Source organism: Argiope bruennichi, chromosome 9 (assembly GCF_947563725.1).
Source record: "Argiope bruennichi chromosome 9, qqArgBrue1.1, whole genome shotgun sequence".
NCBI classification, from domain to species: domain Eukaryota; kingdom Metazoa; phylum Arthropoda; class Arachnida; order Araneae; family Araneidae; genus Argiope; species Argiope bruennichi.
Window position 1 is genome coordinate 39,328,601 of NC_079159.1, and position 140,635 is coordinate 39,469,235.

At 27.7% G+C, this 140,635-nt stretch overlaps 6 protein-coding genes across 9 annotated transcripts; 2 read left to right on the forward strand and 4 right to left on the reverse strand.

Annotated features, from left to right (window-relative positions):
- Nucleotides 1-22,626: 22,626 nt before the first annotated feature.
- LOC129984927 (la-related protein 6-like) lies at nt 22,627-23,706 on the reverse strand. Its single transcript, XM_056094875.1, has one exon. The coding sequence runs from the start codon at nt 23,704-23,706 to the stop codon at nt 22,627-22,629; it is 1,080 nt and encodes a 359-aa protein (XP_055950850.1).
- A 29,958-nt stretch (nt 23,707-53,664) lies between these two features.
- Nucleotides 53,665-58,709, forward strand: LOC129984803 (ADP-ribosylation factor-like protein 16). Its single transcript, XM_056094760.1, has 3 exons — nt 53,665-53,708; nt 55,452-56,019; nt 58,499-58,709. The coding sequence occupies exon 2, from the start codon at nt 55,480-55,482 to the stop codon at nt 55,987-55,989; it is 510 nt and encodes a 169-aa protein (XP_055950735.1). The 5' UTR covers nt 53,665-53,708; nt 55,452-55,479; the 3' UTR covers nt 55,990-56,019; nt 58,499-58,709.
- A 3,872-nt stretch (nt 58,710-62,581) lies between these two features.
- LOC129984699 (leukocyte receptor cluster member 1-like) lies at nt 62,582-75,363 on the reverse strand. 3 transcript variants are annotated; one of them, XM_056094639.1, is made up of 8 exons: nt 75,277-75,363; nt 75,061-75,124; nt 74,604-74,703; nt 72,736-72,852; nt 70,758-70,875; nt 66,255-66,312; nt 63,539-63,659; nt 62,582-62,940 (listed from the first exon to the last, which is right to left on the reverse strand). In XM_056094639.1, exons 2-8 carry the CDS (start codon nt 75,081-75,083, stop codon nt 62,671-62,673), a joined length of 807 nt encoding a protein of 268 aa, XP_055950614.1. In that variant the 5' UTR covers nt 75,084-75,124; nt 75,277-75,363; the 3' UTR covers nt 62,582-62,670. The 3 variants fall into 3 exon arrangements, with proteins under 3 accessions (XP_055950614.1, XP_055950615.1, XP_055950613.1); XM_056094640.1 differs by having other exon boundaries at nt 66,255-66,309; nt 75,242-75,297; XM_056094638.1 differs by having other exon boundaries at nt 75,242-75,297.
- Nucleotides 75,364-89,119: 13,756 nt separating this feature from the next.
- LOC129984639 (UPF0669 protein C6orf120 homolog) lies at nt 89,120-94,857 on the reverse strand. Of its 2 annotated transcripts, XM_056094560.1 has the most exons (3): nt 94,740-94,857; nt 94,424-94,458; nt 89,120-91,179 (listed from the first exon to the last, which is right to left on the reverse strand). In XM_056094560.1, exon 3 carries the CDS (start codon nt 91,161-91,163, stop codon nt 90,606-90,608), a length of 558 nt encoding a protein of 185 aa, XP_055950535.1. In that variant the 5' UTR covers nt 91,164-91,179; nt 94,424-94,458; nt 94,740-94,857; the 3' UTR covers nt 89,120-90,605. The 2 variants fall into 2 exon arrangements, with proteins under 2 accessions (XP_055950535.1, XP_055950536.1); XM_056094561.1 differs by lacking the exon at nt 94,740-94,857 and having other exon boundaries at nt 94,424-94,716.
- Nucleotides 94,858-96,036: 1,179 nt separating this feature from the next.
- LOC129984462 (disks large-associated protein 5-like) lies at nt 96,037-106,434 on the forward strand. Its single transcript, XM_056094348.1, has 6 exons — nt 96,037-96,051; nt 98,164-98,309; nt 98,932-99,092; nt 100,522-100,620; nt 102,833-103,286; nt 106,098-106,434. Exons 2-6 carry the CDS (start codon nt 98,189-98,191, stop codon nt 106,220-106,222), a joined length of 960 nt encoding a protein of 319 aa, XP_055950323.1. The 5' UTR covers nt 96,037-96,051; nt 98,164-98,188; the 3' UTR covers nt 106,223-106,434.
- Nucleotides 106,435-109,900: 3,466 nt separating this feature from the next.
- LOC129985179 (vesicle-associated membrane protein/synaptobrevin-binding protein-like) lies at nt 109,901-121,671 on the reverse strand. The gene is made up of 7 exons (XM_056095105.1): nt 121,466-121,671; nt 116,548-116,700; nt 115,184-115,287; nt 113,746-113,838; nt 113,601-113,666; nt 112,130-112,231; nt 109,901-111,274 (listed from the first exon to the last, which is right to left on the reverse strand). The coding sequence occupies exons 1-7, from the start codon at nt 121,545-121,547 to the stop codon at nt 111,098-111,100; spliced, it is 777 nt and encodes a 258-aa protein (XP_055951080.1). The 5' UTR covers nt 121,548-121,671; the 3' UTR covers nt 109,901-111,097.
- Between the last annotated feature and the right edge of the window lie 18,964 nt (nt 121,672-140,635).

Below are 140,635 nucleotides of genomic sequence, written 5' to 3' on the forward strand. Positions count from 1 at the left end.
CTTCTTTTCATATTGTTACGAAATTTCCGGGATTCGTTTGGATAGTGGGAGTTATATAGTGTGGAAAACACTCAATCAGCAAGTGGCAGTAGAAAATGAAACAACGACGTTTATTTACACGAAGACACACAGGACAGCACAAAAACGACAACTATATACAGCACAGAAGACGATTATCTTCAGCCGAGACGTGCAGCATACACAGCAGCGTACCACAGTATGCACAGCAGCTCTACTCCGTCGCTGCTCCGCTAGTCCCTGGAGGTCGAGTTCTTCACCGTCGCTTCCGACTACTCTTCGACTCCACTGGTCCACAACTCCAACTCACGATTCAATTCCCCGTCGCTCCCCGGCAGCTGCAGCTCCTTTTATAGGTCTTAGGAGGCGGGGATAGAAGCCTCTCAACCAATCAGGAACGTTCGAGGCGTATCTCCGTTCCTACTGGACGGGTCGGGAAAATTCTCGATGTTTCGGGTATAATCCATTTTGGCGCCAAAGTCGCCAAATTCGTCGCCAGGTCGCTAAGTTTGTCGCCAAGCTCTGGGACCTCCTATGGAACTGACTATGCTGGGAAGCCGCCTCACAGGTTCGTAACAATATATTTTAAGTACTTTTTCCGGTTCATCTTTGATTTTAATTTGCATTAATTACATTGTTATATTTTTATTTTATCCACTTATTACCTTATATTTTTGTATATGTGTGTGTGTGTGTGTGTGTGTGTGTGTGTGTAATGATGTCTTTTAATCTAAAGTCTTAATTAATTTCCTAATTCTTATCTTAATTTAACCCATATTTTCATTCTAAAACGGACTCTTATTCACTGATACAGTTCAAACTTTTTATTTAATTAATTCTACACGCGCTCTATAAAATAGCTGGGTTTAGCATTTTCTCGCTTCCCGAGGGAAGGGGAAAAAATCATTAATGCTGACAACATTCTTTTAGAGTTACCTAAGATTCCTTTCCCTAAGTTTACACGTGTCAAAGAAATCCCTATCAAAATCTCATAGTAAAATCACTGAAGGGACATATTTCCCTCTCTTTTGCACTTGTATCCCGATGTAAATGAACGTAAATTTTATCATCGTGTCTTGTATATAAAATGTCTCCCATAGTGAAATATATCGGTTAACAATTTCAAAAGTTTCTTCTATTTGGCTATGCAACTGCTAATATATGTTTTCATATATATAAGAATGAAATTTCTCTTTACATTCTATATAGTCTAATCTATATGCGATTAAGTTACACAAGATCTTACAGAAAATATTAACGTCAGTGGAAATCGAGCAGTACTGGAAAATTCACTCTGTTTGGAACAAGAATTAGTTGTACCAAAATTCTCCTTCTCCTACGATAATGAAACTAAGAATGAATTTGTAAAATCTAATTTAACCATCTTTATACCGGTTGAACTGTCACATTAAAATTAGTCCACTGTGGCTAAATAGGAAATGAAACTTGGATGGGTTTCGAATATTTAAGAGGCTGTAAAGCAGTTTACGGACGAATTAAAGCAGCAAAAGGGTTTTTCATTCACTTCAACGATTCTATATTAGAGTAAACAGAAATAAATTTTCCTCTTTGTTTTCAGCTTCTAAATGTTTAAAATGTTATAATGCTAAATATGTTTACAGTTAGTTTAAACTGTATTTAACTCATGTTTTTCCAAAATACTAATCATTAGGAAGAAGTTTCTTCCCTGTTTAAAACGAATTTTGGAACTGTAAATAATCAGTATCAAAATATTTTTATTACTTTCAATATTTAATTGTTTAAAAGATTTGGTTTAATCTCCATATCGGCAGAATGCGACTTTTCTTATTTTCATTTCAATATTTTTTTTTTAATTTACTCTTTTGTTTAACTTTGCGTATTTCATATTTGTAAGAAAAAATTTTGGAATCGATTTTACCCTTTCTTTCTCACACATTAGACGTCTGAAAATTTGAATTGTTTGTGAATTTCGATGATGATAAAATATTTTTATGATTTTAAAACTATTAATTATCAATTTATGTGTATTTAACTAAAAATGGATTTTATAGTATGGGTTCCATCTAGAAATTAATTTGGGAAACATTAACGTTTAAATTCCGCAATATTTGTAACTACATTTTACGAAATACATTAAGAACTAAAAAGTAGAAGACAATAAAAATAAAAATATTTTCAATGTCTCTTTATTAGTGAAGTAAAAAACATTAAATAATATATTTTTCATTGAAAATTCAAGTACTATTACAAAAGAATTAAAACTCAATGTAGTCATAAATAGAAAAATTATGAATATTTATTGAAAAATAAAATAAATTATAAATATGACTAAATTTCAAGTTTAGATTCAGTATTTCTCTTTGAAACCTTATGATTTTATTCTTTTGTTTTGATAAATAAAATACATCCATTTATAAAAAAACTATCTAAACTAACTAAAAAAAATAACTAACCGGTTATCTGTTTTTGACGAGTATACTTGTCATGGAAGAAGTACATCATTTTCCACTATGGCGAGTTTATTCTATCAAAATTATTATATTTATAATTAATTGTGTGTGTGTGTGTGTGTGTGTGTGTGTGTGTGTGTGTGTGTGTGTGTGTGTGTGTGTGTGTGTGTGTGTGTGTGTGTGTGTGTGTGTGTGTTAAAATATTGTTAGGCTTGAAATTAGAATAAGAAAAGGGATTCGTTTAGCTTATTAGATAAATTTAATTTGATTCATTAATTAATTTGGTTAATTAATAATTAATTAACAAATCAAGACACATCATTTTATCTGAGATAAAGAACTGAAGCATCTAAGTTTCTGACTTACTAATAAAATTTGTCAGAACTTATGCCAACCTACATAATTTCATACAAAGATTGATAAATTTGGTGGAAAGCATACTTCCCACGGCCCTAGAAAGGGTTCATATATATAATATGTTTATGACAATTTAGGTACGCATTTTCCGAAGAGATCGGAACAGTTAATTGTTTAAAGTAAAAGATTAAAAATATCATAAAAGAGATAAGGAGTAAAAATTATTATTAGAGTTGAAATGCAAAGTTGAAAAATATTTATTATTCTAGTACAATAATAAATATAATAAATATATAAATGTAATAATAAATAATAAATATATAGTAAAAAATAATAAATATATAATTAGATTATGTGTTGAGGTGGGTGTTGGCACTTTACAGATTACAGCGCTTGACCTAGAGATACCAAACTTGGATCACATATAATTTGGAAGGTAAAAATGTACAACTTGAAGTGATTTTTTGAATTTTTTATTAGACTTTTAATAAATTGAAATGTAAGTGAAATTTTGCTGTTTTTCAGAGATAACTTTTGAAAATTTCCACATTAACTTCATTATCTTAAAATTAAAAATATATATAATATGTATATATAATAAAAATTCTAAAAATATATATCTTAAAATTATAAAAATATATATGTATGTATTAAAAAAATATATACATATAAAATGAGTTCTTTTATTTTTAATTGATTTCTGAAAAGCTTATATTACAATTTATTTCACATAAAATATAAATAAAATTTAATTTGCACCAATGCATGGGAAACATTGGTTTTTGCAACACGTTGACAAAATCTAATTTTGTACATGCACTCGTAACGAGTTCTGGAAAATGAAATTTTATTTATTTAAACTCAGATCAAAATATTTAATTAATTCTTACTTCAAACTAAGCATAGAAAATTTTAATTTTCAGCACGTCTCTATAAAAAATGAAATAAACATGAAGTATGATATTTTCTAGAAAGATAACTGCAAGAAAAAATAGTTTATATGAAACTTCTATAAATATTTACATATAATATACGTTATAAAACAGTAAGTAATAAAATATTCTTGAAATACTAACATTTTTAGTAGTAAAAGATCCATACTATTGCGACTAAAACTGAGTGAAAAATGAAAATTTGAATATTACTATCATATAAAAACACGCAATTTTAGATCACTTTATTGACCGTCTCAAAGAACATAGCCAATCAGCGTTCAGAAGTTCCCCAAGGCTGATCAATCTAGAGATGCGTAATTGTTAATTTTCTTAAAATAGAGATTTTAAAGACTTCATGCAACGGTAAAGTTCGGTCATAGAATATAAAAATTTTTATTTCAATGTTGGAATGCTAAGAATATTTCACTAAATATGATTCTTCAGACCAAATACTGTATAAAATTTCATCTTAATGATATTTTCAGAAGTACATTTATTGATTTAAACAAAATAAAATATTATTTACGTCAATTAAATCCTTTTTAACCCTTAACTGAGGATGTGAAATTGTAGGACTTAACTGGGGAGGTGCGGTTTACGAGACCGCATTTCATTTACACTCAAATTAAATTTTTCTAATGAATGTATTAGTATGAAAAACTGCTAATATATTTTGCAGATATTTTTCTTGATATATAGATATGTTTTAGAAATTTTCCAAAATATATTATCATTAAAAAAAGTAAATGCGTTGGAACATACATTTTCTTCTCAAATTACATGTTACAATAAATAATATTCTTGAAAAAGCATATTACTTTTTACTTTTTAGATCATATTTATTTTTACAGTATATGAAGGTATATAGAAGACAATATAATGTAAAATTCAACAATTATATGAAAAATAAAAAAAATTGACAATGGGTAAAATTGGCCCTATTTTTATCGGCTTGTGTGACTTTCATAGTACGGTTTTCCAGGGCATTTTAAATATACAGGTTAAGAACTAGTATAGAAATCAACCTATAAATTTTGTATATATATCTCTTTGTATATTAATATATTTTATAAATTTTTCAAAATACATTATCACTAGAAAAATTAATTATGTTTGAACATACATATCAAAATCAGTTGAATGCGAACTTTCATCTAGAAACTCTTCTGTACAATTATCATTATTAATAAAATCACTTTATTCATTTAAAAGTGTCTGGAGCACTGCTTCATAACAGGATCAGTAAACTGGGTGATATTTCGGGGCCCAAGTTTCAACGCCATCTGCTAAGCCTTGTTTATCACTGGGACACTAACAGGGAGATGCGGTCTTAGAGACCGCGCTCGAAGAAATAACCGAATTATTTTAAAAAGCATCTGCTGAAATCGGTTGAAAAAGTGCACGTGTATTCAAGGTCGTAAAACAGGAAGCTACTGGGTCAATCCATTCAACTGAGCTAAAAGTACAATAGGGGTGACAGAAAATCCATCGCTAGCGGTCTCACAAACCGCACATCCCCAGTTAAGGGTTAAAGTGAAAAAGAAAATTTGTTATTTAATGATTCATTGATATAATGCACAAACTATAAAAAGTCATCTATAATGCACATAAGATTTCAATGCTGACATAATTAATTCTGTCCTCATATTTTTAAAAAAATTGTGAGTTTAATCAAAATTGTTTCTGTTTTGATTGAAATTTAATCATTTCCGCTTCAATTTAAAGCTCTGAACTCATGAGAATGAATAAAAATTAATACAAATGCATAGCACAATAAACAAAACAGCGTAAAGCTTCTGTAAAAATATGGCTATCAAACACCGAAACGCAAAAATATTTTACTGAAAAAGCAATTAAGATGCCAAACTACATAGTATATTTATTTGAGCATTTTAGCGAGCATTAGCTCCGCTGTCGTCAAAAGCGGCTGGAATTATATAAAACACGAAAAAAAAACACCTCCAACTATTCAAAGTAGAAAAATTAATTAAATATTTAATCAGAAATTAATAAAAGTTTTTTTTTCTTTTTTAATTTTTCTGATATGAAATACAGAGATAGTATAGTAATCCTCAAAAAATTCGAACGTCAGATTTTGACGAATCTCCACATTTTAGACCACCCTCAGTTCAAAAAACACTTTTTCGGAAAATGTCCATTTGTCTATCTGCCTGAAGCATAAATAATTTTAAAAAGCTTCGAGCTACACGGATGAAATTTTGTATGCGATTTCTACCCCAAATGTTTAGATCACTGTCAAATTTTGGGTAAAACCAGTTTTGAAGAAGCATGTCTGTCCAACTGTTCGAATATAAATTAATACGAAAAGTTGCAAAACGAAGGGACAAAATTTGATACATATAGTAAACATCTATAGTATTGATACCTATCAAATTCTGAGCCAAATCCAACAAGAGGTTGACTGTTTGGCGGTCTGTACTTTTAGAAACATGTAAACACGATAATTTAAAAGCTCAGTAACTTGAATATATAAAATTTGGCAAGTGATTTTGTGAATACAAGTGTAGTTCCAGGTCAATTTTTTTGTTTCAATCAGTTGGAATAAATATTTCGAAAACACAAATTTGATTTTTGGATCTGTTACCTCATACTAGGAATTAATCACCGAAACTTTTGCCAAGGATCACACCGATAGATTCAGTAAAAATACTAAACTAGTAAGATTCAGTAAAAATACTAAACCTCAGTAAAAATATTAACCTTATTTACACTATTACATTATTTCCCAACTATTGCATACGAATGCCATGCAAAACATTTAATCTGAAATAATACCTTTATTAGAGAGTATGCAAGAAAGTATTGCGGAGACTCTACTTAACAGTTTACATTTTGAAATACATTTTTTTTTTAATTTCCCTGACACTGTTTTTATTGAGCTTAAAGCAGTGATTTATCTTGCTTAAAACAAAAGCGTAAATCAATCACACAAATAACCTTTTATATACTTCAACATTTCCGAACAAAATGTGCATTTCTAATATAACAAATATTAATAACTCATGAAGAAAGTTATCGGAATTTTTTTTTTAATAATTTAGTTCAATTGAGAAGTTGGCTTATAAAATTATTTTTTAAAAAACAAAGGATTTCAAATATTATAATATTTTATACAAAAATAGTTTTTATATTTTAAAATATGGTAGATGAAGGGATTTTTAAACCACATCATATACAACCCATTTAAAATGTGGTTGATTAAAGACTTTTCTATCTGCATCTCAAGCTTTCACGAGATTTCTTTTGATCTTCGAAATTTTTATAGGAAACCACATTTTTCCCTTTTCTAGCATTCATAAAATTAATTTCCTAACATTTATAAATAACATTCCTTTTCTAACATTCATAAAAGTGCTGAATTTGCGTTTAATACTTTAATGTTTTTCAGTCTTTTTCGCAAAAGAAATAGACTTTTTAGCATAAAATTCGTGCATTATAGTATGTCAAGAATATTTTATTGGATGTTATTAATAGGACAAAGAAATTGTACAAAAATTCAGATTTCATAATTTTATCAGTATTTTTATTAATTCAGTAATATATATATATAGTTCTTAAATCTTAATTTGTTATTTAAAACAGTTTTCCGATTGGAATTATACGCCTATCACTAATGATTTCGAAATACGTTTTTCGGCTAATTAATTTTTATAATTTACACCTTGTACATAGATTAGTAGAGTTGTGTCAATTTTTATTTGAAGTTATTAATATTATATTCAATAAGCTATAAGAGACCGCATCAATTTATCTTGTTTTTGACTTTCAAAAGTTAATTTGGATCCCCCCCCCTTTGCCTCTTAGTTAATAACAAGTTTTAAGCAAACCTACATCTTCTGTTTATAAATTAAGAATAAAATAAATTAGTCAAAAAATAAGCATGAAAAGAGATTGAAAAACTCCCAATTTTCAATGTTACCATACCATAAAAGTCATTAGCAAAGATCCATGTTTATATTCTAAACGGGATTAACTTTTTCCAACTTTTTCTTGTTTGTCACTTTTGAAAAATAATGAAGAAAAAACTAATACGCTAAATGATATCGTTCGAAGAGTCGTAGAAGCAGAAGATAGCTCAAAAATAAATGAGAAACTGTCAGAAATTGGAAACAAAGTTTTAAACAACCAAATAAAGTGAAAATCCCCCGAAAACAAAATATTAATCTGGAGAAAAATTTCGAGACTTTGTGATGACCTAGTTTCTCTAGTACTACCTAATAAAAAAACCATTTTTCTTTAGTATTCTGGGCTCTACAAATTTTTGTTCTTTTCAAAGGAAAATTATTTTCTTCTTATTTAATGACATAAAAAAATACAGCTAGAATTTCAACGGTGTTATAATAATCATCAAGGATTCTGAACGACTTTTTGGAATAAATATTATTAAAAAATATAATTTCTTACTTTTTACTTTATCGTATACATAGAATAAAAGTATAGAAATCGTCAAAAAATTCGTAGATTTTTACGAATCTTCATGTTTTAGGTCTACCTCAGTTCGAAAAACATATATTTAAAATATGTCCGTCTGTCTGTCTTTCTGTCTGTGACAAAAATAACTGAAAAAAAGCTTTAAGCTTGACGGTTGAAATTTGGTATACGATCTTTACACCAAATTTCCAGATTTCAATCAAATTTTGAGTAAAATCTTTTCAGGGGAAGTTTGTCTGTCCGAGTATAAGTTAACACAATAAAAACAAAACGAAGAGAGCTAGATAGATAACATTTATACACAGAGTTAACATCTATAGTGTAAACATCTGCCAAATTTGAGCTAAATCCAACAATAAGCTGACAGTCTGTTGGTCTATGTTTTTAGAAACATGCAAACGCAATAACTCTAAACCGCAATGAATTACGGATATCAAATTTGGTATAGAATTTTGGGACTATGAGTGTAATGAATCAAATCTTTGATTCAATCGAATGTGAAAAACTCGTCTAAAATACAAATTCTATTTTCATATACTATTAATAGCGTGCCAAGGATTAATCGCCAAAAAAAACTCGCCAAGGAGGGCATAGATTCGATAAAAACGCTAAATTCAAGCCAATGATTAATATTTTTTTTAAATATTGTGCCACAATGCCATGTAAGGCGTTTTTTTTTGGGGGGGGGGATAACACCTTAATTAGAGAGAATATGAGAAAGTTTCGGGAAGAAGTAATATAAATGTAATTTGATATTAAACATTAAAAATATTGTTCGAAATTTCTCTTTCTTTAGTGAAGATAAAATTTATAAACTACCAAAAGTGTTTTTGCCTCAATTTTCTCATATCTTAACATAATAAAGCACATTTTATGTTAAATTTTGTAGTGCAATGATGAGAATCGAGTTTTAGTTATTTCCTCTTTCCCTTTGTCTCAATGGACTCAAAATGTTTTTTATATTTACAATTGTTATTTGAGACCGTCTTTGAAAGTTTTTTCTGTCTAGCTTTTTGTATCTTTATATTATAATGTAATCCAACGCAAGAACCGCCAATTTACTCTTTGACAAATTTCGACTATTTCAACAAAAATTATTTGAACTTGATTTTCTTTTAGATTTTATTTATTTTAATTTTCTGAATTTATTTTACTTTGTTAAATCTTAATATATATAAATTAAGTGTCACGTTGTTTGTCCGCGATGGACTCCTAAACTACTTAACCGATTTTAATCAAATTTGCACATCGTGTGCAGTTTGATCTAACTTAAAAGATAGGATAGCCCTTTTTTTGAATTTTTAATTAGAATTATAATTATTAATTAAAAACTAACTTTACCGCCAAAAAAAATCTTTTCATTTTCCCCACCGCCAAATAAGTACCACCAACGATGTGCTTCGTGCACGGTGTAGGGGTGGAACGCCGCCAAATAAGTACGGCTTCAGTTTTTTCCCCAACAGTCATGAGGCTAGGCTTACGATTTTTCGGCTGATTATTTGAAACGATTCTATTTATTTTCTTAATGTTTGATGCATTTAAAATGAAACATTGTTAATTAATCTTTCTGGTCATGATGAATCTGAGAATATTTTGTTGACAAATTCTTGAGATATTACATAAATTAAGAAAGATATTCTTTAGTGCCCATAAAGTTTAAACGCTCGGTGACTCTGTTATCAATAATCATATTATAAAAAAATGCTTTGTTTCAGCAAAAAATATTATTATATTAATTGCAGATTAATTCTTTCCACTTTAATTTAAAGCATAAATTTTACGAGAGCTAACAGAAAATTAGAGAGATACATATTACGTTATGACTGAAGGCCTTTATATTATTATGAGTGAGGACTGAAGACCTTTATAATATTATGAGTGAATTATATGACTATCAAAATTTAAAGTTTTAAAATATTTTGATAAAGAATCTATTAAAGTAGGAATTGCGTAAAATATTTAATTATTAAAATTTAAACGAACATTAAGATTGGCGAACCGACTGGTCGCCAAAGGCGGCTAGTAAGTAAATAAATAATATTTTTTTTGTATATTAGATTCAATTTGATTTCAAATTAATATACAATCTTTGCCGAATGAAATAGCAGAAAATATGCAACACTGTTCTTAAACTTTAAAAAGAATATATATAATAAGTTGAAGAGTATTCCTTTTTGATGAAACGTTCATCAAAATCATCTGCATTCAACTATCGCCTGCCAAAAAATATAGACATCAAATTTTTATAGTAATAATTCAGCGACGATTTTTTACCAGCACTCTGTATGAGATTGATAACAAAATCGATAGTTAAGAGCAAACTATCGATTAAAGTATCAGTATCAGAAAAAGAATTTAATAGCAATTTATTATTGTCAAGGGCATTTTAAATGATATAGAAAGTAATATTCCTCTCCTGAGAGAATCCAGGTTAAAATTTGTAAGCTACAAAAAAAAGAGAGTTATTGATCCTATATCAAACGTAGATGTATATTATTTCAATAAAAATTCAAGCATTTCATTCATTTGTTCCTTTTGTTTCGAAAATAAAAATAAAAATTTTCTAAAAAAATGCACGTATAAAAATTGTTTTATGTAAATTTGAATGTTTAATTTATTAGTTAACTAGCCGCCTTTGGCGACCAGCCGGTTCGCCAATCTTAATCTTCGTTTAAATTTTAATAATTAAATAGGTTGAACCGGAGTTTAAATTATTTTTATATTTTCATCGTATTTGGATTAACCAGATATATACACTGACTACATTTTTAAAAATAACTTTTAATCAGGATAATCGAAAACAAACTTTAAAAAAAAAGAAACGTTTCCAAAGATGAAACATAATAGGATGACTACATAGGCGATATGTTGAACTTTTTTTGCACTCCTGTTAAGTATTAAAACTGTAACATACGACACTTTAACTCAGATTATTTCTCCGTAAATTATAAGATTTTTCATAAAATCTGGTTTCATTGCCTTTAGTAAATTATTCTGTCATTAGAATAATCGATGTAGCATTATGGCTGAATACGTGAATTCATCATTTTCCACTGATATTATAGCTAACCCTAAATATGCGATGGAACTGAGAAAATGCTGATCCAAGAATTTAATATTAATAACTTTGGAGCTAAGAATAGCAAATTCTTAAAATTCTCACAATTTGGTGAAAGCGGTGTTTAGAAAAGAATCATAATTTAATTAAGGTAGCCAAAAAAAACTTTTCTAATATTTGAATTCGCTAATTGGATAAAACACTTCACAGAAAGTTCTTCGTTTTTTTAAGCAAAAACTACTATTAAATAAATTGAGATAAGCATGAAAAAGAGGCGAAATATGAAAATATGAAAATAAAATTAAAATCAATTCAATAAAGTCTGTTTTATCATATACAAAGAATTTTCCAATAATTTTAATATTGCCGAAAATGTATTCCTTTTTGGATAAAATAAAAATAATTTTTCATAAGATTCTAAATTCACTTGACTGCTATCCAAAGATATAAAAAAACAATAATTTTAACTAAAGGCATATTTATTTTCACAATTAGTCTATTTCATAAAAAAAAGACTAAGAACAAGAAAGAAATAGTCCCGAATTAGACTCCATACAGATACAGTACACTCCCGATTATCCGCGGAATTGGGTGGCGCGACCGCCGCGGATAACAAAAATCGCGGATAATCCGAAAAAAGCTAAATACGGGTATAGCAAAAAAGAAAACAGTCATTCCAACTTTGAAAAATCGTTTTATGTACAATAAAACGTAAAATAAACAGCAGGAAATGTTTAACGAACGCTTAATATTTTAGGATATCACTCAAAACTAATCTAAATTGCATTTTGTTAATGAAAACAGAAAAGTGCTTTGTATTTACGAGAGGCTTCAAGGATACACAGAAAAATTAATACATATGTACTGTTTTAATACTGTAATGTATTATGTAATTACAAAAGCATAACTGTAAAACTGCACCTTTTTAAAAAAATCAGTCAAAAAAAAAAAAAAAAAAAACTTTGTGCGGCAGGCGCGGATAATCCGCACCGCGGATAATCGGGAGTCTACTGTACTTTTAAATATTGCCTATTTCGTTTTGTTGTATATTTCTTACTAATAGCCCTTGGAAACCAGGTGGATAGTCAGAGATATTGATTATGTTTGATTTCAGTTAAATCGTTTAGATAAACCTTCAAGTTCATGATTCCATCAAATTATCAGATATTAAAGCCGTGTTATTTTATTACATATGCTTTTGGTTCGTAAACATTTTTAAAGAAGTCTAATCTTCCATGGAATCATAATCCTATTAAGTTCGGTTCATCTATAAATTTAGTCGTATTGTAACTTCATTTTATATCGGTCTTGTATGCTATATAAATATTGAACAGGATCCTCCTTTGGCTTTCAACAATGGAAGAAAATCATGCGATCAAATATGTGATGAGTCAATGAAAAAATTTTGGTTTTTTCACAACAATGAAAATATTAAAATGTCCTTAAAAATATGTTAAAAAGTTAAATCAATCAATGATGTGAAAAGAAAATTTCTTTGACTTTAAAACGGTGTAAAGATAATTTTCAAGCAAGGATATTTTTACAAATCATCGCAAGAAAACATGAAAATCTAATTTAATTCTCAATTAATTAAAATTTATAAAACCACTCTGAGATGCACATTCGCATCTTCCAAAATATATCTGGACCAAATTTGGTAGCTATAGGTCAAGCGGTCTGGCCTGTAGAGCCCGAAAACACGTTCATCTTTGCTATAAATAAAAATTATATGCATTCTTTATTATATATTCTATTTAATGATTATTGGAGACCATTAAAATAAATAAGAGTAAGTTCAAATTATTTTTTAAAAATTTCATCGGTGTTTTCAAAATAGTCATTTAAAAAATGTTCACTGTTAATATGCTATTACTGTAAACATTCTATGGTATTATTTAGTTTCAGAACATTTTTTTTTGGCAGTACTCTTTATAATGATCATAAAATTGTTATATTTGTCAGCTAATTTTGTGAATGGTTTCCTTGCAGTCTGTCTAACAGAACATCAACACACATACATTCATTTTTATTATTGATATAAATATACACAAACGGTTTTCTTTATGTAAATGAAATTTTTATCTGCCTTAACGTCAAGAAAATGTTTCTCCTTGAATTTTTCTAATATTTACACAATAAGACACATTTTTTTTTCTTTAATTTCATTGCAAGAATAAGAGAATAGAGTATATTGTTACGAACCTATAATATTGCTACCCGGCATGAATAGAGTCATCGTAAGAAAGACCGTTGTACGATCGGTCCTGTACGTGCTGAGATCAATGAACTTAGAGCTTGGCGACAGACTTGGCGAGCATTTGGCGGCTTGGCGATAAATTTGGCGAGTTTGGCGACTAAATGGATAGTACCGGAAAGTTCGAGAACTTTCAAGATCCATCCACTAACAACCGAGATGCAGCCAGGTACGCCCTGATTGGTCAGAAGATTCTAGCCCCGCCTCCCGGAACTATAAAAGACGGGCACTCAGAAGCTACGAGCGGTAGTTGTTGTGTGGATCGTCCGAGTCGTCGTGTGTATCGTCACAAGTGGTGTGAGAGGAGTCGGAGTCGCCGACACGTAGAGAAACTGGAGGATTAGATAGCAAGAAAGCTGCTGAACTACAGCAATTAAATGAGCTGCGTCATTACGATTTATCGGCGGTATTTATTGTAGGAGGAAAATTTTTGTAACAATATTATCTATTACCCGGATAAATTTAGAATTGATACAACTATAAATGTCCTTTATCGGTGCCCAGGCGACATATCCAATATCATTTATTCGTCTTTTTTTGTTTTTTCAGTTAACTAATTCACATGTACAAGAGTAGAGAGATCAACAGACATTCATCAATTTGACAGCTTTAGTCCAAAATTTTATATCGATATAAAAAAATTCTTGTGATAAAACAATATACGAATTTTCATCCATCTAGTTCCGTGCTTCTTTTTAATTATAACGTTTGTAAGCACCCTGACTGACAGATAGACTTTCAGTTGGCGAATTCCGCCCAAACTGTGACTTAGATCTCCAGTCTGAATCATACACATTATTTGGCCAAAAAAGAACAACAGAATAATTTCATTCGTTAAACTTATTCTGTTTATGAATCATCATGTTTACAGATAGCTAGCAAAAAGAAATCAGAATTATATAATTAATTAGGATAATTTATTTAAAAAAAACTATTTCTTACAGAAAAAACGAAATTTTCTGACAACGTATTGTTAATAGTTACAAAATCGAAGCTATAATAAATTATTATATGCTTTTATTGCATTGAATTGTTAGGGTGTGTGAATCAGTTGTTTCGCTTCATTGACTCGTTTTCATTGGAAAAGATTTCGTTTAAGAATTTATTTTCATTTTTTCCCTCCAACAGGATAGAGTAAATGGCCGTTCGGATTATGGAAGTTAGGATAATTAGAGTACCACATAATTTCAAAGAACAATTCTGACTAGGGAACATCTGAAACTAGAGATTTATCAAAATTTTGGGGTCCAATTTTTTGATGATTCATATACAAAAAAGTAGAAAAAGAAAGGAAAAAAAAAGGAAACACGATGACCATTTGGTAATCTATGAAGATACTTTTCTCCGGAATTACTCCTAATCATGGCCAAATGACGAACCGAAAATTGTTCTCTAAGCCCTAATAACGCCAAAACGCTATATTTGTGGCCGAGTGTAATATTACAACCATGTATCCAGGGTAAGAATATAACAACGGATCACTCCTCCTTATACTAATTATCCCCAATTTAGGTGTATGGTTCCATATAATGAGACAATCTCAAAAAGCCAATTTTTGTGTTTGTTACAACCAGAAATGCTCATTTTTACCCCAATTTGAAATAGAAATCTTGTTTTGCTAACACATTAATAGAAGACATAAATAAGAAAATTACTAAACTAAGCAATATCTGATTTCAACCATTATAAAAATATGAATCATTAAAAAATGGCAATTCATGTTTATTCGAAAATAGGTAATTTGATATCTTGATGAAGGAAATGTACTTAATAATGCAATATAAGATCTGTAATAGCTGCATTTTAAAATAAAATAGATTCTTTAATTAGATTTATTAAGTCTTGAAAGGCATGATATTCTATTTTTTTACCATTGCCTAGACCTTTCATTGTTTTTACCTTTACTTTTTTTTTTCCTATCGCATGTAGCATAAAAGTTTATGGTATTCATTTTCATTGGTGCAAAATTAAAGATAAATAATTCATTTTTAAATAAAACATACTTTCTTTAATGATTTCAAATAATCAGATTTTCAAAATTTAGGATATTATTTTATTTTGAGTAAAATTCTCATTTTCTTTATAATAACCAATCACTCGTCCAATCTCTTTTCAAGAAATGTATAGCTCAGTGCTCTTTATAGAAACTCAGAAAATTCTAGAAAAGTAGCATTTTTATGAAATTAGAAGCAATTAAAATCATATGTAGCATAAAAGTGCAAATACCTAACTACTTAGCAGAACCTCTGATGATTTGCATTTTCAATAAGTTATGATAAATACTCTTAAGGATCGTTTGACAACATTTTTCAGAGTCCATTTAACTTGTAGCTAATAGGTTAAAAGCAGAAAAAAGGAATCAGTGCACGCTTTTCATTATGTCTATCATTTATCGACAAGAAGACAATACCTGATCTCAGATCGATCAATTTTCCAACTTAGAAAGTTCAAATTCTTTCTAAGATAAGCTATCAAATTATTGCTACGGGCAACAAAGAGTGAAAAGGCTGCCGTTATCGTGTTTTCTAAAAGAATACATTGAATAATCAATATTCAATTAGCAATAGAGCTTTAGGTTAATTGCAGTTGGTTAATAACTGTTTTAAGTAACCCATTTGGCTGTTGGCAATATTTTTTCCACTCGAGCTATCAAGTGATTTATAGATAATTTTTAACGCAATTCTGCAAAATTCATGAATTTATTTCATGGAATTTCTTGATTTTTTTAATAAAATTTTCTATTTCTTTTATATTTGAAATATTACTTATCTTCCTATCAATATTTCATATAAAAATAAAAGATGATCTTCTGGAGGAATTATGTGCAAACGTAAAATAAAAAAAATGTATTAATATGATTAGAAATACAATAGAAATGTGAAAAATTCGATAATAATTGTGTGTATTTTTAATTTTAATAGTTTATAAACAAGATCTCCAATAACGGTCTGGAAAAATGGTATTTTTTGTTATCTCTTGTCTAATAATTTTTTATTCATTTCCTACTATTAGTTCACACTCTCCCTATATATTTATATACCTTGTTCAAATTTTCAATCGTTAGTAAAATACTTTTTATTCATCCACTCAAGTTCAAATACAATTTTTAAACTTGTAGTGGATCACACTTGACGTTAATATAATTTTTTCAAATATTAATTCATTAATTATTAAATGTGATTAATTTTTAATATTTTAAATAGAGTTTTAGCAGTTTTTAATGAAAATTGAAGTCAACAAGCAGTATCTCAATCTGTGAAATGCAAGGATTTTAATATTTTCCACGTGAAGGTGAAGAATGCGAGTTCAATTCTTGCAAAAATAGGAATTGACTTTTTTTTTAAATTTATATTACTTGTTGATATTATGGGTTGCTATATATATTGTAAGTTATACAATAATACACAATAGCAATATTACAGTATTTTCAGCATTTTCTACTGAAGAAATTTCTCCTTAGTAAATTTTCCATGTACAGTCCTACCTCGTTTAATGAGTGATTTGTATAATCAGCAAGAAAAAATGTAAAAAAAGGGACTCGTTTAAGGAGCGATGTTGGGCCCTGTACCTTGGCAGTTAATGCCGTAGTGATGTTTCTCAGAACAGTGTGGAGATACCTATATTATCCTGTATTGATTTATGTTGATCTCTTGTTAGAAGAAAACGCTGGAACAAGGAACTCATCTAAATGGGAGAAGGGTAAAAGTGAATTTTAGTGTGCACCCAGCTGCGCCAACAATGCCAAGTCGCCAATAAAGATGGCGGACAAAATAAACAAATACTTCCGCGGAACAGTTACGGTTACTATTTCCCGCCATCTAATTAGAACTTTTTACTGATAAGCATTTTTTTTTTCATACTGCCCGGTGCCTTCTACAGATGCCTTCGGCATCTGTAGAAGGCACCGGGCAGGATTTTTTAACTTAAAAAAACATCATACGGCTTCGCTAGCAGCGGGAGCAGGAACCTAGTAGCTTCGCCAGCACATGGAACATAAAGACTGTGTGGAAAACAGAAACAGTACATAACCAAGAGAAAAGAAAAAACGGAGAAATAAGCAATCGGAACATTCTCCATACAAAATTTCAAACAAACATACTTTTCCCACCTTCTTCAACTTGTAAAAAAATATATTCCACTCACCCTCCATCCATTCTGCCGGTTCGATATCAAACCATTCTCAATACAAAATTTCAAACAAGCATCCTTTCCTAATTTCATTAACTCTTAAAATATATATGTATGCATATTTAACTCGCCCTTCATCCATTCTACAGGTTCGAAATAATCCCGACATAATAAATTATGAAGGGAACCAACCGTTATAACACCAAAAGAATTACGAGAACTGCGAAGAATTCCATTTGCAGCTGTCTTTGAAAGTGAGAATGCAGACGATTTTTTTAAAGCGAATACTGACAATTAAAAATTGCAAAAGAATAAATATTTTCTGTTCGTATTCACATTAAAAAAAGAAAGAAGAAAATAACTTTTAATTATAAGCTTAAATTTCTTTATTTAGTAAATTTTAATTATAATAAAGAACAAAAGTAAAATCTTGAATCGATATTTTTTTAATATTTTTAATTTAACATTTTTCATAATTTAATTGTAGTTTAAGTACAACTCAACCATTGCAAAAAGTAGTAAACAAAACAGCAGTACGGTTGCTATAAGAGGGATCCGATGGGTTGCAATATTGGCGACAATCGGCTGGTGCACACTAATCTTCACTTAGGCCGGGAGAAGTTTGAGCAAGTATCAATAGAGTTTTAACTGGCGAGATTTTGTCTTTTACCAATATTGTGGGCTAGAGATCGATTGCAATGGCATCAATGAGTTGGTGGAAGAACATAACTAGAGCTACTATAGAAGTAATGGAGCTAAAAAATTGCGAAGGAGTTTTAGTGAGGAGAGGAAAAAATAATATCTTCCCAAGAGCAACAACAATCCAATGACGCCATACTCTGTTATTTCAATTACTTTTACAAGTTTTTTTAATTGTTAGATTTAATTGTGTAATAAAGTCACCAGACTTCATTTTCCTTTGGTGATAGCTCTCCAAAATGTGGTAACTTACTCAAATTAAAGAGATTTGGCTACCTTTTTAAAGTCTGTCGCAATTTTGGAGAGATCGGTGGAAATATTTTTGTCGTGCACTAAAATATCTATACAAATAAAGCTAAAAAAGAGTTATATGTCTTATTTCAAAGCGTATGAAACAATCTAAAATATGCTAATGCATTTGGAACAATTCAGTTTTAACGGCGACCAAAGAGCGCGAAAAAAAATTTCGACAAATTATAAAAAATGTACTCAAGTGCATTATTATTTATAATAAAAAAAATTTTGAACTTGCGAATCACCTGCTGTATAGTTTGACGATTGAAATCGCCAAATTGGCGAAATTTTTTCTTGATCCTTTTTGGTCGTCGATGTACCCGACAAATGCCGTGCATTCTTTATTTATTTAAAAAAATTAAAAGATTGTCAATGAATTTTAATATTTTTGCAGAATATGAACAAATGAGTAATTCTTAGTAGTAGCAATAAAAATAATGAATTGCTAGCCTCGTATATAATGTCGTAAAAAATCAAAAATAAATCCCTAATCTCGTAAAAAAATCAAATATGATTTGCTAATCTCGTATATAATCTCATAAGAAATCAATAATGAATCCTTAATCTCGTATTGTTAACCTCGTATAAATACTGATGCACAATGTAGATACATTTGAAAAAAACACCAGAATCATCAAAATGATAAATTTTTTTCCTAATTTTTAAGGCATTAAAACAAGTAGTACTTTTTCCATTAGCTGCCTTCGAAAACCAGCCAAATTTAGTGAAAATTAGCATTACCTTGGCGATGAATATTTTCAATAATCACCAAAACATGGCGTTGAATATTTATGAGACCAAACATGAGAATCAGAACACAAAAATACAAAAAGTCAAGTTTTTTAAGTATATGAGTGCTTTGTAGGAAGTAATCAATTTTTTAATATTTCTTTAATAACAAAATATATTTCAGTATTCCATAACTATTTTTATGCCTCATTACATATTAAAAGTATAAAAGTACGGGTATTAGTAAAGTAATTTCAAATCATATATGGAATGATATTTAACAATATTATTTTCATTAAAAATCAAAAATTATTAGCTTCTATAAGTTTGAGACATTTCCCATGTGCTCTAAACATTGAATATATGATTAAATTCATAATTGAAATTATATATATTTTCTAGAAATTCCTTTGACATATGACAGGTTTCTCCATAATTTTGATTATTAAAGTTTCTTAATATTTTGGCGGCAATAACTTTTATACTATTATATATGACCGATAGTATTTCCTTGCGAATTGAATATATTTTCTACAGATTTACAATATTGATTCGACTTAAAATTAATGTCCTTTCGTCAAAATGGAATTATTTTTGGTAGAGGGGGGGGGGATAACTTTTTTCCAGATAAGGTCCTGACAATTTTCAATGCTACCTTAAAAGCTATTTGTTATCATTTGTTGCAGTCATCCAAAATGGCGAACTTTTCGTAAGATTTTGAAGATACGATTTCATATTGTTTTGAGAGAAACTTTACACTAGTCTTAAATCTTACCAAAAATAAAATTTTTCTTTCTTGCTTTACTTAAAAAAGCATGGAACTAAAATTTTCTCATTTCTAGTGCTTGTTCAAAATTTTAGCATATATTCAAAGTATTAGTGACTGAAACTATATTTAGATAATATAAAGCCATAATTATATAATATAAAATATGCAATATTTATATAATACAAGCTGCCTTTGGCGACCAGCCGGTTCGCCAATCTTAATGTTCGTTAAAATTTTAATAATTAAATATTTTATGCAATTCCTACTTTAATAGCTTCTTCATCAAAATATTTTAAAACTTTAAATTTTGATAGTCATATAATTCACTCATAATATTATAAACACCTTCAGTCATAACGTAATATGTATCTCTCTAATTTTCTGTTAGTTCCCGTAGAATTTATACTATAAATTAAAGTGGAAAGGATTAATCTGCAATTAATATAATAATATTTTTTACTGAAACAAAGTATTTTTTTGTAATATGATTACTGAAAACAGTCACTGATCGTTTAAACTTTATGGGCACTAAAGAATATCTTTCCTAATTTATGTAATATTTCAAGAATTTGTCAACAAAATATTCTCAGATTCATCATGACCAGAACGATTAATTAACAATGTTTAATTTTAAATGCATCAAACACTAAGAAAATAAAACGAATCGTTTAAAATAATCGGTTGAAAACAGGTTAAAAAAAACTAAAAAACTTAACATGTACATGTACTTAAAACTATAAGCGTATACAAAAAAATATATAACTAACATAAATACAATTTAATTACAAAAACATGCAACTAACCTAAAAATAATTTAAATCATCCGTTGATAATGGTTGTCATGTCAACAATCAGAACACAATGCGCATGCGTGAATTTTCAACGCCAGTTACGTAACGCAAATGCTTGAGTTTTTCTACGCCAGTTGGGGTAACGCTATGCAGATTAGAAATTTTTAATTTCCTTTATTCTGTTTTATTTTAATTCAAAAGTACTTAAGAATGAATCTGAAATATCGATTCATTAACAATGTTTAATTTTAGATGCATCAAACATTAAGAAAATAAATAGAATCGTTTCAAATAATCAGCCGAAAAATCTGAAACCTAACCTCATGACTGTTGGGGAAAAAAACTGAAGCCGTACTCATTTGGCGGTGGGGAAAATGAAAATATTTTTTTGGCTGGAAAGTTAGTTTTTAATTAATAATTAAAATTCTAATTAAAAATTCAAAAAAGGGCTATCCTATCTTTTAAGTTAGATCAAACTGCACACGGTGTGCAAATTTGATTAAAATCGGTTAAGTAGTTTAGGAGTGCATCGCGGACAAACAAGGTGACACGTAATTTATATATATTAAGATAAAATATGCAATATTTATATTACATTTTCAATTTAACCATTAGTTACTATATATTTTTAAGAATTTAAATAATTATCAGGGAAAACCGGTGAGTAGTCACCCTAAGCTTTCTCGCATACTCATTAATAAATTTATCATACTAGAGAAGTCCTTGCATGGCATTGGTGTACAATAGATACAAAATATTAATTTTTGGAGTGAATTTAGCATTTTTACTGAATCTATTATATCATCGTTGGCGAAAGTTTTGGCGATTAATCCCTAGCATGCCATTAATAGTATCGGAAATTCGAATTTGAATTTTAAACACGTTTCTTTCAACCAATTGAAACAAACATTTGATACAAAATAGCATTCATAGTCACAAAATCCCATGTAAAATTTGATGGTACGACCGGAGTTTAACCCCCTGCTTGGCGAAATTTTCAAAAATCGCCAACAACGGTCTTGCGCCGTGTTTTGCGAAATGTTCAAAAGCGAGGGAGCAATGTCCAATCATAGCGCATAATAAAGGCGAAAGATAATAAGTTTGCCAGTCTGGAGGTTGCCAGCTTTGGCGTGTTATCGTAATTTGGCGAAGAAGGGGGTTAAACTCCGGTTCAACCAATTTGATATTTTTAAATCTTTGCGTTTTTGAATTATAGCATTTACATGTTTCAGAACGTGCAGACTGACAGACAAGCAACTTTTTAGTTAGATTTGGCTCAAAATTCGGCAGGTGTCTACACTATGGATGTTAAATATGTGTACTGGCTGCAAATATGTGTACTGATCTGCAAATTTCTTGTAAAGACAGTACACCAAATTTCAACAGTCTAGCTCAAAAGCGTTTTTGAGTTATTCTTATCACAGATAGACAGACATTCTCCAAAAATGTGTTTCCCGAACTTAGGAAGGTCTAAAACGTTGGAGATTCGTCAAAATCTGGAGTTCGAATTTTTTTGACAATTACTATACATTCTCTGTATTACTTATACGAGAAAGTAAAAATTAATATAACGACAAGATAGCATCATATTTTATTATTCGCTCTTTGACTGCGAACATATTTTCTGTAAGAAACAAAACGTTTTATAAAAATTATAAGTTTTTAAATGAAAAACCTTGTATGACTATTAAGAATAATTGTAACATCGCATTATATTATTTCGTGAGATTTGAGATTAGCTTTAGCTCTTCCCTCGTGAAACCCAATAGTTCCATCTGGTCCCTTAGGTTGCCGTAAGATGATCACATTCTTCTTCTCGTGGAAAGCCCCCAACTGCCTTCTTGGCTTCCATGAATGTTTTACATCATCCCCTTTATAAGCGCTTGACAGTGAGGGTTGGATATCATCAGGTATCACATTTCCGGTCGATCCTCTCCAATTTCGGGGGGATTTCTTACTATTTGGGGGATATTGTGAAGAAGGCGATGGAGTTTTCGACACTGAATCATAAGATCTGCTTTCATCGAAGCTCGAGTTTCTCCGTGTAGAATCTCTTCTGAGTTTCCCATCTTTAGGCGAGGACTTGGGGGAAATGATTTTTGTGCTTTCCGTAAAGTCCTCGTTTATAAAAGGGGCAATAATGAATGGACAGTCCGAATTTGGAATATGATGCACGGCTGATGATGCTTCATCTGCGTTTGAAAATTCTACAATTGCAAAACCTGCTGATGAAATATTTCTACACAAATATGGACGTTGCTTTAAAGAAAATTTACTCGTTTGAGGTGTAGAATTCATAACTGTAATATCAACAACTGTTCCAAATTTCTTCAGATAGATTTTTATGTCCTCATTCGATAAGTTGGAAGCAGAGAATTTAAAAATGATTACTTTTTTCGAATCTGCGTCGTCATCCGGCAGCAGTGGATCTACTCGCCTTATTTTTGTTTTCTCATCATTCAGTTGAAGTTTTTTTGATTTTTCGAGGCTGTGAGCGACAATTCTCCAATCTTTGGTAAGTGCCTTGACCTTTCGTAGCAATGAAATAAGTTTCAAACTCACGTAGCCATCCTTATTTCGACGTATATGCTTCAACAGAAATTTGTCTTTATATATATTGGCGTCAGAAAAAAGAAATTCGACTTGTTTCAGGATTTTTCCACTCAAATCATCGTCTGGTAGAATGAATTCGTCCTCACATTGATTTGAAGAATGTTTTTGTTCTTCATTTGTATATTCCTTATGTTCAATTCCTTCCGTATTATTTACCAAGCATATGTCACCTTCCATTTCAAAGAACAAGATGTTTATTTTGATAGTTTAAATAAAACCTGCTTTTTAGATCAAACATAAATCTGCTTAATTTAAATCAAAAATAAAACTCGTTTTGTGTAATAGCAGAGCGTGCTAGCACGAAAGCATGTCTTTCATTAAAATAAATTTTCATTGATAACATTTATATTTTTAATTCTTTTATGCATGCAAAACTCAAATGCTATTTATAATATAAATATAAATTATATGGCAATAATAAATTTTTAATAAAGTTGTCCTGCTAAACACGAGTGTAATGGTGAATTTACATTTGACCAGTTATAAAACGTCCAGTAAGATAACGCATGCGCAGAAGGGGACTGATTTATGTTTGTCACAATTTTACAAGATAGTTTCAAGTATTCCATGCTTGGCTATAAATTGCCGTTTTGGCGTCGCTTAATTTTTCTTTTTCACTGCGTATCGTATTAAAATGATGGTTATTTACCCAAAGAAACATAGTGAAATAAAAAAAAGGGTCAACATACCTAAATTTGGAAAACTATAGAAAAAAATGTTAGATGAAATGAAAACACACACACACAACCTCGCATCAGAAAGAACAAGAAGCAAAAAATGTCGGAATTAATTTATAATAAGTGATTAATTTTTTCAAGCTAAATTCTACAAACGCATGCGCAGTAAGAAAAAAATATATAGAATACAGCGGCATGTTGTTGCCCTGTTGGGACAAGTATTTGCCACTGACCGAACAGCCTATTTCAGCATTTCTAAGCATGCTCTCCTACTGGCGGTCTTATAACTGATTGATAGTTGTTGTTGTTGTTTCTGATTCCAGGTGGGTAACGTAGCAATACCACCTCCATGAAACCAAAGATCTCTAAAAAGTCCAAAAACAATAGAGGATCCCTTAAAATCTCAAAAATCGTAAAATTTAAATATTTAAGAATATGATTGAGGTAGGCTTGATCTGCTTTGCACCAAGGACATTCAGCAAAGATCCTCCGTCCGTGTTGGAAGGTGAGGGATTTAGTGTGTCCACTCAAAAAACGAGAGAGGCATTTGCTGTTTTCTAGAGATATTCAGACGGTGACACCAATCGGTAGTAAACCCATCTTAAATGCTGATTGATTTGGAGGAAAAATAAATTCAGCATTTTAAATGCGGAAAAGCATCTATATCGAATTTTTATAAACTCATGAAGGCCTTGTACTGCTGATTCTAATCTTATTTGATGTAATATACCAAGTTTTTAAGAAACTCACGAGTTGCGAATTTACATTAAAAGGGGGACGCGATATCTTCTATCAGTCAAAGCCACCTCGGGATATTTAGGTAGATAAAAATCCGATTAATACCAATACAGATGTGAGATTACCTTACTATATGACTTTCAGGGGGAACAGATTCATATTTGTGTTTCTTTTGGAAGAAAATTTCTGACAGCCATCCTAACTAGAGTGAGGGATTGGTTGTTAAGTTTTAAGTTGTTCTTCCAATTTTTAAATAGCACTGTTTAATGTAGAACCCATAACTTTCTTCCTTCGATTTACATTCTTTAGTCAAGCCCTTCTCTGCAAAACAACTGAGAGGAAAGTTATATATAATTATAAAAAGAAGAGTTAACAAGCGTGGCAGATCTCCCCTGGCAAAACATTGGGCCTAGGCCTATCAAATTCGGCATAAACATATTTTAAAAGATGAAATTACTACTAAACGCTTGAATTAAATTTTAATCAAAAATGCAAAAAAATTAAAAGATATTAATTTAATTTCCATGCTATTTTATTTTTTAAATAATGGCATTTTTTTTTTTTTTAGAAATATGTTTTGCATGATTTATGGCAACAGGTTTCATTGTTGCAGTGAAATTCAAATAGCTTCCAATATTTCATCAAATGTTTCAATGATATAATTTAATTTATTTTTAATACTTATTTTTTTTAGTTTCACAAAAATAATTTTCATATTTACAGGTATAAAAGAAATGTGTATTTTAAAATAATTGCAAAATTATTAAAAAATTATAACAAAATTTGAGAAAATTTTAACAATATTATTTAAAGCTGAATTCCATTAAATAAAACAATATGCAAAAAAAAAAAAAAATTAAAATATATGGGAATTCCTCCAGAAAGATTTTCATTTTTGTTTAGGAAATCACATATTCTCAACAACAACAAAAATCTTTTCAAATCCCTAAATTCAGAATACAACAATTTTCCCTTTCTATTTTGTTTCGTACGAATCAATACTGCCGTTTCTGCTGCATCTTATTCTTATGACCCTACAACTCTTCCACGTCGATGTTTGTTTTTCTTTAAATAGGTCAACCAGGCGTCCTTGAAAACAGAGGATGAAAGGTCTATTAAGGATAACATAGGGCGGCACTCCTTTTATCAGCATCACCATGGCAACGAATTGGTGGTTTGCAATCAACCAGCCATGGTCCTATTACTAGCAGCAAAATTCACTGCAAATTGTGTATTTCGGTGGAGGACGTAACTTTCCGATCTTTCGATCGTAATTTTTGAGAATAGCACCATTTCCTGCACTCTCTGACACTTCTTAAATAATGGGTTTTATTCGATTTCGGAGGAACGTTCGAACAGAAGCTGTAAGCGCTGTAAGGGAAAAGTAATGAAGTAGGGATTACATGTTTGGAAGCAGTTTCATCGAGCAAGAATATTGGGAAAAGCATAAAACTTACAAGGAATATTGTCAAAGAGCTAAAAATAAAATTTATATCCAACAGCTTTTGTTAGAGAGGAACAGCGAGAGAATTGAATTTTTTAGCGCGGTATATCCAATACTTCGTGCTTAAGGGGTTGTCGATTTTTTAATTTTAATCGGTATTGGAATTTTTTTATGGTTGAAAATAAAGCGAATATAAAATACACCTTTGCTATCCGACAATAAAATGACATGAAGAATTTTTCATGCATTGTACATTTATTCATCTTGTGCATTTATTCTAAATGGAATTTTAGATTTTTCTTTTTAATCAATTTTGGAATTTGGATCGTCTAAGGAGTAAATGATAGTTAAAAATACGAATCTACAATAAATATTCGTTTGGCATGGTAATGTCTATAGAGTGGTGTACTATCTATATATATAAAATGCTAATGCACATGACACAGAAATAATTGTTATTATTTATTGTTGAATAAAATAATCAAATGTAAACAAATTTTGTATTTTCAGCAAACGTTTCAGACTATTTCATTGAACAATTTTATAGCTACTCTTAATTCGACGCTTCGCTTAAGTAATAAAGGAGCTGAAAAACATTTTTTAAAAATGCGCGGAAGAGAGATCGCCGGTACCTCGATTCAGTGAAAAGAAAGAAAGCAAGATGATAGAAATTGGAGTCAAACAATAGGTTAATCGAACACGAAAATATGCTTAACATGTTGACAATCGCATGACTCAACTATGATTCACAACTTTTATCTATTGGTATCGAACCATCTTTCTAATCAGACTGTCCCTTTTAAGAGAAGGTATTATCTCATTAACGGATGGTTCTAAGATTAGGCATGAAGGGTGGCAATGCATTGCTTCCTTCGGACATAAACGGAAGTAAGATTTTCATTTCGACTTTTATTTCGTAACTAGCAGTACCCACACAGCGTTGCCCGTGGTAAAAGGTCTAAGTGGAAAAATTAGCTTTAAATTTAAGTCTAGCCTCCACTCGAAATGACGTGGGCATGTCACACAACATCAAACAGACATAAAATTATATTTAGAAATCATCATAAATAACTACAAAACAATTTTTTATTGCACACATTCAGAAATATTTCGACTGTTAAAAAGATAAAAATATGGTATTTTCTTAGACAAAACAATTCACTAAAAATATACAATAGAAAAGCTGTTTCAAAATTTTAAAATATACAAATAAGTCATTGTACCCGCTGTTCTACATTTGTTTATCAACTCTGTATAATCTGATATGAAAATAAAATTCAGCTTGTTCACAATGTTTCTTTGTAAACTATATTGGCTGCGCAATCACTTCGCTCCTCATGAAATTCATTCTGTCTCTGTAATTCAATCGCAGTGCGATTTAAAGAGAGACGGTTACTTCGCTCAACAGAAGATTCTTCTGGACATTCTTTCATATTCGATAACCGAACATTTCTTTGCTCTACATTTTCATTATCGCGTTTGTCATTTAATGTACTCCGGCAAAAGTTAAAATTTCCTTTTTTTTTTTTCTTGAATCGTTGTTTATAACCAGACGTAAACAAAGAAATGTATCGCATATGCATATACCATAGCTGTTGCTATTTGCACATACGCAGTTTGAGGTCTTCGCACATACACGGATAAGTGCAAAGCACAGATACTGCTATTTTACGCATGCGCGAATTGTAGTAGGAAAATAATAATGATCAAAATTATAAAATTCCTTTTTTATTTTGATATGACTTCACTATACTAAAACCTCCCCCAATAAATGCCCTACAAAATGGTACAAATATATCCAATATCAATTAAATATTTCTCGAGGTGATTTTCTTTGAAACATACAGACTCTGTTAGGAGACTTCATTTCATACTCTCTATAGATTTATAAACTTTTAACATGCACGCACAAAATTTGTAATATGCTAATTCATTTAATGTTTTTCAGGCTCATTTAATAACAAAACGATTTTTTTTAAACAAAAGATGCATTTAATAATAAAAATTTAATATATCTTAAAAGAATCAATAAACTATGCTACCAAATCCAGTTTGTTGACTTAAATCTGCAAATTGCATCTTGTAGCATGCGTGAAGACAAAACATTTTCTGAATTCTTTCCGAGCAGTCCATTATAGTCCATTTACAAACTATCAAATTTAGCATATAGTTACTTATTCAGTATAGATACTCGTTACGAAAAAGTTTTTGAAAAAAATTTAATTAAATTGAATATTAAGTTTCGTTAAAATTTAATAAAAAATTTTTAAAAATTCGATAGCTTCAGAGCATATTATTGCACAAGATTATCTTTGAAGCACATTCATTTTTAAGTTATTTCAATTTTGATTCGGTACAAAAAGTTTTCTTTAATACATTTTAAAAAGCATTTTTAACCATATTTTACATCAAAATGTTAATCTTACTTCAGAAACTACGTTTATAGTCTCATACTGCACCAATACAAAGTACATTTTTTACGTGAACATTTTCGCTGCTTTATAGTTAAAAGCAAATTTTTGAAATGAAACAAAGAAGGCATAAATTCTGAAACATTGCCATGCTGACATATTACAGACTTAAAGTTCGAATCTCTTAATATTTCTTCCTCGTTTTGAGGATGTAAATTCTTTTTGTTGTTGCTGCTGCTGTTGTTAATAGGAATACATTGAACCTGAGCTAACAAAAGGAGTATCATTTTAGCAGACCCACTTTGAATTTAACTTTTAAGAGAACATACAAAACTATCTGAAATACTTCATACGATAGAAATTAATTTTAAAATAATTATTATGATTATGAATGAAAATAACTATTTTAAAATATCTTGATAATTTTTTTTCTCTCTCTGAAATCTCATAAAAACAATCTTTCAATCATTTTAATCATTTTGATCATCAATTAAAGGAGATTCTAAATAAGATTTTCATCCTATAAAATAAAGCTCAATGATGTCACTAAAGAGATAAGGAAACTCATTTAAGAAACTTTTTAAATCCAACAACAATTTAAATCTAAATAAAGAAAATGATAACGAAATCTCATTATGTTAAATCTCATTATTAAAATCTTTTAATGAAATCGCAGAAAACACAGTTTCCTGGAGGATCGTAATAAGTTATTTTCGCATCAGTGCTAATTAACATTTTTCGTATTGCAACATTTTCCACTTAATTTCCATTTCTGTACCAAAATTCATTTACTTTCTCAGAATTTCTAGAATGCAAAGATTAATAAAGAAATTAAAAATTAATCAAGTTGATATTATGTAGAAAACTGGAAGGTTTGAAGGTGTTTCTTTATTGAATTAAAAACGTCTAAATATAATTCTGATGGAAAGTGAAATATTTAAACAAAATTCACTTTTAAACTCGAAAGCTCTATGCTCTGTATAGTAAAATTTTGTATTTAAAATAGCGGCAATGTCTTCCCAAAAGCTTCTCTTACCTCTTTAATTAAGATGCTATCCCCCTCCGCATAAAACTGTAGACCTTTGAAATTACGAGACAACCTTCCATGGCCTTAGTAAATAATATTAATGAAATATTGATATTTGGCGTGTAATTTAGCATTTTTACTTAATCCATCGTATAATTCTTGGCCATTTTTTAAAAATTAATCCCTGGCATGTTGTTAACAGTACTCAAAAATCAAATTTGTATTTTATACCCGTTTTATCCAACCGTTTCAAACCAAAATTTGATATATAACTACAATTTCGCCACAAAATTATGTGCCAGATTTCATATATCTAAGTTACAGCTTTTGATTTATTTCGTTTACATGGTGATGAAAATACAGATAAACAGACAGTCAGCCCCTTGATGCAATTTATTACAAATTTGATAGATATCTAAACTTTTAGTATTAAATCTACTCTAACTCTATTCGTTTTGTATTTACCATGATAACTTATTTTCTGACAGCCGGACAGACAAGCACCGTCTAAATGGATTTTGTTTAAAATTTGATAGAAATTTAAAACTTTAATGTAAAAGCCATGGATAACGTCTTCAATAGCATCGGCATACAATTATTATGAAATATTAACCTTTGGCGTGAATTTAACATTTTTACTGAATCAATCGTGCCAACCTTGGCGAGTTATTTGGCGATTAATCCCCGGCATCCGGTTAACAGTATCCGAAAATCGCACTTGTGTTTTACATGTGTCTTTCCCAACCGATTGAAAAAACTGGCGGTAAGACCGGAGTGTAACCCCCTGCTTGGCATAATTTTCAAAAATCGCCAACTCACCAATAACGGTCTTGCGCCATGTTTTGTGAAATGTTCAAAAGCGAGGGAGCAGATGTCCAATCATAGCGCATAATAAAAGCAAAAGATAATGGGTTTGCCAGTCAAGAGAAAACGGCGGTTGCCAGCTTTGGCGCGTTATCCCAGTTTGGCGAAGAAGAGGGTTAAACTCCGGTTCACCCAGACTGGCACAAAACTGCACTTGTTGGCATAAAATCTCATTCCAAATTTGATATATTTAAGTCATTGCCTCTTTGAGTTATCGCTTTTACATGTTTCCAGAATTACAGACAACAGATGGTCAACCCGTTGATTTTGGCTCAAAATTTCACGGTTGTTTGTAATATAGATATTAATTCTGTGCATTGAATTTTATTTATCTAGCTCTCTTCGTTTTGTAATTACCGTGGTAAATTATATTCCAACAGCTGGACAGACAGACTTCCTCTGAGCGAAGTTTACTCAAAATTTGGTGTAAAGACTGTGAACTAAATTCATCCATCTAGCTCAAATAGTTTTTGAGTTATTTTTTCACAGATAGACAGATTGATAGACATTTTTAAAAATGTACTTTTTGGACTCAGGCAGAACTGAAACGTGGAGATTTGTCAAAATCATTCGTTCGTTCTAAATTTTTGACGATGGCATTAGTTTCTCTATACATCGTTTACGAGAAAGTAAAAAAAAGGTCAAAGTAACCAGAGAGAAATCAGAAAATACAACAAAAAATACTACATAAAAATTTACTAAAACTGGCTTTTACAAAGATATGAAAACACGTCTTTCAGAAAATTAATCTTTCAGAGAAAGAAGTTTTCTTAATAAAAAGTTATGTCATTAAATGCTACAAATAAGCACTATATTTTAATGTTTATATTTAAATAAATAACTCATTTTAAATATTTTTTAAAGTTTATCATTTAAAAAAATAAATAAATCTTTAAAGTTAAAAAATATCTTCAAATGTTAGAAACTCGGAATATAATAATTTTGAAATTGCTTACATTCCTTTTAAACTTTAAATCTGATCTTCTTACTCAATTCCAAATTCTTCATAAATTTTTGAAAACAATGCTGCATTTCACAAAATTAATACCTTTTGCAAAAAATTAAACTAATTACATTTGATAACAGTTAAGGAATTTAGAACCACATAGCTCTTTTGAAATATAGCTACTTCTTTCAAGTATTAAGGAAACCATTTAAAGGTAAAATAATTTATATAATGAATTATTTCATTAAAAATATTCAATAGATCAATAAATTAGAACTGATCTAGGGTGAACCAGAGTTTAACCCCCTTCTTCGCCAAGTTGCAATAACGCGCCAAAGCTAAAAATCTCCGTTTTCTCTAGACTGGCAAATCTATTATCTTTCGCCTTTATTATGCGCTATGATTGGATATCTGCTCCCTCGCTTTTGAACATTTCGCAAAACACGGCGCAAGACCGTTGTTGGCAAGTTGATGATTTTTGAAAATTGCGCCAAGCAGGGGGTTAAACTCCGGTCGTATCCTGATCTAATTGCAAACTACATACGTTAAGTAGAATTTGGCAGCTATGACCTCATAAAATAGTTGTTAGTTCTCATTTATCAAATGAGAACATAATGCTTTTTTTTTTTTTTTTTTTTGGTTTGGTAGTTTTGAACCCCAAAATGCACTGGCAGGAAATTGACGTTTTATCGCTTTTCAGTCATCAATTTTTCGCTTTTATGGTTATTAGAAAATGGTAAAGAAAGTTTTCACATTGGCGAATCATTGACAACAAAAAGTTACAACTTGGTGCGAATGTCCATCATGTACCTAATTCTTCTATCTGGCTAATAAAGGGCAAGGTCGTAAGAAGTTATCGCCCGAAGAAGAAGCGCAGAGAAGAAAATGAGAATGAACGCGCAACAGCGAGGGGAGGTAATGGAAGTTATATATATATGCGCCGGCGTCCTGGCATAGGGGTAGCGCGTCTTCCCCGTGTTCTGGGAGTCCTGGATTCGAGTCCCGGTACGGGCATGGTTGTTCTTCCTCCGTTCTATCTGTGAGATGTGTGAATGTGCCCCCCTGTAAAAAGGGGTTGTGCAAGCGAATGAGTTGTGTGAGTAGCTAAGACGTACTCTTGGCCCTAGTTGGCGCTACTAAAACAAGAGACACTCCCTTGGCTTAAAATCGCTGACTTCGCCAGCGAGCTTGTGCATGGCAAGTGCCATTATAAACAACAACAACAACAATATATATATATATATATAGAGAGAGAGAGAGAGAGATTTTGAGATGAAAAAAAGCCATCGCTTTTCTAAAAGGTGACGAGTACGTAATATAATAGTCACGTGATCATTCCAAACCAGTTTAAATCAAATTTTCAAAAAAAAAAAAAAAAAAAAAAAAAAAAAAACTTTCGAGATAATGTTTTAAAGTTTTGGAGCTCGAATGACTTTGAGATGGAAAAAAGAAACCATCGTTTTCTAAATATCGAAGCATGCGTAATCGGGCTTGTTTCAAACCGCTTTAAAATGGTTAATGACTTAAATTAATTAAGACAAATAATGACTTAAAAAATAATAATAATGTTTCACATGATAACATGAAATATTCTATAGCAGATTTCATTTTTTTTTTTATTATTATATAACTGAATTCAATTATGAAGTAAATTTTACTACTTCTTTTTTTCTTTCTCTCTCCATCAAATATGCGACCATTTACAAAGAAAAGAAGCTTCCAGCTCATGGAAGTGAACTAGAATATTTCTCAAATGATATTTTATGTTATTTCCGACATAACAAATGCGATGAAACAAACCTTTCTTGGCAAAAGAACGTGATTTTTCTCTGCTTTTGAAATCTTCAACCCTTAAAACTTCAAGAAAAGTTTGGCATGTTCTTGATTTAATGGCATTTTAAACAGATTCCTCGTTGGAACTCTGCAAAAACTTCACAATTTTAAACTTAAGCCATTTTGATAGACAAAGTAATACTTAACATTTTGTGCAAGACAGTTTAACTCACTAAATTTTTCATGGCCCTTATCATCTTATACTATCATCGATTATTTATAGCCATTGCTGTTTCCAGCTTATTTAACAAAGCATTAAATAAACTGGAAATGTAAACAAAAATATCTCTTACTTCATTTAATGTAAGTTACAATGTAATTTTTGTTATTCAATATTAAATATTGCATATAATTTTACTTTGAAGAAAATTGGAGTTTTTTTATTCAATAAATTACCAAAAAAATTCTCATTTTACAGATGCGAAGGCTAATTCAATTTCAGTTGCTTCAAAGGGTTTTTTTTTTAATTAGCAATTCTTATTTAAAAATCTATCTATAATGGAAACAATCTATATATAATACTAGCCGCCTTTGGCGACCAGTCGGTTCGCCAATCTTAATGTTCGTTAAAATTTTAATAATTAAATATTTTATGCAATTCCTACTTTAATAGCTTCTTCATCAAAATATTTTAAAACTTCAAATTTTGGTAGTCATATAATTCTCTCATAATATTATAAATGCCTTCAGTCATAACGTAATATGTATCTCTCTAACTTTCTGTTAGTTCCCGTAGAATGTATACTATAAATTAAAGTGGAAAGGATTAATCTGCAATTAATATAATAATATTTTTTACTGAAACAAAGTATTTTTTTGTAATATGATTACTGAAAACAGTCACTGAGCGTTTAAACTTTATGGGCACTAAAGAATATCTTTCCTAATTTATGTAATATTTCAAGAATTTGTCAACAAAATATTCTCATATTCATTATGAACAGAACGATTAATTAACAATGTTTAATTTTAAATGCATCAAACACTAAGAAAATAAAACGAATCGTTTAAAATAATCGGTTGAAAACAGGTTAAAAAAAACTAAAAAACTTAACATGTACATGTACTTAAAACTATAAGCGTATACAAAAAAATATATAACTAACATAAATACAATTTAATTACAAAAACATGCAACTAACCTAAAAATAATTTAAATCATCCGTTGATAATGGTTGTCATGTCAACAATCAGAACACAATGCGCATGCGTGAATTTTCAACGCCAGTTACGTAACGCAAATGCTTGAGTTTTTCTACGCCAGTTGGGGTAACGCTATGCAGATTAGAAATTTTTAATTTCCTTTATTCTGTTTTATTTTAATTCAAAAGTACTTAAGAATGAATCTGAAAGATCGATTCATTAACAATGTTTAATTTTAAATGCATCAAACATTAAGAAAATAAATAGAATCGTTTCAAATAATCAGCCGAAAAATCTTAAACCTAGCCTCATGACTGTTGGGGAAAAAACTGAAGCCGTACTCATTTGGTGGTGGGGAAAATGAAAAGATTTTTTTGGCGGGAAAGTTAGTTTTTAATTAATAACTAAAATTCTAATTAAAAATTCAAAAAAAGGGCTATCCTATCTTTTAATTTAGATCAAACTGCACACGGTGTGCAAATTTGATTAAAATCGGTTAAGTAGTTTAGGAGTCCATCGCGGACAAACAACGTGACACGTAATTTATATATATTAAGATAAAATGAAGTCTTCTGAAAACATCTATATGTTTGAAGGAGAAAAACTCGAGAAATATTTAACTGATATTGGATATATTTGTACCATTTTGTAGGGCATTTATTGAAGAAGGTTTTAGTATATTGAAGTCAAATCAAAATAAAAAAAGGAGTTTTATAATTGTGATTTTAATTATTTTCCTACAATGATTCGCGCATGCGTAAAACAACAGTATCTGTTCTTTGCACTTATCTACGTATGCTCGAAAACCTCAAATTGTGCATGAACAAATAGCAAGAGCTGTAGTATACATATACAAAACATTTCTTTGTTTACGTCTGATTTTAAACAGCGCTTCAAAACTCATTATGCCCAAAAAAAAAAAAAATAAGGGAATCCAACCTTGGCCGGAGCACATTAAATGTCAAAACGCTTCATTTGTTGCGCGATAATGAAAATGTAGAGGACAGAAACTTTCGGTAAGCGAATATCAGAGAAAGAATGTCCAGAAGAATCTCCTCTTGAGCGAAGTAACCGTCTCTCTTCAAATCGCACTGCAACTCAATTACAGAGAAAGAATCAATCTCATGAGGAGCGAAGTGATCGCCCAGCCAATATAGTTTACAAAGAAATGTTATGACGCATGCTGGATTTTATTTTCATATCAGATCATACAGAGTTGATAAACAAGTATGGAACAGCGGGTACAATGACTTATTTGTATATTTTTAAATCTTGAAACAGCTTTTCTATTGTATATTTTTAGTAAATTGTTTTGTCTGTGAAAATATCATATTTTTACCTTCTTAACAGTCTAAATATTTCTGAATGTCTGCTACAAAAAATTGATTTGTAGTTATTTTTGATGATTTCTAAATATATTTTTATATTTATTTGATGTTGTGTGGCATGCCCATGTGATATCTGGTGGAGGCTAAACTTAAGTTTAAAGCTAATATTTCCTCTTGGATGTTATGCTATGGGCAACGCTGTACGGATACTGCTAGTTTCTGTATAACGGGATAGAAATTTTAAATAATATTACTACTCAATTAATTTTCAAGATTGATTAAATTTTTTATCAAGTATTATGTATTATGTATCAAGTATTAATCGCTATACTTTTATCATCTAACTCTTTCTCTCGAGGTTCCTAGCGTTTTTAATGACAAAGTGAACCTTAAACCATTTAGTACAATTAAAGAATTTTAGAAAGGAAGGAATTTTTTCTTATATAAAATTTACAAATGTTTCTCATATAAAAGTTAGCATAGCATTTTAAAACAAATTAAAATGCATTTATGAAATATGTTTAATTACTCTACCTTTAGTTGTAATTTCAAATAATCAACTCTTCCTGTTCTCTTTTATCATTTCCCATTCTTCCCCTAAACTATTCGGGAAAATTTCGCTTTCATTCGGACTTCTGCCACTTAATTGCCCCAGTGACTCCTTCATTCTGCTTTCATCCACTTTTGCTTTCTCTAATTCCGTTTCTAATCGATAAATTACTTTTGTAACTGAGTTTGCTTTTCCTTTTACAAATGACTATTGATCCACTCGATATCATTAATTATAGAACTCAAGAGACTCAATATCTAGTGAAAAAGAATAAATTTTATGCTATTTATCGATTCTGGTATTATGGATATGCTACATGTATAATGTTTCCAAAATAAACCCAACGCATTATGCGATCATTTTTCATTTCTCTAACAAACACATAAAATTGTTGTTTTTATAATACTGAAATAGTTTAGTTGGATTTAGTACTTCTTTGGATAGCTTTTATCGTCGTAACAAAACGATAAACTGAAATGGTTGCCTTGAAAATTTATTTCAATAGTTATTAATCGTATTATATTCAATACTAGACGCCTTTGGCGACCAGCCGGTTCGCCAATCTTAATGTTCGTTAAAATTTTAATAATTAAATATTTTATGCAATTCCAACTTTAATAGATTCTTCAGCAAAATATTTTAAAGCTTCAAATTTTGATAGTCATATAATTCACTCATAATATTATAAAGGCCTTCAGTCATAACGTGATATGTATCTCTCTCATTTTCTGTTACCCCTCGTAGAATTTATGCTTTAAATTAAAGTGTAAATGATTCATCTGCAATTAATATAATAATATTTTTTACTGAAACAAAGCATTTTTTTAATAATATGATTACTGATAATAGAGTCACTGTGCGTTTAAACTTTATGGGCACTAAAGAATATCTTTCTTAATTTATGTAATATCTCAAGAATTTGTCAACAAAATTTTCTCAGATTCATCATGAACAGATCGATTAATGAACAATGTTTCATTTTAAATGCATTAAACACTAAGAAAATAAAATGAATCGTTTAAAATAATCGGTCTAAAAAAGGTTTAAAAAAACTACTTAAAAAACGATGTACTTAAAACTATAAGCATATACAAAAAAATATATAACTAACATAAATACAATTTAATTACAAAAGCAGGCAACTAACCTAAAAATAATTTAAATCATTGAAAACAGGTTTAAAAGAACTACTTAAAAAACGATGTACTTAAAACTATAAGCATATAGTACAAAAAATATATAACTAACATAAATACAATTTACTTACAAAAGCATGTAACTAACCTAAAAATAATTTAAATCATCTGTTGAAAGTGGTTGTCATGACAACAATCAGAACAATGCGCATGCGTGAATTTTCTTCGGAAACTTCTTTTCCCTTTCCAGCTGTGTTGCCATAGAAACCGGCGCACAGCTGTTTACACGTTTATGTTTATCTATTCAGATTTTATAACATCTAATCAGAGTAACGGTGAATATCAGTGTGTTCGTGTTCGTCAATAAATGTTAATTTTTTTAATAACATGATTAACGAAAACAGAGTCACTGAGCATTTAAACCTTATGGGAATTAAAAAATATCTTTCTTAATTTATGTAATATCTCAAGAATTTGTCGACCAACCGGTTCGCCAATCTTAATGCTCGTTAAAATTTTTATATTTAAATATTTTATGCAATTCCTACTTTAATAGCTTCTTCATCAAAATATTTTAAAACTTCAAATTTTGAGAGTCATATAATTCACTCATAATATTATAAAGGCCTTCAGTCATAACGTAATATGTATCTCTCTAATTTTCTGTTAGCACCCGTAGAATTTATGTTTTAAATTAAAGTGGAAAGAATTAATCTGCAATTAATATAATAATATTTTTTACTGAAACAAAGAATTTTTTTATAGTCTGATTAATGAAAATAGTCACTCAGCGTTTAAACTTTATGGGCACTAAAGAATATCTTTTTCAATTTACGTATTATCTCAAGAATTTGTCAACAAAATGTTCTTAGATTCATCATGAGCAGATCGATTCATTAACAATGTTTACTTTTAAATGCATCAAACACTAAGAAAATGAAACGAATCGTTTAAAATAGACGGTTTAAAACAGGTTTTAAAAAAACTACTTAAAAAACGATGCACTTAAAACTATAAGCATATACAAAAAATATATAACTAACATAAATACATTTTAATTACAAAAACATGCAACGAACCTAAAAAAAATTTAGTCCGCATCCGTTGATAATAATTCGTCAACACAATGCGGAATTCAGAACACAAAGCGCATGCGTGAATTTTCAACGCCAGTTACGTAACGCAAATACGTGATTTTTTTTCTACGCCAGTTGGGGTAACGCTATGCGGATTAGAAATTTTTAATTTCCTTTATTCTGTTTTATTTTAATTCAAAAGTACTTCAGAATGAATCTGAAGGATCGATTAATTAACAATGTTTAATTTTAAATGCATCAAACATTAAGAAAATAAACAGAATCGTTTGAAATAATCCGCCGAAAAATACTAACCCTAGCCTCATTACTGTTGGGAGAAAAAAAACCCGAAAGCCTTACTCATTTGGCGGTGGCGAAAATGGAAGATTTTTTTGGCGGAAAAGTTGGCGGTGGGGAAAATGGAAGATTTTTTTGGTGGGAAAGTTAGTTTTTAATTAATAATTAAAATTCTAATTGAAATTTCAAAAACCCTAGGTGCACATTCCCGACCTCTAAGGTATACATGTACCAAATTTGATAGCTGTAGGTCAAACGGTCTGGTCTGTAGAGCGCCAACACATACACACACACACATTGAGCTTTATTATAAGTATAGATTTCTGTAAAATGTTATAAACAGAGTGGAATTTAGCCAATTCCAAGCTGATAGAACTGGATGAAAATTTGATTTATACTGAAATTCGGAATAGGAATACTAAGTCAAGCCAGTAAGGCTGGTCTCCCCGAAATTTTCTCGCATACTCGCCAGTAAATGTTTTATTCCTCTTCTTTTGCATGAAATTGTGAACCGTGGATAAGGCCACAAATACCTTGCACATAATTGGTGAATGATAGGCGGCGAACAATTGGTGAATAGATTCTTTGGCGCGAATCTAGAACTGAACGAATTTTTACTGAATCTATCTCAAGAATATATACTTTAGGCTCCATTTTGCCTGCCGATCAACACCAAAATTGGATACAAAATTACAATTGTAATAACAAGATTACATATCGAATTTCAATGTTTTGATTCATTGTGTTTATGACTTACTGCATTTACGTCCATGAGAAAGAACAGACCGACAGATGGTCAACCATTTGATGGTTTTAGCGCAAAATTTGAGGAGTATATATATTTTAAATGCTAAACCTGTGTACAGAATTTGTTCTACCTGGCTTTTTGTGTTTTACCCTTATAGAATTCCCTTGTATTCAAACAAATAGATAGAAAGACTTCCTGCAAATAGATCTTATTCAAAATTTGATAAAAATTTACTATTTTGATCTTAATTCTACGCACCGAATTTCACACGTCTAGCTCAAATTGTTTTTAAATTGTCGTATTCACAAACAAACAGACGTAATGCCAAAAATGTGTTTTTCAGACTAAAAAAAGTCTGAAACACAGATTTTACATATTTATTAAACACAGGATGTGGTTAATTTCAGTTTGTTATTAATGAGAATCGTGCTTGAATTTTTAATGTCTCGAATACAAATTACAGAAAAAAAATATTGTAATCATCTACGAATTCAGCTTCAGAATATTTAAGGACTTCAATAATTTAAACTTTTCCTAATCTGAAAATTCACTGTTTGAAATTATGTCTGTCTTTTGATATGTCTGTGAATATGATGATTGAAGAAAGCCATACCTTTAATAAATAAAATTTGGTTCATATCCTGCTATTAAAACTGCATATCTATATTAAACTGTGGCTTCAAGTATTAAAAAAAGAAGAGTTGGGAATGAAAAAATTGATTTTCTTCATTATACTACGAAACATAAAACGCGTCTTATCGTGTCACATTTTCGTAATTACATCTGTCTGCTGATCTGAGTATGAGTGCAACAATTAGAAAATGTGACAATTTAATGAATGTAATTCAGTATGCTGTCTTTATATTAAAATTATAGATTTCTGATGAATTTTGAGCGAAATATACCTGTTGTGGAGAATTAAGTCACCCTGTCCTTTCACCTATGTGTATGTGAATATACATCGGTGAATAATATTCAATATAATTCAAAAATGCATCGAGTTAGATGAATGAAATTAGGTATATAAATTTCAGAAACTGAATTGTGTGTATTCTGGATGAAATCCATTATTCGGGTGATTATCTGAAAATATTCCTATTAAAATAAAATTCTTATAATCTGTATCAAATTAATCAGTGACCGGAATGATTATGGGTATTTTCTGTTCTGTATATCAATGTAACTATCGAGATTCAAAATGCATTTGCCAAATGTATAAATATAAATATATGATTTTTTTTCACAAAAATTGTAAATCACTGTCAATTTTTTTGTCTAACTGGCTCTAGGGAAAACATTATTTAAAAATGTACATTCGATTCATTTCTTTATTGGAAGGGAGAAACTTATTGGAAGTTTGACACAAAACGCAATGTATTGTAAAAGTTTCAAAAAAAAAAGTTAATATAATAATATTGCCTCTGGTTTTTTATGCACTTTTATTTAACTTGGCTTGTTTCTTGTTTGTAGAGAAGGAATTTTTTATTTATTTTTTAAATTCTTCTTTTCCTTGACATGCCTTGGTTTTGAAATTTTGTGCTCTTGTGTGTTATCAATAATAGTACAATATTTTAAGAAATTAACTGCCAATTAATTGATATATTTAATTATTTTTATGTTATACTAATGAATGTCATCTAGTATTAATTCGAGAAAATTTTGTTACGAAATTCCGATATGTTTATTAGAATGAATTATAAATTAATGGCTAAAAAATTTAGATGGATTAAAATAAAAGCAAGTTTTTGTATTGTAATAAAAGTGAATTTTTAAAAACTACTTTTATTAAATTAATTTCTACTTTTGTTTAATAAATTGCTATTAATTTATTCCTTTATCACCCTTTTCTAAATCTATGTCCTTCATTACTACTATGTCCTATGTACCAGTGACATATAATGTCAAACTACGATGATTGCCATGTTTGGTCGGAGTTAAATGCGTTTATTTAATATCATAAAGAAATTAATCGAAATTGAAAAAATTCATTGTCTATTATCCGATCAAGATATCTAAAAAAAATTCTAATTTAGCTATAAGTCTCACTTTTATGCATCTGCCTATTTTGATTGGTTGCAGTAGCTTGAAAAATAAATTGTGCATTCAAAGAAATTTGATGATACCTTTACTGGAACACATAGATACTGATCTTCTAATACAGAAATTTGATGATACCTTTACTGGAACACATAGATACTGATCTTCTAATACAGAAATTTGATGATACCTTTACTGTAACACATAGATACTGATCTTCTAATACAGAAATTTGATGATACCTTTACTGGAACACATAGATACTGATCTTCTAATACAGAAATTTGATGATACCTTTACTGGAACACATAGATACTGATCTTCTAATACAGAAATTTGATGATACCTTTACTGGAACACATAAATACTGATCTTCTAATACAGAAATTTGATGATATATTTACTGGAACACATAGATACTGATCTTCTAATACAGAAATTTGATGATACCTTTACTGGAACACATAGATACTGATCTTCTAATACAGAAATTTGATGATATATTTACTGGAACACATAGATACTGATCTTCTAATACAGAAATTTGATGATACCTTTACTGGAACACATAGATACTGATCTTCTAATACAGAAATTTGATGATAACTTTACTGGAACACATAGATACTGATCTTCTAATACAGAAATTTGATGATACCTTTACTGGAACACATAGATACTGATCTTCTAATACAGAAATTTGATGATACCTTTACTGGAACACATAGATACTGATCTTCTAATACAGAAATTTGATGATACCTTTACTGGAACACATAGATACTGATCTTCTAATACAGAAATTTGATGATAACTTTACTGGAACACATAGATACTGATCTTCTAATACAGAAATTTGATGATAACTTTACTGGAACACATAGATACTGATCTTCTAATACAGAAATTTGATGATACCTTTACTGGAACACATAGATACTGAACTTCTAATACAGAAATTTGATGATAACTTTACTGGAACACATAGATACTGATCTTCTAATACAGAAATTTGATGATACCTTTACTGGAACACATAGATACTGATCTTCTAATACAGAAATTTGATGATAACTTTACTGGAACACATAGATACTGATCTTCTAATACAGAAAGCTTTGTTTAATTTCCTAAAAATATATTTATTCCAAACTAGCCTTGATCATTTCTTTGACCATGTCATCATGAATGTCATCTAAATCAAATCAGTGGGAGCGATACTTAATAAATTGAAACCAAATCCGTCAAAGGGGTTAACCTTCTGTCGATCTGTACTTTCACAAGCATGTGAAGGCGGTACCCCAAAAACACAAAGGCTGAAATATGAGAAATTTGGTATATGATATTATGACTACAATTACAATTCTATGCCAAATTTTGGTTATCGTTTATCGGAAAAGAAAGTCCAAATCACACATTCTACATTTTGGTGTTTTTGTTATAACCACATTGCAGCAATTAATCGCCAAATATTGCAGTCTAATGGACTTTTTCGTTAGTATTATTTGGCATAGATTAATCATACTGAAGTACATTTAATTGTAATGTATGAGGAAACTTTTGGAAACCTACTGCAATCATCAGAAACGATACTAAGAGCAAATATATAAGAATAATCACCCAAAACAATATAAATCTAATGACCGCATTCCAGCAATTAATCGCCAAATATCGCACTCTAATAGGTTCTTCCATAAGTAATTTGGCCAATGGCATACAATTAATCATACGCAAGTATATGGTAAATACATGAGAAAATTTCCGGCGACCATTCCCATTGGTATCTGTAATCATCAGAAATGATACTAAAGGAAAAAACAGGCGAATAATTACCCAAAAGAATATAAATCTTAAATAAAAAAAGATTTTTAATTTAAATTTTAAAATACAGGCTTCGAGATTGATTGAATTACCATTACAATTACCTGTGCGTCAAATTTCAAAGCTGTAAGTGAGATAGATTCGTCTAGACACCGTAGACAAACGAACAAAAACTTCCTTTTATAACTATTCCCTTTATCCTGATCAACATCAATTTTCATTAGTATAAAAGATTTAAGAATCTCGACTGATCCCTCGACTTGGAAAAGATGCAGTGACACTGTGCTATGCAGAACTTATATTTCTTTGATATTAAAGGAAATGTTATTTGTTGAATTTGATATTATATGGCTCATATCTCGGAAGATAACGTCTATTTGCATTATGTTGAGAGCCATAGAACAATCGTTTATTTCTACTATCCTTTTTCTGATTTTAAACAACTGAAAGCTGATAATGAGACCGTGTAAGAAAGGCCCGATATCATTCTTTCTAGAAATTTATAGAAAATAGGTTCACACTTAAGTCTATATATGTGTGTACCTATTTATGCATATATATAGTGTTTCTCTCCTTCTCTCTCTCTCTATATATATGTGTGTGTGTGTGTGTGTGTGTGTGTGTGTGTGTGTGTGTGTGTGTGTGTGTGTGTGTGTGTGTGTGTGTGTGTGTGTGTGTGTGTGTGTGTGTGTGTGCGTGTGCGTGTGCGTGTGTGTGTGTGTGTGTATTTATTTCTTAGACAAATTTACAGTTTTTGTTCGGGAGGAAATTAGACGCATATGTTTTTCAAAACGAGAGAAAGATCCTTGTCAACTTATCAAAGTTCAAATATTAATTGAAATTTGATTAAAAACTAAGAAAGATTTTGGATGTATTTTTTCCGTAATATCTTCAGAAAAAATTATTGTTTCTCAAAAAAATCTTTACATAATCTAAATATTCAAAAATTTTCTTTTATGATACAAATTTAATTATATTTTTTTACCTAATTTTAACAAATTTCTTATAATTTTTTTATTATTTGCAACAATGCTTTTTATTTTTTTATTAAAATCAAATTACCGTGATTTTTTTGTCAAATATTTTAATCACTCAGTCTTTTACTATCGATAATTTTTTCTGCTATACTTTAATACTGTGATGAGTTAAATTTGCTTTCCTTGATGCATTAATACATCAATTTTAAAGTAAATGTTCATATATTTCAAATTATCTTACATGTATTTTAAAAGTAAAGTATGAAAATTTTACATGGTTTTTTATGTTTAAATATTATATCAATACTAAATCTTGCCAAAGTAAACTGAAGGACGTAAGGCTTTTAAAAAATATATAAGCTGTTACAATTTGGTTTAAAAATATTTTGTTGAAAAGATCATTAAGACGAGTTACAACCAATTGGAATAATTTCCCTAATACTTTCCCGCAATAAAGGTGTCATCCTGAGAACTCCTTGCATAGCATTTTCGTTCAATAGTTAAGAAATATTAGAGTTCTGACGTGAATTTAGCATTTTTACTGAATCTATCGTGTCATTCTATGCAAGTTATTTGACAATTAAACCCTAGTTTCTGGTTAATAGTATCCGAAAGTCAAATTTGTGTTTTAGAGGTGTTTTTCCAACCATATTGAAACAAAAATTTGACCCTTGTAGTCCCAAAATTCCATACCAAATTTGATGCTTCTAAATAATTACGGCGTTTACATGCTTCTAAGGGTACAGACCGATGGACAATCAGTCCCTTGTTGGATTTGGCTCAAAATTCGATAGATTTATAGATTATAGATGCTAATTCTACATACCAAATTTTATTCATATTGATCTCTTCGTTTTGTAATTATCGTTTTAACTTCTATTCGAACTGCCGTACAGACAGACTTCCTCAGAATAGATTTTGCTCAAAATTTGATATAAATCTAAAAATTTGGTGTATAGACCGTATACCAAATTTCAACCATCTAGCTCAAAGTATTTTTGAGTTTTGGAAGAAAAAAGTTGTTTCCAAATAGTGCTTTGAATTTCAAAGTAGTCAAGCTTTGTTACAAGTCACAGCGATATGGGTTTGACTATTTTTTTTTTAATTTGCCTGTATTTCGATTTTTAATTTTCTTATTTTCGTTACATGATTCTACAGTCGCAATTTTCAGGGGAGGGGTTTGTCCTCTCAATATGAATTATAGCAATGTATGTTTAAGATTAATATTTTTAAAGATTTCATTTTGAAATAATTTAATTTATTTGATTTCGTAAACCGCTGTAAAAGAAATTACAGAATATATTACGAAAAAAGATGCTCGCGTGTGTGTATGTGTGTGGGAGCATTGTAAGCACTTTAAAAGTTGTGCACTCTGAGTCTTTTTACTGTTTTCAAATCAGCAATTTGTTGTTACTTTTTTTGTGTGTGTTTATTCTTCAGCTGTGTTTTTTCTGCTAACACTTCTTGTTTTCTTGTGGTATAAAGCATCATTTTCCATTATCTAATGTGTTAGATCCACCAGACAATTTTAGTAATAATATAATAAACTATTCTCTTTTCAGAAATTTTGTTTTTATGGCTGTTGATTAGATTTTTTAAGGTCTATGTATGAGATATAACTAAGCGACAACCAAGCTATGGAGGAAACAAGTTACTTTACAAAGAATCAGTACTATAAAATGCTGAGCTTTTTTGTGAAATGAGAAGTGTAAATAATTACTGATGGAAACAAAAACTGTACTAAAACTGAAACTAAACTGTTTTTTCGAAAGAAAAATTCGTTAAAATAAAGTAGAGTCTATGAATTGTTGAAAAGATTTAATAGATAAGATTCTTAAACTAAATATCTTAAAGATTTTTCTGTATAATAAGAAATATGATACATAAAAAGTAAACAAACTAAAAAATACTCAAGAATCGGCCCTTGACAATTCTAAACAAAAAGAAAAGAAAGAAAAAAAGAATCAATTCTCATTTCACAATGTAAGAAAAAAACTCCTTAAGACTTTCGTAAAATTTTCTTTGTCTCAGTAACTTGGATATGGTCGCTCTCTGCCTTCTGCTTTAAAGCGAGATGTCTCCTATTTCTCTCCTCTCAGTTTCGCAAGCATAAAAATTCTTTAGGAGCTTAGGATACAATTGATACTTTTCGAAGTTCAATTTCAAGAAGATGGAAGAAAACTGATTCTTTCCAAAACGCAATCTCAAAATTTTGAAATCAAAAAAAAAATATGAGACATTAGCTTCAAATAAATCGTCCTTGGACGATCAGTGTAATTGGAAATTTTCTTTTCCTATTTATTTCTAAACTTCTGTAAACTTGATTTCATTTCAGTGTTTTTAAGAAATAAATATAACAAGAGTTACTTCATGCTTTAATTTTATATAATATTTGGAGCTTGAAAGCTGATATATGATTTCAAACTTCAAATCAATAAAATAAAAATTACTTGAAGATGTCAACATTCGACTTTTGCCTGAAGTGCATTCTGGGAGAAATATTATATTTTGCTATTTGGATATAAATGCCTTTCAATGCTCAGTTTAAATGATGTTTAAATATAAAAGGTTAGATATCTTTGATTTATATCAATCATTTCCTCTCGTTTAAAAATAAAAATATCGATGTGTGCATTCTTCTGTCTATGGAGGCGTTTCAATATATATATATATATTTTTATAGTACCTCATATACGAAGTAACCACAAACTGTCTACTCCGACTCGCCGGAAGGCAGGTGGAAAATTCTGAATGATTGAACCGCCGCAAAAGCAACACTGGCGGGAACTGTGATAGAGTCCTAAGGGCCATCACCGGCCACGGCACAACCCTTCCCTAAGGAAGTACGTCCCGCCATCAATGGGAGGAGCCAGACCTCCACCTTTTTGTGTACCCACCAGAGTGGCGAGAATCAACCACCATGCCAGAAATTTCTCATCTCGATATTCGAATTTGAGATTTTAACAAATCTTCAATTTTCAGACCTTCTTCAGTTCGAAAAATGCATTTTTCTATTATATCTATCTGTCTGTGACAAAGATAACACAACAATATTTTTAACTAAATGGTTGAAACTTATTGTATTGTCTTTACATCAAATATGAAAATTTCTAGCAAATTTTGAGCGAAATCCATTTGAAGGAAATTTGTCTGTCCGCCTGCTCAAATATTAATACAGGAATTAGAAAAAAAAAAGCTATATGAATAAAATTTAGTACAAAGATTTGACATCAAAAATTTGAATATGTATCGAATTTTGAATCAAATTTGTCATAGGGTTGCTTGTTTGCTGATCGGTACTTTCACAAGCATATAAACGCAATAATTCCAATATATTAAATTTGTTATATGATTTTTTTACAGCAATTGCAGTTCTATGGTAAATTTTACTTTCAGTTGGCTGAAAAAAATGTGTCGAAAATGGAAATTCGATTTTCGAATACTATTAATCGCTTAAATTCGGGCCAAAGATTATATTTCATAACTATTAAACGCCATTGCTATGCAGAGGCTATGCCAAGGTCCACATTTTTTGAGGGGGGGGATACCACCTTTATTAGACAGTATGCGAGAAAGCTTTGGAGAGGCCACTTCGGTTCCAAAACATGTCGGTCCATGAACATGATATTTTTCTATTTATAAACAAAAGCATATGTATCTACATAATGGAAGTGAATGTTGCGTATTCAAATCACGTCCGGGTCACCAATGTGGCGAATTGAGATGCGTGAGGATAGAACATGGAACCTTGTGGTTCGCAGTCCAGTAACATGACCATGATACAAAAGCAATTGCTCGGGTAGCGTAGCTGTTAACTTGCTTATAAGCTATTCACTACAATTGGTAATTGATAAACTAGGTCAACATGAAATTGAACTTATTATAAATAAGTTCCGAAATCATATTTCTATTCTCCCAAACATTCTTATCAATCAGGGGGGAAAAACTATTAGTGTTTTGAGATTTGCAATAAACTGAACTAAATGGGAATAAAGGGAATAAATTTCAATAATAATAAAAGTTTTTATCGAAATTGAAAAAAAAAAAAAAATTTAAACTTTTACTTAAAGGAAGAGGCGTGGATCGAGTATAATTCTATTAATTTAATATTTTTGCTATATTTTGAGGCTAGAATGAATTGACTTCATCATTAATGCGAATCAGTACGATCAAGAAAGAAAGTCTGATTTTACTTTCTCATATATGATTGGTTTGGTTATATTAACGTCCTGTTTGAAGCAACACTAGGGCTATTTTGGGACGGACCTCGTAATTTTGAACCACGGTCGGATGACGAGGACGACACCTGAGCTGGCACCCCTCTCTCCACACCACACCAGCGGGGGGACGTTTGGTCATGACGGACTTAACGTGAAACAGACCCCCTTACACGACGGTTCTTCGATGGAATCGGGTTACGAACCTGGAACCCTCCGGTTCCGAAGCATATACGAAGTATAGCAGTTGTCAAAAAATTCCAACTCGAGATTTTCACGCATCTCCACATTTTAGATCTCCCTGAATACGGAAAACACATTTTTGGAAAATGACCGTTTGTTTGTGACAAAGTTAACTCAAAAACGCTTAGAACTAGAAGGATGAAATTTGGCATACGATCTTTACACTAAAATCTATCTATCTATCAAATTTTGAGCAAATTCCGTTTAGGGGAAGTCGGTTTGTCCGGCTGTCCGAATAAAAGTTAACACGATAACTTCAAAACGTTAGATAGATAAAATTTGATACATCGATATTAATTATCGATATACATCGATATTAATTATCGATATACATCGATATTAATTATCGATATACATCGATTTGATATATCGATAAACATCTATCAAATTTCGAGCTAAATCCAACAAGGAATTGACTGTCTGTATCTTCAGAAACATTTTAACCAGATAACTGAAAAAAAGCAATGCCTTAAATATATGAGATTTGGTATATGTTCTTGTAGTTACTGTGATAAATTTTTATATTAATCGGTAAGAAAAAGCGTATTTAAAACACGAATTCGATTTTTGGATGCTATTCTTCACTGGAGTCAAACTCTATTTAATAAACTGGTTCAGTTTGAGAAATTCTTACAGCAAATAATCATTTAGTAGCTGCTCAATAATTAATTTAGAATGATTAGTCAAGCAATTCCTTTATAGTTACGTAATTTCAAAACAGATATAAAAACTCAAAAAATGTCAATTTCAAATTCAAAATATATTGTTATTAAAGTGCAGAATTCTTTATCTTCATTTTTTAGATGCTGTATATTAAATCATTGTTTTCCTTCAATTTCAAAATAATATTTGTGAATTTTTTTAAAAAAATATTTTATTTTTGCCAAGAAAAAAATTTAATTAGTATTCAGGACTTTTCCATATTTTCAATGTTTGGAACATCAATTATTGAGTTTCTTTCTTAAATTTAATTCAATGAAAAAAATGGCGTTCGAATATTTGAAGTATATTTTCTTAAATAAAAAAAATAAAAAACGCATCATAAAGATTCTTATGAAAGCTTGCTCTAATTAAATCTTTAACTCATTATTAAAATAAAAAAGAATTTTAAATCAAGAATTCAGTTTGAATTTCACTTTACCAACTTGCTGATTCTACTTCGATTAAACATTACGTTAATTATTTTGAAAACTTTATATGCTTGCATTTAATTTTTACATTTCCTAATTCCGCATGTAAATATTTTTAGAATTAAAATCAGAATTATCACTTTTGCTTTATTAAAAAGATAATCTCAATTTCAGCTGACGACAAATATCTTCTTAGTTGAACTGCAATCTCTGGTATTAATTTCATACATTTCTATTTGTAAACTAAAACTATAACATCATAATATTTTTTAAAGAATGAATCATTTGTTGAAAATGGATCATCAAATTTTTATCACACTTTTATAAATTAATATGGGCTTAATTTATTTACATCGAATAACTGAATAATTTAAATTAATAACAACAGATTTCTTAAGTCTCAAAATAAGGTGAATTGCAATTTGTTTATGAAAAGCATAGTGAAGCATTTTTTTTCTATCATTCCTAATTAAACAAGATAGCTATTTTCAAATTTCAAACGATATTTCCAAACTTATTTCTTCTGCGTCAGCAACGCGCCGGGTACCAGCTAATATGTTATAAAAGCAATTTCTATGCTACATACGTTAGCATTTTATCTATATAGATTTGTTAAATTCGGGGAAAAATTGCATAACTAAATATATTATTGAAAAAAAGGAATGTTTACATTTTATGTTGCTTGTATTGCTTTTGAATTTTTAAATGATATATTTGGCAACTATCTTTGAGATAATAATTTCAGAACTTCTCATTAAAACTATCGAAAATTCACTTCATTTTTGATTAGATAAAAAATAATATAAGTGACGAAAAATTGTTTTAAGGTGCAAGTTTCTAACTTCTAAAGCGTATTTGTGTTAAATCTGATAATATTAACAGTTTGGCCTGGAACACCAATGGACAGACAATCAAGAGATATATTTCCGCTTTTAAAATTAATAGATATAATTGCGTAATGAACATTAAATGCAGACAGTTCTTTCATCTAAAAAGCATCATAATGATCAACTAAAGAAGGTTTTTTGAAAAAATTTTAAAATCATTTCGAAAGTTTTTAAAGAAATTTTTCTGGCCTTGTTCATGAAATGTTTGATATATTATTAACTTAAACTTCTAAAAAAAAGATTCAAATCAAGCAAATAGTTTAATTAATATGTTTGAATAAGTAAGATGTATTGATAAGTTGATATGGGTTATATTAATTGACAAGTAATGCATATATAATGCTTTGTTTACACTCGACCAGTTATAAGTCAGCAAGTAGGCAGAGCATGCGCAGAAAGGGAATGGTTTATGTTTGCCACAATTTCATAAGATAGATTCAGGCATTCCGTGCTTGGTTATAAATTGCCGTTTTGACGTCTCTGAATTTTTCTTTTTCCCTGCGTATTGCATTAAGACGATGGATTTTTACACAAAGAAACATGGTAAAATAAAAAGAAAGGTCAACATACCTAAATTTGGAAAACTATAGGGAAGAAATGGCAAATAAATGAGGAAAAAAAAAACTCAATCTCGCATCAGAAAGAACAAAGAGCAAAGAATGTCGCAATTAATCTATGATAAGAGATATAAAGTATAATCTATGATAACTATATGTGGTGTCCGATTAAAACTCAGATCAATTTCGTCACTCCAAAAACGCCGCCAAATTCTACAAAGACTATGATGATTATAATAATTAAAAATTGAGGTCGGACGCTGTTTTGGCATTTGATAGGCGCCATTTTATAGGTCCGCCTCTGGAAGAAGGACAAATGACTCTTAACGACATATCTACTGGGCATAAATTATCTTCTGAAAAAAAATAGGTGAAATTGGATTAGTATGACTGGTTCACTGATTTTCCTTATTATTTCATATATATAGATAAAATGCAACAGGAAATTGAAGAATGACTTCATTTTTTGTTCAATTCCAGATATCAATCTTCGGTCATTTGAATAAAGATTAATTTTTACCCAGTTTTTATTAATTTTGTAAATATATTTTAGCTTATTCCATATTAAAACTTAGATATGAAATAGTTTGAAAACAAGAACTAATAAACAAAGTGAAACAAAAAAAAATGAGCATATACAAAATATATATTTTTTAATTTTTTTGAATCCAGCTAAACATAAGATTAATATGCAATCGCCAACGTTGAATTATCTTCTTGCCAAATGAAATTGTGATCCTTTTTTATTGTAATCTAAAAGCCGTTTGTGAATTTTTCTTGTGAATCTTGCGCACGATTGACATAATTCTTCGGAAAAACTGTACATTAATATTAAATCTTACCAAACACTTATTGATGTGACATAATATTCCTAATACTTATTTATTTATTTCTATTTTCCTCAGAATTTTTTATAACGAGTTCTAAACATTTTGCTTTTCAAACTGATTCAAGATTATACAACTTGCTTTCAGCTTTTAATAAAAAGCTATTTGCTTTCTAATGTTCTTGTTTTCGTTGGTCACATCTTCTATTTTCAAATTTAACCCCCAAACATCAATAATATTCTAAAAGATAGGATTGCTATTAACTAGGGAAAGAAGTTCTCTTCGAGGTTATAATTGCTTTATTTCTTCGAAGCTGTAGCTTTTTCTGTCGATACACAAGCTTGGAATCAAATGTTACATTTTACATTTATTTGTTTTCTCAGATGAAATTCTATAGAATTATTCTTTTAAAAAAAACATTATGTAAGCATTTTTGACTCGTTTATTTTCAAAAGAGCTTTTTATCTTGAGCAATAACTCATATTTTTATTTTCCTACCTCTCCTACATTCTCGGCAGGTGAGTTAGCATAGTTAGATCGAATAGAGCTGGCGTCCTGGCCTAGGAATGGCACGTTTTCCCCTTGATCTGGGATTCAAGTCCTGGTTCGGACATGGTTGTTCTTCCCCTTAGTTCTATATGTGGTGTATGAGAGCCCATCTGTACAAAGGGGTTATGCGTGCGATTATGTGAGTGTCATCTTCTTATGAGCTAGCCTTCTATCCTCGGGTGCTCAGGGGCCTTTAACCTTAGAAGCTACGGCACAAACGCGGCTTAAATCGCTGCTTTCGTCAGCGGGCTTGTCTATGACAAGTGCATAAGTGACAACAACAACAGCAGATCAAATAGATTTCTCGATGTGGAATGAATAACAAAAACTCTCGGTGGCAATAAAATGATCAGTAAAAAAAATTTGTAGGAGTTATATGCTTTAAAAATTTGGTGTCTTTTAAGAATTTTTTCTGACAAACTTACGGAATGATCTTTGCAGAGAGAAAGTAACCAGTGCCCAGTGACCAATACGATTCTTTAAAAAAGATCCAAGAACATTGTCCACAAGAAGAAGAATTGAATTATAATTTATTTTAAGTTTTTTCAGTTCTATATGTTTCAAACAACATAAATTGTAAATCGAAAATTATTTATAGGCATTTGCTGTAAACGAATAAAGTTTCTTTATATTTTATGAAATTTTGCTTTCGGGAATGGAAACAATTTTTCATAAAAACAAAACTGAAACTGATCGTATTGTCAAACTTTTTGCGGGTGAGTGTTATAGAAAAATTCAACCAATAACTTTTTAAATTCGGGAATTTTACTAATTGACTTTTTAACAAAAATTTCTTAGTCGGTTTTAATTTTATTTATTTATTTATTCTTGTTTTATTCTGTAGTATTTGGTAAAACAATGTGTTTAATACATTTGTGCCTATAATAAAAATACAAAACAATTATTTATCTTGTATCTTATAAAGTTCTTCAATTGTATCTCAGAATAGAAATAGAATGTAGTTATCGATATCTCTTTGAATCCCAATCAGTTTTGGATTTTCTTAGCTTTCTTTGGTCATATTGTGGCATTTGTTTCAACGCCCTTCCGATTTTATGTTGATGATTTCGTATCGGCATAAAGACTTTTTAATTAATTTATGCATTTGCACTTGCTGTAAATGTAATGTTGGCTGTGAGATAAGCAATTTAAAAAGTTGTTTGATGTATAAATTGAAAAGTTAAATATTTTTCTTCCTTGCAAATTTGTACGGGTTCAGATTGCAGTGTGATTTTTCTCAATCTTATTTGACGAGTCGACATTTTTACTTTAAATTCTATCACATAAAAAATATTGTTATAAGTAATCAATGCAAGGTATTATGAATTTTAGTCGTATAAAATTTTGTCTGTTTTAATTGTACTGCAGAATGAGATTCGTAATGGACAAACTAGCTACAAAAAGTCTATAATTATAATTCTATCATCTATCATAAGTCTATAATTACCATTTATTGAGATATGAAACTAAAGTAACAGTAAGATACTTTAATGAAATTCATGCATACAAGTTCAACTTATATTATGTTTTTAATTGACATGATTTACTTAAAATATAAAACACACATATTGCAAAATATGCATTTCCAGTAAAAATATTTGAATTAGTGTAAAAAGAGATTATCATTTGAAATCGGCAAGAGAACTTTCCTCCGGACTATTTTTGAATACCCTCAAATACAAAAAAGTTTTTTAATGTGTTAATAATAAATATGTTATTTAATTTAGAAATGTTTATACAGTTTTAATTTTCTTTAGATCTTGAAATATAAGATTTAATGCTTTTCTATAATATTTAAATTTGATTAAATATAAATAACTGATATGAACATTTGTATAAATGATAGAAATTCAATATTTTTATCTTTTTTATATACTTTTAATGCAAGTCTAAATTAATTATTAAATTATGTATGGCTAAATTAAATATTACATTTTTAAGCTCTTCCATAAAGAAAAACATCAAAATATTGATTTACAATTACTGATTTATAGAATTTATTTTTATTTTAAAATATATTATTATTGGTAAAACTTAAATAATATTTTTAGTAACTTATATAAAGATGTTCTGTTTAATTTAAATATAAAGATGAAGCCTTTATTCAATTTGTTTCTTAATGAGGGACATTTTTTTTTCTTTACAATAAAATCCATATATTTTTAAAAATTCTCTGATTCTTGAATAAAATTTTATTTACTACTAATTGTAAAACAATATATAAATAAAATTTATTGCAGGAAGTAATAAAATTATTTAAAATGTTACTTGAAATTACACAACAAATGATATTTAATGATTTATGAATGATAATGAACCTAAATAATGCTTCATGAAATTAAATTTAGTTTACTGGATAAAATTTATTTTAGCAAATTTTATGCTTTCTCTATTTAAGTAGAATTATTTACTCACACATCAATATTTTCCCATCATTAATGTTTCATTTATTTTTTTAGGCAAATTAAGCATATTTAATATCTAAAGATGATTGTCTGCATTGGCCCAAAATCTGCTGGAAAGACTCTTTTGTTACGAAGATTGCAACAAACAAATATACACTGTGACCCATATAGTGAAATATTTTCAACTATTCCAACAGTTGGTGTGAACATTGCACGAGTGAATCTAGCAAAAAACAAACAAATACAGGTAAATGAACTCGGAGGCTCAATGGCTCCTATTTGGCATATGCATTTTGATGGCTGCCAAGGTGTCATTTATGTGATTGATGCAGCTAACATGCAGCAAGTTAGCTGCGCTTGTATATTGCTTTTGGAAATTTTAAAACATGATTTATTGAAAAAGGCTAAGGTTGCAATTGTTCTTAATAAGACTGATGTGAATTCATCTGTACAAATTGCAGAAATGAAACATTTACTGAGATTAGAAGATACATGCACCCATTCCAGACAAGAAATTACCATCATTGAAGCTAGTTGTTTGACAGGAAAAGGCATAAAGGAGCTGAAACAGTGGCTATTAAAAATTTTCTGAATTTTGCACTTAAATGTTTGAATTCTTAAAGTAAATATGGCATTTAAAAATCTAAAATACAAATTTTATGTATTGATATATATATATATATATTATAGATAAGTATTAGATCATGTGATATATTTAAATAAAATATCATCTTTTTTTCTTTTTTTTTTATGTTGTTTCTAAGATAAAGAATAGTGTGTGTTTGTGTTTTTTTAATTATTTATTAATGATTGTCTTTTTTGTGTCTTGTTCTGTGAAATGATTGTAACTCACATTTAAAAAAATATGTTGAACTATCTATTGAATGAGAAAACATGTTTTAAACAAATTGTCATTTATTAAATCTTTGTATTCTTAGAAAATTAATTTAACATAATTTCAAAGCAAACTGACTCTTTTCAAATAATGAATAGAATCAGCTTTCTACTGAGATATCTGGCAATGAATATAATTCATCTAAGATTAAGGAAGGGGAAATCATTCTTAGAATAGTCGGTAATTTTTTTCCCTTTAATTTTTCAACCAAATATTATTTGATGTAATAACTTGTGACAATGAGCATTTTAAATGGTAAACTGAGGGAACCTAGATAATTCTCTAAACAGGCATAAATGAAAACATGCTGACCTGTTTGGATTTAAATATGAAAAACAGAAAGCTTCATCTCATCTACCTCAAGAATAGGCACATTCCATTTCTAGATATGAAATGTGCTTTCTTTGCCTTTTTTCTCCCTGATTTATAATAAAATTGACTATTAAAAATGAGGACAATGTATGTATATGTTATATTGTATCATATACATTGTTATCATTACAACATAATTATATTGTAATGATAACTGTGCTGCAGCCTTAGTTTTTTTCTTTGGCAGCATATGTGGTCATTTTGCACTCTACATCTGATTGTATTTAAAAGATTAATTACATAATTTCAGCTTATAAGATAAGGATACTTTCAGATTTCTATTCTGATACCAGAATTGTACACACTATATATATATATATATATATATAATGATATATCTTAATTTAACTTAAATCTTTACTAATTTTTATCCTAAATTAGCCCAAGTTAATTTATTCTAACATTTTCTCTTATTTCTTGATCCAACACCCATTTTTGTATTTATTTCTAACATTAAAAAAAAAATTGATGATTAGAGCGAAGTGATAAAAATCTTCAACCTTTCCCCAAGAAACACAAGATTTCCTTTCCAAAGTCAATATGTATCGAAGATATCCATATCAGAACCTCTTAATATAAAATCATTATAGGAAATAATGTCTGTCATTTTACTCTTGTGTTCTGGTGCGAACATACATGTTTTATCTTTCATCCCTTTGTAAAAATTACTACTCACTTGTGGCGAAAAAAATTGGTATTTATTCTAAAAGTTTCATTTTCCTGGCCATGCATCTACCAAAATATATGTAATAATATATATATATATATATATATATAAAGTCCCATCGTATTATTTCTGTACGGTTTTAAAGTGGAATTAATAATCTTGTAAATTTTCCATATCTGTACAAACTTTTTATTATGTTTATGTAATTTTAAAACTACATTTTCAATTTTCCAAACAAATCATGTCGCTGGAATTAGTAAAGCCTTGTTCTTTATATTAAATGAATAGAAATCTTATTGTAGCAACTCTTATAAGCGTACTTGAAAGCAAGATTTTGTGTTAGTTTAATCCTAAATTAAACTTCTGTGAACTTTTTGATCATTTCTTTATCATACAATGTCTGTTATTGGAATTAAAATGATATTACTGGATGATTCAAAGGTTCATTAACTTTGAAATTTTAATAATTTACAGAATAATATTGGTAAAGGGGTAGGTTGACATCCATGTTTGAAGTGACATTGGGTTTTATTGAAAAAAAATATGCAAGAAACTGACAATTTATATAACAAAAGCAATAATTAGCATAACAATTGATTTTTAACAAAGATTACATTCTTTATAAAAAATGCCCAAATGTTGGTAATACCTGTAATCAGGGAATAATGTTGCAAACAGCATTGTATAGCATATCAGTAGATGTTTGATGTTTTTGAAATTGCCATTGGATATTGTCTTTTAGCATTCTTAATAAGGTCAGATGATCGCAATAGACTTGCAACTTCGGGTAACTTCACAACCAACGTCATGCAATGAGGTTTACAAGATAGTTTTAGGATTTTTGGTAGCCCAAATTCTACTGTTATGGGAATTGATAGACCCTCAGAATGTGAAATGGGCTTTGTTAATCCACAACTATTAGACAAACAATCATCATCTTCCATATTTTTTTAATTTTTTCTTTAAATAAAATCTCATGTCATTTCAAGCATGTGTGTCAATTTTTTCCTGTCTAACTACATTATTCCATATATTATTGAATTTTTCAATGTTAACTGACTTTTGAATCACCCAGTATATTGAGATGTATTGGTTTATAAATCTAATGCCAAATGTGTTTTTCTTATGAGTAAGCTCTTATTTCAAGATTCATATTTTTTTATACAGATTTCTGATTGTTTTTATATCCATCAACCAAAAGTGTTCAATAAGGAATTCACAGCTGAAAAAGAGTATGTCAGAAAATTCAAGTAATTGTTAATTAATTTATAACATTACTTATTAAGATAAAATTTATTAGAGATGTAAAAATTAAATAAATCCATTACTTAACTTACTGATATTACAAAAGCAGTAAAGAACTGAAATGAATTTTACGAAAGGAAAATTTTAAAAATTAATTATATTTAAATTCTTTTATTAAATTATGTAAAGGTTTTTTTTTTTTTTTTTTTTTTTTTTTTTATTCAGCTGTCAAATATTTTTACTAACTTCAGTAATATACAAAAAAAAAAAAATAGAAAATATTCAGAAGTTTTGATATAATACTTTCAGTGAAGTAATTGCTTTGAAGCTCTATTCTCTCTATTTTTCTATGTCTTTGATTTGTATGTATAATTTAAAATTTTGTAATTATTTTTTATCTTTAATTGAATCAAAATAACATTATAAATATTAGAAATTTGAAAATAAAATTAAAAACTCCTGAAATTACCAAAAACAAAAAGTTGTTTTTCTCGCAAAAAAAAAAAAAAAAAAAACTGTTCTAATTAAAAATTAGTATATGAGAATATTTTTAAGTGGAATTGCCAAGTCAACACTCAAACCAAGTATTTTGGATTCCAAAAGTTTATCTTATCAATATCGCAATATATTATTTCAGTGCTTCACGAATTACATTTTCTATCTCAATTTTAGAATAAGGAAAAGAAAGCAAATTTTTTGTAACAACATTTAGTCCAGCTTTGTTTACACATCTTATATGAACATTAAATCACATATCTGTGCTTAATAGAAACAAAAATGCTAAAAAGTCAAAAATATTTGTTATTGGTTTCAAAATTTTCTTTCTTCCTTTTCAGAATTTTGAAAATTGAGATAAATGATATCGCTTATTAAGCAACGATTTAAAACATTGGTTTTGTTAAAATTCGGTGAAGATATTCAACTTTCGACTTTATTATTTTCAGGGTTGCCACTCAAATCTGGAAAAAATATTTTCTGTGTTTTCCCTATACGTAAATTTAAAACATGAGAAAATGCACGAATAGCACTTATATGCTAGTTATAATAGAATTTGGTTTTAAGGAGTGGAAAAACCAAGGAAAGGAAGCAACAATTTAACATTATTCGAAATAATAGCATATTAAAAGAAGATTTATATTTGCATACAGAAAAAAAAAATCATTTACTATGTGGAATTTAGCTAGACAAAATTTATATATTAAAGGGGGGATATATCACCTCTCATGCTCTTTATTGTAAGTCACACAAAATTAAAGACTTCTGTGAAATTAAGCACATAACAGTGTTGTTACCATGATGCAAATCATTTAATGATCACTTAACTAAAAACATTACAAACCAAGATTTTTTTTTCCCCCTTTCTTTTTTGCCAATTCAAGTATTTGGACATGAATTTCAGCAGATTTTTCAGTTTTATGGACCTAATCTGTAATAAATAAGGTACAATATTTCTATATTACCTAACGTACACTTTTTAGTTATTTCACTTTCAGTGAACATATGTGAAAATATTTCCGATATATCATTGAATGAATTAATTGACGATTGTGGTACAATAAGTTTTAATGTCCATGAAAATTCAGCTTTAAATTATTGTTCTTGAACTAAAAAGTTTGAAATTGGTTTAGTTTCGGACATTAATTCTGACATTTTTGGATTTGACCTGTCATTCATTTTAGATACTAAGTCTGCATCAATGATGAGTCTTCTGAACTGGCATGCACTTTTATATGTTTTCCTCTTTTAACATGAGTAGGAAGTGCTCATTTTCCCATATTACTTAGGCTTATTATCTTCTTACTAAATGAGCAGAACACAACTAATGGATTTTATTTAGTTTCTTGAACCCATTCTTCAAAATCAGGATTGATATTTTTTATCCAGCCAATTCATACTATATGCGGATTTTGAGCAGCTCATTGATTTAAAAATATTCTCTAATTTACTTTGAATAAGCTCACAGTTTCTCAACTAATAAACAAACCATTCATTGAACTCAAGTATGGTAGACTAACCACCAATGCACTACTTCCACAGAATGAATGTTGCTAATCCCATTCATTAGTTGCAATTTCGGAATCTCGTGTAAAAAAAATCAGCTGTCTCGTAAATCGAAACTGGAATAATCTAAACAAAAAAAGAGAAGAGACATGAGGCGAGTTTCTGCAACACACAATAGCAAATGATATTTCATTTTTTGAAACTATAACTACAATCTTTTACTCTTGCAATCTTGAGAGATGGCATTATTTGGATGGAGGAAAAAAAATAACAAAGAAACTTGAAATTCCCTGCTTTTATGAAAATTTTCCTGTGTTTTCCCTATGGCGTGGCAACTTTGATTTTATTTGATTCAAGTCCAATATATTGTTAGCTTTGTATTATGATCAATAAAATTGTTGTATTTGTTCCATAAAATTTTGCTAAACTTTCCTAATTCTGTCTGTAAATCTTTAAGTATAATTTTGTTGTATATGGAAATGCTTCAATACATATTGCAATGGAGATAATAAACTTCTTTTGATGGAACATGCATTTTCCTCCAAGAATTGAATTATTGCTTTAATATTTCTATTAAATTTTATCAATTCATTTATATCTAAATAAATGAAATGAACTTGCTTCATAACTTTTTATTTATTCAACTGTTAGTGTCAGTGTATATTTTTATGTATTGTTTTACATGGATATATAAGATTATTGTTGCAGTTTGAAAATAAAACTAAGAAATAAACTGTATTTGTTCTATAATTTTGTATTGTGTTACATTAATAAAAATAGCTAAAAATATTTCTTAAAAAGTAAAAACAAAAAAAAAGTAAAATAAAAACTTGTATTACATTACAATCAGGAAGAAATGGATTGTTCTCTCTTAAATTTATTCAATAATATCACAACCCTTCAATGAATCAAAAATAATTTCATTTTTTTTAATTAAAAAAATTAAATATACACATGTGCTATGGCCTTGGAATAATAGCATATGTGTATTTGTCTTGCAAATATATAGTTATTACAATATATCTGGAATAAAATTGTCACCATTTAATAGAAATTAATAACGCCTTAATTTTATGAAGAATTTTAATTATTGTAAGTTATAATATACATAAAAATCGAACTTAAGATTGAAAAACTAAATTATAACTTATGTGTGTTAAAATTTTTAAAAAAATCAGAAGCTTTCAAGGTTTAAAATGATTATCATAAACCAGTGGTATATATTAACACAAAGAATATATATTGGTGTCGTCTTTACTTAATAATCAGAGAATAATTCTTTATTCAATTGGTTTCTTAATGAAGATTTTGCTTTACAGTAAAAAATTCAAATATACTTGATTATATTTTATTATAATATATAAATTACTATAAATAATGCTACTTTCCCAAGTAAAATAGGATTATAAAGGTAATATTTTAATTGTGAACTCAATTAACCCTCCTAGTTTAATCGAAAACTTATCACCTTTTTTTGAAAAGAGTATATTTCCTTAAAGTTATATTGATTTTATGTATATATCTGCTATAAGGGTCGGTGTGAATTTCTCATTATACATAGAATCTATTACTATAGCAGAAACTTTTGTTGGGAGGGGGGGATTTGTTTTAAAATTACAATTATTTTTCATAATCAATATGAAAGTTTGGAAAAATAGATGTACTTTGAAAAGTTTTTTTAGTAATTTGTTACCAATTAAGATGTTTTTTAATGCTTTGAATAGATCTTACAAAGTTGCAGTGTATAAGACAATTGCCTTACACACACTTGGAATATCATGTAATTCTTTTCAAATTATCCATCCATACAGCTCTTATATCTTCATGTCTATAAAAAATTGCAGTTAATGAGACTCCCTCTACTCCCTGTTATTACACAACATTTCAGTTAATTGAGAAAATGCATTTTACATACACACACACTAAAAAAAAGCTATCAAAGGGTTAAATTCAATTTTTGGTGATGATAATAGAGAGGAGTAAACTAACAATTTATTTCTCATTATACACATATAAAAATAAAAATGTACATTTATTTGAATATTTACATAATGTGTACATATTTACAAAAAAAAAAAATCAATACCACAATTTTAATAATCTTCATGATACTTCTTTGGAGATATAAAATTGTTTCGAGCAAGATGTGGATTGAATTGAGAATTGTATTGTCTTGCTCTGTCATCTAATATAACTGGTTCTGATTGTGGTGGTCCTTTTCTGAAACTTTCTAAGAATTGCTGTGCTCTTTGCCTTTCCTCTTTTTCACGTTTAAGTCGCTTTGCTCGAAGTTCTTCAATTTTAGACAGCTTTTTGGATGTATCTTTCTTATTTTCACTCTTTTGTGCTTTCTTATCATCCACCTAATAAACATTCAAAAAACACATCTAAATTATGTAAAGTACTTCATTTTTGAAAAATATTAAGATTTTTCCTTTAACAGTTAAACAATTAAATGAATTAATAATACTAATATCTTGTAATAGTTAAGATATTAAAGAAAATAATAAATACCATTTTCAAAAGATAACATATAACTGCAAACAGAAAACAAAACACAATGGCATCACTTTCAAATTTAATATATATGCGTAACATTAAAAAAAGTGGCTTTTTATGAAGCAACTTTTACTCAAACTCTTTTTGAAACAGGTATATCCTCTGAGAATTTTCAATCTTATTTAATTTGTCACAGATAATCAAACTATGTTTTCATTTTTTTATAACCAGGAAATATTACTAAAAAAAATTACTGCAATTATAAAATGTTTTTTTATTAAAAACCAAGCATAAAATACATAATAAAATTCTGACAAAAAATTATGTAGGAAATTTCAATATAACAAAACTTTTTTTTTCTTACATTCATGAATTTTATAACACACATATAATAATTATTTATAATTATTCAAAACCAAAATATAAATTCATTCAGGTAAAAATAATGAGTGAAAAACTTACTTTTTTGTAAATGAAAAGCTCTTTTTCACCATGTTTCTTTTCTTTTATAGATAGGTATTTCTTCATCTCATTCATAGGATCAATCTTAGATTTATATTTCTCATTAGGCACTTCATCTTTCCTAAAAAAAACACACATTTAATAATTTATAAGATGAAAGCTAAGCATAAACTGATGAAAACTTATTACCAAAGTATTTTTTTTAATTAGAGATAAAATGATTTTATATTCAGATCACAAGCAAAAAAAAAAGAAAGAAAGAAAGGATTTATGACACTCATCTTTTACATGAATTAGTCAATTTTTAAAAAAAAATTTCCCCTTATGTTAAAAATAGCAAAATAATCTTTTCATCAATATGTATCTAAAAATGAAAATGCAAATTTGATTTGCACTTAATATAAAACCAAATTATTTCATAAATTTTCTCCCATTTTTGCAGACAAATACAATGAAGTATAAAGATAGGCTTATTTGTAATTTCATTGTAATCAATCCAATAGTTAGTTTTTTATTAACTAAAAACTTTGCTCTTGATCATCAGAAAGATTTCATTTATAGTGTTATTATTCCTATTAAATGATGTTTTATCTTGATTCAAAACAGTAAAGCAAATCAAAAGGATATTCACCCAACCATGACGAGTGGTCTAATTTTGTCATTTTTTATTTCTTATGAAAGTTCATGACCTTTAGATATGTCATTATCAATCACTTAAACTCCATTTCTTAGAGCAATTGAAAAAATATTATTTCACTGTACATTCTCTAAAACCTCAATAAAATTCCATAGCCACAATTAGTACTCCAGTGTGGAAACACAATTTTTTGTTCTATTTCCAGTTTGGTACACAATTTGATTCCAGAAAACAATTTAGAAAAGTTTTGTTTGATATGAATGCTCTTGACCCTAGATACATCATCAATGGTTATCCTTTCCATTTTGAGAAATTCTATTAAATAAAACTGACAGCGTTTTAAACATAAATAGCTAGATCAATTTTGGAAATTAATTTTGCTACTTTGAACTGCAGTTAATTAATCAAAATGCACTAGCATTAGTACACAAATACTATATCTATCAATAATAAGAATCCGTATTATCTGTCAATCTCCGACTGTTTTGGGCTGTACAGACAGAATATTTGTCTTAGAACTACTAAACTTGGCACATACATTCTTTGGCAGATGCAAATGTGCACCTTAGAGAGATTTTTTTTTTTTTTAATTTTAATTAAAAATCACCAGCAACAACATTACTAATATCAGGTTGGTTGCAGGTTCTATCTTTTATTAAATAATATCTCAAAATTGAAGGTGGGAAGAGTAGATGATGATTAATGATATAGACAAGTGTCATAAACTTTCATATGAAATAAAAATTACACAATATGTACTGTAGCCTTACACTAGGTCTATGTCTTTAGTTTCTGCAATTTTTTAAAACTATACTAATGGTAGGTGAACAGCTGGTTCCCAAAGACAGCTAGTATTAGGAACTCTGTTAAATAAATAATTATTTACACTTCTAGTGTTGAATATTCTTAAAATAGTCAACAACAGGGTTCAGTAAACCCATATATGGTCAAAATACACAACTGTAGCAGTTGCATTACTCTTATCTTCTCTTTTGGATACTAGATGGCGATACCTGATTAGGCCATCCCATATGTCATCCCATAGTGCATTGCGATTGTAATTAGAATGAGATGTGATGCTGAACTGTGAAGTCGCGCACGTGAATGTCTTGTCTTTGTGTTTGTGCTTGTTTAGTGTGTGAATGTGATTATTAAAAGAAATATTCCTAAAAACATTCATCCTGTTGCTTCCTGCATGGATCATAATAATCTACATACCACCACACAACAAATTTTATCTTCCGATTCAAAAAAAAAAAGTTCCAAAAAAATTTCTTAATCTTGTCTCTAAGAATTTCCCTTTTATAAAGATATTTTGTAATTTCATCCACTTGTAATCTAAAGGTTAATATTTACAGAATATACCAAAATTAGTGATAGTACATGATCTGAAAATTCTAAAAACTGCTTTTCTAGAAATGAGACATTTATTTCATACAGTAAAATAGAATCACTACAGAATTATACAGTAAAATAGAATCACTTTGTTATGGAAAATTTTTAATGTTTGATTCTAGTTAAGTCTGATTTTTAAAATAGTATATGAGAAAATTCTGCAATTCTCTATCTATTTTAGAAAATAATATTTCCAGTTATTCATAGAATTGAAAATACTTATAGAAATCATATTTTCAACTTATCTAAATAATTAAAGCTTTAACAAAAAGAAAAATTACATAATAAACATATGTGGCACTTTTTTTTTATTTATATTATAATCAATTATACAGAGAGATAATGTGTTTCTGAAAGTTGTTATCATTTTTATTTAGTAAATTTTCCTTGACAGGGGGAATCATTGAAGATGCTAGTTAGAAGTAGCAATAAAAGAGTTCAAAGCTTAGAACTAATTAACAGAGAAAAAAGGATTTATGAAACATTATGAAATGAAAAAGATAGTAATTATGAACTAAATTAAATAAATAAGTATTTTCGTCATATTCAAACATTTTTATAAACATTTTTAAAATTTTGTTTAATAATAGTTTTTACAATAAAAAAAAATTAATATGTAACAGCAATATTATATTTTTGTTATGATTATGAAACCATATTAAAATGTGTACAGATCATACTTACTCTGATGAAGTTGAAGATAATTCCTTTAAATTTCCCTTTAAATACCATGGAGCTTCTCCTAAGAAATATACAAATTCAATTCAATTAATAAAAAATGACTTGAAAATACTTTGAGCAAATTATATTAAAACTATGAAATTTCATAAATCATTTTTATAACTTTAATAATTTTTAAGAATTGCAAAGCATTCACATTTAGAACAATATTCCTAAAATTCGTTAGAGGCGCTTATCATAAAGTTATTAATAAACATTTTTTTTTCCTTGATAAATATGTAAATGTGTTAGATAAAACCATATATCATCATTCTGAGCATATCTTAAAATATAAAAAGGTAACAAATTCAGTGTAATATTTAAATAACTATAGATACTTCAAAGATTTAAAAAAATATTTTAGATTAATTTTTTTGTTCTCTTGACTTTATTGGGAACATTTGGGTAAGAAACATTGGGTCCAAACATTCTTGAATAAAACAGTGTGCGTGCGCGCGAGCACATGCATGCATGCGTGTGTATGTAACATAATTTTGCAGATGTGTGGATGATAAAGAAGGTACTTCCTTTTGACAGGAGGGATAATTTTTACACATGGAGAAGTTCTGATAAGCATCTGTTTATTTCGCAACACAAGAAATTTTGATTCGGATTTCTTTCACACATGTCATCGTGGGAAAAATTTTAGAATAAAAAAATAGGGGCTAATTTGTGATTAAATAAAAAGGAAAATAATCAAGATATAAATTTAATTAAAAGATATATATATATATATATATATATATATATATATATATATATATATATATATATATAAAACAGTATAAATAATCAGAAATGCTGAAAATTTAAAGAAAATTATGCATTATTTCAGAATTTTTATATTAAATTGACAAATCATTATGCAATTCCCACACATTCGTACATGACATCTGAAATTTTATTTTTAACAATTTTTTTTCCCCTTAATAAGTTGGTAATACACTGAAAACTAATTTTTTCCACAGCAAAGATTTTATTATATTTAATTTATATAGTTTAGTATCAATACAGAATAAGAACAAAATGCAATATCAATATTTTAAAATATTGTAGCATCAATTTCTCTGCTTCTCTCCATAAATAAAGAAGTTAAAATATTATGTTTAATTCAATCAAATATTTTAGAAAATTATAAAGTGAAAATCAGAAAGGTATTTCATCAGATGAATCTTTTATCATAGAATTTAATATTCTTGAATCACTTTTATATAAAAAAAATTCACTGAGTACATAAATAATAATAAAAAAAATGAAAATAATATTAATGTCCAAAAATTTTAATTTAAAAAAAAACTATTTCAAGTATACCACTTTTTATTAAATTAGATTCCTTTTACAAAAATTTCAATCAGTTATTGTAATTCATTGCATTCCCTTAATATTGTAATTGAAGTTAATTAATATACTTTAAAAATTTACACACAAATAAAAATGAAAGATATGAGATAATAACATTAATCAGTGAATAAAAAATAAGAGTGCACTTATTTCAAATATCTTTAAATTAAATATTTGATGCATTTTTAAAGAATGAAGATTAAAAATTAATGATATGCTTTAATTTATATATTATTAGTAGCAATATGTTTTGAAAAATACAATATTAATGTTCCAAGACATATATTTTCAAACCTCTTCCATTTTAATTTAAAAATTATATTATTTCTTTAATATAATACACAATACTGACAGTATTTAAAATTATATATGGTTATTTAATTTAAGGAAGTAATCTCGGAACATATAAGATAATATATATTACACTATTTGGACATAACTGATTTGTTAAGCCACAAAATTTTTACATATAATAAAGATGAATGAATGTCGGCACTCTATGTTTGACCTAGAACTACCAAGCTTGCCACAAACATATATTCTAAGGTAGGAAAACCTTGGAGCATTTTTTTTTGTTTTGAAATTTTAGTTAAAATTTCAATTAATTAAAAGTTAAGTGAAATTCTGATGTTATTCTGCAAATTATAAATTAAGTGTTTTAACTTTTAAACTAAGCAACTAACTTTAATGAATTTTTAAAAAATATTTTAACAATATTTGCCAACAATTTATTTCACATAAAATAAAAATAATTAATCTGCATGAGCATGTTACACATGTATGAGAAAAATTAATTTTTATCATGTTGCCAAAAGCTCAAATTAAAAGATTAAATTAAATCTTACTGCAAACTAAACCTAAGAAAGTATAATTTTCAGCATATCTGTATAAAATGAAATAAATATGAAACATGATATTTTCTGGAAAAATAAGGGGAAGAAAATGTTTTCTGTAATCATTTGAAATATCTATATTACAGGTTCAATAATTCTGTATTATTAATGAAAAACATGGTTTATATATATAGAATCATGTTTAACAGCTAATTTCTAAACAGTTAGTATTAGGCATATACATTTAATAAGGAAATGGTCTAAATGATGTAAACAATTATATATTTTTTGAGTCAATAAATGTTCAGCTGAACATTTATTGACTCAAAATTTTAAACATACCCTCTGTCCTGTGAATCATATTTAACAAATTATTTTTAAGATATTCATATGTTAATTTAAAAAAAAACTCTACTGTTTTGTGTTTATCATTATTCTATAAAAATGTGCAATTTTAGACCTTTCCATCTGTTGTCTTGAAGAAAATGTGCCAATCAGTGCCCAAATCTGATTGGTCTTAAATAATGAAATTGCAGATTATTCTAAAATAACAATACTTAAAACTCAGTCAAATTTGTTCAGAAAAGATTGAAACATTATATTGTAAAGGTTATTTCACTGCACATGATTCAGAGATTGAAAAATTTTATAAACTGTTAGATTTCATAATTATTTTTGGAAGTACATTTATTAGCTGTAATCAAATAAAATATTGTTATTTAAATCCCCTTGGAAGTAAAACTAAAAACAAAATTTTATGATATATCAAAGAAATTCTTATTGAATATTTTTTGAGATATTGAATAAATTATAAAAAAATATTCTGTAATACACACAAGAATTCAGTAATGAGGGATTCAATTTTTTGTACCTATATTTTTTTTTAAAATGTGTTTGTTTCAGGAAAAAAAGTTTTCATATTAATTGAAGTAAGTCTTATCACACTGTAGTTATTCACTTTTTATCATTTCAAGTTAAAACTTTCCGAGAGATGACAGAAAATCAGAGAGATACATAGTACAATGAACAGAATATTATAAGGCTTCTATAATAGTATGAGTTGTATGATTATCAAAATTTGAAGCTTAAAAATATTTTGCTGAAGAAGCTACTAAGAGACCAAGTTACATAAAATATATCCTGAAAATATAGTGAGACACATTAATCTTGGAGATATAACTGGTTGCTAAAGGGGGCTAGTATGAAATAGAAATGAATAGGATCATAAATTGCTTGTTAGCATCACTATTTACAAATGTCGCTTTACAGGATTTTTTTTTTTTTTTTATAACAGCTCAAAAGCGAATTTGCAAAACAGCAACATTTGGTTGGCAGGATTGATGGAGTGATTGGTATATAATTTCAAATGATAGGTATTCCTCTCAAACATTCAGCCATAATAAATTCCAGTAATGCATTTCTCAATTGAGTCCATACTGAATATACACTGAATACTCTACTAATGCTTCTAAGCATGTATTATTATTAACTGAAGTAATTTGAGCAATTATAACAAGCACTGTTAAGAAAAAATACTTGCCAATGATGCCATAAAGAAGTGATTTCTTTTTATATCAATTAATTATGCTCAAGCATTTGAGGACCTCAGTTTGAATAGAACTGAATAGAAGAGTTAGAAATTAATATACAATTAAGAATATACTTTGTCCTTCTAGCAGTACAGTTTAGTATTCTATGTGCTAGAAGAATCATTTACAATATTGCACTTATTGATGAGGAATCCATACAGAGATTCTTACAATTAGATTATCTATTTTGTATAGTTTTTAACATCCGAGTTGCTATCTTAAGTAGTCCAATCAATCAATTTTGCTGGGTGTTCAAGTGATTAGACAGAATTCTCTTATGGTTATATTTGTGCCTCAATAGATCACTCAAACTCCAATATATATATATATATATGTTGTGAGATATCATACCACCTATTAAACCTTTCACCAATGAATTCTAAATCAAACTGTATAAATACCAAATAAAAAGTTTAAACTTCTTTTAACTCTAGCATAATTAACAAATATGTTGATAAATCTGCTTGTGAAATGTGGATAATTTGTAAAAAAATATCAGTAAAAGATATTGCTACACTTTTAACTTTCCTAAACAATCTTTTAATATATCCACTTTTTGAATTAAATGCATCATTGCTTTTAAACATATAGTTTAGTAAATATGACAATGAAAGAAAAAGAATAATAAATTACAGAACAAAATTTTGCTTCTACTATAAGATTATAAATGAATTTTAAAGTGGGGAAAAAATATTATTTATTACCTTTAGCTTCAAGAGTGCTTTGACCAAGATATGTTAATAATCCTATGTCCTTTTCATATTTTTCTTTTATTGCTTTTTCTTCTTCTTCATGTTCTTTATTAGTCCCTCCAACAAAACCCTAAGATTAAGATACTCATACTTTAATAAATTATTCAATTAATATATAATCAAACTAGAAAAAAAACTTTGTTTAAATAATATAAAATAGAAAAAAAATGGAAACTTTCAATTAATACACAATTTATTTTAAAATAAATATTAAATATTTTTCTTAATAGAAAATTTGACTATTATCTCTATTAACAATAAAGCTGAAAGTGTGTGTTTCTCTATATATGTTGACATTCTATAGACCAAACCGTTTGTCTTAAAGTTGCCAAACTTGGCACACCTGTACTTTGGAGAGTTGAAATGTGCACATCAGAGTGATTTTTATTAGAAATTTTAATCAAAATTTTAGTACCTGTATAGTTTGTGAGACAAATAAAAGTGAAGTTACATGCTATGAAGTTTAGAAGATATTTGAAGTGGATATTTACATTTTTACTGGCATTGTGATTTTATGGGACTGCTTTCATAAGAAAAGTTCATGTACAAAATAAATAAAACTTAACTTAGACAATTAAAACAACATGGCAATAATGTCAAACTATTCAGCAAATTCATGGATATGAAATTATCTAATGAGTTATTTGAAATCAAATATAACCAATAACCATGACTAATAAGTCAGTTGCTTGTAAAAACTAGCACAATTAAAAACAAAAAAAAAAAAAAAAAAAAAACTAGTATAAAATCTATTTTTTAAATCTATTATATAATTAAATAAAAATTTAGTGCAAATTATATCATTTTATCTAAAACTTTATGTATAATTCTGTTCTCCATCTTTGAAACTGAAACCTTCTTATACAGCAGCTCTATCTAAATATCTAGAATTATATGCAATATTAATAATAAATTATGCAGATAATTTAATGTAAAACTGCAGTTTGTTATCAACTGTAATGTTGTAAATTTGAAATGGAAATATAAAATGTATAAATTTTTTTCTAAACTGTTGGGTAAGAAGAGTGTCATAAAGAAGGCATTAATTAAAAAAGAATGGCATTAAAGATTATTCTTTTTCTCTATAGCATCACAACCTCCAATAAAACATTCCTTAAATATAAATAAAAATTTAATTAAGCATTACAGTACGAGAAATAATGCAATCAACTACTGTTTTCTAAAAACCAAAAGAATATGTTTCCAATGACTGTAGGCAAGAACATCTTTTCACAGAGTGATTATAATCAAAAGGCATAAATAACTATTGTAGTAAAAAAGAGTGGGAGTAAGATTTTTTAATTGGAATTATTAAATCAATCATCCAATACAGAAATACAATTCCCAGTTAGTAGATGTACTAGAGAAAAAAATTATACTCTGATTTCTTCTCATAAGAAACTTTGATTCAAATAAACAAATAAATAAATACATGTATGGATACACAGAATTGAAATCAACTGCCTTAAGCAATTTGTCCTTTTTTAGGCAAATATTTTTTTTTTAAATTATATATTTGTCAAATAATTTACAAAAACTATTCAATTAATGAGTTTTATCTCCTCATCTCCTTTTTCTGAAAAACAAAGCATCCTACCTTTGTAAAGAAAAATATCAAACCAAGAAATAACATAGCAAGATGTAGGATGGAAAAATTTCACAAATTTTTGCAGTAGAGAAATTTTTTTATACAAATTAAATTGTTTAGATGTTATATTGTATTAAAACTAATAATTAATACTAACAGTAATTTTTGCAATATAAATTCACTAAAATTTTCTTAACAAATTCTAAGAAATTTTTTAATCTATTAATTCTAATAAAAATTATCCATAAAATAAAATTTTCAATTTATAAGAATTTTTAAAAAATCATTTATTGCACATAAAATCTACTTTAAATGCTTAAGTGTAATGAACAGAAATTATACCCCAGATTCTTCAATATCTTTGAAAAAATTCAAGTGCCCTCCAGCATCTAATTCATCACTTTTTTCTAACTCTCCTTTAGCTTTTTTTCTCAGTAATGCTGTTCTTGCTTCTTGTTCCTAAAATGTATACAAATAAATAATGTTAAGGAATGGATATTCATTCAATATATTAGAATAGAACGATTTTGATTATTTAGAGGAATATTCATAAGCAATAAGTTTCAATTTCTTTAAATATAATAATTACATCACTTTATTGTACAATGTAGTGGGAATTTCTAAAACAAAAGGATTTGAAACTTTAATAAAAGGAAGTGATCAGCTACAATTAACAACTTACAAAATCTGCCTTAAAGCTTTACTAATATGAATATTATGGAAAATAAATTAAATTGTTCATAACGGTATTTATTCATTAAATGACAATTATTACAAAATTATATACTGTCCAAATTATCTATTAAAAATATTTAAAAATTATTTTAAAACTGTTCTGAAATATATTATGCTCAAATCAAAATATAAAACTTCTGCTGAAAAATACGATGTGAAAATTATCCCCCCCCCCTCAATTACATTAAATTATTAACTTCATTATTAGAATGCATATTATCAAGTTCCATTAAAGTTAAATAAAAAATAAATTAATGCAAAAAAAACCAGTAAGGTCTCTTAACTATTTAAGCTTATTTTTTTAACAAATTCTTATTTTTCTTGCATAATATTGTGATAGTTGGAATATGCTATTCAAGGATAAAATCTTGCACTCATGAACCAGAACAATGGAAAATACTGCATTATACAAATATATGAAATATACTTATAATAAAAAATATTTTGTGACATTTATTCCTGTATATCTTCTACTTAGTGCTAGACAGAAATTCTAGAATGGCAGTCTGAATACGTTTTGATTTAATCCTTGATATACTTGTCCAAACAAACTAATAATTGAGACTCATAAAAGAAATGTGACATATATTAGAAATATTTTTTAATTGTTGTTACAATACTCATGATTATCAGATAGGTGGTATAACTACAACTTACTTTTAAAGAAAATATTACTTCAAGTATCTTACATGAATATATGACCAGAATGAAAACATGTGTCTCAAAATTATTATGCACTATTTTGTAGTTATTTTTTTAGTACTAATATATTCTTTGGAAAAACTAAAACATTCCAGAACAATCAATGCAAAGTGCCTTTTTTATTTCTTTTAATCAAAATGATATCTAAATTATAAGAAATTGGAATTCATCAAAAAGTGAACACTAACACAAAAAGAATTGAAACTGTAGCTTTAAAACATAAAAAAAAAAAAAAAAAAAAAAAATCAACAAGAATAAACCATACCATATAAAGCAAATACTTTCAAGGCTATTAAGTTTTCTTTTCTCAAATGACTCATAATATTTAAACTTTTTATTTTAAAAAATGCTGGATAAAGCATTAAAAAAATTATGAATTACTATTACAGAAATTTTATTGCTACTAGAGATTTTGTAATTCAATTTGAAATAACTCAGAAATTAGGGAAATTTTGAATTTTTTAATAAAGGGTATTCAATTTATTAGACAGGACAAAAAAAAAAAAAAAAAAAATGCACTTCCAGAATTTACAATTCAAATTTTTATGAAAATAAACTTTACAAAATTTGGGAAAATGTTCATTCATCTTATTTCTTTCTTACAAACAAAATGATAAAAAATAAATAAATAAATAAATAAAACTTATCAATTTGCCAATATATTTTAAAATATCACACATTTTATTATACTTTAGAAACAAAGCACTTATTTGTGAAATGTGAAAACATATTTTGAAGATTGTCATGCTGAAATTCTAATACCGTTAACTCACAGCCAATTGAATTCGACGCTTTAATTCTTTCTCTTCTTCTGCCGCCTTTGCTTCATCTCTTCGTACACGAGCAATATTATCCTTGGTTCGAACATGCCATCTAAAAATAATTTTTCAAAATAATGTCAGTCCATGATGTAAAGATATTTAGCTTCTTAACCACTCTGCCTATGTTATACATGCAAAAAAATGTCCTTCTAAAAATTATAAGTTAAAGTTAAATCTTCAAAGGCATTATAATTTGATACAAAATTACACATTATTTATATCACCTCAAGAATTCTATGTTGAATCAATTGGAGAGCACATTTATGAAATGGAAGATGTCGTAGAATTAGATAACAAAGAAAATAAAAAGAAAGTGAAAAATCGCATTATCCAACAAAATAGTTAAGGAATTAACGGCACTTTTTTAAAGCAATAATATTATTAACATGATTTCCAAAGTAAGACAAACCTTTTTTTTGGAAGAATATTCATCCTTATTTAAAATGTTGGATAAATTTTTCTACTACGAATACCTAAATAAAGAAATGAGCAAGTTAATGAAATTTAAAGTTCACAAAACTTATGAAAAATCATTTTTCATAAGTCAAAATAAAAATGGCAAAATTTAATAACATAAATAAATGAAATACTTCTTAATGCAATCAGAAGAAAATCAACAAATTACCCAAATAAATCAGTAATCTTGGTTAAAAAAAAAAGTAAATAATTGTGTTCGAAGTTACAGTTAAAGAATTCCAATTATAAAAATTTCCACAAACGCACACCAAAAACAAATATATGTCATAGTTAAAATTGGATTATATTGAATACAATTTCAAATAATTTAGTACAAGAATAAGGAAATAAAACTTTCTAGATTATTAAAAAATTAATGACTACAAAAGTGCAGTACTTCTTTTAAGCTCAGATTCTAATTTAATATTGGCATCAACAGAAGTGAATATCGAGAGAACGATTTCTAGCTCAGAAAATTTTCAACTCCGTTAACATTGGACGATTGTTTTTTCGCTATACATTTCTCGCATCAACCGTTTGAGAAGTATTTGTTTTTCAGACCGTTGTTTCTTCAGAAGAAAAACTTCACCGGACATGTAAGTTACATAATTTAATATACAATTCATGTAAATTTTAATCGATTATAAAGAATTTTATTTTTCTCTCTCGTCATCTTAAAAAGAAATTGACAATTATTTATGTTTAATCCGAATTATAATATAAGTCTTCTTGTTGTTCACTTTTTTTTAAAAAAAAAAAATATTTTTTTTTGTAGTTGAAATGGGAGAACGCTACAACATTCATTCACAGCTTGAACATTTACAGTCCAAATACATTGGTACTGGGCATGCTGATACTACTAAATTTGAATGGCTTGTAAACCAGCATAGAGATAGTCTTTCATCTTTTATTGCTCATCATGATATGCTAAACTTCTTTGCCGTTGCTGAAAATGAATCCAAAGCTCGAATACGATTTAACCTAATCGAAAGAATGTTATCGCCATGTGGTCCACCTCCAGAGAAATCCGAGGAATAACAATTTGTTATTGAACATTTGATTCTATGTGTTGTTTCATTTTGTCTTTTCATTTTATAGTGAGATGTATGTATACTTTGTTCCGATAAAATCTACAGAATTTTTTAAATAATCATGCTATAAAGTATTTATTTATACATTATTCTATTACACTTTATATGCTGTACTACTATAGTCTTATAGAAATCATTATGAGAAGTATGTTGTTTAAATATAATTATCTTAATTTAGATGTAAAGACATCCACATTTATATTCTTATTAGTTGTAATTTACTTAATAATTCTTTTTATATTTTGTATGTAGAATTTGCAAATTCTAACTCAGTTTTGTTTCTAGGATTCATATTATGATTATATATAGATAGTAAATCTATTGCACATGTGATGGTCTAAAGTAATTTCTAAAATGAGAACGAAAGAATTATCTCTTGAAATATTCATTCAGCTGTTTTAATTTATTAAAGTTTTTACATTATTTAAGATTGTGATTCATTATTGTTTTTAAATTATTTTGGGATATGTGTTTATTAATTTCTCAGATATATTATATAATCTGAATAATGCACAAGAGTAAGAAAAAAAATTGTCCCCTTTAAGTATGTAAATTATATTTTAAGGATATTTTTCAATATACTTCAATTAAAAATTTGAAAATATCCTTTTTTGCATTGAAAGAAACTTCGATGATAACTTCTAAGTACATAAAATAAAGTGTCCCATAATATTGGAAATAAAAGGTGTGAATGCCTTTACATTGATAATATCTGCTCAAATGGGACAAAGCTGATATCTAAAGTCTGAAACATATATTTATCCTTTAGCCACTTAGTCTCAAATGTAGAGGTAGGTCAGTAATTGACCACCTGTAGTATAGGGCCAACTGCTTAGAAAAGGATATTAGTTTGCAGAATTTGTCAGTAATGTGGATGAGTTATGTTTAAGACAGCAGTCGGCCACAAGAAATCGTTCTGATACTACCTCATTCAGTGATGGCGGGGTGGTCGGCTATAAACAAAAAGAAGAAGCCACTTAGTCTCAAATAATTAAGACTCTGTCAAATTTCTATTGAGATAAATACTCATGGTTGGTAACTACAATTATACGGCTGCCTGTCAATGAAAAAACTGCTAAAGTTTATTATGTTTTACCAAAATCATGTGGAATGAATTGTAATTTTTGGAATTGAAACCATACATTTTAATTTAGTCTGTTCATTGTTTAACTACATCAATTAGCTGCTACATCTTTGAATTGTAAACTAATAAATGCATGAAGAAATTCTTAAAATTAATAATTATTTAAATCTTTATTATCAGGGTCATAGTTTAAGAACTTTTATTGTCAGTGACTAATTCATCTGTTTTAGCCTGTATTATCTAGTCATGATCTTAGGATAATATGACATCTCCATTTAATCAAAGTAGCTTTGATATCATTTAAGGTATAATGTCTGGCCAATTCCAATGTTCGTGATAGGGTGCCTTTTTGGGGAAATTGACGCATAGTTTTGATTAGCTTAGAGAAAAGTCTGCAATAATAGCTAAACTACAAGCACATCACTGTAAAATTTTCATTGAGATAAGATAGAATTTCTGATTTACATGTCAGTTTCAAAAATAATTTTTATAATATTTCTTACAAGTCAGAGAGATAGAAAAGTCCAATTTTGTCATTTTATTGTTTATTTTTTAATAATATTTGCTTTCATGTACAAAGAGAAGGTACTGTAATTGTCAAAAAATGTAAGCTCAAGAATTTGGATGAATCTCAACCCTTCAATAAATCTGAAAAATCATATTTTTGAAATTATATCTGTCAATATGATGATGTGATTACTCAGAAACACTTAATAAAATTTGTTGCATGGACTTTACACCAAATTTAAAGAGTTCTTTAAGTAAAGAAATTTTTAATGAACTCTATACTTATAATGAACACAAGAAGTATATATGTTATCCGACATGATACTATCCAAATGGTAGAACTGTGCAAATCTTTCTACAGCATTTTTTTTTTTTTTTGTCCCTAATGATTTGTTAAGCCCATATTGCATGCATGTATTGGGCCTTAACAAGCTGCATGATCATACAAAATAGATGTAGATTCAAATCTCAAGTATGCAATAATCTTATAATTACCTAAATATAACAAACCATTACATCATCAAATAATATGAAAGACACTGGTTGGTTGAATATTCCAGCTATGTTTAAAATAGATTCATAAAAAAGTCTATACCATAAAAACTAATTATTATTCATGCTCCTATTCATTACTTGCACATATAAAAAAATAGACTTCAAAGCAGAAGTTGACTAGAAAGCAAAACAGCATAACAATATGTTATAGATAATTCATATAAAAATTTTGATGCCTCATCAAATTAGTAAAATTCCACAGTATAAACACCTCAAATTAGTATTTCTTCAGAGTTTTGTAGAATGTTTTTCTCCCTTCACTTTTTTTAATAATTATTTATTCTAAATACTGGCCCATAGCCTGAATCATTTACATTACTGTAAGTCTTAATAATAATAAAAGAAATCTTTTTAAGAATTGCTATTACAGATATGCACCATTAAACAGGGTGCGTAGCGTCATGAAAAGTGCTTAAATTTGAAAACTATTTTTAAGCACCTTAAAAGTGTTTAATTTTGAGAAAAGGCTTAAAAAAGTGTTTAATTTTCTCATAAAGAACGAAGATTTTCGTTTTGTCTCCCTCCCCCCACAAGTTGATTATGATGATTCGAAATCACGATCGTAAAGGCGTGTTTACCGGATGTACCAAAAAAGAAAACAGAAGGGAAGAAAGAATCCAGTGGTTCCAGTAAATAGTAAGATAACCCTTAATGGTTCTTTTTCTTTTCTTTCACTTTTTGCTCCCTTTTTCTTCAACAATTTACATTGCCATTTATTAAAATACTAGAATAGTTCTCCGGAAAGGGCAGTAGGAGATATGTCTGTGTCATACTTTATGCGATTTAAAAAACGTACGAACTTCAATTTTTAATGTTTTAGATGCTGATGAATTTTTTTTAAAGTTATACTTGATAAGTAAGCAGGGCCGCCGCGTGGGTATTAGGCGCCCTTGTTCAAATTGAAATTTGGCGCCCCTTTATGGGGTTCTGTTCACTCATATAAAGTGCGGGAAATTATATGTGAAATACTATTTTATAGAATTCAAAATTTGACTTTCGAACTGAAAAGCTTTAAAATTATAATATTGAAACACGTTGTCTTATTGTTTATTATTATGCCATAAATTTTAAAAACAAAACAATGATAAAACATTTTTTAAGTAAAATATAAAAATTAGAAAATATATTCAAATATTGATTCTCCTAGCTACAAATGTTCGTATCAATTCCTTTACATTTAATTTATCAAAAATTTCGCTCTCTATGGATATAATTGACATGTCCGATAATCTCTCCTGCGCCATGGTAGATCACATGTAGTTTTTTATAATTTTAAGTTTTGAAAAACTTCGTTCTCCAGTAGCCACCGAAACTGGCAGGGTTAAAGAAACCCGTAAAGCTATTGCAATATTTGGAAATGTATCGGTAAGATTGTTTTCATAAATATAATTTAAAACATCAATAAGTGACATATCCTCTTTGGTAAAACATCGCAAAGATTTTATTTATTCGATCAATGTCCTTTTCATTAACATTTTTAGTATCCGCTAATTTTTGTTCTAATTCTTTACAATGTTTTAAAATTTCATTGTCACTCCAGTTTTTTAAATTTGCTATATAGTGTACTTACCTTGTAGTAATTGTAATGTTCTTTTAATTGACTGAATCTTTCAGTAATTGAAGAAGTAACAGTGTCTAATATTATATTGTAAAATTCAACCTTAAATTTTTGTCTTGGATTGCTGATTGGTTTGTCGGTTTGTTCATCTTGAAATAGTTTCTTTTTTAACCTGTTTTGACTTTGAGGAAAATCAGTATCCACCCCCAAATCATCAGCAACGATACTTGCATATTCATACGCTTCATCTGTTCTAAGATTATTTACTTGTGTTATAAGATTTTGTAAATTAGTCAGTCACGATTTGTAAATGACATTTAGAATTTTGCATTATTTTATTTATACATTTACTAAATTTAAAATATCGTGCCTGAAGTTAATGGAACAAATGAATTTAAACGAGGAAATCTTCTGAATCAAATTTTTTGCTTGAGTTCTTGATTCCATATCTCTTGTTTGATCTTCTTGAATATTTATTAACGCTCTCAAAAGTCCCTTGAAATCGTTTTTCAACGGTCTTAAAGCTTGAATTCTACTTTCCCAGCTGGTGTTGGAGAGTGGCTTTAAAGTTAGATTTTCAATATACTGTTGCAAAATAGACCAACGTTTAACGGGTGAAGAAAAGAAGTTGTAAAGTTCCTGCACTACTCCGAAGAAATTTGTTGTTTCAAAGGAAATTTTAGCTGCATCATTTATAACTAAATTTATATCCCATGCTTTGCCTATTCTCTAGAGTGCTCTCGAATTATTTTCAATAATTTTTTGTTACAATCGTTTAAGCTTTCCTCTCATATTAGCCCATTATCGTGAGGTTGGCCTCGTAAATCTGATAAATTTAGTTCTAACGATTTTAAATGTCCATTTATGAATTCAAACAGACCCTGTCCAGTAGTGTCGTCGACAGATTGATATCCTAAAAAATATTCTTCAATTTGAGCTTTATTGGTTTCCTCGTTCTTATAAACAAATCGAATTACAACAGTCAACTGTTCGGTATGACTGACATCAGGTGTAGTATCCAGAATTAGTGAGTAATATTTTGACGGTTTAATCATATGTAATAAATGCTTTTTAATTCCTTCTGAAATAATGCTTATAATTTCATTCTGAATTTGATTTCCTAAATAATGAGCAATGTTCTTGTTTTGAGATGTTTGAATTTTGTGGAGATATTCATCTATTATTAGATCAACTTTTGCTATAGTTTCAACCAATTTCAAAAAATTTCCACTATCACTATGATACAACTCTTTCGAAGAACCTCTAAATGCAAGGTATTGCTAGGCTAAATATTGAATTAAATAAATAAGCCGTTCAATAACCGATTGCCGGTAAACCTTTTCTGCATCATAAAGTCTTTGTTGAGCTGCATCAATGGTACATAAATTACGTAAAGACATTTTGCGTTCACTGCATTTTGAACTGTGTTTAAGGTGAGAAGCACTGCTTTCATGTGTTTTCAAAATGTGGATTAAATGTGCCTAGTCATTACATCCATCCTTAATAAGCTGTGAATGCTTCTCACTGAATAGTTTACATGGGAAGCAAAAAAAACTGTGTTTCGGGAATTTGAATATATTGAATAATTTCTAAATACTTTTTCTCCATTCGGTAATGTTCTATAATAGAACGATTCTGAAAACTTTCTGTTAGAATTATCTCTCGGAAAATGTTTAGTTATCAAGCGGGGAGGACCATTTTCAATTAAATAATCTCTAATTTTTATAGAAATTGTATCATTCCAGGTAGCTGGATCGTTTAATTCAAAGTCAAAATCTTCGTTTTGAGATATTACTTTATTACCAGGCGAATTTTCTACGTCAATATCTAAATTTTCTATTGGTACAATCGTGGCTTCTTCTTGATCATATTTTGATGAATTTTCATTTTGAGATAAATTTTCATTATGAAATTCCAAACCAGATGTTGATGGTCCTGGTTCAATTGCTTGTCCGTCTAATCCTATTGTGTTTCTGAGATATTTATTTAGAGATCCCTCCAGTTTCTGATTAGCTTCCTCTCGTTGCAATTTCCTTTTTTTTGTACTCCAGACTTTTTTTCTTTTTTTGAGAACATGTTTCTAAAAAATATTTATTGCACTAAATAAAATAATTAATTTTCATTCCATGTACAAAATGCATCATATGATTTTCTCTCAATATACTATTTGAAAGTCGAAAGCCCATTTATGCCATTTGCTACTAAATAAAGATTCAGATAAAGAAACTAATTTGACTGAAAATTTAGTTTGAAATTTTTTCTTCTTTCTGCTTATTTAAAATATTTAAGTAAATTAAACCAATATTAATACAAATTACTAAAAAGTATTTGTTATAAGCAATTGAAATATTGAAAACATCTCAGATACATAATAATTATAAATTTTTAATGAAAAAGTGCTATAATCATTAGTAATTTTTTTTCGATTATTTGTATTATTGTATATCAGAAATAGATAAATCAAATTCTGCCCAATTAAGGGTAAGATTTATCTTTGTTTTACAGAGATAAATAAAAAGTTGCTTTTTGAATTATTTTGTTAATTTGAAAGATAAAAGTTTTTCTTAATGAATTGTTTCTTTTTATGAATCTTTACTGCTTTGGAAATAATACTAATAATATATTTAGATTGTTCACTTATCTCTAAATAATAATTCTATTTTTTCAAGCAATTATAAACAAAAAATTATTTGAAAACAATTAATCAAAGTACTTTGCTTGCGAAGCAATTCACAGAATGTATGCACTTTATGAGCAGCGACTACGTATATGATTAAAAATAGTGTATTCCCTGTTAATTCAAAGGCACATACGGACGGTGGCGCCTCCACCAACAATAAAAAAAAAAGCAAACTAAACAACGACGTTGAGTCGCAACAGCTTCACAGCACATAAAAAATAAATATATACCAATACAAAACATTCCCAATTCCTGTTGTTATGTGTTACAAATTCTTAGATTTTTAATACGTTCCGGGTGGTAGCGCGAATTCCACATGGAACGTGTTTTTATTGTTCGTATCGGCAATCAAATTTTGTTTTACACAAACGAAAACAACCCGCAGAAACTAAAACAAAAGTAAAATTAAATTAAAATAAAAATAGAATCTCATTTTTTGCTTAGAAAATATAAAACATGCAAAATTGCAAGCGTATAATTAACAACTTTTATATAAGTAACATTAAATTAAAACACTGTAAAAGTACTATAAATTTTGACGCCCCCCCCCTGGCCCAGGCGCCCTTGTGCGGTGAACAATTTTACCACCCCCACGCGGCGGCCCTGTAAGTAAGTATGTGTACTTTAATGTGTTGTTAAAGAAGAATATGCAAATTGCTCCTATTAACATGAAATCTGAAAGATGAATATGATACATCAAAAAAGATATACTGAACATGAGAGAAGCTGCTCTAAGAAACTTATATATTCTATCCTCATTCTCATTAATAATATCGTTTTGGAGCAATCACTTGAACGACATGTTACAGGTATTCAACTGCACTATATAGAATTGCAATTAATTACGGTAGTCAATCGTGTAAAATCAAGTATGATAAAATTTTGAAGCCTTAAATTTTCAGTGATCCTGATATCTTTCGTGGTGTTTCTTGAATGTCCCCATTCATTTGAAAATTTTTATTTGTTGGGTCAATCTCGCCAAATTTTAGTTTTGACCAAAGGAAAGAATTAAAAAAAAAAAAAAAGTTCTTCGAGATTATTATTTTTCAGGGCTTAAATTCTATCCTTTTATAACAATTTTTTTTTCTTTCTATAATTCTTTCTTAATTCTTTTTTTTTTTCAATGACGTCTCTCTTAATATATAAAGGTTTGTCTTCAGCAACGCGCAGCATTGAAGTTAGGAGCATGAAATTCGGAAAGTTATTTTGGGGGGCATTAGTATTTTCATTGTAACATCAAAGCATATTATCGCACAAAAATTATCTTAACGCCGTTTTAAAGGTTACCAAAAATAGGTTTTCAATTATAAAAATTTTGTTTGAATGAATGAATTTTTTCTTTAGTTTTAATAATTTTTGAGAAATTTGTTTTGGACACAGTTCATACATATACATAGTTTATAGAAAATATAGTAATCGCAAAAAAAATTCGAACTCGAGATTTTGACGAATCTCCACGTTTTAGCCCTCCACGTGTTCGATAAACCCATTTTTGGAAAATATATTGTTCGTCTGTCTGTGACAAAGAAAACTCAAAAAACGTTTTGAGCTAAACAGCTAACATTTGGTAAACAGCCTTTACATCAAATTTGCAGATTTCTATCAAATTTTGAGTAAAACCTGTTCAGAGGAAGTCTGACTGTTCGAATATTAGTTAGAACAGTTAATTACCAATCGAAGAGAGTTAGATATATTAAAGTCAGGCACATATCAAATTTTGAACCAAATCTAACTATGGGTTATTGTCTGCCGATCTGTATTTTAAGAAACATGTAAACGAGATAATGGAAAAATGCAATGACTTAAATATATCAAATTATATATGAGATTTTGTGACTACAAGTGCAGTTTTGTGTCAAATTTTTTTCCAAACATGGGAAAAACGTATCCAAAACACAAATTCGATTTTTAGATACCATTTGCGCATGCCAAGGATTAATCGCCAAATAACTCGCCTATGATGGCACAATAGATTCAGTAATACTGTAACATTCACGCCAAAAGTTAATATTTCATAACTATTGTATGGCAATGCCATGTAAGAGGTTCTCTGGCACAAGTTTATTAAAGATGCGAGAAAGTTTTAGGGAGACCATTCCTGTTGGTTATTATAATTAAAAATAAAATAATATCATTGCTTCGTTGAACCACTTTATTCTGCGGTTGTTAAAATTGAGATAAAAGAAAGAGAAAGCTTTTTTTTTTTTTTTTTTTTTTTTTTTGCTTTTATTTAAACGGAAAATTTTAAGGAAGTTCATTGAATAAAATTTTTTATTTTATGAGTTTTGTTAAATTTTGAAGCAATGCGACATGTTGTCTCGCGCTGCCTTAAAAATAAATACTTTCTTTAAAAAAAAATTTTTTTTTCTAATTGCATTTTTACTTTGTCTTATACGAGATTTTGACAAATCTCCACATTTCAAACCTCCTTGAATTCGAAAAACGCAATTTTCGGAAATGTCCGTCTCTCTGTGAAAGATAACACTTTCAGTTAGACTGATGAAATTCGGTATCCGGCCTTTACACCAAATTTGAAGATTTTTATCAAATTTTGAGCAACATCCGTTTAAAGGACGACTGTTTATCTGTCCGGCTGTTCGAATATACGTTAGCATGATAACTACAAAACGAAGAGAGCTAGATAGATAAAATTCGGCATATAAATTTAACATCTATAATATATAGACATTTGTCTCGTTTTGATCGAAATCATTAATGGGTTCATCGTCTGTCGGTCTGTACTTTCAAAAACGTGTAAACATGGCAATTCAAAAATGCATTGCCTTAAATATCAAGTTTGGTATGTAATTTGGTGATTGAAAGTGTAGTTTTGAGTTACATTTTTGTTTTAATCAATTAAGAAGAATGCGTCTAAAACCAAATTCGCTTTTCGGGTACTTTCCACCGCACGTCAGGGATTAATCGCCAAAACACTTGCCAAGGGTCACACAACAGAATCGGTAAGAATGTTTTATGTACGCCTTAGGTTAATATTTCGTAACTGTACGCAATGACATGCAAGACATTTTCTGGCATTATGCGAGAAAGTTTTTAGGAGACATTCCCGATGATTTATTTTCATTTTGCTTCTAACTACAGAGCGATTTTTGTTAAGTAAGAATTTTTCCTTATAGGTTAAAATGCAGGTTTTCATTAAATTTTAGGAATGTTAAATGTTCAAGAAAAGGTTTTTTTTTATTAAACTTTAGAAGTAAGAGGCGATTTGACAATTTCTATTTAGTCTGATCATTTGGGAATGCTGCTATTATTTTTTATTAAAAAAAATATTTTTAAAAAATAATTTAGAACATGACAATGTTCTATCATCATTTCATGACAGATGTGCCATTTGTACTTTGATAGCCATTGGAATATTTTAGTTCTTAGTTTTATAAAATTGTAAAGAAAATTACTAAATAGAATGAGTTAGAGCAGGAAGAAATTTGCTCTTTCCATCCCAGTCATGTTGAATTTTATTTGTTGTTGTCTATATAAAAATCAAATACAAAATTTGCAATCATGCTATACATCAATACCGCCATTTTCAGAAATGTTTTATCTATCTAAAGGAATTGGTAACTTATTAATTTTAATAAATGTTGAAAAAGATCATAGATTTTTATAGATAATCTTATAAAAGTTGATTTAAAGTTTTGTTATAGTTTTACATTTTTATGTTTTTGCCAAAATTAAAAAAAGCATAATTTTATAATGAAAGGTGTTGTGCAAATACAGAAATAGATATTAAAATGCCAATAATAAGCATTTCAAATTAATTTAAATTATTTTTCATTGAAACCTATGTAATGTATTATTATAAAATAGGAAAAAAGAAACCTCCTATATTTAAAAAATATGCTGTTTACATATTACTTATGCAAAGGTGCTTAAAAGTATTTAATTTTTGCAGCAGTTTTATACTATGCACCCTGTTAAAAGTTTGCAAGGGATATAATGAATTTAGGAATGTGTAATGCTAGCCTACACATAGTTTTCATTCTAATAAAACAAAAAGTAATCTATTATTAATAGAACATTAAAAACATGGTAAAATCAATAACACTTATCAGAAGATAAAACTTCTTTATTTCAAAATTATATTACAATAATTAACATTCTTTGAATCACAAATATTCTACACACATTTTGACGGACAGCTTTGGTTTACCTCTTTTATTAAAATACAACAAAAGGATTTTTATCACTGAAGAATTACTTTGACAGCATTTGATACCTATATACAGATAATAATTAAAATCCACTCATCTTCAACACATTATTGACACCACACTGAGTATTAACTACAAAAATTTAAATCCAGTTGTATTTCATTTTATCACAATCCAACATAATATTTATATTTTTCTTATAAAAAATAACTTCTAAAAGCAATGTTAACAACTATAATTATGTTAGTAAATAATGCAACATTATGTAAAATTGGAAGAAAAAGCTATTATAATAAACGATACTATACAGTATTACTACACTGCCATACTGCATTTAGAATATCAAACAATAATGTAAAAATATCATAAAACATCTTTATAATAATAGCATAAGAATTGCAATTTCCTTATTATTAAATATGAACATAAAGCGATAAATAATCTTTAGGAATTTTGTTTCCAAACTGCAAAATAGTGATAATAAATAAACATTAAACTAGTATTCTTAGAGACAGCTCATAAAATGGTTATTGGAAGAATATAATATAATCGCATCTATATTATTATTTCGTGTAATGTTATACTAAGTATATGCCATAGATATAAATTCCTTGGAATCAAGCTAGTTTGGCATAAATGAAACAGAAATTAAATGCATAAGTTTTTAATCATTAAAGAAAAAATTTTGAAATAAAAATAAAATATGATTTAACTAAGAAAAAAGTCTGTTGTTAAAAAATGAATAATACTAAATATAAATTATTCTGAATAAAAATAACCAGAAAATTATAATTTTACTGGAAAATATATTTCCAAATTTGTTGAAATGAAAATATTCTAATTATTAATAATTTGATCTTTATCTGATTAAAAGAGAAATATGTGTAGCCCCATCTTCATTTTAAATACACTAAAGCATTTTCATAGGGTATAAAAATACTAAAACTGCTATTTCTCCTATTGGAATTTAAAAAAAAAAATTACAGATCTTAACATTTTATTAAAACAACTACATTATAACTTAAATAAATCTTTTCAAAATCAAGTTTTAAAAATTTGACTAGCAAGGAGGAAAATATGTAAATAAAAATTTGTGGATTAAAAACTTGCAGCTCAGTGGATAAAGTGGTTAATGCATAGTACTAAAATAGCAGAGAGTCTGGATAAGGTTGGGGACATTGTGTGTGTCCCACATCCACTATCATTGTCTTGTTATAAAGAGAAGATGCAAACTTCTTACCTTGGAGGCTGTAATAATAAAATTTTTATGGCCATTTGTAATTTTTCTTTTTCTTCTGAATTACCATTACGGTAAATGGCCTAACCGGGTCTCAACAGTTAATAATTATTTTAAATTAAATACATGTATCAATGCAACTTTCTACATTAAGAATAAATTCCAATAAATATTTTCCACAGAAAATTTAAATATACAAATTACAAGACAAATAAGAATATTTTTAAATCTAATATGAATATAATTATAAAATTAATAAGAAATCTGACTACAAATACTACTGTGTTTGAAAATTTTACTTGTTCCATAGGCACAATTTTTGAGCAAAAAAAATCACAAATTCTAAAGAATATATCTAGTAGCTAGGTAGAAGAGAGGGCATTGCCCTAATTCAATCAGTTTTGAAATTCTGTCAAAGATACTTGCTCTAATTAAGGACAGGTTGTATATTTACATCAATAAAAAACGATTTGAATTTCTTAAATCAACTTTTACAATGGCCTTTCATCTACCATGATACAGATATTATATTTAATAGCAATATTAATATTTAAACAGTAAAATAAATGAAAATACAAATAATATTTTAATAAAAGTTATTAAGAATAAATGAAAAAGATTTTTAATTTCTACAGATTTAGAAGCAAAAATATATAAAATCAAATGCTTTCATTACTATAAAAATAAATGAAATTAATTTTTCCTCAAAAGACAAATTACCTTTATCTCGCACATCAACAAATAAGTAACAGTGTGAAAATCATATAGAAGTCAACTTTATGTAATAACAAAGAAAATTTAACTACACAATCACAAACATGTTTATCATATGTTCTTTCACTCCCTCTTCATATAGAGCACACTCTAACAATTATCTAACTGTTAAATAAATTTAAAACTGAAATTACTATTTATAGCACCTTTCATGTACATTTATCTTTGGAAGCATAAAATGGAAAAATACCTCTCCCATTCAGCATATATTAAATTTTAATAGAATATAAATATCTATAAAAAATTAAATATATTCATAAGAAATTTTTTTGGAAAAGGTATTGAATTTTAATTACAGATATTGGGAAGAAAAGCAGAGATTGAAATTTTAACATAGAGAAGACATACAGAAAGTCATTATTTTTGTACAGATTTATTAATTCAGTATGTGTAAAAATGCTATAATGGTAAAACTCGTGTATCAACTAAACTACTTGTTTATATAGTACAGTGTATAAAATATGGATAACAAATATGAATAGAAAGCATATTTTGTCTCTATAATAATAATGGAGATGGGTTTCTTCTGCTTCAATTATTTCCTTAGTATAATATCGTCAATAAATTTCCTTTTCTAGATGTTGTTTTTCTATTCTTTTACTGTGCAGTCTTAAATTTTCCACCAAAACAGTTTTGTAAACTATACCAATATAGTGATATTAAAATGCAGGCATTTCTTTGCAAAAAAATTTCAAATTCAGATTAAGAACATTCTCTTGTGTATTATTAAAGAGATTACAATCACAAAAGCACATTCAAACTATAAAAGAATCACATAGTTTATCTAATGAGTATAAATATTTTTTTAAAAAAAGGTGACATATGTTGCTAATTTTAAAAGATTTAATTCTTTATAGATTTTTTAATACATGAAAATTTAAATTTTTATTAGATACTCAATATGCTAAATATTTACAAAAAAAATTTATGTAATTTAACTAATGTGCCATGTAAAAAAAAATTACATAGCAATTGAACTATTACGATGCAGAAATACATCTTGTTTAAAAATTCACATGTAATAAGCTCACATTATAACGACCAAGAAATGCCAAAAATGGGCACTCTATTAACTATATAAGAGCTGCTATTCTACATGATAATTAGCACAATGGAAGGGACCTTATTTGCAGCCCATTATATTAGGAGGATCGTTATAAGGCAAGACTTCTATTCCAAGAAATATATTGTACTTATAAATATCAAATGACATTTTCATATGTTTAATGTAAGTAAATCTCACAATAATGAAATGTACCATAATTTTTCTACAGCACACAATACTTTATGCTGGAGTCATACTTATTATATATGGATGTATTGCAAATAATAAAGAATCCAATAAATTGTTGATTCTTTATTTGGAAGAACCTTACAGTATTTCAGAAAATTGGTAAACTTTCTCAGGCACACTAAAATTTTCCAAACAAAAGATATACACTTCACAAAAGAAACAAAATCATTTGTAGTAGAAAATATAAATTACTTCTAACTCACCAAGGGGATCATGTGCAATTCCAAAGAAACTTGTTCATTTTTATTTGTATTAAGATTAAAAATATTATAATTAAATCTTTACAAAGATTATTTCTCAGAGTTATTTAATCAGAACCAGTGCCCAGTTGGTCGAATAATTTACAAACATGATATTAATTGATTTCAGGCAAATATCTAGTAGAGGCAATTTTTTCACTTTCCGAATCAAGAAAAATTTAACAATTTTCACCTCCAATACATGCCTTGAAATTAATGTCAAATAACAAAACAAATATTTTCAATTTCTTAATCATTTTTCTTTAAAAGCTCGATATTCTTTTAATAGATAAACGCAAGTTTCAACTTTTCAATCAACTAAAAGATCAAGAAGAACTTGTAAAATATGTAGCAGTAATGTCCAAAAAACTGATCTTTCCTCATAATCTGGATCATCTTTTATAGGTATATTTGGAACAGCATTTGGCTTATTAAAATGTGTAGTTTTTGACTCGTCAGAATTTAATTCTTCATAAATTGCATCTGATTCATCCACTGAATCATAAACGTCAATTTTCAATTCATATAAACTAATTTCATGAGAAGGGTGTCCATACACTGCAATTGATACTGGACGTTCATAATTAGCTGGAACTTTAACCTGTTCAGACCCACATGTAGTTGACTGGAGATCATGATTTTCAATATCAAATGTTGGTTTCAAGTTTTTAGAAGACACATACAGATCAGCATCACCTTCAATAGTATGAAGCTGAAGTAATACAGTACCTGGTTGGGGCAACCAATAGTATGAATAATTTCCACCACCAACAGCACCCAGAATTGTTTCTTGAAAGTGGTCTGCACATTGGCAGATGGATGCCGACATCAGTAATAAAAAGGATAATATTTTGTCTCTGAACTTCATTTTGATAAAAAAATATCTAAAATTAGATATTCAAACAATTAATTTCAAAAATAAAAATGCATTTAAAAAACAAAATGACAATCTAACATATATTGTGAACATCAAAAACAAGAGTAATATAATGAAAATACTAACGTCATAAAGTTAAAGGTAATGTTTTAGCTTCAAAATGATCCAACAATTTTGAATTTAACTTTTTTTAGCTTATTGGAAGTATGATTTTGCTAGGTGCACACTTCATCATGCAAACATTTGTACTTACAACCACCAATAGAGTTTTTATGTTCTATATATATATATATATATATATATATACATCCCTTAAATAAAACTTCCATAAGTTAGAAATTTCCATACATAAAGCCCTTCAAAATCTTTTGAATCTTGGATTTTCATTAGAAAAACAACCTCCATAGATTATAAAATTTTTATATAGAAAGACTACTTGAAGCACACTACGCCCACCCTGCAGAAGTTTCACTAGATGCGTTACGAATTAAGAAGAGATTAATACCCTTGTAGAATTCTAGCATTTGTTTTTGGAAAATATGTTAATATTTTTAAAAATCCAAAAAATATAGAAAGTTAATTTATACTGCAAAAAAAAAAAAAAAAAAAAATATCATTAAAAAATATTTTTAGAAAATATAAAAATTATTTTTGTACTGTATTATTTTTAGAAGTTAGCACAGAAAAGCATAAAATTTTTTGCATGGTTTTTAGTAAAAATCCTAGTTAAAATTCCTAAAAAATTATTCTCGCTCTCCAAAGTACGTATGGCCAAGCTTGGTAGCTCTAGGTCAAATAGTCAAACCTATAGATTGTCAACATACACACGCACATACTCACACATTCATATTTTCACATACATACACACACACTTTTATTAAGTATATATGAGTACTGAAAAAGTTTATTATTAATAGTTACTGAATATTGAAGGATTAAGAGATCAAAATAATTAATAAAGATTATTCATAATCTCATTTGCTTCCACTTCATTTATATTTCAACATAGCCTGGAATCCTACATAAAAGGATAAAAGGTTATATTACTAAATTTAAAATGCAATGCTATTTCAAAAACAAGAAGAAAGTTTAGATTTTAAATGTTAAGCCAAATACTGTGTGTGTATATTATATATATATATATATATATATATATATATATATATATATATATACACACACACAATAATCAAAGTTTTAAAATTTCAAAAGTTTTGTCTATTTGGTCACACAACTGCTAAAGTATGTTTTATATATTTCATCTGGGAGGCATATTGCAATAAAAGAAGGGATGATGAAACTGACGTCCATTTACATTGCGATAAGAAGTGCAAAAAGGGCAAAAGAGAACAAAATTTTTCCTTTCAATGGTTTTACTACAAGATTTTTGGGCACAAGTAGGGATTTTTTTTATAGGGATAGAGATTTTTTTTGACACAAGTAGTCATAGGAAAGGGAAATTTAGGTATCTTTTAAAGAATGTCGTAAGCAGTAAAGATCTTTATCCCTTCACTTGGAGCATGTGAAAATGCCAAGACTTGCAGTTTTATAGAGTGCATGTAGCATTAATTAAATTTTTTTTTAAAAATAGAATTGAATCAGGAAATAAGAGACCATTTTAAAATGAAGTTAATATGGGTTAAATTAAAAAATTAATTAAGATTTAAATTATATTTTTAAATACCATTACATATATAAGTTTAAATATATGTCTGTTAGGTTTGGAGTATTAAAGAGATCCCTGCATGCATAAAATTGATCAGATATTCATTTTTAGCTCATAAAAATATAATAATTTAAAAATATCAAAATACGATAATTTTTTTCTAGACAAATAGTGAAATAACCAAAGTTTGTAATACAAAGAAAAAAGTACAGATAGAATATCAATGGGGTTGTAAAAATGTTTACGATACTTTTTTTCTTCAAAATGCTTTAGCATTTAGAAAAAGATAAAAATAGAAACATCTTTGAAAAACATACTTTTATTATTATATCTAAAGTAGCATTTATGGAATCATAATTTAATTATACAAATTGATAATTAAGCCCTGAAAATATTAAAATAATGCACTGCCTCAAGAATCCTGAAGTAAATATAATTCCAGCACATCCTAAAGTAGAGCAGGGGGGGGGGATAAAAAAAATATCTATACAAACATAAAACAAGCACACAAAAATTTAAAAATAAATAATGAAAATCATCTTAATTTGCAGCATTTCAATCAAATCTGTAGAACTTTTCTTTATTTTCTTCCTTTTTTCTCAAATAATCTCAGATGGATAGGCACTTAAATTTGAAGATGAGAAGTTAGGCAAAAAAAATAATGTTGCTCTGCCAAGTTTAATAATGATAATAAGGCTAGTTGTCTCTTCATCATTGATGAGACATCTGTGTAAATTTTTTTTATATATGGGTTGCTTCTATTGTAACCAGTTAGTTATTTAGGGCTTTTAATATCCATGTTTCCTGCTATATAGACATTCAGTTACCATACATTCCTAAGCCGATAAACAATTTTTCTATAGTAACTATTATTAATAAATGTCATTTCTCATTTATTATAAGAATTTTTAGCACAACAAGAATTTTCAGGTGGAAATAGTTTGGAAAAGGGGAAAAGTGAACAACAAAAAAAAAAAGTTTAAGAAACTTAGGCAACATAAAGTATCTGAAGGAATTATTTAGATATATTTGTGTTATGAAAGCAAATATACTCAAAAAAAATTGTGAATTGGCCCATGTTAAAGAATTCCAATCTATTATAAATATAATAAAGATATAAATGATTATCTAAAGCTTCATTAAAATACTATGAAGAAATAACTCACATAAATTAATCTCATACTAATATCATGTACAGCATTCTTTTATATGCAAGAATACAACTAAATCCTAAAGTTATCTCAAAAGGAAGAAATCTCAAATTAAAAAACATATTGAAGTTATTGAAACATATTTTTAATATTCATAATATTACTTTCTTCCACAATAATAGCATATTGCAATTCATTTTAGATTATAGTTTTTCCGTATAAATTTAACAGCATTTTTTTTTCGTCAATTAAATTAGCTTTATACAAAATAAATTTCAATACGACTCGAAAGATTTTTATGTAGGAAGTAGCAAATATTAACACTCTACTATTCAAACTTTACGTTAATATTAAAAATGTAATAATATAAAAATTACAAATCAAATATATTATAAATTATAAAACCATTAATAGAAAAAAAAAATAATACTCACATAGCATTATGCACCAACAATATTTAGTAAAGGACCTACAATATGAAATAAAATGCAAATCTCAACATAAAATCAATATATATAAAAATTCTACATTCATGTCACACTATCAACAGAATGTTACTGTATTAATTTTTTTTAGAAACAAGATTTATTTTACTTTGTTTTTAATAAACAATATTTCTTCGGTAATTGATACCGCAAAGTCAGAAAAACTAGAATTATCTCAAGAAATCTGCAAATCAATTAAAAAATCCAGCATTTCTAAATTTAGTCAAAAATATATATTTAACCAGAAAAGCTAAATATGTCTTACAAAAGTAATCCTGAAGTGAACAAATATTAAAGTAAATATTTTAAATACACTTTGTCGGGGTATTTGCATATCAATTTTAGTTTCTTTTTTAAAACACGATATCGAACCTTCTGCTTCCACTTCACTAAAATAAAAACAAACAAAAAAAGAGGAATAATATAAATACTGATTTGAGAAGTTTCGAAAATTTTGAAACAATTATTTCTACAATTTTCAAGATGACTTAAGTTATTTTTTGCAAGGAATCCGGTTTCATATTGATTAAAAGACTATTTTATTTCTAAATTCATGTAAATCGAAAAACAAGTTTTGATATAAATTTTTTATGAAATATTTGTTTAAATATATCTTTATTTTATTTTTCACTTTTATTCTTAATATTTTGTGGTATATTCTTTTTTATAAGAATGCATGAAAGAAATCTCTAATTAAGTTAGACAATAATACGAAAAGAAAAGGTCATTTAGCTGTAACTGCTATATTTAAAAATACGCGGTTATTTTGTGTTAAAATTTTGAATTGAATATACTCCTGTGTGTATTTACATAGAAAACGAATAACTGTTTTCGCTTTGAAAAAAAATTCTGTTTTCCTTATATATAAAATTTTAAAATAAAATTCAAAGATTTCGTGAAGAAAAATAAATATCTTATTCAGGTTTGCATTTCAGTTTTATATATTTGTATGTTAAGTAATAGACCAAATTAAGAATTCAGTCTAATGTTCAAGTGCTGAAATGTTCTTTGCTATAATTTTACACTCGAGTGCACAAGAAAGCTATGTTCCAGCTTGGGAGAGCAGTCATGTGAAATTTGAGTGATTTAAAGCGAGCATCAAAGATATTAATATTACACAGAAAATATTGTTTTAATTTTATACTTCTATTTAATAATATTACTATAGTTTGTATGGCATTTCTTCCCGTCTGCAGAAGTAAGAATAGAGAAAATAGAATACTGTAGAAATGAAAACATCTAGAAAAATAATTTGTAATCCACACATATATTTACAGTAGCTCTTAATAAATGACAATTTTTAAAGTCTAAAAGAATTGCATTAAAGTCTGCTTCAAACTGAATATTTACACAAGTGCATATATGTATGTATGTATGAAAATAATTATAAATAATTATCTAGTAATTAAATAAGAATGTATTAACACAAAAAATCGCCCAAAAATCAAGGGGCACCCAATTGTAAACTTTTACACAGTTTTCACATCAGTGTTACGGATTTTTATGGAAAATATATATATTGTGTATACTTGATTCTAAACTTTTTTTGAAAGAAAAAGGTCAGCTATTTTGTTATGGTATGAATTTTTTCTATATATTTGTATTATTTTATAAATTCAAGTATTGTATGTAGTTATATCTATAACTTAATTATTGAAACTCTACATTTTGTTATTACGTAAAGTTTCAACTTTTTAGCCAAATTTTGTGCACTTTTTGTAACTAAATTAAACTACAATTTTCTGTCTTTTGCAGACAAATCATCCCATATAAGAACTTCCATCAGAATTGAGACATTCCCAGGGTTTCAATTTTTTCGGAATTAGGTTTTTTATTTATCATGAGATCAATTGATTTCCTTTTATGTTATGATTCCATAATATTTTTAACATCTTTTTTTATTATCCTGCGATAAAAAGAAATTAAAATATTCTATGATATTTTTAATTTATCCATTTTATTTCACAATATTTATTTTACTTCTCTGAGTCTATGTTTGGTACAATTCATTAGTTTATGTAATTCAGCTTCTCCCTTCTAGTCTGTGTCATATCGACTCCGTGATGAACAGTAGCATTTGTTTTTTGCTTTAGTTTTTCAAAATTAGAACTTTTTTTCAAGCATAATATTCCCCTAATGTTGTTGAATGTATTTTCTTTTATTTAATATGATTAGATTTTTAAAATTTTTAGATTTTAATGAGTGGTTTTGAAGCAATTTGAAAATGAATCGGCTTTTATGTTGCTATCAATGTAAATGCAGCAATTATTGTAGCACTTATGTGGCAATCTAGCATTTTTCATATTTCATACAATGTCAAAGGGTAAAAGTGAAGTTTAGTGTGCCCCTTGCTGCACCAAGGAAGCCAAGTTGCCAATAAAGATGGCGGACAAAATAAACCCTTCTGTGAAACAGCTATGGTTACCACTTTATGCATTAAAATTATGATCTTTACGATAAGTACTGTAATTTTTATTTTAATCTGAGATTTATTTAATCTGTATCTGAGATTAAATAAATCTCAGATTAAAATAAAAACAGATAAGATAAGCAGCAATAGTTAACCTTTGGGATTACTATTGCTGCTTATCTTAACAATTTTGAAGAAGTTTTTTCAAACCAGCTGTGCCTATCTGTTGTGTAGAGAGCAAAATTTTGAGCACACGATGCCTTTCAGCATCTGAAGAAGGCACCGGGCAAAATTTTTTAACTTAAAAAAACATCCTATGAATTCGCTAGCACATTGAACATAAGGACTGTGTGGATAACAGGAACAGTACATATAAACAAACATCCTTTCCTAATTTCATCAACTCATAAATATATATATGTATGTATTCCACTCACCCTTCATCCATTCTGCAGATTCAAAATATTTACTGCTATCCTATTCACCAGACATCCATTCTTGCACAATCACTGATACAATAAATTACCAAAGGAACCAACCATTAGAGCATTAAAAGAATTACAAGAACTGCGAAGAATTCTATTGCAGAAGATTTTTAAAGAAAGAATGCAGACAATTTCGTAAAGTAAGAATTCAGACGATTTTTTAAAGCGCATACTGAAAATTAAAAATTTTAAAAGAATAAATATTTTCTTGTTGTATCCACATTAAAAATAAAATTGCAGTTCCTATTAGTCATAAAAAAACTTTTAGTTATAATAAAGAACAAAATTAAAATCTTTGATCAATATTTTTTTATTATTTTTAATTTAACATTTTTCATAAAATAGTTGTTATTGTTAAATAGTAGTTACCATATTGGTGACAAACTCCAGGGGCACACTAATCTTCACTTAAACCTTTGAAACTAAAATCACATGAAAATCAACTTAGTATTATCATTTTAAGAATTTATCCTTCTCTATATTTAAACAGAAATATTAAGCCAAAAGCAAGAATAATGTCCATTACTATTTATTGGTGCCAGGTTGAAGTTAAAAATTCTAAACTTGGTATTTGTGTATTAACTGCATGTAAATGACAAATATAGTCAATAGACAAACATGGCATATTTGGCAATAAACTGTTATTTATAAATAAATGTGGCACATTTGATGATTAATCACTTGCATGCAGTTAATATGCAAGTATTCTAAATCTTATTGAAAAATATGTTCTTATGTTTTGTTAAATAATCTTTTTGAAACTATAATGGTTCCCCCCCCCCTTTTTTTTTTAGTTTGAAAAAATTGGAATTTGATAAAATGGCAGAAGAACTTAGTATTGTTTATTTCCGAAACTTGTTGGAAAAAAATAAAGCAGAACTTAAAAGTTACTGTGAAGATTGGAAAAAGCGTAGTAATGACTCGGATGTTCCAGAAATAGGTAAAATTCTTTTTGAATTATTCTATTTATTAGTTGCAGTCAATGATATTTTAAAAACTGAAAGCTATATTTTATAGGCTAATGTAAAGTTTTATAATTTTCCCTTTTACAATGTTGATATTTCAACTTGTCCTTATCTGAACTTAAAAGTTAATGTATCTTCTTTACTTGTTACAATTCATCATAGTAAAAGTTTAAATATATATTTACTTATTTAAGTAACCATAGTTTTTTTATTTGAAATTGTAGAATTTCTTAGCAAAATCTCTTAAAATTATTCATTATCCTTTAAAAGAATAATATGTCAGCATGCTAGTAAATCATCTATTGACAGACACTTTGTTGTTAAGATTTTATGACAAATGTCCTATTTAATTATAAAATAGAAATTACTGCACAAATATCTGCTGCATTACAAATTTTCTGTTCCTCATTTTTTTTTTATTTATTATTATTATTAAAATTGTTTATGTTGTCAAGGAAAAATATGATTTAAATTCTTTTAAGTCGCAAAAAACACAATTATTTATTTTATTTGTATGGAAAGGGTCTGCTTTTTTTATACGCATTTAGAATTTAAATCTAATCTACATAACATTTTCCCTCTCTAATTTACTTACAGTCTGTGATGAAATTCGTACTACCATTGGATTGACAAACCTGCTTTTACAACAAAAATTAAAACAATTTGCTGGCCTTATTGATGATTCTGAATTTAAAAGAGGTGAAAAAGAGATAACTTGCTTGGATCTACAAGGCTTTTGGGATATGGTTTACAACGAAGTAATATTTTTTGCTGTTTTCACTATCTTATAAAAATTGTATCTTCCATGTTTAATTTTAAAAGAGTATTCAGAAATCAGTTATAGAATGTATTAGATTTATTTATTTACTGGATAAAGGTTTTGTGACGTTTATCTAATTTCATTAAAATGTGAACAAAAAAATAATTACCTTATGAAAGAAATATGATGTTTATTATAATAAACTATAATCTAAAATCTTTTCATTTGTAAATACATTTTTATTTTAATTGTTAGCATTAAAAATGATAATATATTTTCAAATCCTGATTATTTTTATCTAAAACAATTAATTCATAAAATTAGATGCAGCAGAAATGTAATCTTCTATTCTAAGATTGTATCAATTATTAGTTTTTTTTTTTTTTTTTTGAGAGAGAGAGAGAAATTTACTAATCTGTTCCTCCTCCCCGTTTAAATATAGATACAAATTTTTAAAGATATTTTACTGTTTGTCTCATTCGCAACTAATTTCATAATAAACAAAGAGTCAATATTAATGAAAGTTTAACTGAAATATTGGGTGAGAAAATTTATGTTATAGAAACTTCTCAATTCTTTTAAATTTAAAGCAATTTTTAAAGTTCATTATGCAGTATAAAATTTTCAAGAGAAAATTGGTGGTTGTAATCCATGGACATGGCTCCTGTGTGGGTAAAAAGCTTACAAATTTAAAACTCAACAATGAAAAACTGCATGAATCCTAAATGACTGTGAGTTTTAACTAATTACATAAGTGATTTAACTAATAATATATTAAAATTTAAATATTTTTTAATGTAGTATATGGTTAATTAATATGTTTTATTTTCATCACATATCTTAAGAACCTCTTTGCAAATTGCATCTTGAAATTTTAAACTAAATATATTGATTTTCTAATATAAAGTATAGAAAATGCAATCCAAGTTTATTTTTTACATGTAATGAATAAATTTGAGTCATTTCTGTAAAATTTAAATAATGGTAAAAAAAATTTTTTTTAATAAAGCTGTTTACTGATAACCTCAGTTTTAGTCACTCCCTTAGAAGAATCAAATGTCTTTAAAATGTTATATCCAAATACATGACTCATCTTCATAAATATATTTTTATAAATACAAATTAATTAAAATTTAAAGCAACAATTATTTAAATTGCAAATGACTGCTTGTCATGAGATTTTAAGTTAAATTAGAGAATGTGTAAACCATTAAATAAATACTCTATAAATATTTATAGGTATTCATTTAAAAAAAATTAAATAATTTTTTGTTGCACAAAATATATGATTTTTGTCCTTTTTTATAAAAATTCCTATCTCCTTCCTATGCTGTTTTCTATCAATGTTTTGTATTTTCACTTGTTATTTATTAAAAAATTTAGATTAATTTATTTATTAAATTTTTACAATTATTTTTTTTTATCAGGTAGAAAAAATACAGAAAAGATTCCAGAGCTTGGAAAAATGCCAACAAAATAACTGGGTATTTGTTGAAGAATCCATTGCCAAAAAGGAATTTAAAAAAGTTAGTATCAATATTTTTATAATATTGCACATATGCATTATAAAAAAATTTGCATTTTCTATTTCTACTACATTTTCCTAGTGGTAGTCTTTTTTTCATTAATAAAAGAATCAAGATCTTGCTCTACCAAGGATTCACTATCTACAAATCTGGTGCTTGTTTAATCCATGAAAATCAAATATTCTTTTGCTAAAGGGCCTTGAAGTTTGATAAGAATGTAAGCTTAGATTGAAATTATGAAGACTATCTGCAGGTTGTGTCACCATAAAATGATGCATAGCAGAATTTTTTAAACAATACATTATTGCAGGAACTTATTTCATACTTCTTTGCTGTTTCATATAGTTTAAAATTAAAAGAATAAATTTATTCTAGCCACAAGAATATATATAAAGGTACATAATTATTGGTTGGTTGTTGCCTATGCAATCTTAAATCATATGACTTTTTATTAATTACAATTTTCATGTTAGATTTTTTTTTTTTTATGTGTGTTGAAAATAATCTTATTCAGTTTACAAAATCTAAACTTCTCTGTCAGTGTTTGAATGCTGCATTATGCTAAATAATACGAGTTTTCATCATATATAATAAAGTTTTTGTCATATCAAATATATGATAAGAGAATGAAAATTAATAACATGATCATTCCAGTTTATTTACATCAAAACATGCTATAGAGGAGTTCTTCCAAGTCGAAATGAAAATACTAATTACAATTTATTACAAATACTTTATTTACAAGTCTCATACAGTCTATAAATATGCGATTGAGCTATCAATCAGAAAAAAAGCTTTCTCATTCATGACTAGAAAAACACTTGTATTCTGCTTTACTGCTGATTATACCATTATCAAATATATAATGCATTTGTGGAATTTGGAAATTTGGTTCTTTCATAGATCTTTAAAATATCCTGCAAATGTAAAAAAAAACAAATCAGTTAATATAAATGCTCAGATTTTCTCTCAATACTGCAATAAGAGTAATTATTGACACAATTTAAAATCTAAATTGCTTGGTTATCATGAAGAACAAAAGTAGAACTAAATACTATTCCAAGCATTAAGTATACCATAAGGTGAATACAGAAACAAAATTTTAATCAATTATAGCGCTACACTAAAGTAGAATATCTTGAAAAATGCCAAAGATTGATTTTTCATGACGTCTGATAATTAGCTTTGTAAATTACTTAAATTATTCCCATCCAAACAGAAATACATTAATGAAGTATTTAATATATTTGTTCTGTTGCAATTTATTCTTTTTAATTCTAAAAAATAATAATTATGTAACCTTTTACTACTGATATTGTAAAATATTGATATTGTCTTTCCCTTTGCTTATTTGAATGTAATTGAGTTTGGCTTGCTTTCAAAGAAGTTACTATTGAACCTTAAAAGACAAATGAAAGCTCTTAGTTTTTTGCATTAATCGAGAGAAATAGAATCAGTAAGAAGCCTGAAAGTCCTTATCAAAAATGTTTATTTTCTAAGACTGCAAATAGTTTATTAAAAAAAGAAAGTTAATTTTGTATTTCTGGATCATTATGGAATTTATTTTGAATGATGTGACAGTCCTGCATTTAAGAAATGTAAAGATAGAATTTGTTATTAATTCCTTAACTATTTTAAAGTGCTCTTTGTTTTGCAAAAGTTTATTAAAAAATATACCCATGCATTATGCAATGAATTTAACATAATGTTTAGTAAAATGTGTCAAAATTTTGTTTGTAATGACAAAAAGGCTGTCTTTATGAAATTATCAGACCCCTTTTCCCCTTGCAACATATCTCACCCCCAACAGATTTCATGTTATGAAAAGGCTTGAACACAGTTTTTATAACTCAAGACTAGCTCTAATTAGTGGATTAAAGATAACGATTGAAAGTAATTATGCACAAACACCAAGCTATATACTTGATAACATTTGCAATACTATGAGACAATGTTATCAATAATGTCTGTAGAATGCAATTACTTTTATTAATTGAACATTCTACATTAATATTTATTTAAGAAATGTTTATGTCTATTAATTTTTTGTCTAAAAGTTATTCATAATTTTTTTGAAGCACTTTGTGTTTATTTTGTTTTTAGGCATTATTTAATGATGCAAATGCATAAATTTATTCATCAACTGTTTGGAAGCTATACTCTTTTATTACAGTAATTGCTAATTATGCTTATTGTAATTTTTTAATTTTAGAAACTACCACTTACAAATACAGTGAAAATAGCCACAGACTCTAAGGCACGTGCTTTAGCTGCTCGTCAGCGACTTGCTGAGGCAAAATTGAAAATGAAGGCACAGATGCTAAAGAAATCTGAAGATTCAACAAATCTACAAATTTTGAGTTCACTGAAAGAAAATGTACCTCAACAAAAAGTTGAAGAGGATCAGAAAGTTGAAGAAATTTCAGAAACTTCCGCAGAATCTAATATTGTTGTTCAGGATAGATCTCCACTAAAACGTACATTGAAAAATATAAGGAACTTACACTTATCTGAACAAGATGATTTATCTATTAAATCTGAAATACCATCTAAAAAATTGGCCTCCAGAGAAATGATTAAAGGGCGTAGTAAAAAACAAAAGTCTTCAGAAAAGGAAAACCTTGTCAAAAATAAGGAAGATTGCATTGCCCCAAAGATGCAGAAAAGTAAGTATAAGTAATCTATTCACAATGTATGACAGTTTATTGAAAACAAATTTAAGAAAATATTTCAAATTCTATGCTGTCATATTTTAATCTGTACATGGAACTTGAATTCTTCGTATCCATTATAATTCTTCGTAATCTAATATATTTCTCTTTAATCTAAATAAGAATTTATCACTTCAGTATCGATTCAAATATAGTCTGAAATACTGCTCAATTATTAAGGATTTCAAGAATCATATATTTTTAAAGTAAATCTAAGCCTTTGAAAATTCTTTTTAAAGTATATTTATATTTGTTATTTAATCAATATTTGAATCAAACATTACTAAAATATAATAAAAGATTGATTAATTAAGTTTAAAAATTCATGAGAAATATTCAATGCACAGAATTAGATTAATTGATTGAAATCCAATATTTTATATTTTTAAATTTTGCAATTACTTTTTGAAAATTTGTTTCATTTAAAAAGTGTATATATTGAAATTATTATTAGTGGGAAAATATTCTGCATATTCGATGTTTTGAGTCACATTGGCGACATTTCAATCTAGTTCAGTGGGCTGCACTATAGAATGACAACAAATGAATGCACATATTTCATTTTTAAATGTACTTTATAGAAAGATTAATTGAAAAAGCTTCAAGTTCAATTATTACAAAATGTTTTAGTGGATTCATTTTTATAAAACATCCAAACAATTTTAAGGTGTTTTTGTTTTATCAAGTTTTAGAAATTTAAACATAAAGGATAATATTTTCACAATCATTGTAATTAAAATTTTTCACAAGACACAAGGAATAAGTATTTTCTGAATGCTGTTTACCAAGGACAGGAAGGTTTAATATATGTTCTATCCAAGTTCATTTCGCAGTTCTGTAATTCATAATAAAATGTATTTTTACATTTACTTTTAGAGATTGCATGTTTTTCTGTAGAAAAGAAATGAATTTTTATTTCTCTCAGAAATGGAATCCATATTTATTTTTGGAGTTAAAGCATGTGAGTGCACTTACTTTTATATATTAAAATGCATAATGATTCTAACTTGGAAAGGTATTTTTATTTTATAAACATATATTTATGGGCATAAAAAGATCACTAGCAATTCTATGAATTTTGATCCGTAAGCTTATTGTAATAATGTTTATTAGAAAGAGAACAAAGTTATTTCTATACTTTTAAAATAAAGTATTTTTGTGCATGCTTGTCTGGGATATCCAGATGAATCTACTGCACTTGTCACAACAAAATTTATTACACAAGTACTTAAGCAAAGACTCAGTTCATTGATTCCAAGCAAATTTAAGGTTGAAGTTTTATTTAATATTTTCTGTTGGTTGATTTTATGTACTTTTTGCCAATACTTTGTTTCTGACTATCAATATATATATATATATATATATATATATATATATATATATATATATATATATATATATATATATATATATATATATATATATATATATATATATATATATATATATATATATATATATATGCAACATCAGATGGGGCAATTTTAATTCAAGTAATGTAATTTAAATATTTAATATAATTTGTTAAATCTTTTTTTAATTTTGGGAAAAAAATTTATTACAACTTTTTTTATGGGTAATAACTGAAATAATTTCCCCAAATTTAAACCTGTATTTTCATTAAAGTTAGATTATATTTTTATTAATTTTATATTGATTTTCTGATGAGTTTTTTATAAGGCTTCAGTAGCAGAACTAAGTATTCCTTCTTTTCTTAATGTGTCACATGTCTTCCTGTCTTAACTTGGCTAGAAGAAAAATAAAAATGATACTCTTAAAGCTGTAAAAAAAAAAAAAAAATCTTAAAACAGTTTTAATCCAAATTTCTCATTTCATTGGGTTTCCCCCCCTCCCCCATTTTTATTATTAACTAATTGTTTGATGTTTTCTTTGCAATTCTAGAAGCATTGTGTTTGTTACAAAAAAGAGTAAATAAATGAATAAATAAGCATCCGAAATTAATACTACCATTGTCATTTTGATTTTGCTGGAATTCATCATGTCGTGGGTCGTATCCATGTGGGCACTCTAGTTTATAAATAAAAGCTGTTGTCATGTGTTGATTCATTTCTAAAGTTTTATTTCTTAGAGGCGATTTGTTTCCCTTATTATTTAAGCACACCCTCATTAAAATCCATCTTAAAACATCAATAATGCAAATTCTTCTCTCAAATATACATCTTTAGTACATTTATACATTGTTTAATTTTTTTAATTAAACTGTAATCTCTCACATTATTAAATTGTATGAATTTCAATCAAGTTGAAATATTATTGCAATGATTATTAAAAACTCAATTCTTAAAAGAATTAAGAGAGTGAGAGAATTTTTTGTAGCATTTAAATTTATTTACTTTTCTATCCAAAATGTTTCTGTTGTACACAAATTTTAAGATGCAACAATTTTCAATAAAATATCATAATGCTAGAAAGTTAAATTTGCGAAGGAAGGGTTCTTTTCCGATCTTTTAATCTAGTCATATGTATATGTATTGCAATACTTATTTTAGTAACTTTATATTAATTGCAATATTCGAAACAGAGATTAACAACTCCACTAATTAGATGATATTACATTTCCTTTCGAAAGCTATTAAAAGAATAAAATTATTATTTAAATATTTGATTCTTAGGTAATATTTCAAAAACAATTTTTAAACAGTTTCATTTGTTCATTTCAAATGTGTTCAACTTTTATATATTTTGTAATAAATCTTGTTATTCCAGTAGTATAATGCATTCTTGTTTATATCCACTTTAATTTAGGTTCAGATGAAAGACCTCTTGATATTAATTTGCAAAGTAAAAAGGGAAACAAAAAAGAAGTTATTCCTCTTCAGTGTGTTACAAGATCTGCCAAAAGAGCTATGTTGGCCAACAAAATGCAATAAAGAACTAAGTGTCAGTGCCAAATTCAATTATCATTTTCAAGTACAAATTGCTGAAATTTATGAATATCTTTTTATCTTGCTTTGTACACTCATAAGCCATTTTTAGACTGTTTTTGTATGATATTACTAAATATTTTTTATGAGGTAATATATATTAACATGTACTCTTTGTGTGGTTATTTTTATAATATATATATAAATGATAATAAAATGCTACCTCTTTATTTTACACATCTTCACAGTTGGACTTATTTTTAATATTTCATAACTGTATTAGTGATAATCAAACTTTAAGTGCAAAAATCATTGTAGGAAATTTCTCCTCATATATCATGTTAAAAGTATGGTATAAAAGCAAAGGATAATGTCTTTGGTTGGCATACTCAAATTGGCTAGTGGACCAAGAATCATCAAGGGTGGATACGATAGGAAATGTCATAGAAATTTATTCTAAAATTGGAAATTTTTTTTTATAATCTGTAATTCTAATCAAACTTGACAATTTATTGGTATTTTTTTCATAAGTAGAGTGAAATATCTTTAGCAATCGATGAAAATTGGTCATTTATTAATAGCCAGAAATGTGTCCCATCCACATTTCTGCACTTCTGTCAGGTGGTAGAAAATTTTCATTTAAATTTCAGCCAAGTTTCAGAGGTAAATTTGAGAAGTTCCTTCAATATTGAAAAAAAACTGTCTAGTTTATGTAGATTCTTATTTAAATTGTGCTGGCCGTTTTGTGCACAGCATGTAAATAAAAGTTAAAAATGGCCAGTAGTTGCATACTGATTTTTTTTTAATTGTTCAAAGTTAAAAGAGTAAATTTAGAGAAAAATATTTACCATATATATATAGCCTTTTATATATATATATTTGAAAATAATTTATCTAACTAATGGGAAATAAAATGCATTTGTATGTAAATTAAATTTTCTTTACAAATATTTTAAAATTAGATGTTGTTAGAGTGGAATCATTACTAAAAAAAAAAAAAATCTTTATTCTATGAAATGCTGTATTACACTTTTCATTTAAGCAAAGGAAGGGAGGGGGAACGAATTAAGTGTGCTATGTGGAAAAATAACAAGTTGCATATAAATAAATGCCATAATATATATGCAGAAAAATTTATGGTTTCTTCAAAAAGTTTTTTGTTTGTATTCAAATTGTATTGGGATATCTAATACAATATTACCCCTTCTATGTTCCTGTCTTTAGAGTTTTCTACCTTTTTAAAAAAAATTTGATTGGTGATTAATGTAAGCAATCTCACAGATTCTACGGTTTACATAAATGGTTCCTTGAAAAATGTAAAAGCAAAATAGCATTGTATAATAGATAGCAATGGCTTGATCGTGGAATCTTATCTATCAATTCATTTTACTGAAGATCCAGTGTACATATATATTTGGAACACACTGAAATGATAATAGTATGAAAGTCAGAAGAATGAGCTGTGCTTTAAAACTAAGATCTAATAAATAATAATAATAATAAAAAAAAAAAAACACTGGGAGATTTCAAATTAGAGCAAGAAATATACAATGAATCAAATCTACTATTCTTTTGCAATCTAATTTAATTTTCAGTTTAATAAATGCTTTCAATCTTAAATTAAAAATAATATAGCCCTAGAAATCATTTATATAGCATGAGACTATGACGAAATTTAAAACATCAAAAATTGAAATTCTAATAGGATATCAAAGTTTCATCTATATAGAATAAGTTCTTGAAGTACAAAATATAATTCTGTAATAAATTTAATAGTTTTCATTTTAAAGGTTATATCAAAGTAAAAATTAAAGGAAATGTATACAATCATAAAGGGAGAAATGAACCATCTAGCCTCTTTCCGAAAGGATATCATGCAAGTTTTATATCATGAGATGAAAGTCAAAATATATTCAGCTCTATCAATAGCTCTAATTATCACGTGGCATTTTGTTCTTGAATGTGATCATATCTTCAAGTTGTTCTTTCAGCAATATGTTGGCAAAAGTCCAAGTATAAACACATTTGTGTAACAGAGTTATTATTTTTCAAAGTTTTTATTATTTATAGAGTCATTGACTCCATGTCTCTGAAACTACTTTTAATTTAAATAATGCAAAAAGAATAAAGAAATATTCTTAATATAATATTTTAAAATGGAATTCATTTTTGTTTGTTAAATTCTAATAGCTTGTAATTCCATGTAAATACTCATTAGGTTTTTCTTATGACATCATTCCAACATTTAATATTAATATTTTTGCTAACTACATGATTTGATTTGATGATATTGCTTTTCCAAAATAAATTCCAATGCTGTTTACAAAAGACAAAAATGAAAAATAACAATGGTGTCATTTTAACTCAATATCTCTAGTGAGGAAATCCAAATCTCTAGAAACGGGTTAATATCTATCCATTTTTACTTAGTTTTTAATATTGTATGCTTTTGCAGGATAATTGCTTCATTCAAGCAAAAATATAAAGATATGTATGGAAACATTTAATATTAGATCTCTAGACAGGATTAGAAATAGTGCAGATTTACATCTCTTGAAAATATTTAAAGAGAAATCAATTGTCAATTATTTTTTAATAAACAGATATTAAAAAAGCCAAATAAATTTGTGAACATGTTCTTAGATATTGGGAATTTTCGAGTCAACTCACTTTCAGCTTGCAGAAAAATATCAAAAAGAATGCAAAATGTGATTGGCTTCTTGCAAATACATCAGGTTTTAGGGAGGTGAGGTAAAGGAAAAAAAGAAACCATGCCTTCTAATATTATATATGAAATAATTAAACATATTTAATGTAATTGTCTGCTATTATAGGAAGTTGTTACAGATCGTGCCAAGTTGTTAACTGCAACTTAAGTCTGTAACAGTATCTTAAGATTAGACAGCAGTCCTATCTGGAAAAATTGGCCTTCTATGAACTCGTAATTCTAGGGCAAAAAATAAATTAGGGAATTTTGCAGATCAAGCCATAGAAAAATTATGGCTACAAAGCATTTCTTTCTTTTTTTTTTTTTTTTCTATCTACACAGTCAGCAAGTAAAACACCATCCTGTGTATATACTATTCTTCTTAAATATTGATATGTACGTAATTTTTTTTAGATAAATCAATTTTGTTGCAGACAATATATCCATTTTATTGACAATTTTTAGAACTTCTATAAAATTTAGAAAAAAAAAATCCCATAATCTTATTTTTACTCCCGGAATTTCATGACTTTGGTGAATAACTTTTTGCTATAAAATTCTTTAAATATTAAATTCTATATCAATTTAATATGAGTTGATAAATAAGTAAGTACACATTTACTAAAATATTTTTAACTTACTTTTTGCACAGTATTTACTGCAGGCAGTTTTTCATCATGTAATATTGAACAAATCTAAATGAGCCATGTATGTCATTTCAATATTTAATATTACAGGAAGCCAGTATTCCAAGTTAATTGCAAAGATGGCTAAGTATAAAGTAATTAAGATGCAATTTTTACATTACCCATCACAAAAAAAGTTAAATATTCCAAAAAGTCCTAAAGAAAATCCATTTTGGTATTCCTCAAATCAGTAGGTAATTCATAGTTTTTGTTTGTTGCTAAATAACTAAGTCAATATATTTCTCTTTAAATGTATACTGCAATAACAAATGAGTTTTTACAGCCAGAAAATCTCAATATAAGCTTTATTAATTTCTATAAAAAATATAAAATTATCAAACAAATTCTAAAATGCACATTTTTCAAAATTTGCAAAACAGAAGAGGGTTTGATATCTCACATTAATATAATTAGTATATTTTAGTCAAAAATTTCAAAACTTTAATTTTACATTCAAGTGCAACTCAGAAACACAGTGAAACAATTGATATTACAAGAAAGGGGTTGGGGGAAAATTTGTTTCACTAGAAAATATTTTTTATATAAACAAAACATAGTAATATATCTGCTAACTTTTTAAATTTCTTTTATTAAGCATTAGCTGAACAGCATAAATAATCTTACTTTTATGGAAAATAGAGAATGAATTTTTTTATTAAAAATGTATGTGCAGATATTTTTGTAGAATAAAAATTTAATTTTCAATGTGCAACATGTGAGAATTTTAATGCACTAGATATATTCAAGCAAAAGATTATATTATTTGCTAATTTTTTTTCAGTAATATAGTATACATATTAACCATTTTTGTTAACTAACAAAACTGCATTTGGATATAAAACTAGTTTCTTATAAGCAACTAATTTCTTCTTACAGCTTTGTAATTATTAAATCAAAGTAAAATAAGTATTTATAAAAAGCAGTTCACAAAAAAACGTTTTCTTTGTAAAACTAGGAATATAACAAAATCTGAAAAACCAGCAGATACTTAAAAATAGTCGTTGTAATGGAATGTATATTAATTACAGCATCTGGTCTATTACATTTATCTTCTAAACATTTTTCAAGCTATTAAAAAAACAGGAAACATTCCAATTTTTAATCATTTGCGTTGCTTAAAAAATAAAATTCAATGCAGAATTAAAAATCATATTACATTTAATATTACACAATAAGACATTCTAAAGTTTAATCACGGATTTTTGTAAACATCTATTTCCCAATAGTTAAAAAAATATAAATTTATTTGAGTACACTAATATAAATGAGAAACAGTGACAAATACTGTATTAACATAGTAAGAGCGCAAAAAGAAATTCTTCGCAAATGAGAAAAAGGAATATAACCTTATTACACGAAAAGAAGGCATGTATAAAAACATCAATTAGATCACAGAAATAAAGATGTAGTAAACAATAAGGTTTTGTATATTGTACCTTCAGGCTCTCATTTAAGTAAATGCAGCCAGATTTCTCATGTTTATACAGTTTACAAAATAAATTTTCCTATAAAAAAACCAAGAATGAAAATAAAAAAAGCTATCACAAGTAAATAATTAGAAAATAATTGTTTTTGAACAGAGGAATGATGCATTTCAGATTCAGGTTTAGCACTTGTTGCCTTTGTTCTGGAGTCATACATTCTTCTTAATCGCAATCCTTCCTCCTACAAATACATTTAGAAAACAAAATTAATCTAAAAAAAATTTTACCATATTAGTTATAAACTTAAAAGAATATAAGAAAAGAATAATGTTTTTAATAATTAATAATCCTAATTTAGATATTTTTCAAACTTGTATTTCTTAAATATTAAAAACTTTGATCAATGATTTTTACAATTCTTAAATAAAATATTTTTTGGCTGAAGCAAGGAACTTATCATTTTGCCTAATAAATTTAAATACTTCTTGCATTTCACTTCATATATCCTCAGATTTAATATTTAACTAAAGAAACTAGTAATATGAAATATAAATAATATTTTATTTATTGTTTATATGCAGTGAAAATACTTTTATAAATCTCTTAAAATGTAAAAAAACAAATGTTCTTAATCTCTTTAAAAAAAAACTGAAAATGTAAATAAATTAATAATATTAAATGTTTTAAGGTATAAATATCATGAATCTGCATTTCTCCCATAAATCTTTACAGCTCATCTTATTTTATCTGGTATTCATTTAAATTTCAATCTGTAATAATTCATCAAAGGGAGAAAGATGTCCCCTCCCCTTTTTGATGCAAAAATCATGCCAAACAGTTTCATTTTTCTACTTTATACAATTTTAAACAGAAATGAAAAAATATATATATATTTTACATTTTTCAGTATCTTTTGAATAACCCCATAAAATTATTTTCAAAATATTTATTGCTAAGTAATAAAAATAATCCTGAATTTGTAAAATAACTCAAAAACACTGATAACCTTAAGTAGCTAATGATAATTCATTAATAGTTATTACTCTCATCATTCCAAATAGAGGACTAAATCAAGTGATTCTCAGTAATCAATTACCTTCAAGGATGAGTTTTCAGCACGAACATCATTCAACTCTGACTTCAATTTCTTATATTCTTCATGTAATTTTTTAGATTCAGCTGCTTCAGTATCACTTGGCTAAAAAAACATGCAAATTTAAATAAATATAATTTAATTTGTATCTCTTTACAAGAAACTCCTGCAGAGGACTGTATTAGAAGTCATATTTAAATACACATACATAAACGAGTTTCTAAATATCAAACTTAGGAACAACTAAAGGGGGGGATGGGGGTGAATATGTGGAATATTCAATAAATGCAGCAATACATATATTATTAAAGTTTTATCATTTTCCCAATAAATTCATTAATCTTTTTTAATACCACTTCATTGATCTTATCAAATTTTAAAGATTTAAATTGGTTCTGATCTACATTTTCAAAAATTTTAATAATCAAAAATATCATACTTTTTGATATTTTTATTTTTTATCCCTCTTCTAACATTTTAAAATGAGCCTCTTTTGCACACGTAAAGATTTCCATTTAGAGCTACAAGAAATCTAAAATTAAACTAAATTCAAACCAAAAAACCAGAAATTTCTTAAAACACAGCATAACAACATTGAAATCCAATGTTTATTACTTATCCAATGTCAATCCCAATGTTTATTACTTATTTTTATACATGACTTGCAGAATCCCAAGAAGTTCTATTACAGAAAGAATAGGTTAAATATTTAGTTTTCTAATTTAATTTAAATTAAATTCTTCCTGTAATTGAAACCCATTGTCCTTTTTCTTATGACAATAGATGTACAAAACTTATGTGAAAGTTTTTATTCAATAAACAGAAGTTTTTTTTTTTAATTCAAAATCCAGAATTACTGATCAAGTTCAATATAGGGAGTCCCCCCCCCAGTACAGAAGTTAAATAAGTAGTCTTTCCCCTATACATTAAAAAAAAATCACTAAAATATTTAAAATTTAATTTTAGTAAAAAAAATTAATTGCATGTATAAAAATACTTTAGTAATTAAGATTTTTTACATCTATATTTCAACTATAAATAAAATATAGTAAAATGTCTATAAATAGAATTATAATGATTAAACCAAGAATTCAAGAAGTATATACATTTGTATAAAAGTCGAGACTTCTTAAAAAGAAAAGTTAAATGCTTAATATGTTATGTATGACAAAAATGAATATATTTCTATCTAAAAATACTTCAAATCAATTTCAAGTATTTCAACATTTATTAACAAAATATATATTAATAATAAGCAAAAACTGCACACTATCACCAGCATTGCCAGTTCACAGACTTTTTAAATAAATTGGTAAATTATGATAAGAATCAACACATAACGTACTCCAAGAACATATTTGTTGATTTTTATATACAAAATATATAATTTTAATTTTCTTTATTTCAAAGAAAAAATTTTATACATCTTAAAAGATAATTTTTATATATAGATAAAATAAATGAGTGTACTGACTTTTGATTCTTGAACTTGCACAACTTTTGCTTTTATCTTTGGTTGTTCTATAACCTCAGCTTTGACCTAAAAATATATCTAAATAAATCAACTGAAATGTTTTAAAGGCATAATTTAAAATAAAAAAAATATATATCATAATTACTTCAGTAGTTGCTTCTGAAGAAGAAGAAGCAGGGATATCAAAGACACACTTCAGTTTGGAATTCATTAACCCTTCGGGGGGAATATCATGCCACTGTATTTAAAAAAGAAAATGAATAATGAAATTACACATAATTTACAATATTATTATTCTTATTAAATTTGTAAATACATCTTATTAATTTTAGCAAACAGCATGCTTCTGTAATGTTGAACACAATTGAGAATTTCAGGAAAATGCACTTACAGCTTTAAAAGACTTTTTAAAAAAATTTAGAAAATGGAAGTGAATTTGAAAATTGATCAAGGATTAGGAACAAACCCACTGATTTTTAAAAAGCAATTTAAATATATTCAATATATTTAAACTGAATTTTTTTTAAAAAAATAAGAATAAAAAAGAAGCAAACTGTTTAGAATTTCAATATGACTAAACTTTCTTAACAATTACATATTTCACTCAGCAAGTGTAACCAAAAATTTTGTTACTTTCGAATAACAAGATTAAAAATGATTAATTAAAATATTATATAGATTTTTATCAAAGATAACAAAAGAATTCACTCTTATACTAAGCAATGTTTGTTAGTGTGTATATTCTATAAAATAAAAAACTGCAAGACTGATTTTAATCAAGTTTTGCATATAGATTATAGAAGCACTTTTCATCTTTGGAAAATTTCATGATAATTAACTTTTTATTTATTAATAACTTTTTCCCCCCCATTTCTGTCTTGAATTTTTGTACCTCTTTTTCTACTCCAATGGGGAATGGCTGCTAATTCTTTTCCAACAACAATGGAATGTTAAACTATTTCTCCCCGAAATAAAATTTTAGAGATTCCACCATTTTTATTTTTTTTTCCCCTTCCACCAATGAGGCAAAGCTTAAAAGGTTTTCTACCGATTATTTCAAAGAATTTTTTTGTTGTTGTTTTTGTTTTACACCCTAACATTGCTCTTTAAGATACACTTTTTTTACATTTTGTTTTGCATGCTATAAAAATCATTCATTGTGCGAGATACTTGTTAAGCAAGGTTTGACTATATACAATATATAAAAATACTGAACATTTAAATTCAAAACAGCATTTCATATAATAAAATGATTATGTTGAATTTATTAAGACAGGTTACAACAGCCCTAATGGCAAAATAAAGTAGTTACCAAAATAATTCAAAAAAATAAAGGCAGTCAGTCAAAACCAATTAGAAAAATATAAACTACTTATAATAATAATAATAATACAGGAAAAAGTTTCATAGAGTTATCTGCAAAACTGACACATATGTTTATGATTAAAATTATAAAATTTCCATGAGTTGAAAAAATATACATCATAAAATTGATGAAAAATGTATCAGATTGAATCAAAAAGACAAATCAATTAATAAGATCATTTCTAATCACCAAATTAAACATAAAAGTACAGAATTACCAATGAATCGTGATATTCTTCTCCATCAGGCACATACATACTCTGTACCATAAATTTGTCTCTGCTTCTGTCATCATTTTCAGGATCAAAAGGCTGTAACATCACTAATAAGAAAAGTATACATCTTAAAATGTCTCTTAAAACTCAAAATGTTATAGTATACAATTTTAGTTATGTTAAGCATTATAATAGTTTAGGTTATGTTATTCAATTTATTATATTACTTTATATTCAATTTATTATATTAATTTAGAAATTCAATAAATCAAAAACTATTTAGACACTAATAAAATGAATTTGAAAAAAACATGATAATTGGTCATCTAATCATTTTATCAATTTTTTTTAATTAAGAGAATAACTGTACATTCAATTATAGCCTGAAATCAACTTTAATGTACCCCTAGAATTTACCACCAATATGACAATACAAATAATCAATAAAACAATTACCAATACAGTGAGTGCTTCATTGCATGTTTGTCTTAGTAACTATCTTATTTTTTAACATTAACTACTTGGCAACACGTGAAGGGACACACTCAAGTTAATTCCAACTCTGCTGTTTTATATCACTACAGAATAAATACAACAATTTCTTAGAAATTTGAATGTATAAAGGAAATAGAAAATATTAAGATCTTCGTAACCAACATAAATCATAGCAGATTACTTGATGACAGATTATATAAGATTTTTGCAATAAATTCGGATATCATCCGACTCGTAATGAATGCAAAAGGAAAATAAATTTTAGAGCCCTTATAAAAATATTAGAAATATTTTTATTAGTTATCTATAAATAATATAGCAGACCACTTTAATATAAGAACATTTCCAACATAATTTGATACGGAATTCTTCAAATATTAATCCTCCTCCTTCCCATCTTCTTACAATCATTGATTAAAATTATTAATCTCATCTAATAAATATTTTATTCTTCATAATAACAGTTTTTCTAACAAAAACTTTACTCAAACTAAATTTAAAAGAAATAATTATTTTTAGATACAGAATTTTATCAACTATTACGGTTTATTAAAATAAATGAAAATCAGTGCGATATTGGAATATTTACTAATTTCTCCTATTTATAGAGCACATTTTATGTACAGAGACGAAACAGTTCACAGATTTCTACAATTATTACAAACCAAATAAAAAAAATGAATGCACAAATTTTATTTCATAGTTATGAATTCATGAAGTAAAAAATTTCTGTAAAAATACTTTAAATATTGACAGACTTTAGACTTTTAAAGTACAATATTTTTTAAAAAATCAAAAGAAAATGGTTACTTAAAATATTTAATATTTTAAAACTGAATTCTAACTATCTTCAGCATAGAGATTACACTTACCAGCAACTGATACAGTTTTTTTTGGTGCAATAGCTCCGCCATTCGGTCTAACACAGTATGTCTTTGGTGCAGTAGTTTTGACTTTGAAACCAATTACCTTGTCAGTTGGATTTTTCAATTTTAAATATGATGTGGTTACTTCAGAAAACGGACCTAAAAAAAAGTATGTTAATAAATTCCATTTGAAAGTAGAAGGAATATAAATCATACAATAATAAGGCATGACTCATAATTAAATCATTAAGCATCATTATAATTAAGGTAAATATTAATTATGGGCCATATTATTTAAGAAAACATATATGAGCTCTCAAACAATTACAATTAATTTTATAATTCAAATTTATGCTCTCATTATAATTTTGGGAATTTAAAAAAGTATAAATATATCTGTAATAAATTTTAAAAAAATTTAAGTATAAAACTAAAAATTTATTAAATACATATTACCAACTTTTAATATACCAGAAGATAAAATATTTGCTATTGCTTCCTTGGTAACTGATCTAAACTTATAATAATATGAAAAATCAAATATCAACTATGGCTTATTATTATTATAATATACTAAAATGACATACTTTAAAAACTTAAAGATTATAAGATTAAAGATTTTAAAAAATGTAATTATCTGCAAAAATTAATATTATGATAAAAACTTAAAAAGCAGAATTTTTTTTCCTATCCTACAGATATTTGAAGCATATAAGTAAATGATGTCTTTTCTATAGTTTACAAATGAAAATTGTATGATAATCAAATTTATATGGATGTCACCTTACATAGATCCATTGTAAAATTACATCGAAATTTTTTCAAAACAACCTACATCTCATTATTTTTAAATTTAAATATAGCTACCAAAAATAATTTTCATTCCAAATCTTATAAAATTATAAACTTTCAAGAATTTGTTATCCTATTGATAAAATAACAAAATGCAAGTTATTTAAAAAAAAAACATTGCAATATAAATTGTTGGTATTTTGCTGCATTGATAAAAAAAATTATACAAGAAATTTAATAATTTTTATAAATATTCTTAAAGAAAAAAAAAATTACAACCTAAAAGATTTTCCAAAAATTAAATTTCTTTAATAAGTAATAAAAATTTTTAAACTTTTTTTAATAACTATCAAAAAACATTCTGGAGAAGCATTTATATATTAGATGGCTTAGTTTAAAAGCAAATATTTTACTTTAGCAATTGTTTATGTTCAGTTTCTAGATTAAATAGTTATATTGCATCCTGTGATTTATAAATGAAATAAACATAATTTAAGAAAAGTTCACATTTCACTTTTTTTTTAACTTAAAAATTATTTTACATAATGATTTTTATTCAACTATTACCTAGATGCTTAATAATAAAAAATTATTATAAGAAAAATTAAAGCTGTAAAATACAGTTTATAAAATGTTTTTTGAGCCTAAAAATTATTTTTTTAATGTTTTAATATTAAATAATATTAAATATATACTTTATAGATAAAACAAATTCTTTCGTTTGTTTATTAAAATCATTTGAAAAACAATTTTGAAGTCGCAGAAGAATAAAAATGAACCGACTTAATAATTTTAAACTATAAGAATGACAGGAATAAAAATAACATTTTTTGAATTATAACATCATACCAAAACTGGAATAATTACAGTTTGGCTATAAAAACTATGAAAAAATTTCCTTGGCCTTTTCTTGATTATAAATTAAACATTTACTTGACTTATGGCTATTAATTATATTAAAGCCCTGTCTTTCTCCTCTCAAAATCGCTGTATAATATACCTATTAAAAACACTTTTACAAGTTATTTAACATGAAAAAAAAAATTATATATATTTGTGAAATCTAATTTTTTAAAAATAGAATGAGCATGTTAAAAGCAATATATTACATTTCTTATTTGTAAAAAATACTGGAACTTTTAACAAAATATTTTACTTTTAAAACTGCATAAGAATTCTAAGAAACATTAAAGCTACTCTTTGCAATGCAAGTTATATTGTTAACCATAAAGGTTATTATGATTTGTGCTCAAAATTTTAAAACAGTTCAATAGTTAATTAAAGCTCTTTGCATAACTATAAGAACAACATTCTGCAGCATAAATGGGGGGGGGAATAGCATAATTGTACATATATATATACAGTAGTGTCCAAAATTGTGGACACTTTTGAAATTTTTTTTTGTTTTCTAACTTTACATGCTTATAGAAAATGTAATGTTTCACAAAATGCAAACTTTTACATATCATTTTAAAGAGAATTTAATTCTGATTACAATACGAAAAGCTAAATTCAAATATTTGCAATACAAAAAAAGTTGAGCGACAATAATTATTGAGATATATTAGATGCTGATGAGTGCAGTGAATTATCAGTACATAGTAGGGCAGCCTTTATTTTTTATTATAGCTTAATACTGATGCTTCATTGAGCTGACGGGAGTTTTAAGCTCTTCCCTCGTTATTGCACGATGCCAGGAAACAATTATAGACTCGATTCTCTTTTATTTGATGAACACTTCATATGTTCAAGAGTTTTTAAATGGTGCCATAAGTTCTCAAAAGTTTTGAGGTCAGGACTGTTTCATGGCCATGATAACAATTCAATGTTCTTTGTACTAAACCACTTTTTCAATATTTTTGCTGTGTGGCAGGGAGCTGAATCCTGCTGAAAAATAAATGATGTGTTGTTGGGAAAGAAATCACTAATGGAAGGTGTAAATTTTGCCTCTAGAATAGTGTCAATGTGTTTTCTTGCATTTAATGTCTCATCAATAACATGGAGACCAATACCATCTGCTGACATGCATGACCAAATCATAACATAAGCTATTAACTTACAGATAATAATTCCAGTAACAAATAACTGTTTGCACATTATACTTAAAATGCATAATAATAAATAAATAAATAAAACAATGATCAATTATTAATTTCAAAATTGAAATATCAATTATTAGAGAACTAATAAAAATGCTTGGTTTTAAAATCAATCCTGTTTTAGGTGAATTAAAAAGTTTTTCCAAACTTTTGAAGCTGGCAATTCCTTTTTTAAATTTTAAACTTTCCTTTCAAGTTGACTCAAGAATTATTATTTTTTTTATTTTGCTTTTCATCTCCGAGATGACAATCTGCCTTCTTTCCTTTCATTTCTTCTCCTTATATTTTTCATATTTGGTTGTGAATTGTTCACATTTAAAATCAATTGTTTTGATACTTCAAAATTACTTTTTCCATGCAGTCAAACTACTCCTCTTGCAATGAATGCTTGTTCTTTTATATTCTACCACAGAAAATCCTTATTGATCGAAAATTCTCTTTTTGTTGCCATGGGCAAGTATTATCACTTTTAACAATGATATACCATCATTAAAAGATTGCAAGTGCATGTTGAACTTAAATTATTAACTGACTCTGTTCCTTGAAAAGTGAAAACCGATCTTTCCAAGTTTTATTAAGGTTATTGTTAGCCGTATTCATCAGCTTATTTTTCTACTTATCCTATATAATTCCAAAAAAAAAAAAAAAAATTAGTGATAAATCTGTTTGGGGCCGATGTTATAATCATTTTGGCAGCATTAGGCTTCAGATGCACAGAAAAGATTGCATAAAATTGCCCAGTTACGAACATGCTTGGTGCAAAATACCGTCAGCAATTTCTCAATTTTTAGAAATTTTCACGAATTTCACCAATTTTTCCAAATGTATAACATTTTCTGACACACTGGTTCTATCACACCCTGAATAAGATGAACAGCTACCAACATAATACTTTTTGGATGAAGTGAATTAAATTTACAATCCTTCAAATCATAAAGCTTCGACTTATAACATTGCTGCTTTTCACAATATTTATTTTTAAAAAAAGCAATTAAAATATTCAAGTCAGGTAAAAACTCTCAATTTGAATAAAAAATTAATAATCTTGTTTTATTAACTCTACAACAGTCAAATATACTAAGAACAATTTAATGTTGGGAAACATAATTTTTTATATTAATAATTTAACTTTATAACTCTATTTATAAGAAGTTAATACATATATATATTGATGATCATCTACTCTAACAGAAAAGTAATGTTTTTCACTAATATTTATTCTAAGACAACTTCAATCCATCTAACTGAATATTATATGATTTTTCCAGTTAAAGTCATAAAAAAAAAAAAAATGGAAATGATAGGAACAAAACTTATAATCAAAGGCCAATTTACAAATGTTTGATCATAACATTATAAATGATAATGACATTATGCAATATTGATGTCTAGACCAGGAATTAAATGGCACAGATTTTACCAGCTACATAAGAATATACATAATTGTTAAAAAACTTGTTAACAAAATAAAAAGAACAGTTTAGTCTTGAGAAAACAAAATCCATTGATTAATGACCAAAACTTTCAAGTATAACATAATATTGAATCTTTACAAAATAATCATAATTTGTTTCCTAATAATGCTCCATCTGATTAATCGTAATTTCTTGATGAAATTCGAAAAGATAATTAGATATGGAAGAAAGAACATGTAAAATTGAAGATACCCATCAATCAAAAGTTTCCAGAGTTTTAATATATAATTTGTCATCCTAAAATACAGTAATTTTAAATTAACTAAGTTAATAATAATATACAATTGATATATAAAAAAACAGTAACAAAATTAGCAATAGTTGATGGGTTATTTTTATCTATAACATAATTTAACATTACTAATAATTAATGAATATCCTAAAGAGAAACCATTTTCATAAATTATTTATTAAATTACAACTAAAACTTTGAAAATCTCTACAAAAATTCTTTTAAATACAGTAATTTTAGATATAAATATTATTCGGTAATAAAGTATGTAGCAAAGAAGTTTAAATCCCGATTTACGCTCATGCTTTAAAAAAATCAATAATAACCTTTAAAATGAAGTTCACTAGGAGGATCCAATACTAAAGCTTGCTCAGTTTTCGTCATTTTTCCTGAAGGCTCATGGGCCATTACTCCTGAGAAGGACGGAAAAAAGAATTATTTTCTTATGCGAATAAATCAAAACTACGTCAAATATCGTATCACAATACACCCTTCCAAAAAATTAAAGATGAATTTGAGGATTAGTAGAGACAGTTGCCAGCAACTTCAAAAGAAAGTGACGTGGTATTATTTCTTCGTAAATATAAATAAATAACCGAAAAAGAAAAAAAGAAATTTGTTATTATATAGGCGAGAAAAATTATTTAATGATAATTAACCGCTTTTCTAGTATTTTATTGTATATATTTAACATAACAAAAAAAATTAATATTTAAATGTTCTAGAATTTTTTTGAAGGACAAGCATCCTCTATCTGTCTGCATTCCTTAAAGATTTGATTTGGCAAAATGGGCCACAATTTTCTTTTAAAAATAATTTAGTGATTATTCATAGTATAATCAATGATGCTAAATTCGATTAAGAAGTTGTAATTCTCTTAAATAGTAAGGAGAAGTTGGAGGAAGGGACACTCTAATCAATGAATGAATACAAATTTAATGTTTTTCAAAGCAATCTTTCTAATTTTTTTTTTTTTTATTTAAATACTTTTCTATCGTTTTGAGCTCATGTATTACTATCTTTTTCAATGTCTTTTTTCTTCTTTCTTAATATATTGTTAAAAAAATATTTTGATAGAGATATGCTGAAATAAAGGGAAATGAAAATATTCTTTTTTTATATGGAAAGTATCTTAATATCCGAAGATATCATACATCAATAGTTCGAAGTTGTATTTCTTTTTTAATTAAATTCGAAAAAGAAATTTGTTGCAATGTTCTTCAAGTCCTTTTAAAACATTCAATTTGTCCTTGATTCGTTTGGAAATTCTTAAATGAGTAAGAATAAAACATTAAAAGAAAATAATAATAATAATTTAATAATCATTTTAAGCCAATAATATATTTGTATATATTGTAGGTTCTTTTCTACGACTTAATCGACATTCGACTTTTGCAATACAAAAGTTGATTTGTGTTCAGTTTTCGCTTTTTGAATTCTTTATTCAAGATATTATTTTCTTGATAATTTTTACTTACGGGTGTTGAAAAATTGGAAAAAAAATAAGAGACAGTTAAAGCTTTTTAAACCATAATATTTTTTATGAGACTCTATTTGGGAGCATGGTAAAAATCTTAAAAATAGTTTTGCAAATTCGTATTCAAAATATTTCGATTCTGAAATTTGATTTTTAGACTACTTAAAGAATCTAGCATACTGCTACTTTAAACGGTGTGTTCATATTTATATTTATTTATTTATTAATATTTGTACCTCTTTTTCACTTACCCTTTATAACTCAAAACACCCAACATCGTTATAATATCTCCGAATATTACCCAGCTTTCATGGTATTGAATATCGTGAAAATATCGTACAATATCTTATTCTTACAGGGATGTGTAGACAGATTTGTTTAAAACTGAAAGGATATTATATAAACAAATTAAAAGGAACAATAATGGTTTTATTCATGTCTGATTGTCGATGATGAGCTAAAGTTTCAATGATAAATATGATAAAAAGTGAGAACTAGTTCTGATGGAAGTTACAAAATGTTTTTCTTATGATACGTTAAAAGATAAAATTAAAACCAAGCAACACTCATTCAAGTCATTCTTCAGATTCGTATTTCAATTGTATGTGATAGAATTCAAATTAGGGATAGAATTCATTCATTTTTTGGTTTGTATGAACCTGTCTCACAAAATAATCACTCTCAACGAATGAATTAAAATAGCTGAAATTTAGATTTAATTAAAATATTTATCGCTTATTAGGTCTATCTAAATCGTGGTTTCTTTTTCATTTTAGTGAAAATGAAAGCAATTAACGATCTCATGTTATTTGTTTCGTGAGGTTCAGGAGAAAATCTTTTTAACTCCATCATTCTGGTATGTTCAGATAATAAAAACAAATAAAGCCATTTGAAAAAGATAAGACAGATAATCTTGTCTGTTAAAATTTATTCACTTTTTAATTACTACTAATAAATACTCTAAAAATAATATCGGTAGCATTTTTATGCATATAAACCTGATTTTCGTTCCCCGCATAGAATGAAAATTATAAATGGGAAGTCAAATCGTTTTCAAATAAATTTTGGTTTAAAAAAAAATTGATACTTAAGAAAATTGAAGAAAATAAGGATATTTGGAATTGCAAAAGTTTATAAAACATCTTCAGACTAATTCCATGGATACATGTGCTGATATAGTGTGTGTTTGTGGGTAAGTTCTGCTTGTAAACACTGAATAATTACCGACACTAAACGAAATTTCTGCTCATTCATATTTTTCCACCATTTTACTGCAATTGAACTTTTTAGAATAGATTCACCCTTTTTAATAACCAAGACAGTAAATAAATGAACAATAGTATTCTATACATTTGAAAAAAACACACATCATGAACAAACTGACAATTCATTCAAAATCCGTATTCACTCACTCACTCACATTTAAAATTAAATTTTTACTCACTTAAAATTAGATTTTTACTCACTCACTCACATTTAAATTAAAATTAGATTTTTACTCACTTAAAATTAGATTTTTACTCACTCACTCACATTTAAATTAAAATTAGATTTTTTTTTTCAGAAATCACAGCTGCATCCACAAACATCACAGAGATGTTATAAAACCCATAATTTTTAAATCTGGACTACCAAGAACTGAACATCAAGCGGTAACTCTTATTTTGTATTCTGATTATTATATAATTAAATTTTGAATTCCGTTTGGTTCAAAAAATTGCTCATGCAATTTATTATGCGAAATATTTCGTTTCGTTTTGTAATACGTCTCGATTTATAGATTTAAAGTGAAAAAGACATTTTATTTTCTTAAAATATGACTCCATGTAAATGCTGTTCTAAAAATTTATTCATTTTCTCGTATACTAAGAATACAAGGAGAAAGTATTGCAATCGGCAAAAATTTCGAATTCTAGAATTTCCATGTTTCAGATATCCCTGAGTTCGAAAAGCGTATTTTAGGCGATCTGTCTGTTTGTCTGCGAACATGATAACTCAAATACGCTTTTAGCTAGATGGATGAAATCTGGTATACAGATTTAAACCAAAAATCTAGATTTCTATCAATTTTTGACAAAATTCATTCGAAAGATGTCTGTTCAAATACAAGCGAACTCGATAACTTCAAAAAATAAAGAGAAAATAAATAAATAAAAATTTACACAGGTTTAGCATCTAAATTAATTAAATTTCATGATTCTTATCAAATTCTGAACCAAAGCTGTCAAAGGGTTGATTATCTTTCCTTTTGTACGCTAGCATACATATAAATGCAAAATAAAATAATCCAAGAGCAATGATTTAATATAATAAATTCTGTACGTGATCTTGTAACTAAACCGGTAATTTCATATCAAATTTTCAATATAATCGATTGAAAAAAATCCATCCAGAATACATAATCGCACTATAGATTCAGTAAAAAATTTTGATTTATGCCAAAGATCTATATTTTATAACCAAAATTCGCCAACGCATGCCAGGAATTCGCGACCTTACCCAATGTTCACAGTTTTGTAAGGTGAGATAGATAAACTTTTCTTGGAGAATATGCGATAAAGTTTGAGAGAGACAATTCCCTTTGAACTATATCAGTCTGTCTGTGAACACCATAATTCAAAAGAGTTTTGAATTAAAGTGAATTGAATGAAGAAATATTCTGTGCTGTCGTTAGATTGGTTTGTATATTTCTGTCAAATTATTAAAGAAATGCATGTTTATGCATGTTTGCATATGCATGTTTGTTCGAGGACAAGGGAATACAATAACTTCAAAATGCAAAGAGCTAGATGGATAAAATTTAGTACACAGTTTTGGCATTTAAAGTGTAAATATACATTAAATTTTGAACTAAATCTATCACCATGTTGTCCGTTTGTTGGTCTGTACATTCATATGCATGTAATGTCATAACCAGCGGGAGTGGTCTTTCTAAAAAAATTTCGCATACTCTCTAATAAACTTGTCATTTCACAGACGTTTTACATGGCATTGGCGTACAATGGTTATACAACTTTTACAGAAATATTAATACTTGGCGTCAATTTAGCATTGTTACTGAATTTATCGTGTCATCCTTGGCGAGTTATTTAGCGATTAATCCATGCGTTGCGTTAATAGTATCCATCCTTGGAGAGTTATGTTTTAGACACGTTTTTCTCAACAGATTGAAATAAAAATTTGAGACAAAACTGCATTTGTAGTTACAAATTCCCATTCCAAATTTGATATATTTAAGTCTCTGCGTTTTTGAATTATCGCATTGGCATGCTTCTAATCATCAACCCGTGGTCAATAGCTTATTGGATGCGGCTCCAAATTTGATAGGTGTCGATACTGTAGATGTTAAATATGTGTACCAAATTTTATTTATCTAGACCTCTTCGTTTTGTAGTTATCGTGTGAACTTATTTTCGAATAAAGGAACAGACAGACTTCCTTTGAACGGATTTTGCTCAAAATTTGATTACAATCTATAAATTTGGTGTAAAAACAGTATACCAAATTTTAACCGTCCAGCTCAAATCATTTTTGAGATATCTTTGTCACAGACATACAGACAGACGAACATTTTCCAGAAATATGTTTTTCGAACTTGGAGATATCTAAAACGTAGAGATTCGCAAAAATCTCGGATTTGAATTTTCTGACGATTACTGTATTTTATCTATACTACGTATATTAGAAAGTACAAAGGCAACAAATATGAATAAAATTTACAATGAAATCTTTTTACTAAAACTATAGTTCCGTGTTAAATTTTGGTCTCAATCTTTCGAATGAAAAAATGTCCAAAATGCGAACTCGTGGTCTTTGTTATATTACTATAACGTTTCCCCTTTTTCCTCACATGGTAATTGGCATTCAGAATCCCACGTTTCCCATTTTCCCACACATACTGACCTCCAGATGTGGATCCTTTTCACTAGCAGAGTCATTGTATCTGATCAATTGTTACTATCCAGGTGTGGGAATACATATGTGTATCGCAGGATTTCGAATAGATCCATCATGTCTTCAAGGGATAGGAACGTCAAAACATCTAGATGATAAATATCTTAAATATCGATTCTTGAGACTTCCCAAGTCATCAAGAACCGATCAATCACCAGCAACCATTGTCATTAAGTGTCAAACCTAGGTGCACTTCATATAATTGACATATGCTCAAGAGGCAGTCGGCTACAAAGATGATTCCTTATTAGACACTCCCTCGGTCGGTTTGAGGTCATTATGGAATTGTTGCTGAGCAACTATTGGGTGATAAGGAACTCAAATTCACCAATGAGAAAGCGGAGAAGAATATCTAATGAAAATAAAATGCGGTATTTTTTTCGAGAGGGGGCGAACAGAAAGACTTCAAATGAGACTCGGGTACGGAAAAGTTGTTCATGGTTTTTTGAGAAGCTCCGTGTGATTCGAGCTTCGGTATTAGGGTCTTCTTGATAAAGATCGGTGGATTTCTGGACCCAACCTGGACTATCTGTTTAGAGCTAACAGCCTGTTAGCAGGTTTTTTTTTTTTTTTTTTTTTTTGACTTATTCTCCGATTTGATTGAGGAGCTATTCTGTGATTGAATTTTTATTTGGTTTGTAGAAATAATGTTAATTTAGATGAGAACAAGTTGTTCTTTGTAAGTATATACGGCTGTAAATAAAATAATTATTTTTCTAAACTACTCTCTTATTTAATCGTTCTTGATCAAGATATTACATTACAAACCATAAAACGCTCATTTACGATTCTGAAAATAAAAACCTTAGCACTCCAAGAGCTTACGATCTTATTCTATTGCCACAAATTTTTCACGGAGGAAGGTGGATTACATCTTCTGTTTCGTCATAATATTTTTATGAAACTGATTATTTGAAAAAGATCAATTTATGGGTTAAAAATAAAGAATTAGCTATTACTAGACGCTGGTCCCCCTTCCCTTTTATTACATAAAGAGTAAAACAAATTTTTGAAAATGAATGGAAAAATCACTTTTTTCAGCTATTTACTTTTATTCATTTATTTATTTGGCAGGAGTATCGAAAGTATGCTTATGAACCTCCAGTCAAATCCCTAAAACCTTATTCTCAGAACTCGACAAGCGAAGTTTGTCCAGATGGTTCTCATGTTCAATACTCTGCTCATTGTCATATGGTATGTAATGTTTATCTTCTGTATATCCCATGTTTTATTGCTTGCTAGCCACCTTTGGCGACCAGCTGGTTTCGAAATGAATGGTTGCTAAAAATTAAATATTTTGTGAAACTATGTCTTAATGATTTCCTCAACAAAATACTTTTATATTGCTAAAAATTAGGATATGAAAATTGCACATGTCATTCTGGGCTCCATTTCTAGATAACTGTGAAATTTCTGCTATCCATTGTTTTTAATTAATTATTTTTTAAAGCATTTAATTGAATAATTAAAATACATGTGACTTAATACTTTTGCTTGACTTCACCCTTATTTCATCTTGCAACTTCTGAAATAATTGTTACAAAAAAATAAAAGGACTTTATATACCAGCTTAAATGTAAATTCTTATCTTTTCATATAATAGTTTTTTTATGTAAATATTTATCTTTTTTTTTAATATTACGGGATGCAAAGTTGATTTATAAATCGTCTTTTTTAGTGTAAAGTCACGCAAAATTACTGAGTCATTCCTTTGCCGATGTGGGAGATTTAGTCGGCTATAGCAAGTAACTGGTTCGCCGGCGATATTTGCTATATTTAAATTCAGTTAAATCCTTAGATAAAACTTATAATTCTTTCAAATTGTCAAATGTTTAAAAAAAATGTTATTTTAATTTCTTTCACATGCTCTGTTCATTGTGTACATGAACCTTTTCAGTGGAGACCAATCAGCTTGCAATTTATTAAATAATTACAGCACAAAAATGTTTTATATGGCAGCTTAAAATGTAAATACTTATTTTTTCAAAGACGCTTGCTTAATGTCCTATGTTTTCTTGATTATAATCCCTTCTGTATTTTTACCTGTAAATAATGCGTAATAAAGTGTCATTTAGCATTCTTTTAAGGATATTAAATAATAATATATTCTTTTATTTCAGACACCAGTAATGAAGCCTTATTTAGATGAAAATTCAAGAAATATTTACCTTCCTAATTGCAGAATACAACATCCCACTCACACTCACAAAGCGGATGAAGTGAGTGCATGCCTGAGTATCAGAATTTACCCATTTCTTCGATAATTATAAATATTGAGCAAACCTTTACAAATTAACTCTATATTTTCCAAAACGATATCAAAGAAGCAGTTTTTGAGAAAATAAATTTGTCCTATCAATTCCACTCGCTTAATCATAAAAAATGTATCGATTTGAGGGTCATTATATTCTTTACTTACATATTAAAAAAATGATTTGGGATTATTGATCGTAGAAATTAAATAAAACATTTTTGAAACGATAAAAAATATAAAGACATTAAAAATTCAATAATTTCAACATTTCATTTTTTTCTTTTTTGAAAATTTTATACCTTTACCGTTCTATATTAGCAGTAACGCTGCAATATCGTAAATCAGGGGTGGGCTGACTTTTCCAGGGTAGGGCTATTACTAATATTTTTCAAGATGTTGCAGTCTACCCAATGCCGCAGGTGTGATGAGTTAAATAAAAAAGGTCTACAATATTTATTACAACTTAATAATAAATACGGAATATTACTTACCTACATAACTACAAAAATAATAATACTAGCTACAAATGTAATAATATAAAATGATGCATTTAACATCAAACAATTCAAAATACATTAGAAAATAAATCATTTTCATCGAAAATTAATTATCGTAGTTAAAACTAGAGAAGTCGGCGTCCGGGCATAGAGGTAGCACGTCTTCCCCGTTATCTGGGAGTTCGGGCAGGGTTGTTCTTCATCTGTGTTCTATCTGTGAGGTGTGTGAATGTGCCCCCCTGTAAAAAGGGGTTGTGCAAGCGAATGTGTTAGTTTCATCTTCATATGAGCTAGAAGTCAGACTTCTGCCCTCGGTGCTCAGGGGTCTTTATCCTCAGAAGCTACTGTACCCCCTTTCCGTGTTAACGCGGACACGACATCATCATCATCATAACTAGAGAAGGCTTAATCTGCATATTGTCTGTCAATCTAGAATTCTCGATATATAACTACTTACTGCTAATCTTGCATTGGATTCTAAGTGGTCGTATGTGTCTGTCAGACGGGAACGATATGTCGTCTTAATTATATTCACCGTTGAAAATGCAGATTCACACAGGTAGGTAGAGACAAAGAACGGTGTTAAATGAAATGCAATTTTTTAAAAATTAGTATACTTTACTTCATCTATTTGATTCCAAAATTATTCTTAGGTTCAGAATTATATGCTTTTAAAATTATGTCATTTTGAAGGAGAAAAACTTCGTTTTCCTGAAAAGATAAAAATAATACATAATTCATATTTTCAGTTATTTTTTTCACATCAACATTGCCAAATGAGTAACACATGAATGTAACAATTAGTTTCCTTTAGTATGCATGTCTTAGGTCTTAGTAAAGGCGGTTACCCCAAAATGCCTTGGTGGTCCACCGGTCGATCACGATCACTTAATGCCAACTGAGAACGTGTGATGCGGATTATTCTTTTTCTTCTTTTTGAGAACTTAGAAATAAAATTTCACTTCGTATTATTATTTATAAGAAAAGTTTACAACTGTTTAAAAAATACGCTCATTTTCAAAAAAAGGTAAGGTAAAATAAAACTTTTAAATAGTAGTTGCAATAAATTATTATGTATTCTTAGAACATATAATAATTTGTTGTGTTGGTTACTCGATCTGAATAATTTATTAACCCTCATAGTATTTTTCTTTACAGTTTTGCCATGATCATCAACAGTGTTGCGAATGCATTTCTCCGGAACAGACATGTGGACATGGGCCTTACATTCCAAGGACATCGTCGGTACAAGTAAGATATGTATTGATTTCCTCATATCATGTGGATACTAGAAGCTATTTAGATGACCCGCTTGATAATATCCTTTTTTTAGTGATTTATTTTTTTGAAAGATGATATATATATATATATTCTTTTAACTCTTCAAATAATTTTTACAAAAATTTTAAATATTCATTGATTTTTCATTCTCCATTAGATGACAATCGTCCAAAATACGGAAAGTTCTTCCTTTGATAGTTATTTTTGATGAGCTATTCCTTGTTTTGCTTTTATTTGAGGAACTGATAATTCAAAATAAATTAAGCAGTTAAAGGTCATTTCCCTATATCCATTATCAAAGTAAAAACTGCTCTGCAATTACTTACCATTTGCATCATTTTCATATTGTATTTCATGATTGCATCACCATTATCGTTTTGAAAACAGAATGTGCATTTTTGATAAGATTGCTGGCGCCTACAAGATAACAAATTTTGTTTGAAAAAATCTTAATACCTATGTTATAGATAAATCAACGTCAACCTAATAATGTAAAACTAAAAAAAAAATGATTGAAAAAACGAAGAAAGAAGAAATGAATTTAATATATTCAAGACACTAAGAAAGCAAACATTTTTCAAGGAAATTTGAATCTCTAACCTTAATCAATTTTGACATGTCTACCTTTAATTTATTTTAAAATTTACTGACAAAGGTTGTATTTAATGACAACAGAATGCACACGAATAAAAATGTAATCACTTTTGAAAATACTTTATTATTATATTAAAAGTTCAGAAAAAAAATTACGGAAGTTCAGTTGGAAGTACGAAAAACTTATTTTTTAAAAACTGTTAGTGAATAATTATGTTTTTTTTTGTGATAATAAACTGAAATTTTTAAGAAAAAAATCGTTATTAACCTTTTATTAGAAATCTAAATAAATATTCATTCTAAAATATTTAAATCTAAAAAAATCTAATTAAATATTCAGGTTTTTAAAATTTTGCACTTAAATATTTCACTCCCTAAATCATATTTATGCTATCATTTAACAGAAACCAGTTTGCCATCCTGATCGACCAAATGTTGTGGAAGTATATTCATCTGATAAATCTAACAATAGAGACTGCAGTAGATGCTCGGAGATATTTTCTGTAAGTTGTTCTGACATAAAAAATATACATTTACTTTTCATTATACAAGTTGAATAATTTGTAAAAATGAAGAAACAACAATAATAATATGAAAAGTATTGCAAATGACAGAAAGTTCAGAATTAAACTTTACTGAATAGAAAAGAATTAGCGGAATTTTCAATCGTCCATATTCAAATAATAAAGCAAATGAGAGTTATATCAGTCTGATCATCAGTGTTATAAAGCAGATTTTTTTTTCTTCAAAAGATGCATTTTAAACTTACGTGTTATTATCTAGAACAGAGGGAGTCAAAATTCCTTTTTCCATTTGAAAGATAAGTTTTGAATAGTTTTATCAAATTAATTGTTCTGACTGACGCATTTTTCTTCCTGTTTCGGTATGCATTTGACGTATATTTGTGAATTTGCCCATATTCCAATGATAAACATTAGCTGACTCATTTCATCATTCGAATTCATCTTATCTTTAATAATGGTAATCTTAACTTTCACCTTAAAAAAAAATAGGAAATCTGTGAAATGTCAAGTGTAAAATAATGAATTTTGAATTGATAACCACCTAAATGTTATCCGCCCAGATATTCGGATTAAAATTGAATGTCTGGACCGCCGCGACAGCATTGGCGTTAATTAAGGTTGAGTTCTAGGGGCCATCGCCGGCCACGGTACAACTCTTCCCATGGGAAGTCCGTCTCATCATCGGAAGGAGGTAGATGTCCCCTCTCATTTCTGTACCCATTCTTGTGGCGAGAACCAACCACCCTGCAGGAAGCTTCTCATCTTCATATCTAAGATGTCCCTCGATGGGAGTTACTTGATAAATCAGATATTTAGACCAGAGAAAACTAATTTTGTGCCACAAAGATGAAAGCACATATCTTTTATTAAGAACTATTTGCCATTGACGATAAACTGGTTCGCTAGGAAAACTGATTGTGTTTAATTTCAATTAGTTTTCTTGTATAAAACTTGATGGTCATGATTAGGGGTGAGTGACAGAATTTCGCATACCTAAAGGAGTTTCAAAATAGTAAATTTAATAATGATTTTTTGCTAAACATTTTTTATTATTCCTTAAGTGCAATTATTAAATTCGAAGTGAGAGCATTCATTTTTCTTACATTGTTTACACTTTACAAAATAATCTAAAAAGAATATTTCCGTGTTAATGTTTCTTATGGTATATAATTTTGCTCACTGAATGAGGGAATTTTAGGTAATTGATTTTGAACTAAAATTTTGTGAAATAAGAACTCTATAATATAAAGGTAAATATTAATTAAAATTGATCCTAAATTCGCATGTCTTACTAAAATAATGAACATTATTAAACGAATTAATATAACAGTTAAAATTCACTTAGCCTTTTCATCAACAATAATCTTTATGAGTCCCATCCAATCAAATTGCATAACTAAACTCATTAACAATTTCAAAGATTCCGGCAGTGTTGAAAGCACAAACACGTGACATTATTTACAGTTTCCCAGGATTCTAAGGTGCAGAATTATTTAATCTTTTTTTGTCCCAATATTTCACAGGCTTTTGCTATTGTTATTCAGTTTCTACTAAATTGTAGATTAATTTGTATTTTCGAAAAATTGCTAGTAAATTTTAAAAATAGTTTCCAACTTTATCCTCCTTTGCATTAGTGACATGGTTTAAGATCGTTGATTTTGCCTTTTTTCTAATGATATAGAAACTCTCTTAAATATGCGCGTGTAATTTGGAAGCATCAATAAATTTACAAAATATCATTTGACTAAAGCATTTTTTGAATGAAATAATGCTGTGCGGAATTACCTCACTCGGAATTTATTCATTCAGTAGGTCTCATTTACATCAAAAATGGATGGAATGACTAAAAAAAATGTTATGTTCTAATAAAAAATGCCAAGTCTTACAATATTAGCAGATAAAAGTTTATTTTTTATTTTTGCTTTGAAAAGGAGTTTTACCCTAAAAACAAGAGGCGCGAAATTATAAGGAAAACGCTTTCTTTCAATATTGGATAATGCTCAAATAAAAACGGAAATAATAAGGCGAGGAGACTTATTGCAACACATATCCCTTGTACTATGTAGACAGGTGGGTCAAGATCATTTCCTGCACTTTTTATTATTGAAAACAGCTGCGCGCGGAATTGTTCACTACCGACAGTCACTACGCGGAAATTAACCGTGCTCCCGTGCATCAACAAATTATAGGTTGAAACCTACTTTAATATGCCTGTTGAAATTCTAACCAATAAGGTAAACAAACTATCTGCTGACGTAACTACTCGTTACGTCAGCAAATCATCGCCTAATTTTTGTTGTTTTATGTTGAGTTGTTGCACTCTTGCTACACGAATTTTAAAAGAAATGAAAATTAGAACATGATTATTGATTTAATAACTAAATTTTAAAAAAATCTTGTTTTTTATTAAATGAGATTAATTTGAATAATAAGATATTTTAACACTGTTTTTAAAACGAATTCCTGAAAAAAAAAATTTTTTTTCCCCTTTTCTTTTTTTCCACTGATTGATAAACAAATTTTTGAGTTTATTTTCTAGTAAATGTCGTCTGCTCGCCTGCTTTTGAAATTAGTTGTTTTTATCAAAGAACTCTTCATTTTGATATAAAAACACCATTTCAATAGTATTCTCAAAGGCATTTTGCTTCTTTTTTTTTCTTAATTTTACGATTATTTTGATATTTTGCTATATTATTGATTCATGAGAAACAGAAAGAAGGTGAGTAGATATTTTCTTTAAAGAATTAATGGTATCAAGAAAAATGCTACTTATTTTAGTAATGTTTTTTGCGTACTTTTTCTTTGCTAATTTCTTCAAAATTCTTGTGATTTTTTTTTTTTTTTTTCATTTTTAAGCACTTGCTTTACATCTCATTTTTATTATGAATTAATATAATTTTTTAATACAATGAGGAGGACATAGTTTAATACAATTCGGCAACAGCAAAGCCATAGAATGTTTGTTTTTTCTTTTATAATTACAAGTTTCTGTCCGATTTTCTTTTGAGATGCTGCAAGTATCATATGTTCTGTTACAATTCGCAAATACAAAGATTGACGCAACTGAATGCTTTCCTATTTTCAGAATACAAAGGAACAAGAGCAATAACTTGTCATTCAGGTTCTAAAAGTAAATTTTCGGAAGCAATTCCAGTTAATAAAGATAAAAAATTTAACAAACTATTTATATGAATTTTCCTTGTAAAATTGAAGATTGGATATTCTTTAACAATCACTATGTTGTGTATCTTAGCAGCTATTTTGCTTTTCTTATTACCGGCTTGACATGTTTTGTCCTATGAGGGATGCACTAAAGCAGATTTAAACAAAAATATATGGAAGTTTCAAATTATGAGAAACATTAAAGTCGTGTGATTTTAATGGTCTTACACCTATTCTATTCATCATATGCCTGAACCTTCTGCAAGGAATAAGACAATGGCATCATATGTCATGTCAAGTATATCATAGTACCAATTTCTTGTTCATGTTAAATGCTCAGGTTATAAACAGAATCTTTCTTCTTTAACATTAAACAATGAGTGGAAAATCACGAATCATCATCATACTAAATACTAGCCGTCTTTGACGACTTGCTGTTTCGCCGGATTATTAGTTAATTAAAGTTTCAATTAAATCTTTTGAGCATAACTTACTATTAATGGCTTCATAAGTAAAGAATTTTTAAACAAATTTTGATAGTCCTATAACTTGCACAATGTTAAGTGTCTAACACCTTACTGTCCATTGCTTTATCATTTCCTTAATTTGCTATCATCCAGTATAAAATTTATACTTTAATTTGAAATAGGAAGAGATTAAACTTCAATTAACTATATAACACATGCTTGTTAAATTGAATTAGTTTTTTTAAAAAAATATAAGAATAAAAAGAACCATTCATTTCGGAATCTCGTATGTACCGCAGAATAAATTACACGATTTATATAATATAGCTTTAAGGTATCCGAACACGTTGAAAAGATCGATTTTCGCCAAAAATGACATTAACAAAATTCTTTTATTTGATAGACCAGTCTTTGGGCTATCCAAAACATGTTTACTTTTATCTTTACATTAATTAGAAGTCAAGGTATTAATATTTTCGTAATAATCGGTAAACCGGAAATTGATATTTAAATAACCGGAAGTACCGATTTAAAGGGCCAAAGACATTTTATAAACACAAATTTAAATAACATAAAATTTGTATAAACACAAATTTAGTTTTAAATACGGAACATTTTTTGCACTGCAAAATGAAAAAATGCGAATGAGAGTTTTAACGGTGTTTTGTGGAAATTTGTACCTAAAGATGTTTTTGTTGGGCTCCGAACCCTCATATTAAGGGCATTTATGTCTATAATACATTTTAACAAAGGTTTTATAGGATTACTGAATGTTTTTAAGATTATTGGAGTGTATAATTGTGCAAATGCAGTTTCAGCATTTGCTGAGCTCGACAAAAATGGAATAAACGCATCTAGGCTTAGCATTCACTGCCAAAAAAAAAAAAAAAAAAAATGCCGGAAAAAGAAAAAATGATTAAAAAAGGGAAATGATTAAATTCTGATGAGAAAGAAGGTATAACCTGTAAATGTGGTGAATTTTAAGTATGTACACGCATAATTTATTATTAAAACATGTTAGTGTATACTTTAAATGCATTTTTCTCAAAATCGATTTTTTTTCTCACTTCAAATCAAATAACTCAAAATATAATTATCATATTACTATGAAATTTGGTGGAGTATCTTTGTATACTATTTTCTATGGAATGAACTAAAAGAATTTAGATTGAGGGAATACTTTTTAATTTACAGCCTATTGTGCGAACAATAATGTCATAAATTTACTAAAAATTTCATGGTAAATTCTTCGACTGGTTATAAAATTTTTATTTATTATTATAACCATACGATTGTAGTTCATTACCTAGAGAAAACGACGCAGTTTATTTTGGTATAAGGTTTATTCGGATGAGAGTAATAGTTCTTGGTGTAGCCAATTTGAAGTTTTTAAAGAATTTGCTAAAATTTATGATATTAAATGCCACTTTTCAAAAAATTTTAATGTTTACTTCAAATATTGAGATCCTTTTACTAATTTTAAATAGTCTTAAACCCAGAAATATGGTTAAAGTATGTCTACACCATGTTTTTCTCCAAAAGTGCACTGAACGTGTTCGGATACCTTAAATAAGAATTTCTCTGATTTAATTTTAAAAAAAAGGCTTTGCCATAAAATGTAAAACATCATGTTATAAGAGCAATACAAAAGATGCATTTAAAAATATGCGAATATTAAAAAAATATTCCTCATTGTTTACTTCTGAGGCCTTAACTGTAATTACTATAATATTCAAAAATTAAATTATTAAAAGCATGTTTAATAATGAAACATATTTCCCATTGAGAAATAAGACGAATCTTCATATTTAATCAATTTATTTAAGAAATGAAATCAGAATGAAATATTAGTGGCAATATTGAAAAGATACGCCTTTCACTTCAACAATGAAATATATTGTTGAAAAGTATGTTTAAAATATCTGTAAGTATTAGTTAAAAAAGAAAGAAAATAGGATGGGTCATCAAAATAAAAATAATAAAATAAATTTGGAAATCAATATTCATTTTTAATTGCGTAAATATTATTATAATTCCTTAATTGTCAACTAAAACCAAAATCGGGTTCACCAGTTACAGAATATTAATAATTTGTTTTTACATTATTTATTCAATTATTTACAAAATTAGTTTGGAGAACGAAATTTTCTTTAAAAGCTACTTTATTAGCATGAAAGTAGAATAATAATAATAAATAAAGCTACAATGAATAAATTGTAAATGTATTGTTGCTACATTTAAATAAAGCAACAATGAAGTTTAATTTATTTAGATTTTTTTTATGTCTTTCTTTTCTATAAAGATATATAGTAGAGACCAGAGCTAGTTGCAGCAACTTTTGGAAATTTGATTATATATTTCCATATTATATTTATCAATTATTTCTTGATTGCAAATACTTTTTATATAACTTAATTAGTCATTCATTACTATATGTATACAAATAATAATAGTAATAATAGTAATATGTATACAAAACATTCAAAAATTTTGGTGGTTTTTAGTATTAGAAATTTTTTTACAAAACTAGCTGACTCTTATAATTTGCTTTGAATAAAGGGTAAGCTGTAACTATAAAAACAATATTTAAAACTATGTTCTCTTAGGCATTATTTTATTAATTAAAATGTATAAGACATTTGGTAATTATTATCTCTTGACATAGTGATAATAAATGTTATCAAATTATTTACAATAAAATAAACTGAATTATTTAAGCAGTCAACCTAAAAGTCAGTTTACATCAGAATTGTAATTAATACAATTAAAGGGTAGGCTGCTACCTGTACCCGAATTTTGCAAATTAAGAATTGAATGTATTTTTCCTCACGATAATTGAGCCTGGTTGATCTGCTTTGAATATCTTGGCTCTGAGACCGCAATGTCCCTGGTTCGAAATATAATTTTACCAACACACCACCGTGTAAGTGGATTTGATGTATGCTAAATTTCTCAGTGTTAAAGATATGTCTTTATGTCTTTTTTTTGTGTATATTGATTTTTTGTCTTTTTATGTGTATTTCTTTTATCTTAATAAATACTCCCACGTATATCCTTTCAACCGACAGGGAATCCTAGAGATTCCAAGTTCGGGGATATTCTGTGGCGAAAGAAAGAAAGTGTTAAAGATATTACCTTTGGTGTAACGTGAGAGCTTAAAGAGAAGGTTCCAGCTCAAGCATTGTCCTCGTCATCTAAACACCGTTAAAAACAATGAAGTCTGTCCCAAAATAATCCTAACATCGCTTCCAAACGTGATGTTAGTATAATATACTGTTATAACTGTCGCATGCATTTCTGCAAGCTAAGGCAAGGCCATTCTTATTTTTCAAAATCTGTATGCTAGTTCAACATTCTCTTCTTAATTTTATTTCCCTTTGTTTTCTTTTCTGAAATTTTTTCCTTAAATTTTCCATTTTCTCTTATCCTTTTCAATTGTTTTCATTTCTTGTTGATTATATTGCCATGCTCTCTTTCTATTACTTTCTTTCCCAAGTGGGTTACTTAGAAAGAAAGATATCATTATTAACTGAAACATTGCTAGATTCTTTAGGAGGGTAATTCTTAGAGCAAATCTGATCTTTGAGAGTCCATGCTGATATTTAAAGTAGAAAGTATAACTACATGAATCATACACAAATAAAGGTAAATTTCGCAAGTTGTAATAAATTACAACTTGCCTCAAAATTGTTATAACATACCGTATTGCATCATTTCAAGTATTTTTATTGATTAATAAAACATTTTCCAATTAGATAAAAAAGCTGCTTTTAAAAATATTAAATTCGATTAATAAAAAAAATTTACAATTAGAAAAAAAAACAGCAACTAAAGATGTTTTTTAATACACATGGTAAAGTAAATAAAAATATTTCTGAAAAGTTAACCAACTTATTTGAAATGAAAATTTATGAAATATTTTTTCCATTAATTATTAAAACAAAGAACTTGTTCAGAACCCGTCACTCTCTATTTCAGTTGGTACTAACTGCACTAATGTAATAGGACCTATCACAAAAATAATTTTTAACGAAAAATCTGATAAAATTTTTAAAAAAAATATCTGTAAAGTGCGTGTTACAACAACTCCCATGTTCCGCTTGAGTATTAATTCTAATAGTGCTCCAATTTTTAATTTTTAAACCGTTGTAAATAGGCATATAATTCCAGTTGGAAAAACTCTCTAAATGGCAAAATTGATTATATTTTATATTGCTTGAGTCAATAAATGCGCTGCTGAAAAAAATTACAAATCTCAATTTTTATGTAGTTTCTCGCATTGTTATTATTATTATTATTTTGTAAATATTATATATATTCGTATTTTCTCATTTGTATGTTTCGTTGCCATTGACTGCAGTTTATTTTTGTTTTAAAACAAAGTTCACCTACATTTATACCAAGTCTGAAAGAGGCGACACGAGCTTTAGAAACGGTGGTGTGATGTGGTGTCAAGCTCTAAATGCCTTATAATCATGTTTAATATGATCTGGGTATTCAAATATTTAAAAATAAATATTGCAATTTTTTTGATCGATCGAGTTATAAAGCTTCGAAAATTATTGTTCAAGTGCGGTTTTCGAAAACCACAATTGAACAATTGTGTACTATTCGAAAATCATTCGATTTTAGACAATTTCAACGTAGAAAGAAATTCCATCAAATGACATATGACATTTTCTCGAGGAGCCTATAATAATGAAAGCCGTAATAAAGCATATGATAAAAGAATCCTTAGCCTATAATAAAGAAATTCGAAGTTTTATAACTCAATACAATTTTTGTAACAGAAAAATTAAACTCTTATTTTTGTTTGAAACATCAGTGTGTTAAAAATACTTTTAGTAAATAAGATGGGATTGGAGTAGTGAATAATATTTTAAACTTCTTAAACGTCTTTTTTCATATACAGCATCAACAACATAAAATAAAACATTATTTACTGAAATATTTATCTACTCAAGTAATGTAAAATACTATTTGTGCTTCATTTGCAGTACTTTTTCAAAATGAAAGTATATGCTTATCGCTAATGATTTAGAAAGAAACTCTTGGACCACGATTAAAATAACAATCCTATGTAAAAGATAATACCATAAGGTTCTTTATAACTGCTGTATTCACCTATTAGCCGAAGCAATGCACTATTCATTAACATCGTTTACCGAAATTTCAATCTTCAGTATATCATCCACTCAAACGTTTGATGAAATGGAACAGATGTGGAAAAAATGAAGAGCTTTATTGCGAGATGGGAAGCGAAATCCCTCGCCAAAGTATCACTGT

Excerpts from the sequence above, each read along its gene's own strand:
- LOC129984927 (XM_056094875.1), bottom strand. The coding sequence starts at position 23,706 with ATGGAAGGTGACATATGCTTGGTAAATAATACGGAAGGAATTGAACAT.
- LOC129984803 (XM_056094760.1), top strand. The coding sequence starts at position 55,480 with ATGATTGTCTGCATTGGCCCAAAATCTGCTGGAAAGACTCTTTTGTTA.
- LOC129984699 (XM_056094639.1), bottom strand. The coding sequence starts at position 75,083 with ATGAATATTCTTCCAAAAAAAAG. Across the intron at positions 70,876-72,735 it reads AAGATATTGAAGAATCTGGG|GGTTTTGTTGGAGGGACTAA; the intron begins GTATAATTTCTG and ends TCTTAATCTTAG. Across the intron at positions 66,313-70,757 it reads AAGCACTCTTGAAGCTAAAG|GAGAAGCTCCATGGTATTTA; the intron begins GTAATAAATAAT and ends TATATTTCTTAG.
- LOC129984639 (XM_056094560.1), bottom strand. The coding sequence starts at position 91,163 with ATGAAGTTCAGAGACAAAATATTATCCTTTTTATTACTGATGTCGGCA.
- LOC129984462 (XM_056094348.1), top strand. The coding sequence starts at position 98,189 with ATGGCAGAAGAACTTAGTATTGTTTATTTCCGAAACTTGTTGGAAAAA. Across the intron at positions 100,621-102,832 it reads CCAAAAAGGAATTTAAAAAA|AAACTACCACTTACAAATAC; the intron begins GTTAGTATCAAT and ends TTTTAATTTTAG. Across the intron at positions 103,287-106,097 it reads TGCCCCAAAGATGCAGAAAA|GTTCAGATGAAAGACCTCTT; the intron begins GTAAGTATAAGT and ends ACTTTAATTTAG.
- LOC129985179 (XM_056095105.1), bottom strand. The coding sequence starts at position 121,547 with ATGGCCCATGAGCCTTCAGGAAAAATGACGAAAACTGAGCAAGCTTTA. Across the intron at positions 116,701-121,465 it reads TAGTGAACTTCATTTTAAAG|GTCCGTTTTCTGAAGTAACC; the intron begins GTTATTATTGAT and ends ACTTTTTTTTAG. Across the intron at positions 113,667-113,745 it reads CTTCAGAAGCAACTACTGAA|GTCAAAGCTGAGGTTATAGA; the intron begins GTAATTATGATA and ends ATATATTTTTAG.